General features: G+C 34.9%; 16 protein-coding genes, 3 long non-coding RNA genes and 3 pseudogenes across 29 annotated transcripts; 9 read left to right on the plus strand and 13 right to left on the minus strand.

The window, feature by feature from the left end:
- Window positions 1–1379: 1379 nt before the first annotated feature.
- On the minus strand, window positions 1380–23552 carry LOC140826814 (mediator of RNA polymerase II transcription subunit 15a-like). Of its 8 annotated transcripts, none has more exons than XM_073189320.1 (20): window positions 23079–23550; window positions 22145–22256; window positions 21861–21972; window positions 21424–21550; window positions 20488–20599; window positions 20194–20305; window positions 19756–19921; window positions 18820–18931; window positions 18524–18635; window positions 13468–13594; window positions 12476–12587; window positions 12176–12296; window positions 8310–9665; window positions 7150–7217; window positions 6450–6524; window positions 4814–6190; window positions 4373–4714; window positions 2986–3186; window positions 2802–2890; window positions 1380–1865 (listed from the first exon to the last, which is right to left on the minus strand). In XM_073189320.1, exons 1-20 carry the CDS (start codon window positions 23228–23230, stop codon window positions 1658–1660), a joined length of 5193 nt encoding a protein of 1730 aa, XP_073045421.1. In that variant the 5' UTR covers window positions 23231–23550; the 3' UTR covers window positions 1380–1657. The 8 variants fall into 8 exon arrangements, with proteins under 8 accessions (XP_073045421.1, XP_073045422.1, XP_073045420.1 ...); XM_073189321.1 differs by having other exon boundaries at window positions 19756–19882; window positions 21424–21589; XM_073189319.1 differs by having other exon boundaries at window positions 7150–7208; window positions 21424–21589.
- A 5359-nt stretch (window positions 23553–28911) lies between these two features.
- On the plus strand, window positions 28912–31793 carry LOC140826816 (prefoldin subunit 4-like). Its single transcript, XM_073189326.1, has 3 exons — window positions 28912–29052; window positions 29128–29244; window positions 31251–31793. The coding sequence occupies exons 1-3, from the start codon at window positions 29044–29046 to the stop codon at window positions 31509–31511; spliced, it is 387 nt and encodes a 128-aa protein (XP_073045427.1). The 5' UTR covers window positions 28912–29043; the 3' UTR covers window positions 31512–31793.
- Window positions 31794–32539: 746 nt separating this feature from the next.
- Window positions 32540–38212, plus strand: LOC140826818 (light-inducible protein CPRF2-like). Its single transcript, XM_073189327.1, has 6 exons — window positions 32540–32934; window positions 35045–35144; window positions 35959–36169; window positions 36807–36882; window positions 36967–37092; window positions 37632–38212. The coding sequence occupies exons 1-6, from the start codon at window positions 32578–32580 to the stop codon at window positions 38031–38033; spliced, it is 1272 nt and encodes a 423-aa protein (XP_073045428.1). The 5' UTR covers window positions 32540–32577; the 3' UTR covers window positions 38034–38212.
- LOC140826819 (uncharacterized) lies at window positions 35418–35952 on the minus strand. The gene is made up of 2 exons (XR_012116872.1): window positions 35711–35952; window positions 35418–35670 (listed from the first exon to the last, which is right to left on the minus strand). It is a non-coding gene; the product is annotated as an uncharacterized lncRNA (long non-coding RNA).
- Window positions 38213–41641: 3429 nt separating the features above from the next.
- LOC140826820 (E3 ubiquitin-protein ligase IPI1-like) lies at window positions 41642–46446 on the minus strand. Of its 3 annotated transcripts, none has more exons than XM_073189331.1 (6): window positions 46035–46446; window positions 44846–45015; window positions 44350–44408; window positions 43087–43112; window positions 42635–42950; window positions 41642–42473 (listed from the first exon to the last, which is right to left on the minus strand). In XM_073189331.1, exons 1-6 carry the CDS (start codon window positions 46198–46200, stop codon window positions 41975–41977), a joined length of 1236 nt encoding a protein of 411 aa, XP_073045432.1. In that variant the 5' UTR covers window positions 46201–46446; the 3' UTR covers window positions 41642–41974. The 3 variants fall into 3 exon arrangements, with proteins under 3 accessions (XP_073045432.1, XP_073045429.1, XP_073045430.1); XM_073189328.1 differs by having other exon boundaries at window positions 42635–43010; window positions 46035–46443; XM_073189329.1 differs by having other exon boundaries at window positions 41642–42440; window positions 42635–43010; window positions 46035–46437.
- Window positions 46447–48603: 2157 nt separating this feature from the next.
- Window positions 48604–50792, minus strand: LOC140826852 (DNA polymerase zeta catalytic subunit-like; annotated as a pseudogene).
- A 4572-nt stretch (window positions 50793–55364) lies between these two features.
- On the minus strand, window positions 55365–57820 carry LOC140826821 (F-box protein At1g55000). Its single transcript, XM_073189332.1, has 2 exons — window positions 57253–57820; window positions 55365–55923 (listed from the first exon to the last, which is right to left on the minus strand). The coding sequence occupies exons 1-2, from the start codon at window positions 57679–57681 to the stop codon at window positions 55549–55551; spliced, it is 804 nt and encodes a 267-aa protein (XP_073045433.1). The 5' UTR covers window positions 57682–57820; the 3' UTR covers window positions 55365–55548.
- Window positions 57821–60400: 2580 nt separating this feature from the next.
- On the plus strand, window positions 60401–62007 carry LOC140826822 (small ribosomal subunit protein eS21y-like). The gene is made up of 4 exons (XM_073189333.1): window positions 60401–60417; window positions 60821–60920; window positions 61016–61148; window positions 61768–62007. Exons 2-4 carry the CDS (start codon window positions 60871–60873, stop codon window positions 61831–61833), a joined length of 249 nt encoding a protein of 82 aa, XP_073045434.1. The 5' UTR covers window positions 60401–60417; window positions 60821–60870; the 3' UTR covers window positions 61834–62007.
- Window positions 62008–63365: 1358 nt separating this feature from the next.
- LOC140826823 (phosphoacetylglucosamine mutase-like) lies at window positions 63366–70338 on the plus strand (annotated as a pseudogene).
- A 262-nt stretch (window positions 70339–70600) lies between these two features.
- On the minus strand, window positions 70601–73142 carry LOC140826824 (haloacid dehalogenase-like hydrolase domain-containing protein Sgpp). Its single transcript, XM_073189335.1, is given in 6 exon segments — window positions 70601–70985; window positions 71252–71484; window positions 71487–71512; window positions 71609–71760; window positions 71922–72036; window positions 72947–73142. Coding segments are annotated over 6 exon segments (741 nt in total). The 5' UTR covers window positions 72991–73142; the 3' UTR covers window positions 70601–70814.
- A 3946-nt stretch (window positions 73143–77088) lies between these two features.
- On the plus strand, window positions 77089–87370 carry LOC140826827 (acyl-CoA-binding domain-containing protein 4-like). Its single transcript, XM_073189337.1, has 18 exons — window positions 77089–77329; window positions 78049–78119; window positions 78862–78925; window positions 79005–79076; window positions 79483–79677; window positions 79756–79833; window positions 80009–80098; window positions 80308–80377; window positions 80835–80896; window positions 81216–81355; window positions 81669–81795; window positions 81903–82017; window positions 83298–83386; window positions 84147–84230; window positions 84326–84511; window positions 85372–85527; window positions 86270–86329; window positions 86909–87370. The coding sequence occupies exons 1-18, from the start codon at window positions 77156–77158 to the stop codon at window positions 87095–87097; spliced, it is 2022 nt and encodes a 673-aa protein (XP_073045438.1). The 5' UTR covers window positions 77089–77155; the 3' UTR covers window positions 87098–87370.
- LOC140826828 (uncharacterized) lies at window positions 83394–84084 on the plus strand. Its single transcript, XR_012116873.1, has 2 exons — window positions 83394–83900; window positions 83948–84084. It is a non-coding gene; the product is annotated as an uncharacterized lncRNA (long non-coding RNA).
- An 841-nt stretch (window positions 87371–88211) lies between the features above and the next one.
- On the minus strand, window positions 88212–90604 carry LOC140826829 (putative pectinesterase/pectinesterase inhibitor 22). Its single transcript, XM_073189338.1, is given in 3 exon segments — window positions 88212–89172; window positions 89399–89996; window positions 89998–90604. Coding segments are annotated over 3 exon segments (1614 nt in total). The 5' UTR covers window positions 90343–90604; the 3' UTR covers window positions 88212–88501.
- A 2472-nt stretch (window positions 90605–93076) lies between these two features.
- On the minus strand, window positions 93077–96322 carry LOC140826830 (probable protein phosphatase 2C 5). Its single transcript, XM_073189339.1, is given in 9 exon segments — window positions 93077–93579; window positions 94011–94240; window positions 94325–94390; window positions 94392–94451; window positions 94534–94641; window positions 94753–94970; window positions 95066–95237; window positions 95336–95598; window positions 96168–96322. Coding segments are annotated over 8 exon segments (1290 nt in total). The 5' UTR covers window positions 95552–95598; window positions 96168–96322; the 3' UTR covers window positions 93077–93359.
- Window positions 96323–98646: 2324 nt separating this feature from the next.
- LOC140826831 (importin subunit alpha-1-like) lies at window positions 98647–104301 on the minus strand. Its single transcript, XM_073189341.1, has 10 exons — window positions 104018–104301; window positions 103116–103218; window positions 102929–103020; window positions 102691–102822; window positions 102382–102567; window positions 101326–101489; window positions 101149–101227; window positions 99629–99757; window positions 99359–99486; window positions 98647–99277 (listed from the first exon to the last, which is right to left on the minus strand). Exons 1-10 carry the CDS (start codon window positions 104228–104230, stop codon window positions 98905–98907), a joined length of 1599 nt encoding a protein of 532 aa, XP_073045442.1. The 5' UTR covers window positions 104231–104301; the 3' UTR covers window positions 98647–98904.
- A 692-nt stretch (window positions 104302–104993) lies between these two features.
- Window positions 104994–109369, minus strand: LOC140826832 (syntaxin-43-like). Of its 2 annotated transcripts, none has more exons than XM_073189343.1 (8): window positions 109021–109369; window positions 108155–108428; window positions 107012–107101; window positions 106754–106831; window positions 105915–105992; window positions 105757–105822; window positions 105573–105653; window positions 104994–105475 (listed from the first exon to the last, which is right to left on the minus strand). In XM_073189343.1, the coding sequence occupies exons 1-8, from the start codon at window positions 109209–109211 to the stop codon at window positions 105368–105370; spliced, it is 966 nt and encodes a 321-aa protein (XP_073045444.1). In that variant the 5' UTR covers window positions 109212–109369; the 3' UTR covers window positions 104994–105367. The 2 variants fall into 2 exon arrangements, with proteins under 2 accessions (XP_073045444.1, XP_073045443.1); XM_073189342.1 differs by having other exon boundaries at window positions 108155–108431; window positions 109021–109367.
- Window positions 109370–119353: 9984 nt separating this feature from the next.
- LOC140826834 (dirigent protein 16-like) lies at window positions 119354–120485 on the plus strand. The gene has a single exon (XM_073189345.1). It carries the CDS (start codon window positions 119607–119609, stop codon window positions 120345–120347), a length of 741 nt encoding a protein of 246 aa, XP_073045446.1. The 5' UTR covers window positions 119354–119606; the 3' UTR covers window positions 120348–120485.
- On the minus strand, window positions 120467–123565 carry LOC140826835 (small COPII coat GTPase SAR1A-like). Its single transcript, XM_073189346.1, has 3 exons — window positions 123257–123565; window positions 121543–121674; window positions 120467–120941 (listed from the first exon to the last, which is right to left on the minus strand). Exons 1-3 carry the CDS (start codon window positions 123383–123385, stop codon window positions 120621–120623), a joined length of 582 nt encoding a protein of 193 aa, XP_073045447.1. The 5' UTR covers window positions 123386–123565; the 3' UTR covers window positions 120467–120620.
- A 1878-nt stretch (window positions 123566–125443) lies between these two features.
- On the plus strand, window positions 125444–126943 carry LOC140826837 (universal stress protein PHOS34-like). Its single transcript, XM_073189349.1, has 4 exons — window positions 125444–125790; window positions 125864–125973; window positions 126364–126482; window positions 126632–126943. Exons 1-4 carry the CDS (start codon window positions 125616–125618, stop codon window positions 126735–126737), a joined length of 510 nt encoding a protein of 169 aa, XP_073045450.1. The 5' UTR covers window positions 125444–125615; the 3' UTR covers window positions 126738–126943.
- Window positions 126944–127616: 673 nt separating this feature from the next.
- Window positions 127617–127896, plus strand: LOC140826839 (uncharacterized). Its single transcript, XR_012116874.1, has 2 exons — window positions 127617–127724; window positions 127765–127896. It is a non-coding gene; the product is annotated as an uncharacterized lncRNA (long non-coding RNA).
- Window positions 127723–131167, minus strand: LOC140826838 (calreticulin-like; annotated as a pseudogene).
- A 1011-nt stretch (window positions 131168–132178) lies between these two features.
- On the minus strand, window positions 132179–134213 carry LOC140826841 (ribosomal RNA small subunit methyltransferase-like). The gene is made up of 2 exons (XM_073189351.1): window positions 133797–134213; window positions 132179–133066 (listed from the first exon to the last, which is right to left on the minus strand). Exons 1-2 carry the CDS (start codon window positions 134121–134123, stop codon window positions 132308–132310), a joined length of 1086 nt encoding a protein of 361 aa, XP_073045452.1. The 5' UTR covers window positions 134124–134213; the 3' UTR covers window positions 132179–132307.
- Between the last annotated feature and the right edge of the window lie 4583 nt (window positions 134214–138796).

Consider the following 138796-nt stretch of genomic DNA (forward strand, 5'->3'; position numbering starts at 1 on the left):
AAATTAAATTAATTATATAATTTATTTGGTTATTCCACTATCATATGTAACTTCCAACCACGGGTTCGATCCCCCTCCCCGTGTGTGTTGTAATAAAAAAAAAAATTCATACACCCCAACTTAAGATCATGTATGCTATAACTAATAAAGAAAGGTAGTAATTCAATTTTATTGTGTGAGAAACAAGGTATTGAATAAAAAAATTAATTAATTCAGTTAAAATATATTTCAATATTTAAACAATTTCATCTAACATATATTTCATAATTTGTTATTATGATAGTTTATTAAATTTTTTTATATCTCAATATGAAAATTATAAAATTGGTTATTAAATTTTAGTAGAATTACGCTATACAATCGATTACTTGAATTTATTTTTATTATTATTATTATTATTATTATTATTATTATTATTATTATTATTATTATTATTATTATTATTATTATTATTATTATTATCTAACAATTTCACCTAACATATATTTCATAATTTATTTAATTGTTATATCTCAATATGAAAACTATATAATTGGTTATAAAATTTTAGTAGAATTACGCTATATAATTGATTACATGAATTTATTACAACAACGTTATATCGAAATTTTTTGTGATATAAATTGTTAACGTAATTTTTTATTAAAAAAAGCTCAAAATATGAAAAATAACTGAAAAAATTCATAATTTAAAATATATAATATATATAGACAGATAGCTGAAACCAAGATTGAATATTTTCATCCATTTCAATTATTTAAGACAGAAACTTGATTTTATGAATTTCCCTAGAATTTACATATCTTATTGACCTATTAATGGTACTAGTTGATATTTCCGCTGATCATCAAAATACTAGAATATATTTTGATATATTCGAAGGACTGTGAACATAATAATAGTCAAGTAAAAATGAAGCTTAATAAATTAATTATTTTTTATTAATTTAGCTTCAACACTTTAATTTTAAGTTTTGTTTATAAATTATGTATCACTAAAAATATCATTAACAATTCGACCTAGATTTATCACTATAGTAGATAATATTTATTTCCAGAAGTATCGTCCACGATCACAATTTTTACTAAGGATGCAGTCTTTACTCCTGAGATATATCTGTCTGCAAATCAACAGAGGTGATATTCAAACTTAGTTGTATTCATCACAAGGGAAGGCCTTAAACGATAGAAGGTAATTCGTAACTATAATTCTTCATATATAGGAAAAACAATCTCACTCAACTAAGCACTGAAATTCCAATCGATTCAAAATTCATAATTCGAATCATGAATTAATATCTGTCTATCCAGCATCTGTTCTCGAACTTCCTGAAAGGAATAATTCTTTAAAAGTGAATAAAAAAAAGTTAAAAGCAAAGATTTGCAAATTTAGAGCTCTAAAGAAACAAACCATATTCACTTGTTTAGTTACACATGTTTACATTATGCACAACACGTGTATTATATATAAAAATTGATATTTTGATGCTTAGAGAAGTATTCTAATGGTCGAACAAGTTGAAATTACCCATCCCACGTTTAGATTATCACCACGAAGTACATTTGTACATGGTCTACCATTTTACTGGCAAATATAAGAAATCAGCAGCATCACTGTTTTTCACAAGCCATTTTCTTGCATGAGTCGATCATTATAATCATGCCGTACTCAAGCAGTCCTCCCATGTCCCATATTTTGAGCTGAAGGTTCCTCCTCCACTTTGCTGTGCGTATTCGGAAATAACAGCACGAGCACAGATGTCCCAAGTCCTTGCTATCTCCCCGAGTGACATAGGTTGGGCTAGAGTTCGGAGAGAGATACTAAATCTTGATTTGGCCTTTCTGGAGAGGTCTTCATATTCTTTACTGGATATGGACAAATTTGGAATTGATCATACTCGAAATATCAGTGAAAATGGTAGACTCAAGTAAAATAGGCGGTCACATCTATTTTAAAATATATATATATTTCTCCAGTCAGCACTTCTCATTCCTCTCCCAATTGGTGAGTGGTGGCCAATTTCAAGATCGCAGTACACAACATATTTGGTAATTTTAAAAGCATTTATCTAAACTTACCTCATCAATTGGAATTAGGGGTGCCTCTAGCTATCATATCATATCTAACAAGCTTGTCTGGGTAGATCAATACTGAAACTAAATGCTTCTTGAGACATGGTCGATCAGATGTTTAAGATGGTTTTCAAGCACACCTCTTGCAAGGTATATTGACAGTCAGAATCGATTAGAATTCACAACTACTCTGAAGCAGTGGCAGCTTATGGACAGAGGAAAATATCTCACAAACTGTCACACAGAGCCCAGTAGCTTTGAACCATGGGTTTGCGTTTCACAACAAGCCAAGTTTGCTACACCTTCTGGTATTTGAGTCAGGGGACTTTATAAACGACTCAGGAGAGTTCGGATGCTTCATTACTGCTCTCATATAATCCATTCATACCACGTAACTACATCTAATATGCTAACGTGAGACTTAACAGTTCTTTTTACCACAAATGGGATGTTCTAACACATGCATGTGCTTGAAATTCTTTTAACTAACACAGTTCATTTAATTTTCTAGATACCTGCAAACACCATTAATGGTTTTTGTTGACTATAAAAAGATTGAAACAGTAAAGCCTTTTTGCTTGCTAAGTAAGTAAAATGAATCCCATGACTTGCAGATGAAAAAGATTAACCAATAATAACAGTATCGATGATAATGATGAAGATGATTAACAAATGAAACTAGATGGCCAAGCTATAGACAGAAGAGTGCATACTCAATTGAATTCTTACCTGACTTCAACTGGAAACTTGTCCAAAAGTATAGGAGAGCAATTTGGATAGTTGTTGGGAACTAACAACCTTAAAGGTTGAATTGGTGACTGCATTTTTGTCAAAACCACGATGTAAATCAGGGATGCAAGTTAGGGAAACTGAAATATAGTAAAAAAAGAATCCATATGGTATAAAAGCTCACCATTTGCGCTGAAGCATATTGTGACTTCAGATTTGGACTCAGTGCCACAGCACTGAAAGAACACTTCACAATAATTCCTCCACCACCTTCAGCCGCAGCAGCAACTGCAGTTGGATCAACATCGTCTTCACATATATATACAGCAGTATCTATAAGTCGCTGATTAATTTCTTGTAACTCTTCTTCAAGTGCATGGTTACCCTACAAACAATGATAAATCTTGTCATTACTAGATCCGATAATATTCTACTTGACTATATATTTAAGTTAGGTACAACAAAATTTCATGAAAAATGCACTTATAATGAACTAAGAAATATCAATACAACAAAAGGTTGATTTATTAAAAATATTATAGCCATGCACATGCAAGGTCAGAAGGCCCAATTTGCAAACATGAAGTCTTGCTAGCACATATGCTCATGGTATTTCAATGATCATTTAACATCACAAAGGACAGTAAACAGTCTGAGGAAAAAACATTCAAGTTTAACTTTAGGCAACTACTTTCCTGGATTGTATAACATCTGTTCATCTCAACAATAAACCATTGAAGTTTAACTTCAGGAAACTATTTTCCTTCCATCTAGGAGGCTGTTTCCATCCCAATAAATTTTAAAAGTGGATCGATGGAATAAAAAAGGAAAGAAAAAAGAACAAAGCCTATAAGATTTGGGTTAAGAATATACTAGTAAATGATAAATCACCATACAAAACCTAAAATATTGCAAAATCAAACTCATTGGAGCCCGCTGACCATCCCCCGCCACTGTAGCTGAAGGATGGTAATTTAGGATTTGCCGCATTGGGATTCCTTCAAACCCTAACATATAAATAATAATTACCCAAAGATAATTCGAATTTTTGTGAGACTTAATAATAATAATAATAAGACATGCAAGGCTCGCATAGGCCGCGCCTTGTGCCAAACATGTAGGTGTGCACCTCTTCAACGGCAATGTTCCTGGGGTGCCTTCAGGTGGGCTGAGTTGCACATGAAGCACCTGGAGATCAAAGCATGACTGTAGCGACACAGGTGCTAACATAATTGTCAGCTTTCATGAATACTCATGTAATATTTTTAGTTAATAAATGGATTTATCGGTATTCCGCTAAGCAGCATCATTGCAAGAGCCATAACAACCATATCTACATGGAAGTATAATAATGTCATGATTCTAAAATTTCATGGGAATATTCACCACAATTTTGATTTATATGTGACATTCATGAGCGGCATTCTGTTTTTGATAACCTTAAAACATAACAAAAAGACGGAAGACTGCATAGCATGAGATCGCAGCCAAATTGCCTAAGTTCAAAAGTAAATTTTGCATATCAATAGCTCCTGCACTGAAATAAAAAATCAAGTATAAGTAGGAAACACCTCAATCCTTGGCCTCTTGACACTCGATGCCCCACTGGACTCTCCATCAGATTCACTTCCATTTATATGCCTGAAATTATCACTCACACTGCAGGTAGATGAAACAACATTGGATGGCATTGCACTTGTATAACGTCTCATTTTCTTGGTTCCACCAGGTCCATCTTGCGTAAAAAAGTTTCGGGCCTGAAGACGACATTTAGTCATAGCAACCAAATCTTCACCTACTGCAGCCCGTGATCCATTTCCTGGAGCAGATCCCGCAATTCTGTCAACCATACTGACAACTGAGCTGATGTCGCTAACAGAGGCACTTAAAGCTTTCTGAGACATAGATTTCACCTGATAAAAAGAACCAGCATATATAAATCAAATTTACAAGAGGAGGTGGTAATGAGATTCATTAAAAAAATGGAGCATCACAAAAGAAATTCCACAAACCACTTTGATTAAGCGTTCAAGCGGCTGTTCCACAACATTATTGTTTCCGGAAACAATGGTTGATGCCGCACCATGAGTGCCATCAGGGCTGGTGAATTCTGCAAGCAAAGGTGAGGCTGATATCCCAGGAGTCCCAATTGCAAGAGATTGGGCTGGTCCAGATGCTCCAGCGGTTGAATTCTGCACAATGTTTCCAGCATTTGACAGTGATGAAACACCAGGATTGATTTTCTCAGAATCACCTGGCATGGGTGATGGAACCATGGAAGTTGAAGGAGATGGGACAATGAAAGGAGAATTTGCTGATTGCAAAGGGGTTCCAGCTTTGACGTGAGATGCCAGAAGATTCTGTTGGTCAAGTTGTGGTGAAGGATGAAGACTTATTTGAGGAGATCCACCCTGAAGGACCTGAGGAGAAGAAATTGAGAACGGAGTTCCAGATTTCATTTGGGGGTGATGATATGATGGTCGTTGGCCAGAGGAAGTATGTTGCTGCATAACTCCTGATTTGCTACTTATCTGGTGTCTCATCTTTATATCATTAGTGTCATTAATCTGATTAAGCTGCATCATTTGCTGAGCAGTTAACTGTGAAGTTGACTGCTGAGTTGTTTGCTGCTGTTGCTGCTGCTGAATCAGCTGCTGTCTCTGCATATATTGTTGCTGGATCTGCCTCTGCTGATACTGCTGTTTCACTTGCTGTGTTGGAAAAATTTGTTGCTCTGATTTTATTTGATGGGGTTGGAGTATGTTAGAATTTGACTGCAAGGGATTCATATTTGATGGCATTGCTGTTAGACCATTTTGTGATGATATTGAGTTAATATTCATTTGCTGCGAGCCAGTTACCAAATTTTGTTGCAGAGAACTCATAGGTACTTGTTGAATTGAGTTGAGAGAATTGCCTTGTCCAGGTTCAACATTTGAGCCAGGCTGGAGTGTATCCATCATATTTTGACGGGAACTTGAGATAGCAGACACAGAAGGTAACGAGTTGTGCTGCAAGTTGTTCAAATTGTTCTGCTGTGCAGTCGTCACAGAATTCTGTCCATTCATTGGCTGCATCTGAGAATTCATTTGATTCTCTGGGATATGCATCTGAGAAATTTGAGGTTGTGCCTGCTGAGATTGTTGCATAGCAGGTAAGTGAGGCTGGGGGATTTGCCCTTGATGCAAAGAAGAAACAGGCTTCCGTGGCCTGTTCGAACTAAGAACATTGACAATCTGCTTCTCAACGCCAACAATCTTTTCCTTGTGAGAATGGTTAACTTCATTCTTGTTAGTTTGCAGAAACATTAACAAACGTTCCAACATAAGCTTATAAAATCTGAGCTTGTCAAGTTGCTCATTCTTAGGCTGTTGAGGAAGGGAATCATGCTGCAATGCAGGAAATCATGCAATATCATTAAAAAGGAGACTAGGAAAGGTTGGGGGTGGTGGACCAGAATGTGAAAAAATGATAAAATGGAGCTCATTAGATTTAATTTTTCAGAAGCTACAGAGCAGACAAAATTTAGCGTCAATAAGAAATAAACAAGAACATAAACATTGATCATTTAGTTCAAGTCATTTGGAGATAAATAAGTTTAAACATTGATCGAATAAAGCATAACAAGTAAAGGAATAAATTGTCTACCTGCTGCAACTTAGCAGCCATTCGCTGGTACATTTCGTTTAAATCAGGAAAATACATCTCATTCATGGTTTTGATCTGCAGACAAGTTTTGGCAGTTTCAGATTCAAAATAAAGCCTTTCAAGGGAGAAATAATGAGGAAACATGATATACAAAATATATGACCGGAAAAATAATGAGGAAACTTGATACAGCCCGTGGGTAAGATGGCAAGCACTAGCTCAAGGTACATACCTAGTGTCAAGGCACAAATAGGAGTGTGAACCTTATCAAACATGGGAGCACCAATTATATTATTTTTTTTATCAAATTTTAGAAATATGAAGAAAGTTGCATATAGGATATAATATGTTATTACAAAACCATTATACAACAATAAAGCAAATATTTTACACAGTACATGCAGATATTTTACACAGTACATGCAGATATGAACGATTACTACACTAAATTTCAGTTAAATTACAAAATCTTTCTATTCCAGGCACACTTAAAACACCCCACCCTAGCATTATGTGCCTTGGCATTTCCCTAGGTGCAAAGATTGGGAGTAAGACTATTTTATATGTTTTTCTACACCCACACGGTCTTGTCACTAAAACACAATAACTAAGTTCTGGAAAACCATCTGTGTCACGTCACGGGGCTAATCAGTTTGCCAGGAAGTAAATCATATTGGAAATTAATGTATAAATGCAGTACCTTTTGATAAACCTCTTCTTGCCAGTCCCCACCATTAGAATTTCCAGTCTGTGATGAATCTAAAGATGCTACAATGATGCACATTAGCTATCTGAATTGGATTAAACCCAAAAAAGCTTGTACATATGTTAGTAGTGCATGTATGGACACATTTACCAAGACAAAGATAAGAAATGCAACAATGCCAAGGCATGATCCATGACTGATTTCAAAATAAACACTCTTATGTTGTTTTGAGAGTAAATAAAGTAATTCATGCATGAGAATTCTTATTTAAAAAATAAACATGAGGGAAATAAAGAAAATTTAGGGCCATGTATATTGTCATGAGATAAGCCTTTTTACAGGTTGAGATACCTAAATCAAATAAGGAAACAAATCATTACAAAATCTTAAAATAATTAGAAATATTATTTTGAAAATCTCAAGTTGATGCACATGATTTCATATCCTTTAAGGTTGGATAATACTTTGATAATCCTACTTAAAAGTGTTTTTTCGTTTGTTTGCAACCACCTCAGATTCAATAGGTAACAAATTTAAGTGCCATGAAGTTTCCAAATTGTATGAAAATCGACATATTAATCTTTTTTCTTTCGTCCTACGTGATAGTCTAGGTAAGAACAAGAAGTAAAACTGCTAGTTGCTTTAGACTTAGCTTAGAAGTTGGAAGAGAGAAGAAGGGGAGAGAAAAGAAAAGAAGAGAAAAACAATAATTTTACTTTTCCTTCCATTTCCACCCACATTTGGAAGGAAAATTTTACTTGTACCACATTTTCCTTTCATTTTCTTCCATTAAAAACTCTCAAACAATCAAAGTTTTTGAATTTCATTTCATTTCCATTTTTTATTTCCAAATCCCAACTCCCAAACTGAGCCTTAAGTAACTTTACAAAACAATAACCCATTGATAAGAAAGAGTATATGGCTCTTAATCTTATATTTACCAACATGAAACAACTAGACAGAATAGCATGCTTTAAATCACATTAAAACAAGAAAGAGTGTATGGCTCTTAGTCTTATATTTACCAACATGAAACTACCCAGAATAGCATGCTTATGTAAAAAGAAAAGGCAAAGCAAATAGGTCACTTAACATAATACCATGTCAGGCAACAATGAACATTTATTGGAAACACCTTAACATCATACACTTACTTAGAGGAACATCTGGAATGACTCTTTGAGACTGTAACAACTGCTTCTGTTGATCAATAGTATTATGTGGTTGAAGCAAGGGACCAGACGTTTGAATCCTTTGTTGCATGTCTCTTTGCAATGGATTTACCTGCTGTTGCAAGCCTAATTGCTGTTGCAGTTGGCCTTGTTGTGACTGGATCTGTGACATCAGTTGCTGTTGCGGTGGTTGCGACAATGTCTGATGAGCTTGGTTAGGTAAACAGTTTGCCATGTTCTGTTGCATTTGCTGCTGCACTGAGACCTTGGATTGTTGCAACATATGGACTGACTGTGGATTAGACTGCAAGCTGGAGCCACCATTCTGAATTCCAACCATTTGCTGCTGTTGGAAACCAGATAAATTAGTTTGAGAGCCTAATTGCTGCTGATGCACATTCTGGAGGTTATTCTGCTGCCCTGATGACAGCTGCTGATGCATATTTGGAAGGTTGTTTTGCTGATTAATTGTCTGTGGTGGTTGAAGGCTAGTGATATTGTTCTGCTGAGCCATAATCCTTTGTTGTTGTTGATGCTGCTGCTGTGCATCAAGGGCATTGTTTTGCTGCCCAATCAGTTGATTCTGTTGCATGTTTGAAGCAGTTGGCTGTTGTCCACTAAGCTGTTGTGGTTGGTGTTGCTGTGCAGGCAGAACTGAATGCTGAGGCAAAGAAGTTTGCTGCTGATGAATGACAGAAGGCTGCTGCTGCCGGAGGACCGATTGCTGCTGCTGCTGCTGAAGCATAGATTGAGTTGACTGTTGAAGAGACTGCTGCTGATTTTGCTGAAGAGTAGATGAAGCTGATGATTGCCTCAAAGAAGGCTGCATAACAGCCTGCTGAGAGGATTGGAGCTGACCTGGTTGCAAAAGGGGCTGCTGCTGCTGGATCTGAGCTTGCATAAGAGATTGTGGGACAGTTCCTTGTTGGAACTTTTGCTTCATAAGGTGTTGTTGTAGCTGCTGGTTGTACGGATATTGCTGTGAATTTTGAGATTGTTGCTGTTGATCCTGCGATGCAACTTGTTGTTGCCTCGCCATCTGTCTCTGAGAGTTGGCAAACATATTGGATGGCATACTTTGCCCCATAGAATTCCCTACTACATTTTGAGTTACATTAGACATGTTCTGTATATTTAGCATGTTAGGATTCTGACTGGAAACATTAGGCACATTGCCCTGAGACATGCCACCACCAGGGAGCTGGGCTCCAGTTGATGTGAGGTTATTCTGAATATTCTGGGATAATAGCTGTTGGCGCACTTGAGATTGATTGGAAACCATAGTCATAGGTAGTGACTGCACCTGATTTTGCATTTGAGACTGCATTGTCTGAGAAGCTGGCAAAGTCGCAGGAAAAACATATGGACATTGTTATAATCACCATAAAGAATCAAAAATCAAAGTAAAAAGGAGAGGTTGCGAATGTGAAGGCAATTCCAGAAACAAAAATAAAGTACCACTTAATAAAAAAGAAAACTAATATTCGGATGCATTACATCCAGTGATGTGATATGTCAATACCCAACCCAGAGAAAAATGAATCACAAAGGATTACAAGCAATAGATAAGCACTGATATTGACTCAATGAATAAAATAAGGAAAATGAATTATATAACAGCAAAAGTGAAAACACTCTTCTAACTGGTAGTGGTTACCAAAATTTTAGGTACAGAAAAACTGGAAAAAATATCTAAAATTATCGACTTTAGGCAACATGACGGGAAGAACAATAAAAAAAATAGCAGACAAGTAGCAGTCTCACAGTTTTGCACGCGAAACCATCATGATTTGAACGAACAGCTTCATCCATAAAATAAACACTGGATTGATGGTGTCAAGAGATTTCGCGCAACTTATTGGAGCAAGAAACAACAGTAGGGAATCTGAGAGAAGTGCTTTGATAATTTCCTAATTTTCATAACAATGGTACAAATCTTTTTTATATGCTAAAATAACTAAAGCCATGAAGATAAAACCTATAGAGAAACCTAAATAATTATAAAACCCTGATTAAGTTAACTAAATAAGCATATTACATATTCCAAAGTAAATCAATGTATTTTTCAATATTCCCCCTCAAACTGAAATATAATATTCTAGCTTTAAAGTTAGGACAAATATAATACTACCATATGGCTGTCCAATACTCATCAGCATTCATCACCAACCAAAAAAAAATAGGCTAAAGAGATTCAAGAAAGTTAGTTGGCACACCATGCCGCTCAATCGTGCTAATTCAGCTATACTTTGTTTCTCACATTGTGGTTACTCTTCAACAATAGTCGAGATTATATGATATTTGTCTAGGAACGTTGTCTCTCTTATACTAAAAAATAAGCACTAAATACTAATTTATCAGTCTATCTCGTATGATATAATCACTCTTACAATATGGAAAGGCATTTTAAATAACTCATCTCATATGCTAGGGCATACAGAAACAGCAGAAAAAGGTGATGAAAATCCATCGTTTTGGTGAGATGCTGAAACGGAAGTAAAGATTTTCAATGGCTCTATCTATTTGATTTTTTAACCAACAGTTAAAACTTCTTTGGAATTATTTTTATGAGGATAAAAACTTTGTCGAAACAAAAGCAGAATTTTTTTTTCTGATCTTGAGACCTAATCGGCACGGCGCGGGAAGTAAAGAATTTTGCAAGAAATGTATTACTAAATTTTTTTTATATATATTCTTAGTCAAGGTACAGGTATTTAGTGCACTAAAAACCTGAATATAAAAGGAAACAAATCTATCCAAAACTTTATATTAATTAAGAAATCCTAATTAATCTGATAAATACAGAATAATGCCCTTAATAAGCTAAAGTGACATTTTCCAACAATCTACTAACAGTTTCATGCAAAATAGAATGTCTTTTTGTTAGTTTTAAATAAATATGTTAAAATGCTACTGCGAAATAACACAATCTCCTACTTATACATTGGGTGACAAGATCATTCAAGGATTAATTTACCCAAAGATTCTCCAATTATAAGAGAATATGAGTCCCTGCACATAAGTGACTGATCAAGACTAAGAAGCAATTGGATAAATCCACACTATTGTGAGGGGAGGAAGACTTTCACAAGCTCTTTGTGTTGTTTGGTATTATAATGGGAAGGAAAAAATTACATTCCCCATCAATGGTATTAAAGATTAAAGTGGTGAGGCATAACTTTATCGACTTGCTCATGTGTTAATTAAAAAGCAGAGAGAGAGTTTTTTTTTACTGTAGGAATTGAAACTTTACATTGACCAGTTTTAAAGTTTGCTTATCATTTGTTTTTTTAAAAAACAAAAACCGGACACAATACTGCATATTTTCTAACTCAAGATTCAAACTTTTTTTAAATATGCCTTTCAAATTTCTTAAAATTGCTCCTCTCGAAGAGGTGGTTATGGTAGTTCTCAGTGCCTCCGTCAACTTCATTACTGTGACTTAACGACAATATAACATCAATTAGTGACATCAGACCTCAAGCGAGAAAAAGAATATGGATGGAAAACGAAGAGTGATGAAAAGAATTATAAGAGCATGTTCAAATTCATAACTAGTAATATAAAGAGCTGAGTAACTACGAGTCATAAAGTGGATCGATACTCAAGCCCAACAGTTAGTTACTAACAGAAGTGAAGTCTCTGGTCTTAAAGGAGAAAAGGAGAAAGTGAGAACCAAAGCAAAGAGAATAGAAGGTTTGATCCCACGAGTACATGTTGAAAACAGTGTCTAGAAAGATGGCGAGTCTGGGTTCATTCTATCCAGCAACTCAGTTATCAAATGCAGAAAGTTGCTAAAAGCTAATAACAAGTAAATGAACAAAGTCGAGTTCATAAATTTTTATCACCTGGATCTTGAGGATTTTTGCTATTGCTTGCAGTATTGGGTTGAAGAGGATTGGTCATAGGATTTTGGGATTTAGTCTCCATTGTCAGCATCTTCAAAGAAATCTTTCTCAAGTAATCTGACTGCAAAAAGTCGATGCGGAAATTGTTTAAAAGTGATTACCCACAGAACTGACATCGGAATTAAGAGAGATTAAAATTTAAAAAAAAAAACAAATTTTAGGAGAGCTAGGAGGTCAACAAAGGCACAAGTGTAAAGTTATACGTAATGCATGGGGAAAAAAAGGCAAGGACCAAATTACCTGACTTGTTGCTGCAGTGTAAATCTTCTCCTCAAACCTCATGGCTATTTTCTTTAGTTCCTGCAGTCCCTCTGGGCCAGAAAAAGGAAGATGCCTCTTCAAGGTTTCCATTCTATGCATTTTTAAATCTCAATGTCATCAGCTAATAGTTCACCAAATAAGAACAGACAAAAAAAATTCCTACAAGAACAACTCTATTATTAGGCACATTAACCAAACAGAGCTTGAGAATTTGAGAGGGCCTGTTTGGGAACAATCAAGGTTTTTTCTCCAGGGACAAGCGACAAACTATAACTTGTTTTGAATGCCAATTCTGATAATACCAAAAAATGCATCACATTTCATTGCCAATCCAAATTCTCCAGAATATTGGATTTGAAAATGCCCCATATTTGAAAACAGAAATAAAAAGGTTTATGTTTCCCTCTAGAAGTTCTCAATACATTGATTATGCTCTTCCATTTAAATTCAATTCCTTCAAACCAATTAACCAAAAAAAAAGGTAGGGAAAAAACCAGTGGAGCCAATGGTGCCATCCACAGCACTTTCTACTCGATCAACAGTGACAACAATCAGCAGCGATAACAAAATGTAAAAAACAATCCATTTATGCCAGAAAGAAAGAAGCCCCTTCAAACAAATCAACTATGCATATGCAGAAATCAGATATTTCTGGGACCGTGTTATTATGTCTCTTAAGTCTTAACCATGTACACAGAAAACGACTTGAATGTTACTAGGATTTGTGTCTTGCCACTTCTTCTGTTTTCTTTTACTCTAGCTTGAAATATGCCAATTGAATGCATGCATAATTCAACATGAAAGATATGCGAAATGCACAAGTCAATCAAGATTCAACATAAACATTCGCTGAAATTTCGTTTTCGTCAGAATCACCAACCAAACTAGCAAACCAAATTTCCCTCAAACTAACACTTTCCACCAATATGATGTATAAAGTAAACAGGATATAAAATGTAAGAGAATTTTACATCTTGTTAACAATTCTCTGTCTAGAATCCGCTGGAAGCTGATTCCTCCAGTCACCAGCATCCATTCCAGGAGGCACCACCGATTCACTACTCATAGATTGACCCGGAATCTGCAACTGGGCCTGGGCTGCGCGCCAATTATTGCTATCCATCTCTTGTTTTTATCACTTATACGATTACCAAACCAACAACCCACAAATTTTAACCATCAATATCACGCCCACCAGGACGAATTTAATTGTTTTCAATATGTGATAATTATTTCAATATCAAAAACAAAACAAGGGATATCAATAATTACGAAAGGAAAATTCGAAACATCAAGAAAAGAAAAGGCGACCGGCCAGTAGAGTGAAACGATACTTAAATTAAGTTGAAACCACCGGGGACGAAGTTTCCACCGTCGTGATTTAACGCAGTGGAAGTCAATGACGTGGGGAGTTGGGCTGATTGTGAGAGAATCAATCAACCCAGGAAAACAAGGAATATATATAGGCTTTGTTTGGATTCGAACTTGAAAACTTAGGTTTTTATTTTACGTTTAAATTCAAGCAAACCCACCATTCCACCAATTATGATAACTAGTTCAGCTATGTACGTGTTGCGTACTTGTATAATTTTTTTATAATTCATTTGATTTATGTTTAAATGAAGATCAAAATATAATTATAAGAAATAGTGAGGAACTACACTTAATTTTGATATATAAATTAAAAAATAAAAGAATAAAAAAGATGTCATCAGTAAAAATTAAAAATATAACATAAACTTCAAAAAACAATGACTTTATCCGTTGAACTACATATAACTTATATTAAAATTTTATCATTTTATTAATATATATAATTAATAAAACAGACCATGACACCAAAATTAGTTACTTTAAATGTCTCAAATTTAATAAATTAGTATAGATTACAAATCCCGAAATTCTTTTAAGTCATTTCAATTGTTCTCACCTTCTGATAAATTTAAAAAAAATATGGTAAACATATATTTATTAAAATATGTATACATATATGAAAATAGCTTGTAATTGTCAACATTGACGGTTTATAAGTTGTTTTAAAAAAATTTAAATACCCCGCTTATTTTAAAAAATCTTATTTGAATGTTTTTTAAATATTAAATTATTTACATATATTTTGTAGCATGTCAAACGTATCATCGTCTAAGATAATATATAAATTGATTAACAGCATATAATAATTATTTAAATAATATTTATAATTTTTTAATATAAATTCTAGAGTAATTTATATAATTATAGCTAGTATCAATATTGTTATATTAAAAACAATAATTATTTTTTAAAAAAGTTAACATAATTGTGTGATTATTAACATTATTATATTATTATAAATATTTTTTATAGCTGTAAATTAATATAACAATTATAAAGCTGTAAATTAATAATAATAAAAAAATATTATTTTTATTATTATTACATAAATAATAATTTATATAATTATTGTGTCTACTACTAAAAATACTATTACATGAATAATAATAACTATCATTAATTATTATTCTAATTATATTATTTAATTTTATACATTAATTACTAATTGCTAATATTATTATTGTATAACTATTATTGTAATCAACAACAACAATTATTATAATTACTATAATAATTAATATTAAACTATATATTATATGCACATATTAAAAATAATCATGCATACACAATATTATGTCATTTTTGTAATTATCATAACAAAATAATCTTATAATTCAAAACACATCAACAAATGTATGCTTCATTATCTTATTTCATGGAAACATCTCATCCACTTATTTTTATAATAAGAGCATACAAATTATAAGTTCATAAAACTACTTACAGGACATGCGAACTAGCTTATACATTGTTTTAAATAAATTTAGCCAAACATTATCTTAGTATAAAAACTAAAAATATCATTTTTAATAAGTCACTCAATACATAATTATTAGTATAAAAACTAAAAATATCATTTTTAATAAGAATATATTTATTATATGCAACAATTCCTGATATGCATAGATCCAACAATAATTCTAGAATCGTGCATAAAAAAGATCGTTGAGCGAACGGGCCTGGAAATTTTTTATCATTTACTTTAGATATACCACGAAAAGGGATGACACTGTAGCGACTGCACCTGATTTTGCATTTGAGACTGCATTGTCTGAGAAGCTGGCAAAGTCGCAGGAAAAACATATGGACATTGTTATAATCACCATAAGGAATCAAAAATCAGAGGAAAAAGGAGAGGTTGCGAATGTGAATGCAGTTCAAGAAACAAAAAATAAAGCACCACTTCATAAGAAAGAAAACGAATATTCGGATGCATTTTATTCATTGATGTGATGTGTCAATTCCCAACCCAGAGAAAAATGAATCACAAAGGATTACAAGCAATGGATAGGCACTGATATTGACTCAATGAATAAAATAAGGAAAATGAATTATATAACAGCAAAAGTGATAACGGTCTTCTAAACTGGTAGTGCTTAACAAAATTTTAGGTACAGAAAAACTGGAAAAACAATCTAAAATTAGTGACTTTAGGCAACATGACGGGAAGAACAATAAAAAAAATAGCAGACAAGTAGCAGTCTCACAGTTTTGCACGCGAAACCATCATGATTTGAACAGCTTCATTCATAAAATAAACACTGGATTGCTGGAGTCAAGACATTTCACGCGACTTATTGGAGCAAGAAACAACAGTAGGGAATCTGAGAGAAGTGCTCACTTTGATAATTTCCTAATTTTCATAACAATGGTACAAATCTTTTTTATATGCTGAAATAACCTATTGAGAAACCTAAATAATTATAAAACCCTGATTAAGTTAACTAAATAAGCATATTGCATATTCCAATGTAGATCAACGTATTTTTCGATATTCCCCTCAAACTGAAATATAATATTCTAGCTTTAAGGTTAGGACAAATATAATACTACCATATGGCTGTCCAATACTCATCAGCATTCATCACCAACCAAAAAAATTCGGCTAAAGAGATTCAAGAAAGTTAATTGGATGGAAAATGAAGCGTGATGAAAGGAATTATAAGAGCATGTTCAAATTCATATCTAGTAATATAAAGAGCTGAGCAACTACGAGTCATAAAGTGGATCGATGCTCAAGCCCAACAGTTAGTTACTACCAAAAGTGAAGTCTCTGGTCTTAAAGAAGAAAGGAGAAACAAAACAAAGAGAATACAAGGTTTGATCCCCACGAGTACATGATGAAAACAGTGTCTAGAAAAATGGCGCGTCTAGTTTCATTCTATCCAGCAACTCAGTTATCAAATGAAGAAAGATAGTTGCTAATAGCTAATGACAAGTAAATGAACAAAGTCGAGTTCATGAATTTTTATCACCTGGATCTCGGGAATTTTTGCTATTGCTTGCAGTATTGGGATGAAGAGCATTGATCAGAGCCTCAGAGGATTTTGGGATTTAGTCTCCATTGTCAGCATCTTCAAAGAAATCTTTCTCAAGTAGTCTGACTGCAAAAATCGATGCGAAAATTGTTTAAAAGTGACTACTCACGGAACTGACATCGGAATTAAGAGAGATTAAAATTTTAAAAAAAAAAAAAACTAATTTTAGGAGAGCTGGTAGGTCAAACAAAGGCACAAGTGTAAAGTAATACGTAACGCAGGGGGAAAAAATAAAGGCAAGGACCAAGTTACCTGACTTGTTGCTGCAGTGTAAATCTTCTCCTCTAAACTCATGGCTATTTTCTTAAGTTCCTCCGGTCCCTCTTGGCCAGAAAAAGGAAGATGCCTCTTCAAGGTTTCCATTCTATGCATTTTTAAATCTCAATGTGATCAGACCAAATAAGAACAGACAAAAAAAAATCTACGAGAACAACTCTATTATTAGGCACATTAACCAAGCAGAGCTTGAGAATTTGAGAGGGCCTGTTCGGGAACATTCAAGGTTTTTTCTCCATGGACAAGCGACACGCTATAACTAGTTTTGGATACGAAATCTCATAATACCAAAAAATACATCACATTTCTTTGTCAATCAAAATTCTCCAGAATATTGAATATTGAGAAAATGCTCCATATTTAAAAACAGAAATAAAAAGGTTTATGTTTCGCTCTACAAGTTCTCAATACATTGATTATACCCTTCCATTTAGCCAACGGTGCCATCCACAGCACTTTCTACTCAATCAACAGTGACAACAATCAGCAGCAATAACAAAAAGTAAGAAACAGTCCACTGATGCCAGAAAGAAAGAAGCCCCTTCAAATAAATCAACAATGAATATGCAGAAATCAGACTTTTTTGGGACCGTGTTATAATGTCTCTTAAGCCTTAACCTTGTACACGGAAAAATGACTTGAATGTTACTAGGATTTGCGTCTTGCCACATCTTCTGTTTTCTTTTACTCTAGCTTGAAATATGCCAACTTAATGCATGCATGATTCGACATGAAAAATATGTTAAATGCACAAGTAAATCCAGATCTAACATAAATATTCACTGAATTTTCGTTCGTCAGAATTACCTATCAAACTAGCAAACCAAATTTCCCTCAAACAAACACTTTCCACCAATATGATGTATAAAGTAAACAGGATATAAAATGTAAGAGAATTTTACATCTTGTTAACAATCCTCTGTCTAGAATCCGCTTGAAGCTGATTCCTCCAGTCACCAGCTTCCATTCCAGGAGGCACCACCGATTCACTACTCATAGATTGACCCGGAATCTGCAGCTGGGCCTCGGCTGCGCCCCAATTATTGCTATCCATTTCTTGTTTTGTCACTTAATGATTACCAAACCAACAACTCACAAACTTTAATCATCAATAATCACGCCCACCAGGACAAATTTTATTGTTTTCAATATGTGATAATTATATCAATATCAAAAACAAAACAAGGTTTGATCCCACGAGTACATGTTGAAAACATTGTCTAGAAAATGGCGAGTCTAGGTTCATTCTATCCAGCAACTCATTTATCAACAAGAAAGATAGTTGCTAATAGCTAATGACAAGTAAATGAACAAAATCGAGTTCATGAATTTTTATCACCTGGATCTTGGGGATTTTTGCTAGTATTGGGTTGAAGAGGATTGGTCAGAGGATTTTGGGATTTAGTCTCCATTGTCAGCATCTTCAAAGAAATCTTTCTCAAGTAGTCTGACTGCAAAAATCGATGCGAAAATTGTTTAAAAGTGACTACTCACGGAACTGACATCGGAATTAAGAGAGATTAAAATTTAAAAAAAAAAAAACTAATTTTAGGAGAGCTGGTAGGTCAAACAAAGGTACAAGTGTAAAGTAATACGTAACGCAGGGGGAAAAAATAAAGGCAAGGACCAAGTTACCTGACTTGTTGCTGCAGTGTAAATCTTCTCCTCTAAACTCATGGCTATTTTCTTAAGTTCCTCCGGTCCCTCTTGGCCAGAAAAAGGAAGATGCCTCTTCAAGGTTTCCATTCTATGCATTTTTAAATTTCAATGTGTTCGGCTAATAGTTCACCAAATAAGAACAGACAAAAAAATATCTACGAGAACAACTCTATTATTAGGCACATTAACCAAGCAGAGCTTGAGAATTTGAGAGGGCCTGTTTGGGAACATTCAAGGTTTTTTCTCCATGGACAAGCGACACGCTATAACTAGTTTTGGATACGAAATCTCATAATACCAAAAAATGCATCACATTTCTTTGTCAATCAAAATTCTCCAGAATATTGAATATTGAGAAAATGCTCCATATTTTAAAACAGAAATAAAAAGGTTTATGTTTCGCTCTACAATTTCTCAATACATTGATTATACCCTTCCATTTAGCCAACGGTGCCATCCACAGCACTTTCTACTCAATCAACAGTGACAACAATCAGCAGCAATAACAAAAAGTAAGAAACAGTCCACTGATGCCAGAAAGAAAGAAGCCCCTTCAAATAAATCAACAATGAATATGCAGAAATCAGACTTTTTTGGGACCGTGTTATAATGTCTCTTAAGCCTTAACCTTGTACACGGAAAAATGACTTGAATGTCACTAGGATTTGCGTCTTGCCACATCTTCTGTTTTCTTTTACTCTAGCTTGAAATATGCCAACTTAATGCATGCATGATTCGACATGAAAAATATGTTAAATGCACAAGTAAATCCAGATCTAACATAAACATTCACTGAATTTTCGTTCGTCAGAATTACCTATCAAACTAGCAAACCAAATTTCCCCCAAACAAACACTTTCCACCAATATGATGTATAAAGTAAACAGGATATAAAATGTACGAGAATTTTACATCTTGTTAACAATCCTCTGTCTAGAATCCGCTTGAAGCTGATTCCTCCAGTCACCAGCTTCCATTCCAGGAGGCACCACCGATTCACTACTCATAGATTGACCCGGAATCTGCAGCTGGGCCTCGGCTGCGCCCCAATTATTGCTATCCATTTCTTGTTTTGTCACTTATATGATTACCAAACCAACAACCCACAAAATTTAATCATCAATAATCACGCCCACCAGGAAAAATTTTATTGTTTTCAATATGTGATAATTATATCAATATCAAAAACAAAACAAGGTTTGATCCCACGAGTACATGTTGAAAACATTGTCTAGAAAATGGCGAGTCTAGGTTCATTCTATCCAGCAACTCATTTATCAACAAGAAAGATAGTTGCTAATAGCTAATGACAAGTAAATGAACAAAATCGAGTTCATGAATTTTTATCACCTGGATCTTGGGGATTTTTGCTAGTATTGGGTTGAAGAGGATTGGTCAGAGGATTTTGGGATTTAGTCTCCATTGTCAGCATCTTCAAAGAAATCTTTCTCAAGTAGTCTGACTGCAAAAATCGATGCAAAAATTGTTTAAGAGTGACTACTCACGGAACTGACATCGGAATTAAGAGAGATTAAAATTAAAAAAAAAAAACTAATTTTAGGAGAGCTGGTAGGTCAAACAAAGGCACAAGTGTAAAGTAATACGTAACGCAGGGGGAAAAAATAAAGGCAAGGACCAAGTTACCTGACTTGTTGCTGCAGTGTAAATCTTCTCCTCTAAACTCATGGCTATTTTCTTAAGTTCCTCCGGTCCCTCTTGGCCAGAAAAAGGAAGATGCCTCTTCAAGGTTTCCATTCTATGCATTTTTAAATCTCAATGTGATCAGCTAATAGTTCACCAAATAAGAACAGACAAAAAAATATCTACGAGAACAACTCTATTATTAGGCACATTAACCAAGCAGAGCTTGAGAATTTGAGAGGGCCTGTTTGGGAACATTCAAGGTTTTTTCTCCATGGACAAGCGACACGCTATAACTAGTTTTGGATACGAAATCTCATAATACCAAAAAATGCATCACATTTCTTTGTCAATCAAAATTCTCCAGAATATTGAATATTGAGAAAATGCTCCATATTTAAAAACAGAAATAAAAAGGTTTATGTTTCGCTCTACAAGTTCTCAATACATTGATTATACCCTTCCATTTAGCCAACGGTGCCATCCACAGCACTTTCTACTCAATCAACAGTGACAACAATCAGCACCAATAACAAAAAGTAAGAAACAGTCCACTGATGCCAGAAAGAAAGAAGCCCCTTCAAATAAATCAACAATGAATATGCAGAAATCAGAATTTTTTGGGACCCTGTTATAATGTCTCTTAAGCCTTAACCTTGTACACGGAAAAATGACTTGAATGTTACTAGGATTTGCGTCTTGCCACATCTTCTGTTTTCTTTTACTCTAGCTTGAAATATGCCAACTTAATGCATGCATGATTCGACATGAAAAATATGTTAAATGCACAAGTAAATCCAGATCTAACATAAACATTCACTGAATTTTCGTTCGTCAGAATTACCTATCAAACTAGCAAACCAAATTTCCCCCAAACAAACACTTTCCACCAATATGATGTATAAAGTAAACAGGATATAAAATGTAAGAGAATTTTACATCTTGTTAACAATTCTCTGTCTAGAATCCGCTTGAAGCTGATTCCTCCAGTCACCAGCTTCCATTCCAGGAGGCACCACCGATTCACTACTCATAGATTGACCCGGAATCTGCAGCTGGGCCTCGGCTGCGCCCCAATTATTGCTATCCATTTCTTGTTTTGTCACTTATATGATTACCAAACCAACAACCCACAAACTTTAATCATCAATAATCACGCCCACCAGGACAAATTTTATTGTTTTCAATATGTGATAATTATATCAATATCAAAAACAAACAAGGTTTGATCCCACGAGTACATGTTGAAAACAGTGTCTAGAAAATGGCGAGTCTAGGTTCATTCTATCCAGCAACTCATTTATCAACAAGAAAGATAGTTGCTAATAGCTAATGACAAGTAAATGAACAAAATCGAGTTCATGAATTTTTATCACCTGGATCTTGGGGATTTTTGCTAGTATTGGGTTGAAGAGGATTGGTCAGAGGATTTTGGGATTTAGTCTCCATTGTCAGCATCTTCACAGAAATCTTTCTCCAGTAATCTGACTGCAAAAATCGATGCGAAAATTGTTTAAAAGTGACTACTCACGGAACTGACATCGGAATTAAAAGAGATTAACAAAAACAATTTTTAGGAGAGCTGGTAGGTCAAACAAAGGCACAAGTGTAAAGTTATACATAATGCACGGGGAAAAAATAAAGGTAAGGACCAGATTACCTGACTTGTTGCTGCGGTATAAATCTTCTCCTCAAACCTCATGGCTATTTTCTTAAGTTCCTGCAGTCCCTCTGGGCCAGAAAAAGGAAGATGCCTCTTCAAGGTTTCCATTCTATGCATTTTTAAATCTCAATGTCATCAGCTAATAGTTCACCAAATAAGAACAGGCAAAAAAAATTCCTACAAGAACAACTCTATTATTAGGCACATTAACCAAGCAGAGGTTGAGAATTCGAGAGGGCGTTTGGGAACATTCAAGGTTTTTTCTCCATGGACAAGCGACGCCGACGAGCTATAACTAGTTTTGGATGCCAACTCTGATAATACCAAAAAATGCATCACATTTCATTGTCAATCCAAATTCTCCAGAATACTGAATTTGAAAATGCCCCATATTTGAAAACAAAAATAAAAAGGTTTATGTTTCTCTCTAGAAGTTCTCAATACATTGATTATACCCTTCCATTTAGCCAATGGTGCCATCCACAGCACTTTATACTCAATCAACAGTGACAACAATCAGCAGCGATAACAAAAAGTAAAAAATAGTCCATTTATGCCAGAAAGAACGAAGCCCCTTCAAATAAATCAACTATGCATATGCAAAAATCAGACTTTTCTAGGACCGTGCTATTATGTCTCTTAAACCTTGTACACCGAAAAACGACTTGAATGTTGCTAGGATTTGCGTCTTGCCACTTCTTTTGTTTTCTTTTACTCTAGCTTGAAATATGCCAACTTAATGCATGCATACTTGAACATGAAAAATACGTGAAATGCACAAGTAAATCGAGATTCAACATAAACATTCCTTGAACTTTCGTTTTCGTCAGAATTATCTATCAAACAAGCAAGCCAATTTTCCCTCAAACTAACACTTTTCACCAATATGATGTATAAAGTAAACAGGATATAAAATGTTAGAGAATTTTACATCTTGTTAACATTTCTCTGTCTAGAATCCGCTTGAAGCTGATTCCTCCAGTCACCAGCTTCCATTCCAGGAGGCACCACCAATTCACTACTCATAGATTGACCCGGAATCTGCAGCTGGGCCTCGGCTGCGCCCCAATTATTGCTATTCATTTCTTGTTTTGTCACTTATATGATTACCAAACCAACAACCCACAAACTTTAATCATCAATAATCACGCCCACCAGGACAAATTTAATTGTTTTCAATATCTGATAATTACATCAATATCAAAAACAAAACAAGGGATATCAATAATTACGAGAGGAAAATTCAAGACATCGAGGAAAGAAAAAGCCGCCGGCCAGTAGAGCGAAACGATACTTAAATCAAGTTGAAACCACCCGGGGACGAAGTTTCCACCGTCGTGATTTAACATGGTGGAAGTCAATGATGTGGGGAGGCTTTGTTTGGATTCGAACTTCAAAAGTCAAAACTTAGATTTTTATTTATTTATGTTTAAATTCAAGCAAACCCACCAATTCTGAAAGCATCCTCGTACAGTTGTACTTATCTAACAAAGCCCAAAATTCTTTAATCAATTATTTCATTTAGTATCTGAAATTTAGAATCAATTGGGTAGATCGATTATTTTAATTTAATATAAATTGTATAAAGATTAGGTCACGGTCTCACCTATCTTTATCTGTTAGATAGATCTCTTATTTGAGTCATCCATATAAAAATATTACTTTTTATGTGAAAAGAATTATTTTTTTTAATATCGGTAACACTCATTTGCTAAAATTATATCATTATTAATTTTGTTAAAATCATTATTTTTTTATATATCAAGCAATAATATTATTCATTTACTGTTATATGTATTATTAATATTATTAATCTTACCTCGAATTTTCAAGGCAAGTTTAGGTATACCAACGCTTGGACAAAGCTAGAAGGTGTAGCACACGCGCATTAATTATTACATTTTTTATCAAATAAAATAATTAATATAAAACTATATATTATACGCACGTGTTAAAAATAATCATGTGTTTCATTAATATTATGTTATTTTTGTAATTATCATAACAAAAACATATTATAATACCAAACACGTCAACAAATTTATGCTTCATTGTCTTATTTTATGAAAAAAATTATATTAAGAGCTTACAACTTATAAGTTGATAAAACTATTTTAAATAAATTTAGCAAAACATCTTCTTATTTAAAATCACTCACACATACTAAGTCACTCAAAACATAATTATTAGTATGGAAACTAAAAATATCATTCTTAATAACAACATATTTATTATATACTGGCAATTCCTAATATGCATAGATCCAACAATAATTCTAGAATCATGCATAAAAGGGTCCAGGAAAATTTCTCTTTTACTTTAGATATTCCACGAAATGTTCAGTCGAAAAGGATACGATTAGCTTAGCAGACTCCAAAATCGAATCAATTTAAAGTCAATGTTGATGCAGCGATGATCCCTAATTTGAACTATTTTGGAGTGAGTGTGGTGGGCAGAGATGATTTTGACATTGAAATCTAATTTTAAAACAAAATTTCAATTCCAGATATAATTATAAAAACCCTAAACAAAAAAAAAAATGTCGTTGTCTCCTTGCTAAACTTCGAATGATTATGAATACACTTTGGTTGAGTTATTTAAATAAGGATAGATTAATAGTCAAATATTTATCGTTAAAATTTTAAGTTGTTTTAATAATCATTTTGACCCGGTTTAAGATCCAACTTTATGGATAACTATTTGATCAATAAAATTGGATCTTGAACCGGGTCAAAATGATTATTAAAACATCTTTAATTTTTAACGATAAATATTTGACTATTAATCTATCTTTATTTAATCCACTCAACCAAACACACCCCTTGTTTTTAAATGATTGGTTGTGCTGCCTGCTTTTGCTGACCATCTTTGGCACATCACATTAATTTTGCAATTTCACGTTCTTGTGTGTTACTGGAATTGATGAAAAGAGGCTTCCATGGATTGCAGATGTAATATACAAGTACATGATCTTCAAATGTTGGATTTCCGTTCATTTTGATATTCAATTTAACGGTGGATCACATTTGGAAAAAAGAGTAAGAGTAGAGGATCCATTCGGGACGTACAATTAGAAAATGAGAACTAAATCGATAAAATGACATATGAGGAGGGACCAAAAAGGGAATTATCCCATTAGAAAATTAAATTTTATGAGCAAAAAACGTTTTTTAAATATATGACTTTTAAAAATCCAATTCGACATTATCTCATGTCCAAGTATATGTGGCCAAAGCTTATATTATATAAACTAAAAAAACTGTGAAGTGCAGACATGGCTAATTTGAGAACTTGCCTTCTTTTGGGGACAACACAATGGACAAATCAACATCAAACTTTCGGTATATTATTTGCAACCAAAACATAGATTCAACAAAACAGACGAAAACACAAAAAAAAAAGAGTAAAAAAAGCCAAGAGACAAGAAATTTAATAATGCACTAGTTTAGTTATTGGTGTTCTTTTGCAAGGAAACAACTTGAGCTGATCTTTATCTATCAGTAGTGATATCCAGGGGCAGTACTGTAAACTAGTCATGTTTCTTTCAGAGTCTGCTGGTGTAACGTATTGAATCGTTCATGGTAGTTGAAGCCAATAGGTTGGTAAAAATCTCCGCTAAAGTTACAAAATGATTTTTTGTCCAGTAACTTGTCCAATTTTGAATTTTCGTCTGTTTATTTGTCAAACTTTGGTTTGGTGCACTAATTTTTTATTTTTGACTATTTCGGTCCAATTTTGGTGTCAACATTAACACTGTGGCGAAATTGAAGCACAATCCACCAAAAAAAAAAAAGTTACATCGAACTTTAAATACTTAATAGGCCAAAATTGAAGATGAAACAAGTTACTGGACCAAAAACTTGTGTAAGACGGTCTCACAGGTATTATTTGTGAGACGGATCTCTTATTTGGGTCACCCATGAAAAAGTATCACTTTTTATGCTAAGAGTATTACTTTTTATTATGAATATGGGTAGGGTTGACTCGTCTCACATATTATGATCCGTGAGATGGTCTCACATGAAACTCACTCATTATTAAATTACTACCTTCAAACTTTGATTATCCGTTGAGATGTTCATATTTAATATCACATTTCATATATTGTTGATATTAATCTTAGTGTGATTAATAAGTTATCATATTTCATTTAATTTTGGTACATTTTTAAAAATCCTACTAGAATCTCGTTGCATCTTGCATCTTGATAAATGTTGGTCCATTTGGAGATGATCGGCTAGTATTTATTGATCGTACTTAATGACTGATAAAGAAAATTTTCAATGTTTATGAATATTGGAACTGACAAGCATGTTTTATTTTGTGTTGTTCGAAATTTATGAGTTTGAGTTGCTTATTTTTGTTGAAGCTATATTTTTAGCTATTAGTCGTAAGTGCATCGCATATTTTGAAAATACCATTTTTAAAAATATTTACATTAGTTAGTTATTTATCTATTTTTTATCAATTTCATCTTTCAAAAATACATGCGAATAGCTAATTATAATTTCATAGGGGAGATAAAATATGTTCTTAACTTTTTTATTTTATTTTTTCGAATCACACAAAAGATGAAAAAATATGTTAGATAATATTATTTTATTCAAGTTTTTTAATCATAAAAAAAGGAGATTGATGGGTTAAGGAATGCTAACACTATTGATTGAGATGATAACAAAACTTGATATTGTATATAATATATTTCATTAAGTTTGCATTTGATATTTGTCAAATAGAAGTGAAAGGTTGTTAAAATTATATTTCAGCACAACTTAGTTTCTAGCGAGCTGAAATCTTTTGATGATATCCATAATAATGCAAATAACAATCCGCTGAAACGAATGAATAGAAAACTCAATTTTCCAAAGTTATATTTCCAACAGCTAAGTTATCTAGTCAAAATATTAGTCTCAAAATCAAGCTGAGGGAAACAAAAACTTCAATCAGCTTAGTCTGACCAGATATGGTATTTTTGACATATATCTCAACTCGGTTATTGAATGGAATGGTTCACTATGCGTTACGTAGCTAAGAGAATGATATTCAAATCATATTCACAAGTCAAAGTTTGAATCATATCAAAGGAAGCTGATAAACCAAGATAAATTTACTGATTATGCACTAAATGAAGAACATGTTCCAAATTACAGACAGTTTGATCCATCAAGAACATCTCTCTAATACAAACTTGAAATTGAGTGATTCTTGATCCAATGAAAATCTAAGAGAAAGAGTTACAATTTACATGTTTATCACTTTGCCTATAAATCGATGAATCAAAAGTTACAGTAAAAAATAGAGAACAACTCATTTGGAACAAATCATATCGAAAAAACTGTTAAGCTAATCAGATCAGCTCATTCAGACATATCAACTCAATTGTTCAAATCAGTTTCAGAAAATGCCCAAAAATACGTATTTGATCGTTGCAATGTCAGAATCTGTATGTAGCCTTCCGAAACGGTCATATAATTATTGGAGGTTATAAATATAATATATTGAAGATCAAATACAAGCTTTGAAGATGATTCAAAATATGAGCGATCTATATGAAAAAATATTAGTTAGAATGAGAGCATGCCAAAGATGGAAAATATTAATAAATATATAAGCTTAAGGGGAGTTTTTCCCTTATATTTGATGATACATTTGAGAGATAAATACACTATAATAGATTAAATCATCACATACAATCACTCACACATATATCTAAGAGTTGAGCTTCAAAGTTCAGATAAGTGAATTTCATAAAAGATATTAAAGATTGGGTGTTTAGTCTTGATATACGAGATATTAAATATTATGCGGATTGTCATGTGTCGGACTACAATCAAGTTTGTTAGGAGTTTCAATTAAGAAATTAATAAGTTCTAATTTGAAATGTGTTTGTACAAGGAGTTGTATAAATCAAAGTCTTCAGTATTGATGCATTCACCTACCATATTAAATATTTGAAAAAAAATAAAAAGTAAATGTTCAATTATATGTGAAGTCTTTTCATTTTTTTTAAATTTAAATTTGAATTTGATGTCCCTAGAAAACATAAAGTATATTTAAGTATCTGCATTGATTATATCATTTTTCGATTACGATTTTGGATTTTGTGTTAATTTTATATATTTAATTCTCACTAATCTCTAGCATATTAAAAAAAATATTTTTTTTACATAATATTATGTTTTTGAATAGTTTAAATGAGTACTATTTTGAATTTTTGATATGTTGACTAGCCGTAAATAAATGTTATTATTTTTATTATTATTATTATTATCTTAATTAGAATTTTAATATAAAATATTTTCCCATGTTTTCAAGACTAATAAATTTTTTAATAATAATTTATTCATATAATAAAAGACACAAAATTTAACTTTTTAAAAGTATATATTTAATTTTAAAAATTAGATAGATAAGATAATATATAATATTTAAATATATTTTAATTATTTTTGGTAACAATTACACTCATTATAAAATTTATGTGAGTATTATATCAAATAATATAAAAATTTTAAATATAATAATTTTTAAAATAATATTTAATTTTTTTGTATTGAAATCATTTGTATTTCATATTCAGTAAGTTCCGAATTACAACTTTGACGATAAACAATAGAATGCATGTAAATAATTTCGAGAAATATTTCAAGCTAAATTATTCACCACTTAATTTGCATTATTTTTGCAAGGTTAAATCTTCACATCATAAATTTAAATATATATCAATAATTCTAAATAATTATTCAAAAATTTGATATTGCACATGACCCATGGGTGAAATACTTGGTTTAATTTAAAGAAGCCAAAAGTTCTCCCAGCCAGCCAGGTCGCTTTTGTCCCCCATTAGTAGTACCTCCGACTGATTTCGAGCGATAGCTGTTTAAATCCGGCGAAGAATGCAAGAGGTGAGTTAATCCAGCGTTATGTATTGAAATCAATCACACATATTCGCTTTTTAAATTCGATTTTCTTGTAAAAAGGCTGGAGCTTCAGGGTCGGAAGTGGAGGTGACCTGGGAAGATCAGCAGAATATCAACAAGTTTGGGAGATTGAACAATCGGCTTCATGAGTTAGACGATGAAATCAGGACTGCCAAGGTTATTTCTACTTTTATTTTTTAATTGTTTTTTCGAAGTTTAGGATCTTTTGTGTTTCCGCGATGAAATCGTACTAGTAATAACAAACAGTAAGGCAAGTCTCCTGATCGGAGATATTGAATAAAAAATGGTCAGTGAGCTAGCATTTGAATTTTAAAATTTACCTAGTTTTAGAATGACTGGCAGTTACCCTATTTGAGATTGTTTCTCTTAGTCTTAGTTTCATTGCCATCTTCATTAGCGTAGGTGTACCCAATACTTTTTTTGATTGAGCCCGGGGAGGGGAGAGGTAGAAAGTCATGTTTTTAACAAATTGTTCCGGAATTTTGATTTTTTGTTTTGTATTTGAAGGGGCTTGTCGTCCAATACCCCTATTTATGGTCCGTTTATGAGAAAGATGTAGTTGGGTTTAACACTTTGACCACTTCAACTTGCTCATAACCTTAGTCTATTTATTATTCTAAGAATGCATATTCATTCTGTAGGAAGTTCTGAAACTCAGAGAGACTATTGAACTAAAAATCCACTCTGGATATAACTTTTTTTTTTGTTGCACTTGTGACTTGGCTGTGTTGTTTGGTGTTCTGCTTTTTATGGCTGATAAACTGTATTTGATTAGTGCAGTCTGACAGATATTGGTCGCGAGGATATACCCTCTTGGAATTGAACTTTTTGAAGTTCGAGTTTAGTTTCACTGCGTCGTCGTAATTTCCTGTTTCTTTATATCTTTAGTTTCAATCCGTTCGGGATATCTTTTCCCAGGAGTTCGGCCATTGGATTTTTTGGGGCAACTTTTTTACACAGCCCTCAACTAGGGCATCCTAAAATTGTTGGATTTTTATATTTGCTTTCTCCTTGACTTCTGCTTTAAGGCATCAGTTTTCCTTATCAGTTATGGTATAGTTATTTGCTTGGAATATTTTTATAAGCCTAGGAACTTAGAAAGTGGATACGGGGGAACACAAATACAGGTTGATGTAGCATGATATTTAACTGCAAATATATCCTACGTGCGTTACATGTTGGGTCTGTTATAAGTCCATACTCCTGGGTCTTTTGGAAAAATATCTAACCAATAAGAGCTTCTGCTGGATGATTATGAATATGTTCAACAAATCATAGATGAATTTGATTTTGAGGTTTTGTTAAAATCTGTAAGCATTGGTGCTGTCATCTATCTTGTCAACAGTAGCCTATGCCCCTGCCTCGGTGCCCTTTGCCACAGAAAGTTCCAATTATTTCGAGAAAGCTTGTTTTCTTTGCTGAACTACGGCATCTCAGATGTCTAATTGAGATATCATTAATATTAGTTATTTTCCAAAACTGTTTTATTATCTAGCTTTATGTTACTGTTGGACGTAATACATGCATATTTCATAATCTTAGGAGATCCCACTATTCTGGGGGATGCAATTATAACAATCCTTTTCTGAAAAATACCAAATGCATTGAGTGATAATGTGCTTTATGCATTAGATTTGTTGAAAAGTGATGGTTTCCGTCATCTGGCTCAAAATATAAGCTAATGCCTATCAAAATTAGAAAGAAAAGGAATTGGAGAAAATACTGAAAATTATCCCAACGGATGACTTTTATCAAAAAAAGCTCAACGTTTGTACTGTCAAGTTTTGCCTTCAGGCAACATCGTTGTAGATTGCTTCTTTTGTAACCCAATTCTCATAAATTTTGGATTGGGATGGTAAAAAGAGAAGATATAAGCTCTGGTGAGGATATATAGTACGTGCAGAGAGAGGAGATAATAGTGTTTTATACGGCCACGTGCTAGGAACATTGATTCATATGACGTTCTTTGTATGTAACAAATGATGCATTTTCTGAAAAAAAAATTCAGAATCACGTGTAGTTCATTTACTAAGTGGTCTGCCAACTCGATTTTGCTTTTGTAGTACTTGTACTCCAAGTACGTTATATCTTGGCTAAGTTTTCAAGTCTCAGTTATTGTTGTTCACTTTGAGTTTCTGATTCCACATAAATATCTTTGTCAGGAAACAAATGAAAATCTCGAGGATGCAAGCAATGAGTTGATTCTCACGGATGAGGAGATTGTGCGATTCCAAATAGGGGAGGTGTTCGCGCATGTACCTAAGGAAGAAGTCGAGGACAGAATTGAGAAGATGAAAGAGGTCACCAGCAACAACTTGGAGAAACTAGAGGCAGAGAAGGAGCTTATAATCACGCAAATGGCAGAGTTGAAGAGGATTTTGTATGGGAAATTTAAGGATTCTATCAATCTTGAGGAGGATTGAGTAAAGTTCATGTTCTATTACATGCTACAACGGGCCTCATGAAGATCGTCGGAATATGAGAGTTGTATGGAGTCCTAACCGCAGTGGCATATCTCATCCAACTGCTGTTTGATCTAAGACTTTGGTAACATATGATGCAAGGTGTTTGTTTGAATCCAAAGCTTTGAGAATTCTTGTATGTGTCATTTAATTCAAATTTTATTTTTCTCCACCGACACTGGTAATTTGTTTTTGGAGTATGTTTGAAGTCTTGACCTATTTGTCGGCAATATTTTTCATTTATTTTCTTGGGTTCCTTTCATTCATATTTTTTTATGCTATAAGAGTAAGATAAGTATTATTGAAAATCCTTTGCTTTTTTATTGATTGAGACCCAATCAAAATGATTGTTTTTTTATTTCGAAAATTATTATACACGTGATCATTGATAAATAATAATAATTATTAATGACAAATAGAATAAGTAAATTTACAAGTCATATAAAATTTCTTTAAAATACATGGGATAACTACTTAATACAAATTCTTCTAATGTCAAAAATGTTAATCTAAGATTAATATTAAATTCAAATTAAAAAAACTATTTAACAATTTTCAATAAATTATATCTCGTAGTAAAACAATCTTACAAACACATTAATTTTATTCTCAATCAACCCAAAGTTGGAAAAATGAATTTTATCACAAGATCTTTATATTTCGGGTCGATATTAGATGCATGCAAAGTTGTGATGATGTTCATAAATATGGTTGTACATTTATAAATACTAATATTTTCTCAATGTTGTGTATGTGAGAAATAGTTGATTCAATTTAAATTTATATATTTCAATTCATATTTTTATTTCTTAAAATATAAAATAAATTAGAGAAAGATTATTAAAAAATAATAATTATGAATTTTTAGTTATAAAATAAGAAAGAATTTTAAAAAGAACAAAGATTTGACCAGCCACACCAAACGTTAAATAGTGTACCATGTATGTCAATGGCTCGTCTATTATTTATTTATTTATATTCGTAAAAATAATAAAATATAAAATTAAGGATAGAGAGGGGGAGAGACATGGATAGGGTGTTTTCCGTGGATGACATAGCTGACCACTTCTGGTCGCCCAACCCGCCGCCGATTTCCCTCCACGATGAGGAGCACCACCACCCTGCTGCCGCGTCATCCTCATCGGAGACGACGCGGATAAATCGCAGCTCATCCGAATGGGCGCTCCAGCGTTTCCTGCAGGAAGCCGCCGCGCCTGATCACATGGCTGCCCCCAATCCGAAAGAAGACGACGTTGTCGAGATCAAATCCAATAAAAGTTTAGAATGGATCCCAAATGCCAATATTCCCGTAGATTCGGAGGAGTATCAGTCCTTTCTTAAAAGTCGGCTCCAGTTGGCGTGTGCTGCCGTTGCTTTGACCCGGGTATGACGTCACCTTCGTGATTATTTCTATTTTCCATTTTTTATTAAAAGAATAAGCTTTCGGAGTTTCATTTGTTGCTTATGAATTGATTTCGGCTGTTCATTGATGATGTTTTCTTCTTTGTTACTTTTGCTTAACAGCCTTAACTGTTGTACATTTTGGAGATTTATGAGAGAGTGAATTTTGATTTATATGATCCTCAGGAAGTAGTTAAGATGTTAAGAGTTGGATCGCCTTCGATTGTGCAGGATCGGTGTATGCCACTTACTTTTCCATTGAACTTTGTTTGTGCTCTACAATTATCCCATCTTAGATATTATCAGATTTTGATTTCGGTGTATTCACAGCCAAGTTTGACTGTCTGCAGATAAATGGGATATTATGAGTGTGTTGGATTAAAGGTGTGGAATTGAAATTTCATATTTATTATAGCAGATTAAATGTACTTGTTTCATATGAAGTGAGTGTTGAATTACTACGGCTCTCTGAGGGATATGTGCAGATTGAAAGTTTATTAAATGAAGATTTCTGTAACTTAATATACTAGTATATAAACTGTGCTCTATGTTAACCTTGGCGAGCTACTGTGGGGTCAGTTGCTAACAAACCAATTCGATATATTAAAATCAATTCAATCTCCAAGGATTATTCTGTGCTTGCGAAATGTGCCTTTGACTCTTTAAATGAATTTATAGAAAAAAAATTATTTCTTTGTTAATTAAGAATATGATGTGATATATTATTCGGTTTTCCTGTTCGCTATTCTCAAGCAGGAATAACTAAAGAACAAACTATGATACAAAAAAGTCTATTGCACATGTTATTTTCTAAAGATAGGGGCAGTTTTTTTTTTGGGAGATGATTTCAGTCACACTTCGGATTCTGGAAGAGTATAAGTTTTGTGTTCTGATCCATAGTTTCTTTATATGTTTCATTATGTGTGGAGGCCTTAAACCTGAACATTTCATTCGCGTCTATCTTATCCTCAAGTATCAAAGTTTTCTAAAGACTGCTAGCTGAACAACAATTGCACACAATTAGGAATGAACCCCTTCCAGCCAAAACAAGATTCAAATTAAATGTTAATTTATTTCTCCATTAATTATAAATTCAAGTATTGAAGCGAATAACTCAAAGAAACTTAATACGAAAAATTGACCTAGTAGGTATAGTTGAGAAAAAACACGTGTCATTAATTAATTAATTTATGACATGCGTTTTTTCCTCAACTATGGCTACTAGGTCATTTTTTTCTTATTAAGTTTCTTTGAGTTATTCAGTTCAATACTCGAATTTAATTTCCCTCAAAGTCAATACAAGGCTGGTGTTAGCAGATGCAAGGATGGCGTTAGTCAATACAAGGCTGGCGATAACGTGAATAATATTGTTGCTCCCAATGCTGGAGACATAAATTGGCTATATTTCCAAGTCCAAAACAAGGAAACTTGAACCCTCGAATCATAACCTCAGTATCCATAAAATTCTTCATACATCAAGTTGCAGAAGCATATGCACAATTGTTGAGAATTATCTAGAAGAAACTTAATACAACAAGAAAGTAGACATTTTATAACTTGAAATAAGGTTTCAACAATAAAATGTCTATTTTGTTCTTGAAGCGAAAATTTTCGTGTTAGTTGTTTTAAAGTATTATGCCTTCTGATTTTCTTGAAAAAGTTCTCTAAATCACGAATTTTTTATACATGTCAAATTATCCTTTGAACAACTATAATTACTCAAGCGCCTAATTTTCTCATTACGAGTTTACAAGACAAGCACGATACGAAGAAGTATTTTCAGTTGCATAGATTTTTTAAATCTATAATCGATTCACCATCTCAAATTATTTTCGGATAGAAAAGTACTTTCCTAAATCTCATAAGGTTTCTATGTTGAAATAAAATTCATTGGTTTGAGCCCACAGAGTATGCATTATTGGCTTATGTCCTAGTTTATTTTCTAGGCTTTGGTTAAATCATTATTGTGTGATCAAAGATAAAACTATAATATGAAAATGCGCTAATCATTTCACTGAAAAAATTACGACTTTAATATTTACTTTTTGAAATAAAAAACGGACTTTGCATTGTAAATTGATTTATTTATTTAGGCCGCTAATGGCAAGGCTCAAGAACCTGCAATCACAGGACGTTACAACAGTTCTCAGGCCATTAATGCATCACAACCGGGTTCTCATGTTAATCATGAAGGTTAGCATGAAATAGTTTCTGTCACAGTTATGTAATTTCCATGCGCAAGGAGGTACAATGATGTTTGTGGAGATGTCTATACATGTATTAAAAAACTTTAACGTGTATTTGGACTAATTAATCATTTCTTGAATATGAAATGCATATAAGGATTCTTATTTGGTAGGTGTTTTGTAACATCAAGGCTGCTGGCTATTTAGAAAACTATCAGTTATCACACTATTTTGTCAGCTAGTCCTTTGAATGAGTGCTTGAGTATTGAAGTGATTTGGATCGTCATTTGGTCATTCAGACATTATCTGGTGTCTAATCAACACAGCTAAATGACAGGAAAACTTTCCAGCTTACCTATCCAAACTAACTGTGCACTTGTCTTATGGAGACCTAGTGATTAATTCCTCTACTTGCATATAATACAGAAACGGGAGGTGCCTTTCGGCCTAGTCTCAATACTTAAGCACTAGAAATCATGAAGCTCGGCAGTTAGAATCACATTTGCATCCAATATTGCCACAAAGTTTGACACCTAGATTCACACTTGCATCCAAAGTCCATAAGTTTGATACCTAGATTAACACTTGCATCCGATATCCATACATAGTTTTGGCGCCTAAAAATTTAGAGAATCTGAATATGTTTAGAAAATCAGAGATGTAAATGCTGTCAAAAATTGAAATCACGAGGTTTAAGTGTTTGACTGTCGAATGAGGCATCTGAGATCGCTACTCCAATTCATGCGACCTGTCACAATATTGTCTTTGAGTTGTTTGGCAATTTGTTCATCTGCTACTTGATACAAGTATGCCTTCTGTAGTGAGTGGACAAGATTCTTCAAAGCTACATGACAGGGAAGATGGTGGACCAGTTGGCGCAGCTGCCCCATCTTCAACGTCAAAGAAATTTGGGGCCCAGGTTAAGTCAACAACCAGTGGATCTTCAGGGGAACGGTGGGATGATGATGAAGCCGAGGGAGAAACCGAAACAACTCAGAATATGGACCCTGCCGATGCAAAGCGCGTAAGAAGGTGAGCCTACTCTTTTAGTAGTTTGGTGGTTTACTTATAAAAAAAGTTGAAGTTGAATCGTGCTTTCCCTTAGCTATTTTCCTTTTGGAGTTTCCACTGATATTAGCTTTACTGCTTAAATGTGCAAGTTTGAGAAAACAGTTTGTTAGTATATTAAATAATTTTGTTGCATTATGTTTGAACTTTGGCAATGAAACTGAACTTTCTATTTTCGAGGTGCTCATTAAAAAACCATCTAATAGTTCTTCAAGCTGTGCGGAGATGTTAAAAGTTCTTCTACTGTAGTCTGTAAATAAGGAAAATAATTATTAACAGAACTTTCAATTAATTTATAAACCAGTCTGAGAGCGGCTAAGTATCTATATTCTGAAATATATCCATATTTGAATTTTTTTTAATCTCAAGCATGTCGAAGGTTGTATCGTAGTAAGTTTGGTAGCTGGTCCTTGATTACCTGACCAAAATAGCATACACAAAATATCATTTACCAAGTTAAATTGAAACTATATTGGTCATCTTATAAAATGATCCATTCCTAGTGGAATATTTGAGAATAAAAACTTGTTTCAAATCAGTTGATAAAAACTCCAAGCTAATGCCTCAGTTCATTAATTATTTTAATTATTGTGCTGTTCAGAATGCTTTCAAACCGAGAATCAGCTAGACGCTCAAGAAGGAGGAAGCAGGCCCATTTGACTGAGCTTGAGACACAAGTAGTGCACACCTCTTTTTTCTTTTCAAAATATAATCTTCTCCCATTAAATTTTGGGCTAGATCTTGGTTTTGCTCCTTCTTAGGTCGGTCAGTTAAGAGTTGAAAACTCCTCATTGCTGAAACGCCTCACAGATATTAGCCAGAAGTATAATGAAGCAGCTGTAGACAACCGAGTTCTGAAAGCTGACGTTGAGACTTTGAGGGCAAAGGTAACTTAATATTATCTATCGATTTCTCTATTTCAAATACTATATAGCCTTTAAATTAGAGATTACTTAATTTTCTGTAAGAAATATTAAACGACAAGGCAAGCAAATATAAATTATCATGACATTATCAGCGAGTAAACTAATGCTTGTAGATGGATTCTGAGACCTCTTTTCTCTCTGAAAGTGGGGACTATCATTGGATTAGTAAATTTTCTAGAGCATTCATTTACATGTGTGGCATTGGATATTTTTTCTAAATGTGAAGAGCTGTAAAATTAAAATTCTCTAATATCCTTGGCTCTTCAAAAACTTTTACAACTTGGCTCGACCTCAGAAGCTGCAATCCATGCATGATTTATTCTCTAGATAATTATCATTACAAAAAAACCTCAAGTTCAGGACCCAATCCTTATTTTTCAACATTTTCACTCATTTTTTATGATTGAATTTACTTTTAGTTTAATATAAATTCTCTAATACAAGGTATTGAGGCTTGTCAAAAACTACACGTACATTTCATTGTACTACTCTTTTTACAGGTGAAAATGGCTGAAGAGACCGTTAAAAGAGTTACTGGATTGAATCCACTTTTCCATGGCATGTCTGAAATTTCTTCAATGGGCATGCCGTCTTTTGTCAGTAGTCCTTCCGACACATCAGCCGACGCGGCTGTACCAGTTCAAGATGATCCAAAACCGCACTATTATCACGACTCTTCAAATAATCGTTTAACAACAGCTCAAGATCATAGGATTCAAAATGGTTTGATAGATATTCCGGTGGTAGAGAATTCACGACAGAGTGCAGCGGAAGCAGTTGGGGTGAAGAAGATTGGAAGAAGCGTTTCTATGCAGAGAGTGGCTAGCTTGGAACATCTGCAGAAGCGGATTCACGGGGGAGTAGCCGGTTCCTCTGGAACTCAGGGCACTAGAGAGAAGTGAATCTTTGATGATGATCTTGCCTCAAGGTTTTTCATAATTATTCCATTTATGCAACCGAAGTGACATTTATGTATAAATTCTTTGGGACAAAACTCATTCTGTCTTCAACCTTTTGTATGTGATGTTACCGATACAACTTATTCAAAGTTGTAAGTTCTTCAAAAGTTGATATCTTTTCACTTCTGTGGTTTATCGCATTGTTTGCCTTCTTTATTAGTACAAGAAAATTGCGAAAACAATTAATCATATGCATCATCAAGGAAACAATGACTCTTATTAAGGATATCGAATGCCATCCTTCAGTTTTGGTTATGTAGATTAAAACGATAAATCAATTACTCATGCATTAACTTTAAGCCTTGCTTCTTACCGCTGTTGACCCATATCAAACACCCCAGGACTTTTAATGACACCTCCATCCAGAGATACAGCTCCATTTGATACAAAAGGGAGATCCTTATAAGCATGTCTTCCCTTGATCTGTATACTTGCAAATTGGTAAAGAGGTTATAGAATAGTGACTCTCTTAGGTTGTGCCCATCACTTGAGATACCATTTAAGTTGGTGATGTCGATGGTGATCATATTGACATGAGCAAATCCAAGAAACCCAGGAGGAATATCTCCGTTGACGAATCTTGGCTTTAAAAGATCAAGCCTCTGTTGAGGGTCGTCATCAATGAAGTCGCCAACATATGGTCTAGACATACACAAAAGTGAGTATCAAAATAGAGGTAAATTTTAAATCAGACAGCGAAACACCCACCTTAGTTTTTGAAGACAAATGATACGAAATCGGCCATCCAAGAATCTGCCACTAGATACTCCAAGAGCACAAAGACCCAAACTTTTTATCTATTAAACCTTGTCTGTTGAATGTTTCCAGGGCTTTGACACCCTCATAGGAGGCCTAGATACTCTGAAAGAAGCCTAAGCCCCATAATTAAATAGCAAATAAGTTAGCCAGATTAGGATTAGTAGTCAAGTGTTACTTCACTCACTTTCTTAAATTAAATTGACAAGTGCGCTATCCACAAGGAGTAAATTTCCATCCAATTGCTGCAGCGAAACATAAAGCACAATGGACACTCTGCTTGAGTTCATAAATAAATAACTGACACTCTGCTTGACAATCGGAGCGGATCGAAAGGGATTCGTTAATTAATCTGTGTCGTCAAAAACGAATTTCGCATGCTTTCTACAATTCATAAAGTAATCTTTTTAATAGCATAAAATATTAGTTGTTCTTTTCTGATCCCAACTCCCTTTATCACCAAATTCAAGTCTTCCAAGTCCATCGGGGCTGAAACGCATGGAAAAGAATTTGACTCAATCCCTTTGCCGGCTAAAATGCTAGGCACAGATACATTGTCCATCCAAGCCCGAATAGACCATTAGGAGCTGCTGTTTCCAAGAAATCACCGGTTTGAAATATACCACATACGTGAAGACAATAAAATGAAATAAAGGCTCCGTTAAGGACAGAATTTGAGAATATCAGGCCTAAAATTCTTGATATGTATAGAGAAAACAATTTAAATGATGAGCTAAGTTTTTCTGGAGTGAAAGTATATAAGCACCCACCCAAATGTGATCGGGGCTTGAACGGGTCGTCGAGCACTGTCACTGTCAGCCGTAGCACAATATGCAACACATCATCTACCAATATCCCGGTAGAATAGGTGTTGCTCGAAAGATATACCCCTTGATAGGCGCAAGCACCCTCTGTTCCGTCCGCACGAAGGGCTGTAACACGGCGTGGCTTCGTTAGTTGATGATGCATTAAGACTATATTGCTCCAAAAGATGAAATCATTCACCTTAAGACTATATTGGTTCAGAGGAATCTGTTTCACAAGAAAATGTCGATAATCGACCGCAGAAATCATCACAGTAGAATCGCAAACAAGAATTTCATAATGGCCCCAGCTCGAGGATATTCGGCTCATTTATGTGGCTCGTGAGCCCGAGCTCGAGCTCGCTAATTTACCGTTTGCGAATATGTTTGTTTATATGATCACTCGCATGTTTATAATATTTTAAATAGAGTACAATGAATTTATATTGATAAAAAAATTAAAATATAAATTATAGGATGATATACTATGATGGTTAATTAAAAAATTATATAATAAATTGATGTCATTGGACATTAATAAATATTTTAATTTAATGATGTCGAACTTATTATTATTAAACTTATAATTAAGAATAATAACAAGATGAAGTTTATTATTTGATGAATGTAATGAATAAGAATATATATAACGAAGAAGAAAAAATGAATTGTATGATAACCTAATAATAATTCTTTGTTTAATATGTGTAATGAATGATGATTCGATCAATAAATTTTCAAATGAAATGAAATAACAATTCGTATTAAAACATATAAAAATAATTAAAGTTATATATTATGAATTATATTTTAGATATTTAGTTAAATGAAATTATAGATATTTAGTTAAATGAAATTATCTAATGAAATTTGTTAATGTATTAAAATATGTCTCTACTGAGAGCATCTCTAACCTTCACATCAAAATGATATTTTTTGGTACAGAGGTTTGCTCCAACGGAGGACTCTGCGCCAAATTTGCCTATGGGCATATGCACTTTTTTTGTTAAAAAAATTTGTTTTAATTATTATCAATATGTATTAATTTTATTATTTATTAATTATCTACACATAAAAATTAAAAATAATAATTTTTTATTTTTAAATTTTTATTTATTTATTTAAGTTAATTATTAATAATTAAAGAATAATTTGATTTAAATATATATAAATAATATAATTTAATACAAAGATGCTCATATCGCATTAAGAAATGTTTTAATTGATCATTTGTGAGATGAATATAATCATTCAAATGTTTGAAGTTGAATACTTATTATATTTGAAATTATATCTGTATTATATTTAAATTTCGTATATTAATTCATATTATATAATTAAGTTATAAAGTTAAATATTATTATTTAAATTTATTAATAATATAATATATGAACATTAGTCATAATTAAAAATATATTAAATAAAAGATAATAATTAATATATGTAAAATAAAAAAATATTTCGAGAATATTTTTTTTTTATGTAAGATTTGAAGTAAATTGGTTGGAGATTACTGTTGTATTTGGTGTAGAAATCATACTATTTTAGTATAAAATTTACACCAAAATAGATTTTATAGCTGGAGATGACGTAAGTTCATATTTTTATTTTTATTTATGAATAAAATAGCAAACTAAAAAGAAGTAGAATCATAGCGATAGAATCATTGTTTTGATAATTAAAATTATCTAATAAAAATAATTAAAGTACTAAAAACAAATTAAAACAATTTATTCATTATTTTAAAATTTTCATCAACAACAATACGAAAATAAAAATTCTAATTCTTCTTGACTCTGATACTCAGCTCGGTTTGTTCACCTCCCTAATTCTTAAATATAAGACAGCAAAGGCACCGAGTAAAAATATTCCTCTAAAACATTTTCTACAGCCAAAAAAACTATCGGCTTCATGCACATACATCCCTTGCCAGTAGCCACCTTTTTCTCTCAAGAAAAAATTCGATGCATATTTATCATAAAATGGAAAAAATTCACAAAGAAAAGGGCCAAAATATATATTATTTAGAATTCATATATCTGAATCAAAAGTTGACACATTAAGAAACCACAATAAATGAATAAAAATGAAACCCCGAAGCTTTCTTTAATCATGCCTCATCAAAGGAAGGGAAACGAGCGAGAGTAAACCACAGTTCATCACACAGCTCGTGGCTGCTAAACGGAAAAAACACAATAATTTCAAGGCCACGCAATAGTTTCAGGTCTACCGGGATTGGCAGACTCAATCCGTTGTAGATTTTTACTCAAACACATAGATTATCTCATTTCCGTTCACAGTTTTCAATACATCATAGCAAGGAACCTATGACCGATTTGGTGGCATCCTCTCGGATCCATACCTCTGGCGGAAACCGTTGGATCTGATTCCAGTTTCAGAGCCACCAGCTGGTGGGTGGAACGGCCCCCATATTGAATCACGATCAATGGGGTTCAAAGGGAAGGGAAGTTGGTGTTCCCTCTCCCAAGGACAGAATCGATCCTGATGTTGGGTGCTTTCGGGTTCTTGGAAGGATGTTCTTCCAGATGAACTAGATGAAAAGAAGTAAAAACCACTTGACTGATCTGATGATGAGCTGATAGGTGCAACTTGAGCTAGACCTCCTCTATTACTTCCGGATCTTCGTCCAAGAGGAGTTCGTGCAGCTGGGCTATTGGATTGCTGGAAATATGCTTGAAGGGATGGGGCCCGATTGCGATTTCGAGCAACAGCACCAGGGTAAGGGGAAAGTATTGATGAGGTAACTGAGCTGGGAGCTCTACTAGCAGAACTGCCGGAATATGTGTCAGCATTAAATAACCTTCTAAAAACCACATAGTAAAAGATAAATAAAACAGTGAAAACACCCTTTTACGAAAAGATAAAGCTCCCATACATCATATGATAAAACCAAAAATTTTTACTCCAAGAAGCTGAGCACAACCGATAAATCTTGATAAAATCTAATTGAAGCAATTTACATACCTATGACCAACAACAAAGGGGTGCATTCCAGGTCTTGGAACATCAGATGTATGCCTAGCTGGTCTCTGATTCACAGATGGAACTGAAGGTTGATCTGCAGCACCTATGCGGCTACTTGCACCAAAAGGAGAAAAATGGTCCCAACTTTGATAGTGACCATCCATAGAAGGGAAAGCATAGGAACTGGGGACTTCACTTGGAACCGAAGGTCCACTCCAATGATTATTGAAACTAGATCCATCAGAAACACTTCCATTTGATGCAGAAGAAGATGGATGAACGTGCCCAAAATATGTGATGTATGGGCACGGATGAGCTGAGGATGACACAGGTGCGTGATCAGCAAAGATGGCATGATGTCCAAGAAGATCATGATCTATCAAACAGCAAGCACTATCGTTACTGGCAGTTGGTTTAAACCTTACTATTGAGATAGAGTTATGAAATCTTACATGCACTTGATGCAAATTCTCCTTCACTGCAAAGAATAAAAAATTCAAGTCATTGTTAGATGAATATTTTCACATGAAATTCCTAAATAGATTTTTTTTCACCAAAAATAGTTCAGGTTTATCAAACTTCATTCAGTATATCTTTTCATATGAAATGCTAAAATGCATCTATAATCATGACCCTAGACTAATAGGTTTTCTGGATTTTCCTTGAAAAAAAAGTATTGGTTGTAGGCCTGAAGAAACCATTTCTATCGAACCACATTAAAGCTTCATGGAAAAATGCTGGGTTTCTAACTGCATAGCATGTCATGTGATGATGCTATGACAGGAGTAAAATTCAGTAAGATTTAACAAAACTAGCCAAATAGTTAAAATAATTATTCAAGTTCATTAAGCTTCACAAAACTAGTGAACCTATAATGCCACCATGATAAAATATATCAAGCTTGTAGTAACCCCTGGGAGAAATTTCAATATGGAGGAGGTTGGCTGCTTACAGATGCTGTAAACTTTAACTCAAATCGGGTCATACCACATGTTGCAAACAAAAAATTGTAAAAAGGTATGGGAGATCAGCCATATATGTGTCATTATGTTGTGGGCCCAAATCAGGCCAACAAGGAAGTTTAGGAAGCAATACTCAGGTTAGGACAAGGGTCATAAAAGGTGTAAGGGAGAATATTTATAGGCTAATTTTTGTTCAAGAAAAATACTAGGTTGAGATAGAGGCAGGGGCAAGGTTTGTTTTGCAAGAGCATAGTCTCCGCGATCAATTCTTTTCTTCAATAATCATCTTTCATTCTCCCTTTCAAGTGATATTAAGTGCAATATATATTTCACTGTATAATTTCTAGAATTTTTGTGGTAATATTTGCATAGTTTGCTACAAGTTCTTGAGTTGAATTTTGGGACATAACACATTATTTAAATTGGTTACATCTTTCTTCCTAGAATATAGTTACACTGTCGCATAAGAACTTTAGATGTATAGTCATCTCACAAAAACCCAATACTTAGAATAAGCATGTATCTAAAGAGCATATCCATATGCCATATGACAAATAAGAGGTAAAGTTATATGCCGAAACTAGGCAGTAAGGACAAAATGCAATGTGGGATGGAATAAATGACATGAAACTTCATTCAAAAGATATTACCCACTTATACCGTTGACTAGGAAATGAGACTTAGTCCAACTATCTGCAGGACTTGAAATACGATGATAAATACGTTAAGCATAAAGGTGGATATGAGCCTTACTCAAAGGATGTTGGAAGCCTTGTTAAGCCACTGAATGGACACCAGTGAACTCCAAATGACTGCAAAATAAATTCAAAAGTTTTAAGATATTTAAAATATAAAATTGATCAACCCAAACCGTTAAGTTTACTTGTATGTCCATTCAGCTTTAAGCACTATAACACAGAAATCAATTACATGATTTAGGATTTGGATTCAAGATTGGAGCTAATAAAAAATCAGTGTGATAACAATAAATAACCGGACCCCTACCCACATAGTGAAATACTAAATAAACTCTTTTTACTAGATAAACTCAAAAAAATCTATACAATTATCATTTTAGGTATTTACCGGTAACTGTATAAAGCCAGCAACTTCCCTCTATGCAAAACTACGCCATAACAAATATGTGTGTGTATATATAGACACACACACACACATATATATGTGTGTGTGTGTGTGTGTGTGTGTATATATATATATATATATATAAGATAGGTTTATGTACAACTACCATTTCAGAATAGCTTAGATCATATAGATCGTCGTCATGAGCCCAATCATCCATGATAAAGTCAGATATTGGTCGACTACCATTGGCATAAAGCCATTGTCCTTTCTCAATTTTCCGACAGTTGGGACATTGCATTGCTCCCTTAATGTTGAAGGCTGAACCAATGCAATCTGTATAAATAAAACACAATACAGGAAAAGAACATAAATATCTAATGGCTAGAAAAAAAGAGAGGTGCTAAGCGTTAAAAAATGTTATGGTTAAAAATTCAAGAAATTTTAAACATCAAGCTTGAGTAATGAGCACGGTCAAGCCCAGCACAAGCTTCAAAAGTTTCAAACTCAAGTCAAAACAATTTGGCCCATCCAGCAAATGAGCTCATCTCGCACCACGTGTTATGAAAATAGATCGAGCCTAAACAAGTTGGTTAAAAGATAACGGAAATTTTCTCTCCATTATGCAGTCGTTGGCTCGGCTCAGATCTTCCAAAATTTTGACTGATTTTAGAAGTTAGTTATTTTAGCGGAAATTAATGCCATAGATCATGAGTTAATCTTTTAGCGGAAACCGTTTCCAAGCTTATCTATGCATTATTACGAACAGAAAAACCCTTCTGTAGCATACCATACAAACAAAATATGTTGGTAGTATTAAATATCCAGTATTGATTATGTTGTCACACGCTGTAATAACTCGTACGGAGTTAAACACACATCGATGTGCACAACGCACAATCATGCATATATTACTGATTCTCATCCAAAGTGCTAAAGTTGGAATAGTGTACAACACTCTCCAGGTCATTCGTGCAAGTAATCGGTCCACTGGTGGGCCGAAATAGGGAGCTTTCCATGGCATCGCACTCCGTGCAGTGAATTCTAAAGTGTAGTGACACGCCCTAAACACATCCTCCAGTAAAAACACTGAACTTTTACCATCATCGTTATGAATGCCCAATAGTTTCCAAATTTTTTTAAAAAAAAGAATCCCACATTAGAACAAAAATTTTAAACTCCAGATCCTAAATCACAAAAGCTGCAGCAAGAAATTCAAGGAAAAGAATCAAAGATGATAATTTTTTATACATAAAAACACAATTCAACTAAACAACAACCTCAAACAAACTCCAATCAGCCGAAAACTATAATCCATGAGTAATGCCTAACAAACAGAAATATAAACCACTCACCCAGGTGAAATTGATGACCACATTGAAGCTTAGCCCAAGATCTATCACCGTTATCCATCACCGCCTCTAAGCAAATCGAACAAGAAACCACCACCACCATCACCTTTCCTTCGGCGCCTCCGCCTTCATCACCGTCGTCGAGAATTCCCAAATCCCCCAATCCCATAATTTAAACGACAATTCCCAAAAATATAAAAACTCAATTTTTCGTCTCGGAGAAACGATTTCTTCCGGTATAGAACAACAAAAATAGATGGCAAGACTGCTTAAATTGATCGATCGATCGACAATCAATTGGGATACAATTAAATACGTCTTAGGAGAGATAAGCGCAGAAAGAAAAGAAATTGGGGAAAATATGAGCCATTTTGTTTTATTATTACAAATTTCCTAACTTTTCTCTTTTTCTTCCTTTCTGAACACGTTGTTTAGGCAGGATAAGATTAGATGAACGTACGGCTGGGATTAATTTTGTATTTTGACTGAGTGAACATGACACCATATTTTGGTGAATATAATCTCTACCATAATATATATATATATTAGATACTTTCCATCCATTGTGTGTGTATAATTTTTTGTTTATAATTACCAAAAGATTAAAATGAAATTTGATAAATTATCAAAAGACTAAATCGTTATTTGAATTGTTATAATAAAAAATTTAAAAACATAAGTATTTGTTGAAATTAAAAATAAAAACAAAAATATAATATTAGTATAACATGATGGTAAAATTAGAAGAATAAAAAACATATCAAAACATCATTTTTATCTCTATTATAGAGATTATTAATAATAGTAATAGATAATATATATATATATATATATATATATATATATATATATATATATATTTGGAATAGTAGAATTCAAATCATTCTATTTTTGTTTTTTGAGTAGGTCTCTTGTGAGACGATTTTACGAATCTTTATCTGTGAGATGGGTCAACCCTACCGATATTCAAAATAAAAAGTAATACTCTTAGCATAAAAACTAATATTTTTAATGGATGACCCAAATAAAAGATATGTCTCACAAAATACGATCCGTGAGATCGTTTCACACAAATTTTTGTTTTTTTATAAGAATATGATGTTAATCAGCCTATTTGGGTCGTGTTTATTAAAAGAAAGTCATGTGTTTTAAAGATAAAAATAGTTGACCTAATAATCCTGCTAAATTATTGAAATTTGTCTCGATTTTTTTGTTATCATAGGTGAGTTTTTATTTTTACATTTACAAGTCAACAATCTACTTGACCAACACATTGTAGTTATCGATTCCATAGAAGATAAGTAAATTTTTGGTAGGTGAATGTATTTTTTCAAAAAAAAAATAAGAAGATTAAAACTCGATTGGTAATACAAGATTGATGGACAGGTGTCAGGAATTTTGTTTGGACAGATGGTTAATTGACCTTTTTTTTTAAGACAAAAACTTGTGTGAGACGGTCTTACGGGTCGTATTTGTGAGACGGATCTCTTATTTGGGTAATCCATGAAAATGTATTACTTTTTATGCTAAAAGTATTACTTTGTATTGTGAATATCCGTATGGTTGACCCGTCTCATTGATTAAGATCCGTGAGACGGTCTCACATGAGACACACTCTTTTTTTAATTACTACAGCTTTAATTAGAATTTTTTCTTTTGATAAATATTATAAATAAATGTCATGTTTTGTTATGGGGTTAAGAATTGATGACTTTATATTAGAAAAGATGGAAAATTAGTTTTACGTCCCAAACGAACTTCCTTTGCAAAAACAAAATCCTAAAGAGAAACTCGACCAGATTGTATCCTTGTCCACTGACGCCGTAGATATGATTGGACCTATGAAAGAAGGCAAAACAGAGAATACAAGGAAATCAATCAAAGTTCATACATATTAGTGCCACACAGGTCTGTAACACCAATGTGATCTGCATTGACTTACACCTTGAGCTATATGATAAAAGTTGTTCTTAGGTAGACAAAAAAATTGAAAAATCAGGCAAAAGATATGGCGGCGTTCCATAGTAGACAAAATTGTTCTCTTTTTTACACAATTTAGATGATGGCTTTCTTGTCCAATTGTGAATGCTTCTTTGAGAGACAGCCCTTTAAGGAGTACAAACATGCTGCAGCACAAAAGAAAGGGAATCGAACAACTTCTTAAGCTCGAAAAAATACAGAAATGTATAGAACAAATGAATTGCCACTTAAACCGAGAAAATAGATTATAAACATGCAACAAAATAAACACTCTGATTATAAAAACTTGAAAAACAAGCCAATCTACTTAACAAAAACATTTCCCATCTATCCTGCCACCAGTTTACTGTTTGATGAGAAACAAAGCAAGGCAAAAGAGAAGGAAAAAAGAAAAAAGAATCCCAACTAAAGAGGTCTTTGTACATTAGGATGATTGTGACAATGATAGTTTCACCATAAGCAATGTATATTAGCACACAGCCAATATTATTTCATAACATGTATTATGATGTGGCCATCATGCATCCCAAGAAATTGTGTTTTTGCAAACTGTAACTTTGAAAAGTTTTTCAGTAGTCGATTGAAACAAGATTTACATATCTGTGCCACCATAAACAACTCTAGCTTTCTATTTTTCATTTGAATTCACAAATGAAATTGCAGTCTCCAGCTTTCTCCGGCCACACTGCACAATACTGTCAGCGAGCTCAGCACATCAGCACATGGCATGCGCCCACTAAATCCAGCAGCCATAGCCATATAGTCATAAGTAACATTTGCTATCAGCTTCAAAGCAACCTGTCGGGCATTAAATATCCGATAAAGAACTTTCTCCAATGGAACCAACTTTTCATCGCTTGTTTAACTATAATTCTAGTTGATAATATCTCCTCCAACAGGCGAGGTAGAATTCCTTTACGAACTTTCGAAGACACATAGAGAACTCCTTTGGGAGTAACTAGCAACTCCCGTCTCGAATTGTGCAAAGTATGTTTATCTGCTGAATATGAACCGACTCCTGAGCAATTTTCCTTCGGGGGTGTAATCTTTCCAAGTCAAGTACAGAAGCAAAGGTTATCAGCAATAACGATGGATGGATAAAGGAACTGAAAATCCAAAACAATAACTGGATGTGCATAAAATCTAGATTCTGGTTCCAAAACAAGAGGTAAGCATTCCAGTGCAGGTTGATTGGCAACCTGTTGATTTCCAGGTGAAATTGCAAGATAGTTCTGGGTATGTGCCGTCGCAGAAACATTTATTTAACACGATACAGTGAACCTCGCGATAGAACTGAGAAAAAGTCAATGCCAAATAATCGAGCTAGTTCTGATGTTCAGTTTACCACATCAAGCAGATTAATGATGTTCAAATTCAACTTTGCTCTCTCTAAGATATAACCAACAGATCGATATCTAGCACGTCCAGGACCACTTGAAAAACATTTGGTAAGTACCTTCCAATGTATTGATGGGATTTTTCGCCTCGATACTCTTTCGGCTACAGCTTCAACTGTGTAAATGTTAAGTTTAACTGCACTCCACATCAGTCTCCAAATATTCAGAACAATCCTACCCATTACATGAACACCACTGGCATCCGTTCTGCCCCACTTGTCCTCAATCAACATATTTTCAAGATGGACAGCCTCCCCAGCTTCAGATTCAGAGACCATCGCCTTCACCAAATTTTTTTCAGAAGTTTCGAACTCTGACAAAGCTTCATTGGTTTCAGATGGAGCCCGTGATATGTTATTCAATAAACCAAGGCCAAGATATCCAGCCCTTTCAACCAAAAATCCTAGGGAACCACTTTGAACATCCCAGCCCATTATAACATCGGGATCAGCAGAATGAACTATTTTTGTAAAGTGGTTGAACAACTGTAATTCTTCAGAAAAACAAGTACTTTGCACCCTAAAATTGCATTCAGGTCTTTTACAACAGATTCATAATCACGCAGAAGCACGTGAACATCAAGAGAAGACTATAAAGTTCAATGACATTTATGGCATCAAAAAGAGGATCGGGTGTTAAATGCCCTCTAGATTCAGTCTGGACTTCTACACTCAGCCATGTTAGCTGCTGCCCTCCACCAACACTTGCTGGATCACGAAAACAAATTTGACTAAGTGGAGTTAGTTTCATTTTTTTATCAGGGCCCGATATCTGAGAGGGATCTTGCCTGGAGCCAGGTACTGGTTTTATCCGAGTCTCTTTAACTTTCACGCTGCTGGATTCTTGATTATGCTCATGTACTCGATCCAAATTAGGTTTTTCCATGGACAAAGAAACAGATATCTGTGTAGATGAAACACAAATATCAGCCTGAGAACCAAATGAGCCAATCACATCACCAAATGATCCATCAGACAATAGGGGAAATAGTGATAGTACATCTGACTTTTCTCCCATAATATCAGAGCCATATGATAACAGCCATCTATCGACGCATTCTGTAGATGAGGGTGAGATGGCAAAGGTAAGCATGAACAAATGTGATCCATCATTTTGATAAAGAATAGGAACACCCATTACTGATTCATGGTGATTGACATTATCATAATTTCTTGGGGGTACCTTTTCTTCTGGGAAATTCTTTACAAAAAAATAAGACAATCCTCTATAGATCTACCCTGAACAGTGGGTATTTCATTACAATACCCATCCCTAGGCCCTGGAACTTAACCACCTGGCTCATCAGTCCAATCAATTGTTGGAGGTTTCTTGGAGAAAATCATACTAACGAGTTTTACAGATTCGGCCTCCTTATTCACATTATCTGATACTTTTTTTTTTTATAGGAAACATAATTTTATTAATTAATAATGATTTAAAAGTTTACAACTATTAGAACAGAAATGCAGTGGACTGGAAGTTCACTGTCAACCTACAAACAAAACAAAAAAGCTTGAGAGTCTCAAAGATACACATAATCCCATTGTCTTAACAAATCAAAAACCGAAACGTTGTCGAAGTCTTTGTGGTTTCCAATCCACAAGGCCACATTAACTTTGATCTTCTCCCAGCAAATCTCAACATTTGACTCTGTTCCTTCAAAGATTCTCTTGTTTCTTTCCAACCAAATTGTCCAGCATAGGCAATGGACCACGACTTTCCAGAAAATTCTTCCTTTAGTCCCTGTTGATTGGGCCAAATCCATGCCGAATAGCTCTTTTGTTGATTTCGGTGTCACCCAAGTCAACCTCAATTCTTGCAAAGCCCTACTCCACAGAGAGATTGCGAAAGAGCAGTGAATCAACATATGTTCCTGAGTCTCGGTTTCCTGTCTGCATAGAACACACATATTTGGAGACAGAGCAATTCCAGGGAACCTTTTTTGAATTGTCTCCGAGCTTGGCAGCTTACCCAAAGAGGCTGACCAAGAGAAGAATCGAATCTTGGTCGGCACAGGAATTTTCCAAATGTTGTCAAAAAGGTGGAATTTTGGGTGAAGATTATGACAGAAAAAAGAATCGTAAAATGAACTTACCGAAAAAATGCCCGAAGAATCCCCGCCCCACTGGACAAAGTCTCGCACCCCCCGGACTAATCTAACCGATTCTAAGACCTCTAATAAACCTGTCAACTCATCTAGCTCTCCCTCTCTAATCTCTCGTCTGAAGTGAAAATCCCAAGAAGAGTTCAAGTTGGACTCATCAAGTGATGCGAAGTTCGAAATGGGCAGATTGTGAACATTTGACAGCTGATGTAAAGCTGGGAAAACTACTTTGAAGGAACCATCACCCACCCAATGATCTTCCCAAAATCTCACTTTATTCCCTCCTCTCACCTTAACTAAAACACAACGTTTGAAAGTTGGGTAAATCCGGGAGATAAACTTCCAAGGGCATCTGAATGTTACACCACTCGCCAATCCCGCATCCCATCCATTTTCTTGAAATCCATATTTGCTAATTATGATCTTTTTCCATAAAGTCCCCTCTTCCTTTAAGAATCTCCACCACCACTTCCCTAACAAGGCTTCATTTTTGAATCTTAGTTTAACTATGCCTAGTCCACCTCTTTCCTTTGGTTTACAAACTTGATCCCATGAGGCCAAATGTATATGTGCATCTCCATCCGCTCCATCCCAAAGAAAATTCCTTGAAATTTTGTCCATGACTTCCTCAACATTTCTCGGCAGCCTAAATAATGACATGTAATATATCGGTATGGAATTCAAGACCGATAGTATCAAAGTCAATCTGGCACCTTTCGACAGAAAACCTTTCTTCCATGCAACAAGTTTTTTGGACAGTTTATTAACTACCGGTTGCCAAAATGATGCTTTCAATGGGTTCCCTCCCAAAGGAACCCCCAAATAAGTGATAGGCCAATTCGCTTTGCCACAACCCAACTGTAATGCCAACCTTTCCACTTCATCATCTTCACGATTAATCCCCAACAACGCACTTTTATCCCAATTTATTTTCAGGCCCGACATTTGGCAGAAGGAGCTCACCACTTTGACCATGAATCTTATGTGCTCGTCTTTTTGTGCGAAAAAAAGTGTGTCATCCGCGAACTGTATGTGAGTTATCTCGATCAAATCTTTTCCAACCGTAATACCTTTTATTAAATTCGATGATTTAGCTTTGTCTATCAATCTTCCCAAAACGTCAACGACCAAGTTGAATAGGAAAGGAGATAAAGGATCTCCTTGACGAAGTCCTTTGAAAGCATTAAATTTTCCTCTCGGCCTTCCGTTGATCATAACCGAAAAAGAAACATTCGATACACATCCCCGCATCCACGATCTCCATTTTTTCCCAAACCCCTTCCTTGCTAAGACGTAGTCCAGAAAATCCCAATTAACATTGTCGTAAGCTTTCTCAAAATCCACTTTCAGCACCCATCCTTCCTTCCTCCTCACCCTAGCCTCCTCAAGCAACTCATTTGCTATTAGTCCACAATCTAGGATATTTCTCCCTTCAACGAAAGCATTCTGTGATTCCGAGATTGTCACCCCCATAACACGTTTCAGTCTCAATGTCAGGACTTTCGATATTATCTTGTATAAACTTGTTATTAAACTGATAGGTCGGAAATCCTTAACTTTGAAAGAGTCGCCTTTCTTTCGAATCAAGCATATGTAAGTCTAGAGTGGTTAGGCATGGAGAAATCAGGTTTTCTTTTTTGATATAGTGGTTTTTTACACTGTGTAATTGTTGTTTTACTAGTCATGTCTTTCAAATCCTCAATGGATTCTCAAATACCTTGTATTTAGTCGAGTAATTATTTTCAGTTGGGCATTCATTTTTGGATATAAAATTACTTGCAGCTGAACCAGCCACTGCACATGAACCAATAGCATCTGTTCGAAGCAAATCCAGACAACTAGAATCTTGGGTATTGATATTACTGTTCTTTAGTGAGGTTGTTCAACCATACAAGAACTGACATGAAGGCTCCCATCACAATTCTGAGAGCTTTCCATAAGTTTACAACAATTATTATCGTTACAGTCAAGTTGAACAACATACTCCTGATTCCCAATTTTTGGTGTACTTCCTGGCACTATGCTAGTGCCACAGCAAAGTGGCAAATTACCAAAAGTAGAACGTTTAACTGGTTTTACTTCACTAGAAACCTTATCAGTAGATTGTATGCTCATTCCAAGGAATTTGGACCCCTCAATAATAACTTGGGATCTATGCATCAACTGACAATTTGTTTTGATCATGAATAGGACTCCTCAATTCAGATAGTTTGGTTTGGGATCGTTTTTTCCTCATCAACTCACGTGTAGAGCATTCAGTTATCCAGCTAGCTTGCTCCGTGTAACCAGCATCCTTCTTCTCATCAACCTTTACATTAAAAGGAAATCTTTCTGCTTCATTACAGCACCCAGCAACACCAAAACCTTCCACATTCTCATTGTCGCATCTGCTCAATATGTTGAATGTTTTAGGAAATGAAACATCACTCGCATTCTGACTAGAAACAGGCAAAGAGCCCCACCAAGGCCTTTTCTTATGGTGCTTATGGCTTCTTGAATCTATCTCAGGCCATGGCTTCACTTCCTGAAATGAATTTTGTTAGTCAGTGCCTATTTTGAGTGACTCGTTGAACCCTGGAGTTGACTGTAGATCATCACTAGAGCCATCGACTCGAGGTATAATTTTATTTGACATCGATTGGCTAGAATGATTATTATTGATGAAGTCAGAAACCCTGCCGTTCAATTCTTCAAAATTAAGCATATCAACAGAATCAAGAATGTCCTGACACTCTTGCTGGGATTCACTCTCGTACTCCACATTGGCTTTCTCCAACACCTGGTTTTCATAGGCATCAAGGGACACAACATCAGAGTTGATATTTTCAGCAGCTTGAGAAGATGCAAGCCACTTTATAAGCCTCAAGGCATCTTCATCTGAGGCCTGATGCGATGTTCACAAAAATTACAATTTAAACTACAGCAGCACGAGCAAATAGGGATAAATAAAGAAAAATCATAAAGTGACCACAAGATTTGTACAACTGCATCGCATTAAGATGAGCATAAATTAATGACATGGAACCACAAGATAACTGGTTTAATTTGGTAAAACCAGATGGAAATATGAGCCCTTTGATTCATTTTCCCATCTCCAAAAATTAAACCAAGTGTTGAAATCTCATTTACATTCCCTTTCTTGAGAATATATTTTTCTTCACTTTCCAGAATACTCGATTATTTTATAAATTCTAACGTAAACAATAATGTGATACCACTAACAGAGAAATTATAATTGGCGCCGAAAGACGGGGCAAGACAAAACACATATGTTACTGAGGGTAACATGGTCGTTTATGTTTATATTTTTTTAATGATCTTTTCAAATTTTTGTATCAGCAAAGTTATCGAGTTTGGAATTCAAGTTAAATTTTAGAAAAATGTTTCATTCAGAACTTTTATTTTGAAATATAGAAATTAATCCTCAACTTTTTTTCACAAGAACCCCCTTCTCTATGATACTGTTATTTTCATGAGAAAACATAATAAATAAAATTAGTTTAATGAAAATATTTTTTTGTATATTTTGCTATAGAGAGTCGAGCTATGAAAGGTTGTTAATGGCAAAAATTTAAATAAGACCAAGATTATACATTTAAGATGCTACTCAAAACTTTCAAAACTAATCGTTGGAGAAACTTGAAGGAAAATGGAATAAATTACGATATAATGATGAACTAAAACGAATTGTGGAAGTGCCAAATATAAATTATAAAGCAGGAAGCAATAATTATTTGATGGCGTGCGAGTCTTTAGTTGTAAAGAAAGGAACCTCGACTAGTTTCAAGTAAATGGTTCAGTATATTTCAGCATATTAAGTACCAAAGTGCATGTTCAAATATTACAGACAAAGAGGCAAATGTAGATCCATGATTTTACATGGTACAAATTTAAGGTGACAATAGTTTGCAACTTAACAAGCAGTACAAATTATGGTTTTGAAGAGTTTCTCAAGCTTTACACACAGCTTTGATCAACACAGTTTTACGAAAGTCCATTCATCTAAAAAACAATAGATTTTTAAACGGATCGAATATCATGTTGATTGAACCTGCCTTTCCCAAGTCAAATCATCAGAGAATTGTGTTACTGCAGCTCGAGGGTCTCCATTTGAGATGGACAAGTAGTATTGTGCTGTGCCATCATCAACATTCATGCTCCTCTTTAACGAATCGAGCACCCTTTTCTTCCCTCTTTCTGTAGTGGGTCTATTGAACAAAATGTGTACATTTTTATCGGGACCACCATCAAGATACACTACTGCAACTTCCCTTTTTGCATGGATATCTAGTTCTATGTAGCACGTAGAATTTATGAGAATTTCAGGTTTACACAAGGGGATTAGCAGCCTATCCCTTGAGTATATCCCATGATCACTCATCATATTGTTCAAGCGTTTTATGTCCATTACCTGAAAATAATAAATCGCCACTATGTATTGCTTGTAACATTTAAAACAAAAATGACGGAAAAGGTTTTGGAAAAAAATAACAGAATTATATCCTAGGAAAATCATTATTCAGAACTCCCTACAGTTGAAGACGAGGGTCCCTACTTCACAAGGTGATATGCTCCATACTTTATACATAATTAAAAATTTTACACTAGCAGTAGCCATAACATCAAAACAAAGTAAGCAAGCTTTAACATAAAGGAAAATATAGGACCGGAACCAATCGTAAACAAATTTCAAATTGTGCAGATATTTATTTCCCAGAAAAGCTCACCCTAAAAAAATATCAAACAGTTTTCCCACCCATAAATATCAATAGCATGCATGTACTTAAGCTCAAGGCTGAGTTAACTGAACCCTTGCGCCTCAACCAAGCCCCAATGCCCCATCCTTTCAGATTGATCACTTTTCTTCACAAGGGTATGTTTTATGAAAATAACATGAAATAGGCCCAACAATTATTTCGTGTAAATTAGAAACATTGCACATAAATTGGGCATGATTAGCAAGTCTCAATTTCTAATTTACCAAAACCAAGTGTTTCATAAATTTCATTCATCACAACTTCTATGGTCAAACCATCCTCATCAATTGAAATAGTTCTCCGTCCAGAAAGTCTCTACTAACATGTGTAAATGTCTTGCTCATTAACCTTTTACTATCTCTCAATCACAGTCAATCAAAAGCTAGATCATCAATCATTGTTACACAAAATAAGTAAATGCAAGTATGTAATTGACAAATAACATGGTATCGGTGACTTAACATAAAAAGGAAACCAAACGAATAAACAAGGAACTGGATAAAGAGGCAGGAAAATGAAACATATAAGATGGTCATAGAAAATCAATGCAGACGACCGATGCATTAATAAGAACGGCTGGATAGGAAACTGGTCATCGAACTGAGCCATTGGGCAAGAAAGGATGAAAATGATGTAAAATGTATAAGCAATAATTCAGATCACTATAAATTAAATAAAGTTTTTAAAAGAATCAAATGTTATAACTTTAATATTTCTCAATTGTTCAACCTTAAAGATGAAATAAAAATTGAAACTTTGATCACTAATAATGACTAGGATAATTTCCAAATTCAATTATGCAACGAGGAAGACTCCATAGGCGCAATTGAAGAAAGAATTAATTGGAGGGTTATTTGCATTGTCCCTCCGGCTCCATCTAGACTTCGAACATTTCTCCCAAACAAACGTGTCACAGATTAAGTTCACAATGTTAGGATTCATACAGATATTCAACAGGTACATGAAAAAAAAATTGAAAATACCTGAACTGAATATTTGACGGCGAGGCTGGCGATGGAGTCGCCGCGAGAGAGGCGATGGGACACAGCGAATTTGGAGAGGGAATTGTCCCTCCAGAAGCTCCCAGAGCTAGGGTTTCCAATCACATCTCGAAGCTTCCAGGGAGATTTGAAAACGCAAACATGCAAGTCCCTATCGGAGGCCACTGAGCGCCAGAGGCGGCACACGCAGGCGGCGCGTGAGAGGTCTGCCAGAGGGAGCTTTTCCAGGATAGCGCGGAGGGTGTCCTTGCACAAGAGAGCAGAGAAATTGGAATTGATCGGGGAGATTATGAAGTCTTCGTCTGAGGATAATAGAGTTTCTTGATGGAAGGAATTAAGGGGTTCGAGGAGGTCCAGAGGTACCGGCCCCGCAGCCGATTCCTGGTCGTCTTCGCCGCCGCAACAACCCATCTCTCTGGTAGTCCGAGCTCGTGTTGGACAGGTAGCGGATGACGGGACGAGGCGTGGCTAACTTCGCTTCTCGTGTTACTTTACTAAGTGGGAGATAAATGGTGGTCACTTGCCAGGAAAAAAGTCGTAGGCAGGGTCCATTCCACCGATGGATTTCCAGTTCGCGAAAAAATGACGTATTCAATTAATTACAAAATGAGTGTGAGACCGTCTTACGGATCATTATCAAATGTCAATCCTATTCATATTCACAATAAAAAATAATACTTTTTAATGGGTGACCTAAATAAGAGATCTGTCTCACAAATACTACCCATGAAATCGTCTCATACAAATTTTTACCTTACAAAATATTAGCTTTTTATTAATTATAAATCAAGTTAACTTATCTCATGAATATATATATATATATATATATATAATTGTTACCCTGCACCCCTGCACAGCTGGATGGCGGCGTACAGAATGAATAACAAACGTTTAGCGACAGTTTGTATAACGCGGTCGCCAATAGCGACGGATTTAACTAATCTGTCGCTATTAGCGACGGATTAATACAAACCGTCGCTAAATGTCTAATTTTTTTTAAAAAATAACCGGACAGAGGGGCGTCCATAAAATATAAAATGTAATTTAAATAATTCAAATTAGCGACCGTTGTCAAAACCAGTCGCTAATAGCGACGATGTTTTAAAAACCGTCGCTAATATTCCAATTATTTTTTAAAAAAAAACTGACACAGGGGCGTTCAAAGAATTGAACTCCCCACACCAACGCCCACTCACAATGGAGAGGGGTGTTAAATTGAGATCAAACAACAGAATGCAAAATTTTCAAGATGTGCGGGGTGTTTTATTGTTCGGTAAAATTTGTAAATCTACCTTTTCTATCGGCATTTTGTATTCATCTTTAATATTTTTGTCTGAACTTCAAACAGTGGCACAATTGTATAAAAAAAGTTTCTGTAGGCTGTTAAAGATTTATAAGACACCAACCGAAACCGGATTTTATATCCAACAGCTTCAGTGTTTGATTTTTTAAACACAAGATTTACCTTAAATATCCTAAATTGGAAATATCTTCGGAATATGAAATTTAGAACTTCATCGATTTACCTTTTGATACCGGAATATTTATCCGCACGAGATCTTCAGAACCGTCGCTAATTTGAATTATTTAAATTATATTATATATTTTATGAACGCCCCTCTGTCCGGTTATATTTTTTAAAAAATTAAACATTTAGCGACGGTTGTGGTAATCCGTCGCTCATAGCGACGGAGTGACAAAAAACGTCGCGATTGGCGACGGATTAAAAGAAACCGTCGCTAAACGTTTGTTATGCATGCTAATCGCTGCATCCAGCTGGGCGCAAGCACAGCGCCAGCTGTGCAGGCGCCCATGTTACCCTGCACCCCTTGGGTGCAGGGTAACAAGTCTCATATATATATATATATATATATATATATATATATATATATATATATATATATATATATATATATATATATATATATATATATATATATTGAATCTTATGTGAGACTGTCTCACGGATCTTAATATATGAGATGGGTCAATCCTACCGATATTCACAATAAAAAATAATACTCTTAGCATAAAAGGTAATATTTTTTCATAGATAACCAAATAAGAGATTCGTCTCACAAATATGATCCATGAGACCGTCTCACATAAGTTTTTGCCCTATATATATATAAAAACTTGTCTAGTAAAAAACTTAATAGAACATAAATATGGTTTTCATGACCCATAGAAAAAAAATAAAAATTACTTTTTTAAAAAAGTAAAATGAAAGATAATATTTTAAATTGAAATGATATGAAAAAAAACATTATTAAAATAAATATAAAACAAAATGGTTCACTTGACTTCGTTACAAAATCTAATGAGTGAATCAAAAACATGTAATTTTAGTGATGAAATGGTTAACTAAATGGGAAAGTCTTGTTAATGAGTAGGTTTTTTGTGAGACGGTCTCACGAATCTTTATCTGTGAGACGGGTCAACCCTATCGATATTCACAATAAAATGTAATACTCTTATTATAAAAAATAATATTTTTTCATGATGACCCAAATAAGATATCCGTCTCACAAGAGACCTACTCATCAACAAAATATTCCATTTAATTAAATGTAATACTCTTATTATAAAAAATAATATTTTTCATTGATGACCTAAATAAGATATCCGTCTCTTAAAATATGAACTATGAGACCGTCTCACACAAGTTTTTGTCAAATATATCCCAGATTAAATTAGTGTGAGATGAGTTTTTAAAACGCAAACCAAATATTGCCTCGGTATTAAATCAACACCAAATATTTCATGTAAATAGTTTTTAGATTTATATACTTTTTATAATCGAGATAATTAATTGTAAATAAATTATAATTTCAAGACTTTAATATTATTTAAAAAAAAAAAACAAAGTCGATAAATATAATAGATAAATAAATGGATTTCCGAATTCCTATACCTCGTTGAGAAGTGATTTGGTCCAATGATCTTATAACCGTATCGGGCCACAAATGTAGACCTATTTAGCCCATTCTATTGGGCTGTCTAAAATCTCGATCCAAACAAGCTCGGCCCGATCAGTTCTAGGGCTCTGCTTCTTGTTTCCTGCATATATGTTCTGTATATAACTATCCGTTCCACTAGAAGAAGTTTTGGGAATTCCTATCGGCGCCGATCATTGTTTTTTCCCGGGTATTTCTTCATTTCTCGCTGTGATTCGGTTCGCTCTGTGTTTGATTTTGCCTCGTATTCGTAATTTACGTTAATTGATTGTCTCGTTTCTCTCTCTCATTCTCCGTACTTGAGTTGAGCGTGCCTATTGATGTGAAGAAGCTGAAATTTTTTAGCGATTAGTGAAGTTTTAGCAATATTTTGGATTGGGTATACGTGTAAGAATAATTTCGGTGAGCTGAAAAGATGACTTTTTTTGCTGTATCGTTCGTATCTTTTATTTGGAATCAAAATTTTGGATAATTTATGATCTGAAGTCATTGATTACTAGTGTAGAAGAAATTAATGCAAATATTGGACTTCTGATGGATGTTTGCTTTGTTTGTATGGTATTTAATTGGGTTTCTCTGTATTAGACTATTAGGTGTGTTTTGCATTTCGTGAATTCGTTGGGTGCTCGAAAATTTAACCAAGATGCAAAACGAGGAGGGACAGAACATGGATCTTTATATCCCAAGGAAGTGGTAAATACACTGTTTGTGATGTCTCTTTTTGGGTTCTTTTGTGCAATCTAGTAGGGCTTAAATTAACTTCTTCTTTTCCAAATTTGGTGATGCAGCTCTGCCACAAACAGGCTTATCACTTCCAAGGATCATGCATCGGTTCAGATCAACGTCGGGCATTTGGATGAGTCTGGTCGATACACTGGCCAACACTCAACCTTTGCTCTCTGTGGATTTGTCCGTGCCCAGGTGAATGAATATCCACGCATTTCTTATGTGAACTGTCATCCTGCTAGCTGCTATAGTCACTCATTTGTTCCTGTTTTTCAATTGCACTGTCATGGGAAATTTCTCCTAAATAATAACTTTATTATAAGAAGTAGCAACTATTGGTATCCCCACATTTACCTTGTAATTAGCAAAAATGAAAAATACACTACATGTTTTGTATTTTATTATTTCTTTGTAGTCTTCACTTCTGCATACTGATGTTTACTTTTGAATTATTCAAAACAAAGTTTTACTTTTTACTCATTGACCAAGTGAAAATATTATCAAAATAACAAATATAGTGTCACAATGAATGAATAACTCAAAGTTGTTACCACTCCTTGGGTCACACAAAGCCTTGAATTCTTGGTAGTCATCCATTATGTGTTTTGAATAAGAAACCAAGGTAGCTGCCATCCCATGGTAGAGTTAGATAAATGTAAATCGCAAATTGCCCTTCACTATGTTATAGTGTGTTCCTGAGCATGTGCCTTGGAACATTTACTTTCATGTTATTGGTGTACCATGTTTTTAATTTTTTTAATCTGTCGTACGTTTGCATCTATGTGATTGTTTTAACTGGGATTTGGATTGATAGGGTGATGCTGACAGTGCTCTCGATAGGCTCTGGCAGAAGAAGAAGGTTGAAGCTCGACAACAGTGATTTGATGCGGCACATTGGCTTCAAATCTCAAGCGGTTAAAAATTGAGTTGAAACATTTATGTGATTGAGTGAAAGAAACAGCATATGCCCGTTGTTTTAGTTTATCTCTTGCACTCTGTGGTTATTCAATATTGGATTTTGAGTGAGTTGAAGTTTATGCCTTTTTTGTGTCAATTTGTCGCCTATCCGGTGTGTTCTTTTTCTGCCTTACCTACTAAACACCTTCGCCTCTCCTCTATTGCATTCGGCCTCAGTTATCTTCAATTATAGAAGCAAACACACGAACTATGAAAATTGCCTGAACGTTTTCTTATTGCTTTTTCTTCGAGGCCATTTTCACTGAGAAACCCATTTTGGTACAAGTTCGCACTAAAATAGTGACGTCAACTTTAACTAAAAAAATATTTTAATACTTTTCTTTTTATTTTAAGTACACTAATTCTCATCTTTTATTTGATATCTATTTATAGATTTTATTAATAATATAATTATGATCGTTAATTTAACTGTTATATAATAATTTAATTATAATATGAAATAATATGCATAAATTATTAAAATTGATAAATAACTTGAATACGTAAAATGTAATTAAATAACATAATATAATATCATACAACTTCAAACACTTTAATTCGTAGCGTGAAATAAACATTATCTTTTGTATTTTTTTTTATATCGAGCAAGAACATTATGAGATTTGAGATTATCATTTTAATTTTCGTTAATCGTATTGTGTAATATAATACAAGTTATTATAAAATGTAAATGATGTTTTTTTTTTCCAAACATGTGTTGAGGATGCTACAATTGCAAAATGTGATTGAAAAATACCAAATGCATTTTGCACGTCTTTTCTATAGAACTCTTATTTCATTGTAAAATATTTATTTTGGAACCATATAGAGCATGTATAGTTTGCACAATAATTAACTATTTTCAGATAAATATGATCAGCTAAGTAATATCATGTGTCATATTCTTTTATTCCAATTGACATTGCTGCTAAATTTATTGTTGGAGAATCACTACTACTTTCGTATTGACTAGCTCCATTGGACAATTTTTCGACTTCCAATACATATAATCAAGACTTTCCAACATTTCAGAAAATCTTCGTTATTTACCAATATAGAGTAGTCTAACAATATCATTGATAGCGATTGATTTTAAGTATGTTCCATAAAAATTTTCATTATAACTTGACAAAAACGTTGAATGTATTGATTTGCAATATATTCTCTAATTTTGATTTATTCGTCAACAACGTCCAACGGACATCTGTTATTTTTTGAATAGTCGACAACTCGAACCATCACACTTCATTTCTTTGTTGCGTAAAATAAACATTGTGATTCTTTACCGTAGTTAATCATACAAAAAAAATTATATTATAGACATTTAAAATCGTTGTCGAAAATATTATTTTCAGCCATTGAACAAATTACTATGATCGTTCATTGAGATGACTAGATGACCTTTAATTGAGTTAATCATAAGAAAAACCGTTCCTTTGTAGACCAATTTTATTGGATTCTCATATTTTTAAGAATAAAAATTTGGATTCTTAAAAGTCAACTCACGTTTACACGAGGGCTTTAAATTGATGATAGCTGGGAGCTGGAGAATTGAGAAAAAGAGTACAAATTGTTCTGCAAAGCTTCAAAATAAGGAGGAGGGATGAACGAACAGCAGCGATCAATCCTTTTAGACTTGGCGTCTAGATTTCCCCCTCCTCCAGGTACTGCCACATTCTCTGCGCTGTGTTTTGAGATTTTTTTCACCTGATTTCAATGTATTTTCTTCCATACATTCAGGGGTGCAGTTTTCATATGGCACCTCGGGTTTCAGAACTGATGCGTCGCTGCTGGAGTCGACGGTGTTCCGTGTAGGCATTTTGGCGGCTCTCAGGTCCGTTCAGACTGGATCAGTGATCGGTCTTATGGTCACCGCTTCCCACAATGAGGTGTCGGATAATGGGGTTAAAGTGGCGGATCCTTCTGGTGGAATGCTCACTCAGCGTTGGGAACCCTTTGCTGATGCCATTGCTAATGCCCCGGATCCTCATTCCCTCATCCAGGTACTGGAAAAGATGTTGTACATGGCATTTCTTGTTTCTGCATTTTATGTCGAGTATCAGTAGGTATCAATCATGATTAGTGAAATCGTGATGTCTCAAAAGGTAGATTGTGGAGAATGGTTTCACGTGTTTGGAGCAAATAGAAAGGTACTACCGGTATTTGATTAAAGGTGATATACGAAAATCTAAATATGCAAGAACCATGGTACTCCGTCACTGCCACTCGGAACGGGGTAGTTTGCTGACACTGAAAAGTTTCAGTCTAAAACTGTGAATGATTGTAAGGGTGGGGCCAGTTTTTTTTGTGTGATACCGCCGATTTCTCGACCATCGCAGGCCATCATGGCATTTCTCTGGGCCATCGCGGTTGTCGAGGAACAGTATTTGAATTCTCTTTTTCAAATTATTTGATTTCTTTCAATTAAGTATTTTTCCAAAAAAGAAAATATTTTTATTAAAAAACCCACGACGGACACCGCGACCGCTGTGTGAAATGTCCATAGAACTGGAACACCCTTCGCAGTAACCTCCGCAACCATTTCCGCAAACCATGGCAAGAACTATTGTCCGGGTTTCATAAGTGGTACTGAAACAGGCGTCTTTCGCTGAGAGTAGTTTGATTATCAAGTGAGGCTGTTAGTTACATATTTCATTATCTGTAGATCTGTCTGACAGTTGGAATGGTTATAATTAATCGGGGGATTCTGATTGGGGCAAAGACTGCTAATTTATAGTTCGTCACATGAGTTTGGAAATTTTATTCTTTGGAATTGAGTTTAGAAGCCTGCGGTGAAAGCTTATTGGACATTAAACTTGCCCACAACTTTCTTCCACCAAAATCCTGTACCTTACTTTAATGTCTGACCAAGGGCTTTGGTTCCACCTGTCAGGGTAAAAAAGTTTACCATATTCTTGTGAAACCTTGTGTATTGCATGAGTTGTTGACTTAGATATCTTCAGCATGCTGATATGAAATAGTATATTATTTAAGATGGCAGTGCAGATCTTAATTATATTGCTGTTCTGTCAGTTTCTTACATACTTGTTGAGTTGTTTGAATACATTCAGTTTCTTGAGTAAAGGTTGCGTTTTATGAATACATTCAGTTCTGCAGATTCTTGCAATGCACTATCATTATTAAGAGTTTCGCAGAGATGCGCAATGTCACTAAAGACATCTCTATCAATATCCAAAAATTTGACTTCTATTTCCTTATTTTCCAAGGCGAATCGTGAATACCCAACATGTACAATATGATTATGTTCCAATCGTCATCTTTTACAAGTTATATAGTTAACCATTCAATCCTACTGTATACAATTCAATTTGAGTGGAGGTTGTCTGTTTGTGATAATTTTAATAGTTTTCACTTATTGTTATATTTCTTCCCTGTGTTTTGTTGGATAAGAGTTTCTTTGCTTATCGAAACAGTTGATAGATGATTTCGTGAAGAAGGAAAATATCCAACTTGATGGAGCTCCTTCATCAGAAGTATTATTGGGAAGAGACACTAGGCCCAGTGGAAAGTTACTTGTCTCTGCTGCCGCACTAGTATGGTTTCCATTTTATCTTTTGTTGATTTTGTAAACCCCTTTATATAATATCTTTTCGATCCTGTTTGAATAAACTAAACTGGTGTTTAAACTCCCACCTTCCAAGTTGCGTTTGAGTGTCTGAAATAATGTGATCTTGTCCAACACAAATATCTAGTGAAGTAACTTTCTTGCATCAGGTCTAGATTATTCTGAATGAATCTTTATCCTCGTGGCCTGTAATCGCACCTAATCCCTGCTTTATGCTTTCAGATCTTGTAATTGCTGAAATCTATCCATGTACATTTAGAATCTGTATGCTGCCAGTGCTTGGAAATCACGTGTTTAGATCAGTAAAGAGGCACTGTGTATTTGTTATCAGATCTAGGTGTCAGCTGTACAATATGATTGATGCACTTAAGCTTATTAACATTTTAAGGGTGTGACTTCAATCATGGGAACCATTGCCAATGACATGGGAATCCTGACGACCCCTCAACTGCATTGGATGGTGCGTTCCAAAAATAAGGGCATTGAAGCAACCAAAAACAGTTATTATGACCAGCTCTTGTTGTCTTATAGGTTTGTTTGAATATTAGATGTACAGAAATTCATAAATGTGAAACTTTGTGAATGATCAAGGAACCAGCTTTACATATCTGGAGCTCCTGTGTTTCGGTAGGTTGTTGTTGGAATGCATTCCCCCTGGAGTCAATGGCAATAATATGTATAAAAAATTCATTGTGGATTGTGCCGATGGAGTGGGTGGAGAGGAGATTGAAAAGTTGAATACAAGGTTGCATGATTTGAACATCGAAGCTCGTAACACTGGAGTTGGTGTGCTTAATGACTGTGTTGGTGCTGATTTCGTGCAGAAAGAGAAGATTGTTCCACGTGGTTTTGGTCCTTGTGATTTTGGAGTTAGGTGAGCTATCATGATATCATCCTTCTTACGCATTCTTATTGCTTTGAAATGCAAGGCATAGATTTAGATCCAATCCGAGACTAAAGATCACGATGATGAGTATGGAACTAAAGTAGTACATTGCTATTCCCTTTACTTAAGAATTATAGTCTGTGTGATAGAAGCAATATTTTCTATTTATGAAATTATAGTATACTCTATTTCACGTGTTAACGTGTTATATGTTTCATTTAATGAGCACGAATAGGATACTTCCATATATATGGAAAGAATATCTATATGTTTTCATATTACCTAGGAAATTAGTGAAAAGAATATCCTTCTCATCTTCTCTTCTCTATGCTTGAGGAAAGCAAAAACTTTTCATTGTTGATTGCATGGTATTTTGTTCAAACTTGCTCCTGGATACATGCATCCTCATCTTGTAAGCTTAACAAAATAATTTGTTTATCAAAAAAGATTAGCAAACAAATAACTTCTCAGAGATAATTGTAAGACTGCAAGTGAATTTCTGCTCAACTGGAAAAATCGCTGCTGCAAATCTGTATTTTTTTTCATTTATTTACTGCTATTGCTAGGAGCTCATTTGGCATGCTCCAAAGTTTCAGATTATCATCCAAAAAAATATTTGGTGCACTGACTTCGTGAGATCTGAAGTAAATGTCTCTAATCAACAATATTTTTTTAGGCAGTCTTAACTTACTTATTTGCAGATATTTGAAATCCGATAACTACGAACACCTCAACTAAGTGGTGGTGGTTTGAAACTATAAAGTTTTATTGTTCTAGCGTTTCAGGTGTGCCAGTTTGGATGGCGACGCTGATCGGCTAGTCTACTTTTATGTCTTATCAAACAGCGACAAGATCGACCTTGTTGACGGAGACAAGATATTGACTTTGTTTGCTTTGTTTATCAAAGAACAATTAGGAATTCTTAATGAAGCTGAAGATCTGAAAGCAAACATTCTTATCAGACACGCCTTGGTGTGATACAAACTGCTTATGCTAACGGTGCATCCACTGATTACTTGAAACGGTTGGGACTGGAAGTTGTGTTTACTCCAACTGGAGTCAAATATCTTCACGAAAAAGCTGCTGAGTATGATATTGGCATCTATTTTGAGGCAAATGGGCATGGAACCATTTTGTTTTCAGAAACTTTCCTAGGCTGGTTGGATACTAGAAACAATGAACTTTTATTAACATCAAGAGGTTAGTTCTACTTTTGAACATTTATCTATGATATTCTTGCTTATGGTAATGCAAATCCTTAATTATTCCAGGTTCTGAAAACAAAAGGCAGCTCTGAGACTTGTGGCTACCAGTAAACTGATTAATCAGGCTGTGGGAGATGCATTGAGTGGGATGCTATTAGTGGAGGCAATCTTACTGCACTGGGGGTGGTCTATCTTTAGATGGAATGAGCTTTATCAAGATTTGCCTAGCAGGCAAATTAAGGTCAGTTCTATTTGTAGATTCATTTTGATCATAGTTCTCTCTTGATTGATAGGCTGGATAATATGTGGTGATTCCCTGATGAATTTGCAGTGGACAATTGAACTTTTGTGTTTTGAAAATCTGAAGCTGTTGTTGTTGTCAATTTATCATGGATGATGATTTGTTCCTCAAGTTTAATAAGATAAAGGGTAGCGAATGAGATTTGTGTTGATTAGAATGTTTACTGCGGTCTCGACCAATGTGCTCTAATAATTCTTGGATATGTATGGTCCACATGGTCTTTGCTGGAATTCTTTGTGCAGTTATGGTCGACGTCTTGGTCTTTGAATTGTGAATCATATCCTGGACAAGATACTTTACATCAGAGTCTGATCTCCTACATCGACCACTACAACATGATTTCAGAGATTTTGTTTTCTTGTGAACTTGATTTATAGATCTGGATAGAGAAAGCACGTGGTTGCTCGCACTTAATTGGTTGATGTCTGATTGTGGAACCACTTATTTGTGAAGCTGCAATCAAACAATGCACAATATTTTTTGTTTCTTCAGGTAAAGGTTATGGATAGGACTGCTGTGGTGACTGCTAATGCAGAAACAGTAGTTGTTAAGCCTCCTGGTATACAAGAGGCAATCGACATGGAAACAGGTGATCTCACTTTTACTCCCTTATCGAGTAATGCGATTTCATATTTGGATATGGTTGATATCATTATGATATAACAAAGTTCAGAATGCGTAAAAGCCATAAGCCAGTCTCAATCTCCGTGTCATAGCTTACATTTTAATTGTTAATTGTCCCACATCGGTTGGATAAATAACCTTTGAGTGGCATATATTGGCTTGGACAATTCTCCCCCCTTGAGCTAGCTTTTGGGGTTGAGTTGGGTCCAAGTTCCAATCTTAACATGGTATCAGAACCCTGGTTTCACCGTTATGTGTTGGACTGCTTATAATTAGGCCACCCGTTCTGCCTACAATTGGGTCATTTGTAAACTCCACGCTCCAGATGTTCATTCCTGGGCGTGAGAGGGGTGTGTTAATTGTCCCACATCGGTTGGATAAATAACCTTTGAGTGGCATATATTGGCTTGGACAATCCTCCCCCCTTGAGCTACCTTTTGGGGATGAGTTAGGTCCAAGTTCCAATCTTAACATTAATGCCCTGTGACTGAATTTCATGTTTCTTCCCATATGTATCCTGGTTTAATTGCTACCTTCGGGCTAAGTGATTCATCTCCACCAATTAGTTTCTTCTCATCTAGTTGACTTACTGGCATATACCCAGTGATTTTCATCTTGCCGCCTGTCAGTTGCACTATTACTTAATAACTTACGGCTTGTTTACCCTATGTTATATTTTATCTGTATCTTTTTATTATTGGAAGTTTATGAAGCGATTTGTTAGATCCAACAGCCTGAAATATTCTGTAACAATGGTCTATTATCTAGATCAAATTTGCTCCAATTATTTCTCTTACCATAATAGGCGTGAAAACAACTGATGTCACGGATAGACTTATTTTTGTTCATTCATGTGAAGTCATTGACGTATTATCTCAAAAAACGTCCTAGTTTCATTTGAAAAGAAGAAAAAGGGCAAAACTCGATCACTTCAGGTCGGATGTCTTGGACCCAGTCAAACCCACAAAAGCTCCTGAAATCTGTAGAAGTAGCTAGAATGTGGTTGGAAAATGCAAGATTTCTTGTGTAACCCTTAATTTATTGTCAACACAAAATGTGGTCACAATAACTCTGTTAGGGTCTTCATCTAAGATATGTGACATAGTTACTTGAGCATGTGTCCATTTCATCTACTTTTCTCCATTGTCAGTATTCATGATGCCGCAAATAATATTTGCCAAATAATTTTTCACGTCTCATCTATAAAGTTTGAAAACAATGCATCCTAATACATGCTATCAAAAACTTCTATTAATTGTTGAAATTTTCGTAGAAAATGTTCCATTACAGTCCTGAGAGTTCGTTCCAGGGTCTGATATTCGCCCTTTATATTCAGTTCTCATTTCGATGCCTCTGTGAACGAAACATCTGTAGCATACATATTATACCTCTTGCAGCATCACATTTTTTAACAAAAAAAGTATATTGTTAAATACGATTTCATATTTCTCTTTCCTCAGCCAAATATCCGAAAGGGAGATGTTTTATACGGCCTTCAGGAACAGAAGACGTGGTAAGAGTGTATGCAGAAGCATCTACCCAAGAAGCAGCAGATAGTCTCGCGCATTCTGTAGCCCGGCTTGTTAATCAGTTTCTTGGTTCCGGCAGCAGCTAGCTAACCCTCCGCCTTTTATATGCATGTTTTCCTTCTGAGATGGAGTAGGCCAAAATTATGGGATTTCTCGGATGGTACAAAATTTGAAATTTGTCATGGCTTGTCCATGGAGTTGTAGACTTGTAACTTGCTAACCGTAATATCACAACTTTCAAGTTACTGTTGATATTTATGTGCGTATCATGAATTTAAATGCTGCTCGAGTTTGCTATATTTCTTGTCCTCTCAATAAGCTATATGTACTAATTTTTTCAATTTATATTTTCCAAATATGTTCGAATGCAAAATAAACTCAAAAATCACCCAAAAAATACTTAAAAGGCAAGAAATCCAAAAATTTCACGAGGAAATTATGGTAACTACGGTGGAAAATCTGTAGATTTAAAGTTCTGATTTTTCAAAGAGCTGTAATCCAGATATGCCCCTGGCTTTCGCATGAGCGATTACGTTTCTTTCTAAGAAAAAAAACGCAGTGGCTTCTGTCAACTGTAAAACAATGACATTGTTCCAAAATTACCATAGATCAGGTTTCTCAAAATACAAATATGGCAACATTCCCATGTGATGTTAACAATTCGAATGCCAAAACTCATAGTACACCGTATGGCTTTATTGTACCTATATGTTGTGTGTATCAATCTTGTTCATATTGGCAGCCATGCCCTACATATCAATCTACACAGTTCTCTATGTAGTTTTATCAAGTTTGTCCAAAGCAGTCCAAAGTTTTGGTTCGTCGTAATCTTTAATGAGAAAATGAGGCTTCGCCTGCATCAGTAGTTGTGCTGGATTTCTTGTTGTCAAGCCAATCGTAGGCATCCCAGATGCGACACCGGCTTTTATTCCTGAAACAGAATCCTGAACAAGCAATTCTATTAAGTACAAGCAACCAGAGGCGGAGGGATGGGGTTGTTGTAGCTGTGGCGTTCAACGCCTATGCTGTGAAACTTTCCTATGCAAATTTATCTTTTTAACAGCTATAACTGAGATTTAAAAAAATGTTTCCTACTGCCCATAAATTTTGAAAATTTCATATATCTAATTTAGCACTAAGAAATGGAGTGCGGTGGAGTGGGGAAGAGTCGTGGGTGAATGGGGAGCCCGGAGCGTGTTTGAATTCGAACCTCAAATATAAAAGTATGCTCTTTTGACACCTTGAGTACTTCAACAGCTTTTAAATAGGGGTCTGGAAATGGTTTTGCATGTTCGCAGTCACTTCCAAGAATAAGAGTATGAAAGAAATCTGTTAGTCCAAGAATTGAGATCATCAATTCAGCATTCGCTCTAGGAGCATTGGTTACTGCAGCTCGTTTCAAGTTATGATCTTCAATCCATTTCTTGAGCCGATATAAGCCTTTACAGGTTCCAGTTTCTCCTTAACAAGCCTACGTGCATTCCAAATGAAAAGGCAGGTTAAGACAAAAGTCGAGTTCGATCAAGCCAGAGAGAAGAAGGGGAAGAAGGGTCTAGGGAAGAAAAACCTTCGAAACATTGCTTCCTTATCATCCACAAGCTTTAAACCCCGTTCAAAATCATTTGGAAAAAGGGCTGAAGCAATATCATCATTGTGCTTCCCAGCAATGTTATCGATAAAAAAATCCTCAGTTATTGGAACACCACCATTGAATCCAATCTGTTGAGAAAGGATCAGTATCGTTTATACCAAAATTAAGTAGTTCTAGATCAAAATTAACTTAGCTATTTCTTTGACATTCCACGATCTTATAATAAAAGAACCAGAAGACATGTCATGTAAGATATGGATTAATACAAGTGAAGAAGAATAACTTGGACCTCTTGAAGCATTTCCCGAAAAGCATAATAGTGGAGGGGATCCGAGTCACACAATGTGCCATCAATATCAAAGAGTACTGCTTCAAGTGGAGCAAGTTGCGATAGAGAACAAGTGCTGATTAACAGACAAAGGAATAGTAAATTCTTTCACTGATGTAATGAGAACAATTGGGATTCTAAAAAACAAGCAACCAAATAAAATACAAATAACTCATAAACGATTTCAATTTCACGACCACATGAAATGAGGCTATATAGCCACAGTTTCATTCCCCTCCCTTGTAATTTCAGTTTCTTAATCACAATCATAAATGTCCGAACTCAGACTTCAATATATATAGCATTTAACTAACTGGAGCATAACAGTAGAATCACTAGCCTGCTTCACCGCTCTCATTAACTTACTATCTCTTTTCTTCAAGCTAAAAGATAATCATCATACATGAACTGTGTTGAAAAAATACATAAAGATTTTGGCTTTGATACATGCAGGCACTGTAAAAAGGATGGTATATTCTAGAGCAGATCCTGTATATCGTTACATTTAGTTGTTGCAAAAGGTTGATTTTTAGAAAAATTAGCATAATTTTGTTTTTTTTTTAAAATGAGGTGAGGGCCCGCTGCCGCCTCCCTCGTGGTCCACACCAGATAGCGGGATTGGTTGCAATAAGGCGGGCACTTGGAGAGAGTATTTCCCGAAAACTAGCATGATCATGACATGTTCACTTAATGTCATATTCGTAAACCAATAATCTAGAACAATCATTAAAAAAAAACATCCCGCGAAATTCAATCCAAGACTCGTAGAAAATGATTGTTTCGAATGAATCTAAATATCACCTAAAACAATGATCAAGCCAAAACCATTTCTCAGGCGTAAAACCAAGTTTCATTTTTAAAGGATCGTCTCACATAAATACACAAGTTAAACTGTAAATCCCGATCTACGAATAATGAAGAAAGAAAACCCAGATCGAAAACGAAATCAAATCATGGAAACAGATGAAGGGATGGACTTTAATCACCTGCTCGACGTGTCAGCTGAAATTTCACCGGAAGAAATCGTCATCTTGTAATGTGGCTCAAAGTTCTTGAAACCAAAAGGGTTGTGATGGTGGAAATGAAAATATGAAATGCTGACTTAGACGAAGTTGGCTGCCCATGGGGAGAATTAAAATCAATAGTAAATTGCCAACTTTTGTTTGATTCCCCTACTTTTCAGGTTTCGTAAAGAACTTTTCCTATTCAGAATAAGCATCTTGGATTTTTTTTAAAAAAATTGGAAACTACTTGAGTAGGGCACGTGTTTTTATAATTAGATGAGTTTAGATTATATCATATGTTTGATGTTAGATGAATTTTTAAATTATCGATAATATTTTAATTTAGAGTAAGTAATACTTCTTAGAAAAAATATGAGGAGAAATCGGATTATGATAAAAAAACTATTTTTAAAGAATGAATAGATTTACTTATTAATATTTCGCAATAAACAAAAAATAATTTTCAACATACAATACTAGGAACAATATAAAAATGTATGTGCAAGAAAATTTGTAAGGTATATGGAAATATGAGTTGAACGTTGACATTATATCAAAATTTCAAAGAAAATATGTGTTTCCATAATCTTCTTCTGTCCGAAGAAATGACGATCCGTTATGGATTTTTAGATCCACCATCTTAAGTCATTTTTGGAGGAGAAACGATGTGTTTCTTTTGTGTGAAAATTATCGAATTCAAAATAAGTGCCTGAAAATCCTATCTTTTTTCTTGAGTGGAAGTAGGAATGAAGTGGCTCACCAAGCGATAAAACTATTTTTTTATGGACTGGAAAAACTTATTTGAAAAATAATAATAGATTATATTCTAATACTTATCAAATTCATATGTTCTATTTAATACACATCACTCGATATTGTTTATTAGAAATGAGTTTATTGAAATATCATGAATATTTAGAAAAGTTGTTCATGCAATTTATCCAGAAAAAATTGAGCTTTTTTAATATAAAAAACGTATATTTAGATATAAGACAAATCGATTTTACAAAGAAATCAAAATCTCAGACTGCATTAAAAAAAAACTATATTTTCAAGAAAATAGAATAATAAATCATATGTGGGGACCCCGTCTGTCCAGAAAGCCCAACAAATACTAAAAAACTTTTCAACAATAAGAAAGCTTAGATGTCCAGAAGAATATAGAGAAGTCGAAATAGTATTTAATATTATAAAACAAAGAAATTCATTTCTTTGTAATACTATATTCTATTTGGAACAACCTATGATAAAAATTTATTAAAGAGTGATCATTACTGGTGAATTAGAAGTTCATATCAAAAGAATTCCCATAAAAAGAACAAGACCCATTGGTTTTTGGGGTTAGAATTTATCGAGGAACACAAATTTTGGAAACATCTAGAGATTGAAATGAAATTCATGACAAATGATAGAATGTGCAAAATCAAATGATCACTAGATCATTTTCGATATACATCTCATTAGAAATATTATATGAACAATATAAATCAGAATATTTTGATAAGATTGCAAGATTGCTATTGATAAAACTTAGGGCATCCGCATTGGTGGGTGTTACCACCATCAAAAATCGTGGGGTCTACATGCCACATACACATTATATTAACTAATCTATTCTCCCACATTCATTTTAACATTCACACTCATTATTTGTAGGTCCCGCTGTCCAATCATTTATCTTATTCTTATTTTACATTAAATATATTCACTTTCAAATTTTTTAAGAAATTTGAATTATTGTTATTTGATATCAATAATAATATGTTTTTATATATTTAGTACGTAAAATAATTTAATTTTATGAGTGTCATTTATTTAAAATTAAAAACTTATTATAAACCTAAAATAAAACGGTACAACATAAAATAATAAATAACACTTGCATAAAAATATTAGAAAATAAATTAAACTTAAGAGAAGATGCAAAATACTAATTGCTCGGAGAGTTACATTAACGAAAATGAAAATTACAATGAATGAAAATTATAACAAATGAAAATTACAATAACTGGAAATTAAATATTCCATCTCTCCCTAATCTCTTGACATAGACGATCGTGGATGATAAGTTGCTCATATGTCATTTGCGAAGTATCCTTCGAAAGGATTGCATATTCCTTAAGTTGAACTTTGGCCATAGCAGCTTTTGCTTTAATCTCCTCTACTTCGAGTTGTTTTTGTTTCATTTCAACTTCAACTTTTTTCATGCTTGTATATTCAGTAAACTTTGCAAACATATTGTCCAAGTTTGTTGTCATACACTCCATGTCCGATCTCCTTTTACCTTTTCCTTTCTTTTTGCTGCCTTCTGACCCATTGGACGATTTTCTTCTTCGATTAGGTCTACATGTAGACTCGCATCTTGGTTGGATGAGGTGTTGCTTGCTCCCGACTCCGAGGTCCTTGTCTTCTTCGTGCTAATAAGGTGATCAACGGACTGTGGAGTAAACATTGGACGGTCTTTTACGATCCTTCACACATGCTCAAGATTAAATGCGATGCCGTTATTTTCCTCACGATATTTTTCATACGCAAGTCGTAGTATATCCTCATCACTGTGGCCGCTACGATATGCACGATAAATACTATTGTAATTTGCATTGAAGCGATATACTTTTTTTTGGATGGTATTGTGCCTGTGCGATCGTATGACACTTGTACTTCTATTGGGTGTACCTGCGGGACGATTGTCATTGTAGTAGCTTGCGACACGTCCCCAGAAAGCTTCCGCCTTTTGATCATTGCCGATGATTGGGTCATCGCTGATAGTGACAAACGATCTCGCTAAGACTTCGTCTTCAACCTTTCTCCAGGTTGACCGTTTTTTTCTACCCTCAGCGCCAGAATCCACATTCTCCAAATTTACGACTTCAATTGGGGATTCACGGTCGACAATTGAGTCTCTGGGATGAAAGTCGGAGTGGCCGGTTCATTTTCCGTCGGAGAAATAAATGACATACTGGTTGCATGTGGATTAGATGGATAGTGTGGTGGATATGAATTATATGGATAATTTGGTGGATATGGATTGTAAGGATAACTTGGTAGATATGGATTATGTGGATAATTTGGTGGGTATGGAAAATATGGATTTTTTGGTGGAATTTCCGAATTTTGGGAAGAAGTATTTTCTTCCAGATTTTTTGAATAAATCACGAAATTTCTAAAAAACTCTCGGTTTCTTTCATCCATTTCAGAAGAAAGTAGGATTTAAGAAATTGGTATGTTTGTAGAATGAAGAATTGTGTAGTACAAGGTGTCTATTTATATTGAAATTTGCAACGGCTATATTCCAACGTCTATATTCACCAACAGATACTTTAAACTAAAAATAACAACGTTTAGCAACGGTTTTTGAACATCCGTCGCCAATAGCGACAGTATTTTCAAAACCGTCGCTAAATGTCCAATTTTTTTGACTGTTCATTAAATATAAAATATAATTAAAATAATTCAAAACACGTGGGGCTCGCGTGACAGTAAATCGGCGACAGTTTCGATAAAGCCGTCGCTAAGAGCGACGGTTTTTGAAAAAACCGTCGTTAAATTTGCAATTTAAAAAAAAATAAACTGACACACGGACGTTAATACAGATGAACGCCCAACCCTCTCTCTCCTGTGATTGGGCGTTATAACGCCCACTCACATTGGAGAGTGGTTGTTAAAGGGGTGTTATAACACCCCTTTAACAACCAATGTAGATGCTCTTAAAAGAACACATAAAATGGTTATTCCAATTAAAATAGATTTGCAAGATTTCGTGAAAATAGTTATTCCTCACGATGAAGATGATATTGTATTATATATATATATATATATATGTCAGTGGTAATTGTGTGTAGTGATTCTTATAAAGCATACATCAAAAGAAAAACAATATAGATATTACTAAATATTGTTGAAGAGATCTACGTCACAAACTATATGTTGTGACTATGTGTTAGATTGTGAGGAATAATCTGTAAAAACAGATGTATACAATTCGACCGCGTTTCATTCAAAGATATAAAATGTTTAATTTATTATTCGGAAAATGGTTAAATATATATAATAAAAAACAATCGGGGAATGAAAAATGCACGCGCATTCCTTATTTGTGGACCCAAAATTAATCGAAATTACCGTTTTTAATTAACGCTGTTTCCTTGACAAATCCGAGATCATTCACGATCCGAATCCGGAAAGGCGTCAATGTCTGCTGCGGCCACGATGGCAAGAGCGCATTCCGGCCTCTCTTACCCGGGGAGATTCTATGCGGCGGCGAACTACGTTGGCTTCGGCGGATCTCCGAATTCCGCCGCTGAAGGCGTCATCTCCAAGTTCTCAAACGATGCGGCGCTTCTCCTATACGCTCTCCATCAGCAGGTGTTTGCGCATCGCCGCCAAATTTATTTATTTTTTACATTTTCACCTGCATTTCAGCTCAAACGAGTTGTTTAGTTCTCCTCGAATTCATTCAATTCTGGTTCGATCCGCAGGTATATAGTACAGATTTTTTTACTAGAAGGTTTAGAATTGTGATGATTCCAATGTGAACACCACTTTCATCCTAGTTTGCTCAATTCCACCTGCTTTACCGCCGGATCCTTGAAATTTCTTTATTCCATTATCACTTGTAGGATGTACGAGTGAGTAAATTTTTAAAACTGACGTTATTTTCACATTTTGCCCGACACCAGCATGCTTGACTGTTGTTGTACGATTAATTCTTAGTTTTGTATGTTTGTGGGATACTTTAAAGTTGAAGCATGCTCTTCATGCTGATTTTTAGCACATATGACCGATGCTTATGTTTTAAAATTTTCTTGATCTTCCCCATGTTTTATTTTTGGTTTGCCCAGAAAGCATAAGAATTGTTTCTAAAGTTACACGTCCGTAAAATTGAAGGACTTTTAGCGTTTTTTTGTCACCTAAAGGACATGATGACATTACACTTCCCTAAAACTGAAGGACTTTTAGCGTTTTTTGTCGCCTAAAGAGCGGTCAATATCATGATTGCTGACTTATCTAGATTATTTATTTAATATGCTCTGTCTTTTTGTTTGCCTTTAAGTGCGAAGACTGATGTCTTTCAATGGTCTCAGGCAACTCTGGGGCCTTGCAACATTCCTAAACCTAGAGGTTGGAGTCCCATCGAGCAAAGCAAATGGACAAGGTTTCTGTTTTTTTTTTTGACTGGACATGGTTTCTGTTTTTAACCTTGATGAAATCTACTTATTATTCATGGTTTTGAGTTTTTTCATTTTTTGGTCGGTGACGAGCCAACAACTCTTCATCATTTGCTTGTTCAAGTTAATAGAACTATTGGTCTATATACGCTTTATAGGCAATGCTGAGAATGAAAAGTGACACATCGAACCGAATTTGGAAGAAATACCGACATTTAGCATATTAGCATGAGCTCATCATTGATCATTAGCATAATCAAGATCCATTGCTAGCTCACACTTATCAGGAAAGATTTCTACTTACCAATATTCATCATAGTCATCGATAATTGGTACGACTCCATGCTTTTGGATTAAGCTACATATTTGTACATGTACTAGCTAGAGTTAATTGAATGAAGTGAGAATAAAATTGTGTCACTGGTGTAGTCGTGTAGATACCTTAAACTAAAAAATATATAATATTTGAGTAAGTTTTATAAAGTTGATTGCTGTGCAACTTTACTATTCGTTTAATTAAGGCATGCTTAAAAAACCCTTTGGCACCATGGTTGGATACAATGGATATTCACGACTTTTGATGCTGCGTTGTTTATGAGCTTGTTGACTTGTTCCTAGTTTTGTTTCAGATTAGTGGCTTCCATCAGATTTTATTTGAGTGTGTATTTTGATTTTTTCTTAGTGCTGCCACAAATTTCATTGAATTTGCTTTTTTTTAATCCCTTGAAGTTGGAATGGACTTGGAAACATGGCTTCCACAGAGGCAATGCGCCTTTTCGTTAAAATCTTGGAGGTTGGTACATTTTTTTACTGTGTTATAGTGGTACTTTTTAGTAACATCTTGTATTCATCTGAACTCTGATATTGAACAGGAAGAAGATCCAGGGTGGTATTCGAGAGTGTCGAACTTGGTGTCAGAGCCTTCTGTAAACGTTGAGTTGATTGTGAGTTGCCATGATATGAATTTTCTGCCATCTCTTAAGAATTCTAGTTGTCTGTTTCTTCTATTTTCAAAGGTTTCTGTGATATTTAATTATTGATTTTGTTGTCACAAAATTGTGGGAAGCATGTCTAGTTATCAATTAGAAATGAGTTGTCATTCAGAAAAACATTAAGTGTCATTATCTACTCATTTCTACATTTTAGTTTTCAAATACTTGCATGGATACCTTGAATCAATTCTGCCACTTTATCTATATGTTTGCTCACATGTGTGAAAGGGGAATTTTTTTCTAATTATTTAGAAATACCTCAATTACAAGTGAACAGCATTCCTGCACATCTTCCATACTATCCTGGAGTTTGCTTCAAAGTTACCTCTTCTCTGGTTTATAAATTTTTTATGCTCAGCATGTACCAGAAGTTGCAGTGGTTTATGAAAATGGAACTAATTTTCCTGAGACAAAGACTATTCTTGCTGAAAATGGCAATCGTTCAGAAATCCAGGATAAAGATATTGTATCCGAAAGCCTTGGAGTGGTTACTGTATATGACAACTGGGTCGTACCTCCAGTGTCTGGCTCACGACCAAAAGTTCGATATGAGGTGTTAGGTCTTTCATTTTCATATTATACACATATGTTTATGCTCTTCTTTAGTTGTAAGAATTGATTACATTTACAGCATGGAGCAGCAGTTATTGGTGACAAGATGTACATATTTGGTGGAAACAACAATGGTCGTTACCTCAATGATCTCCAGGTTTTGGCATTTTGAATATTGTTTATGTTCTTGCTACATGTCCTGTAACTTTAGTAGTCATTGACTACGGATTCCTGTGTAATTAACTGTCCCGACAACCAAGGATTGTATTGTGCTATGCCGATCTCTTTGAGGTTTCTGAAGGTATAACTTTATTTTTCTCGTTGGGGTATAGGTTCTGAACTTGAGAACTTGGACCTGGTCCAGAGCTGAAGTTCGGGCAGGTACTGATGATATAGCAACTGCCTGTGCTGGGCATGCGTTGGTAAGTTTGGACGTTTCAGCTGAATCTATCAGATATAAAGTTCATTGCAATTACGAGGGATCTATCTTATGTGTATTGCTAGAGATTAGTCTTTCATTTCATCTTAGTGGACCACTAGTCCACTTTCTGTACTTCAAAAACAATTTTATACTAATATAAATTATGTTTCCTATAAAAAAAAAAACATGTTTGCAACGTCATCTCTGTAGATACCATGGAATGAAAATAAGCTTCTTTCAGTAGCTGGACATTCCAAGGACCCTTCTGAAACATTACAAGGTTTGAGTTGTTATTACAGAGCATATTTATATTTTCTGTGCAAAATTTTGTTTTCATTTTTTAAATTTCACTAAATTGTTGATAATTTCTCCTGAATTAATTTATGATGTTAAAGAAATGTGCTGAGACATCTGTCCGGTCATTTCTTTGTATAATTTAATCCAATAGATACCTTGGTTTATCAGAAGAGATATTTTTAAGAAACAAAAATAATAAGGTGGATGCTGCTCATGTGTATTTGTAGTTTCTATGCATGTTATCTCCATTTATAACCATGGGAATTCTATTTAAACAAATTTGATGCATTGTCTGTATTTAAATTTCTTTTCCCAAATGATTAGTATCTTAAAGAACTGTCTTGGAAGTGCCTTTCTGACTTTGATCTTAGTTTATGCTGTCTTCAATGCTTTACATATTTCTCTTTTTCCTGAGGAATTCCTTACTGGTATATGGACAGTTAAGGTGTTCGATCTGCAAGTTTGTACCTGGTCGATGTTGAAAACTTATGGAAAGCCTCCGGTAAGTTCTGTTATGCTATGATAATCTTTGAAGAGAATCTTTTGAGATTTATGGTTTTCACAATTCCTACTTCTTTTATGTATGTTGCTTGTGGATATCAGCTCTTTTTCAATCAACATCCTGTTATATGAGACCTGAGTTTTGGTCAATGTGCGGTTTTCCTATGGCTCGAACTTGATCGTCATGAATTATGCTCTGTCCATGCTTGTGTTTGTGTGGAAATTGTTTTGAAAAGAAGGTTTTATATACTTTATGTGGCAAGAACTTAAGTTAGCTCTTATCATTGAAATCGCTTCGCATGTTTGTCAATTCTCTGTAGGTCTCTCGTGGAGGGCAGTCAGTGACCATGGTGGGAAAGACTCTAGTCATATTTGGTGGCCAAGATACAAATAGATCACTGTTAAATGACTTGCACATTCTGGACTTAGAAACCATGACCTGGGATGAAATGGGCACAGTGTAAATCCTTTTGTTTTTGCATTGTGATAATTAAGTTATTTGGCATACAAACTTGCATACGCATGTTTGGATGATTCTTGAGCTGCCTTGCTAGGGCTTAAGACTCAAAGAAACTGATGCTCTAAAAGATTTGTTGCATCCCCTCTTGTTTATTATGGATATTGTGAATGCATGATGCCTTTAAGTAGAATTCGTATGATAATTTTTCATTTCACCATGAATCTGTGTCAGTATTAGAAACAATTACTCAAAAAAAATTAGTACGGCGACAAGTTTTTGCGTTTATTTACTTCAATTGCTTCCAATTTCATAGGGGAGTGCCGCCTTCTCCAAGGTCTGATCATGCTGCTGCCGTACATGCAGATCGTTACCTTCTAATCTTTGGTGGGGGCTCACTTGCTACCTGCTTTAATGATCTTCATGTGCTTGATCTTCAAACTGTGAGATAAATTATTTAATTACGTAACTTGCATGGTCCAATCCAAATGAATTTCTGGTTTTCATGAAGTTTCTATATATGCATCACGTTCTGAATTTGATGGGGTAGATGGAATGGTCAAGACCAACACAACAGGGTGAGATACCTAGTCCTCGTGCTGGCCATGCAGGTGTGACCGTTGGAGAGAATTGGTTCATTGTTGGTGGGGGAAACAATAAGGGTGGTAAGATTCTATTCCTAATTTAGTTTCAGAAATAAAAAATTTGACAGCTTATTTATGTTCAGACTTGGTGGTCTTAGAGTGTTTCATCTATGCTTTGTATACACTTGGTCATGTATGAAAGTGTTATACTTCTTGAAGCACAGGGACTTCCACGTGTTTCCGTATAGCATGTCCAATGCCTCAAAGAATTTTTGAACTACACACTCTGGGGTCAACCGACCACATTATCTTTATACAGTGTTTTCCCTTTTGTTCAAACTCATCATTTTTTTCTTTTCCTTTTTCGTTACACATGGCTTTTGAATATCACCTTATGATGAAGTTTGTTAAAAAACGGGGATAGTATTTAATTCAAGACCTTTCGAAGTTTGAAGAGTATAAGTTAAAATTGGGCGTAAAGGAAAAGAATAATAGAATGGATGTGCTCGAGCCAAGTAGTGTCATCTATGGTTTCGTCTAGTATCTCTAGCCTCTTGCATTCCACACTTAAAATATACATATTTTCAATTGAGTCTTGTAACTTTTTTTTCATTGCAATAGATTTCTATATATTTTTTCACATTTGCACTTTCGTTTATAAGTATTCATCTAGCACCTAGGCCCAAAACACAGCCCTTCCACCTAGGGGGCAGCCCTTCACTGGGGAGTGTGCCTTGGCCTTGAGCAAGTGTCTTGGCGAGCTTTAAAGAATTGGCACAGCCGTGCATGTTAAGTGTGAATTAAAAGAAAGCATTGCAAATTTTAAGAGAAATTTTAATGTAATAGTCATTCATATTTATTTGTGTATCGGATAATATTTCTTTTTTTATTTTTCAAAGGTTTGCAAAGCACATATTTGATGGTATATGCCACAATACTGTCATAAATCAAACTTCCAAAAGGTCATTAGTTATTATTTGATTTTCACTTCAACAAGGAGTGAGAGTTTAAGCTCTAGGGCAATGTGCACATTAATTTGCCTTGTGCCTTCAATATCTATGGTTCTGCTGGCAGTTACCAGAACAAGCATGTTTTCTGGTTTGAATTGATGCACATTCTTGTTATTAAGATATTCAGTAAGTTTGAGATTTCAGTTATCTAATACATTTGCTTCCTGCTTGAGTATCCATGTTATGGATCAATTCTTATTTTTGCGCGTGCTTCCAACAAGGAGTCCGTTATTTTTTTGGATGAATGCTATACCTGATTATAAGTATTGTTTTTAAATTTTGCTGGTGTGAGACACGTTCAACTTGTTTTGAGGTACTCATTGGGTTTCCCAATTTTTATTGCATTTGCAGGAGTTAGTGAAACAGTTGTCCTTAACATGTCTACACTGGTGTGGTCGGTTGTAACTATCGTTCAAGGACGTGTTCCTCTTGCTAGCGAGGTACTTCACATGGGAAAACATTTGTACGGACCTGAAAAATTTTGATCTCATGTGCCATATTTATTACATACTTGTCAATGCATTAGCTTTGTATGACACCAAACAATGGTGTGGATAAGTTAAATCATCTGAGTCTTGTCCTCTTGAATGCATTCAGTAGAGTCGGAACGCAAGCATCATTAATAGTGCAAACATGCCATTCACTCACCATGTGTAAACATGTATGGGTAGATCATTTGTTGCCTGATATCACTCATTAACTTTTGTTAATTTTTCGATTCTCTTTGTCCATTCCTTGTCCTTACTTTTCTTGCACGATTTTGAACCCTTCAAAAAATTATCTTTTTAGACTGCCATTGTCGTCAATGCTTCCTAAAAAATTTTCTTTGTTCTCGACCCTGATTTAGTTTAGATGACACTCTATTCTGTACTGATGCGCATAATGACTTTATTCTAGCTTTTATTCGATGTTGAATGAAGCAATTTATTATAGACAATAGCTCTTTTATTTACAGTGAGGAATGCATCTCTTTTTATTAACAATAGCTCTTTTATTTACAGTGAGGAATGCATCTCTTTATATTAAGGGCGACATGATTTGTAGGAAGGATTTTGATTGCTTATGATGTTCGTTGATTAATTTCACTTGGCTGTCAATAGATTTGATAAGACCTTGTTATCATGAATGGATGGCTGTTCATTTTAATAATTACTTCAACCCTAGTTGTTTATGACTGCACTAGTTTTTTAATTTTTTTAGGGCTTAAGTTTGGTCCTGAGTTCCTATAGCAATGAAGACATCCTGGTCTCATTTGGAGGATACAACGGGAAGTACAACAATGAGGTCCGAGTATCCCTTTACTTTTTTCTCTCTCTCTCTCTTTTTTGCATCACCGAGTTTCTTCAAATCCTAACTATGCCTTTGCCTATTGCCTTTAGGTCAATGTACTTAAACCAAGTCATAAGTCAACCTTACAATCGAAGATGGAAACACCAGTGCCAGATAGTGTCTCAGCTGTTCAAAATGTGACAAATGCTACCAGAGATGTGGAATCTGAATATGAGGCAGGCCAAGAAAGAAAAATCAAAGAAATTGTGATGGATAATGTTGATTCAGAGCCAAGTGTAAGTATCATTGCACAATTATTCCCCTTGACCTATTCTCTGGTTGCCTTATTCATGGTCATCGTCTTGATACTTATTTAGAGAGTATTATTGCTCAATATTGAATTCCTAATAAAATGTAAGCTATGCTCTTATGTATTTAAAATTCACAATTTGTTTTGGTTCTGTTGATGAGTAAACAATATGTATACATATCCAATGTCTAAACTTTTACTTTTTTCTAATTTAGAGTGGAAAACAATGATCATCAATTTCTTTCTTTCTGTGTTATTCGACACTAAATCAATTATTTGACAATTTTTTTGTTGTATGGTGCTACTTGCTAAATTGTCCACTCTATGCAGTCATGACATGTATATCAAGTTATAAACGGCGTTTAATATATGAAACATTGAATTATAAAAAAGAAACTGAGCACCAGTCCTATTAGGTTTTTTTTTTAATGTTGAACGACAGTTTGTAATGGGGTTTTTATAACTTCAAAAAAATCATTTACTGAATAAAAAAGTAAAATGTTTTTTTTACTGCTAAAACTTTTGGATTCATTAATTGATTCGTATTATTATTACATTTTTTAAGATGTAGAAGACATAATTCATCATATTTGTTATAGATGTGCAGGGTACTTTGTGTTTTTTGTCTCTTAGATACTCATGCCCTCTCTGTGCCTCCTTACTTATGCCCCTTTACTCGTATCCAAACTAATGGCTTGCAATTTTTATTGCTGCAAAGCGAATTAACTTTAACTTTCTTGAGAGCAGCTGCGGAAACTTTTGGGTGCTCATGCAATAGTCATAGAGATCTGATTACTGTATGGCCCCCCTCTAAGAAATTATAGCGTGTATGTTTTTCTTCCACAGATTACCAAGATTGAAGAAAGAAACACTCATCATCTTTCATCCCTTCAAGCAGAGAAAGAAGAACTAGAGTCTTCTCTCGCAAAGGAGAAATTGCAGTCACTGCAGCTTAAAACAGAGTTGACAAAAATAGAAACTCGGAACACAGATCTGTACAAGGTACTCTCTTGCTTTATCAATGATGTCTAGTGAAAATAGTACAATGTTTCTTTATCCAAGAAAAAGCTAAAATCCATGTTGGGCATGAACTAGAGGACTCGAGGTCATTCATCAGATTTGTACGATTTACACTTGAAATTTACGTCTTTAGGTAATGGGCTGCTTTATTATTGTATATTGCCTCTTTAGGTATTGGGCCATCGGCTCTTTCGATGTATTATTGTGTTAATTTTAGGGCAGCCATATGATTGGTACGAAGAGTTGTTTTACAATTGCAAAAAACCAATGAATTGTAACCCCAAACTTGATTTTCTAGGTCCCTATGCATTATGCATTTTAAGGGTTTGTGAGTTGCTGAAAACTACCATGACATCCTTCTTTTAAAACTGCCTGAGTGCTTCTAGATTATGTTAAGAAATTAGCATTTCGTAAATTTTTAGCTGTATGTTTACTTGCTGGAAACCTACTGCAGAATATTTGGGCATAAGGTGGTTTTTGATTTGATCAGTTTGTGTACCCAGTGTTTTAGCAATGATTTGGCCACTTGGGTTTTTACCAAAAGCATTTATTGAGTTGATGGTTATCAACCGAAGGTTTTGTGCGCATGAATCTGGAAAGACATTTTTCATAATGCAATAATTTTCAACAATCTATTATATCATACTGAAGCTTTTGTATAAGTATGCCAATGTTACTAGTCTGTATAATTTATGTCCTGAAAAAGTGCACACTGATGTCTCAGGAACTCCAGTCTGTGAGAGGTCAACTTGTTGCGGAACAATCTAGGTGTTTCAAACTTGAGGTGTGTGTACATGAAGTAATACCAATTTCTTTGGCACATATTTACTTTGTAAATCTTACTTTCCTAAAAGGGATTTCTTTTGATTGGTTTGCTGATGAAATCTCTGATGTTCGATCAGTGTGTCCAGAAGAGAAACTAACATAATTTTTTCAATGCTTCACTGTTTATGCTATCAAACTTCCATTTTTAATTCATATCACAAAAAGCCAATGGCATGTTTCGTTTGTTTTGGGAAAATAGAATTGGTGTTATAGTTATCAAATCGTAAAAAAAGAGAGAAAATTTATCTAAAATTATATATTTTTCGTTAAAATTTAATATGATATATTGAAATATTTTTAGGAGAAAATTTGTCTAAAAGTTATGATTTCATTGGCGGAAAATGAGTTTTATAGAAAGAGAGTACCTATGAATGATAGTGTTAGTTTTAATTTAGAGAATGGAAAGTTTTTTCCGGGAAACAAAAACAAATGAGACCTTTATTTTTCAAAGAGGAATTATATGCCCTGGCTGCCTACTTTTCCTTCATGTCTTTTGTCCAAAAATTCTCCTGCTAATTCTTATGTCTTGAACTTACAGGTAGATGTTGCCGAGCTACGGCAGAAGCTACAAACGATGGACACCTTACAGAAGGAACTTGAAATCCTCCAGCGACAGAAGGCTGCTTCTGAACAAGCTGCTTTATATGCAAAAGAAAGGCATAACTCAGCTGGTGTATGGGGGTGGCTTGCTGGAACACCACCTGAGCATAAGGTCGACGATGCTTGAGTGTTACCTAAATAGCAATGCACATCGATCCCTAGGTTTGGGATACATTGTTTGAAGTTCTCCTTAAATATACTTATAATAATCCTTTTCGTTGTAGAGCATATAGGAATTGATCATTCATGTTGTAGATGGAGCTGCGTAGGTGCATAAAATAGGTCAGTGTTGTATACCATTTACATTTGATTCAGTGATTACTCAAGAAGCTATGTATACCCAAACTGGGATTCTTTGAGAGGAAATACATATAAAATATAAATCTGCTTGGTAAAAGTATTCATCCAATATAAGGAGTGATTTATTGTAGTTCTTTTTCCCCCCTGACACCTGTAGCAGCAACTGCATTTCGTATGTGTAAATAAGGGTAAATTGCCCTTTATTCTCTCGCAAAATTCGGTGGTGGCATCATATCAAATTCGAGATTAGATTAGCAAAACATGTGTGAAAGCCAGCACTTTTTAACTTACCAGAAGGGTAAGGATGCATTTACACAAGAAAACCGAGTAGGGACGATTAACTTGTATGAGACAGAAAATATACAGCACGGTAGGGTACGGTTGTGTGCCGATGAAGAAGGAATTGGAAGAGTAGGTGGATTATGAGATTGGCTCGAACTGCAAAGACGATTGCAACTAGGGGCAAGCACATGTGATTCGAGGGTGTGATCCGTTGCCCCGCAGGCGGTGCTTGGCTAGAGCTTCAAATCTATAGTTGAAGCCTTATTCAATTAGTGAATCCCTTTGGCTGATGCCCGAGGGAAGAAATGTTTGGTGGAGTAACCATCAATGAAGAAATTTCTAGTGCTTGGCAAGCAATAACATGAAGCTCGATGATTCCCCGTGCACGGGATGTTTTGACATGGAAAAGGAGAAACTTAACTGGACCAATTTTGGGTATATATTGTTTTGAAAACGATTTTCCAACACCTTGATTAAAATGATAAATATTATAAATGATCATTATATCAGATATATATAATTAAAATGCGATTTTTGACTATATAAGATATGATGGCATCCATTTTGTTTTATTTTTTTGGTTTGATTCAAACATGGAAGCTCATGGAAATCCAATATATATCCACCGAATATCTATAATGGAAAAATATCCAACACAACATGAGAGCATATTTTAGAACATAGAGCATGCATGTAAGAATATGATCGATAAGACTTGTAACTAATAAGCAATGGGTTAAAATCCGTTGTTGTTGAACGCACTTTCAACAACACCTTCACTAAATTATCTACGACAACCGATTTTATCCGTAGTCGTTTGCCGTTTTTGTTGTAGTGGTTATATCTTTGTGTGTTACTGATCTTCTGGATATACGTGTATGTCTTGTTCTAATGATAGCAAATGAAACTAAAAATTCAAACTATTTCCTAAATAAAATCTAATGTTTAATCAATTTGTTAAACCGGCTGAGAACTTAATACCCGTGTGTGGCAGCCATGATAATCCATCAATAAATCTCCCAACGGTGAAGAAACTCGCCACGGAAGCATCTGTAATGATATGATATCCCGGCCACCGTACCCTGCCGGAAACCGCGGCTCCTGGCCCATAGTTTTTGTATTCACCGTACCACAAAGTGCCCAAACCAAAATCTCCATACCACTCCAGCCACCCTCTGGGCTGCACCAGTCCACTCATATAAGTATTCATGAAAACAGTCCTTGAAAACTGCTTCCACGGTCTCCCTAAATACGTGGGTTTCGTGGCGTAAACGTAGCTGTCTTGGATCGAAAATCCGGTGCTCTGATGCGGGTCTTTTCTGCCTTGTGCTGTGATGGTGACCTTTTGGAATGGGAGTGGCTCCCTAGTAAAGATCTTGCAGTTCTGCAAGACCGCGGCGCCATTGCCGAAGATGAAGTCGATGGTGCCGGAGATGGTGCATTCGCGGTAGAATTGGCGGAGGGAATGGGCGTAGAGGGTGTCTTGATAGCCTTCCATGCTGCAGCGATAGAAGGCAGATTTATCGGAGTCGACGCGTAGCGCCACACCTTGGTGGTTCTGGGCTCCTGCTGTGTTGCGGAAGGTTATGTCCCTGGCTATGAATCCTTTGCCCGAAACAGCTGCTCATTTTTTTTTTTTTGGAAGGCAAGAATAAGAATAATATCGTTACTTTTTATTGTACCATGCATGGATCATAATCAAGTTCTAACTTTCTGTTAAAATAATGTTCGAACATTAATATTGCATGTAAAAGCCACGTTTAAAATAATAGAGGGACAAAATATTAATATTTGGCCAAATTAATGGTAATTAGCCGAAAGAAAATTTCTAGGACAAGAAAATTACCAACTGTGGCTGTTCGAAAAGTTGTCCATCCTTGCATGAAATTTCGATTACCAGTAATTACAGTCTCACCGATTCCATCACCTACAAGCATAATATTCATCTTCTTCTTCTTCATATCAATGTTCTCATTATAAACTCCCTTCTTCACATATATAACATATCTCCTACTGCTATAGCTTGGAGCCTCAAAAATGGCTTCTGTTACCGAACGATAATGCCCCGTTCCATCCAATGAAACGATCGAGTCGACATGCATTCTGTTTGAACTAGAAACAAGAAGCTCTTTATCTCCATCAGTCATCCAACTCGGGAATTTTTCATTTTCCAACTGAGTATATGTGGAGTTATTTCTTGGTGGTTTAAAAGGAAGAGTATGCATTTGTGTGTATAAAGTTAGTACATTGCCTATGAGTTGAGTCACTTGTGCTAGGCTACCTCTTATGTACCGTTCAAGGCGATGATCCGTGCCTTCGAACCCTTCGAGGCACGTGTCTTGGTTGCTCAGGGCAGCACTCAGCCATGCCTTCAGGTTTCCTTCCGAGTCATGAGGGTTTTTCAGACCTGCTCGTATCTTGTTCATTTCGGATAAAGACCATGCCTAGCTCGGAAACCGAGAAATCGAGTAGTTCTTTGCAATCCTCTATGGCAATTTGTTCACGATAGCTGATGGACAAGGTGTTGAACCTTGTGATCATGTCAATGGCTGATATGGCCTCGTTGAGTGTGTTCTCAATAGCGGCTTTGAGAACCGACGTGGGGTTCGAATGGCCGTGACTTATGGTACGAGAATGCATGCTAGAGAGGCATGTGTCTTGGTTATTAACTTTGTCACATGCTTGAAGCATCATGGATTCAATTGTTTGGTTTTGTTCTATTAATGCATGGGAGAGAATGTGGTAGGATGATAATAGGATGTAAATTATGAGAAAATTGGAAAATGGCATTGTCAAGTTTAGTGCATGTAGGAGAGGAAATTACTAGGGATTATGAAATTGTTGGGTGTCAATTCACATTAAATATATATAATGTGACAACAATGGTAGAATAGCTTTAAATGCAAGAAATCAAGAAAGGGAGGAGTGGACAAAAATCATACCTTTTCCCTTTTGCAAAGCTCAAGTTATGCTCCCTTTAAAGATTATGGGAGGGTCCGAAATAAAGAATCCCACTAGGTTATTTTCTTTATAACCGATAAATAAATTGTCTGTGAACAAGTTTACTTTCAAGGAGAATTTTTAGTTCAAAATTGTTGGATATGTGCAAACAGGATTTAAAATGTATCAAAAAATTTTAAAATGAATTTTAAATTGAATAAGACCAAGCTATATATATAAAGCCGCTACTTTTTGTTGCGCATTAGGTAAATCCACGAACTAACATAATAGTCTGCAAACTATGATCATCAGTAAAACACATTAGACAATATATTCCACCTACGTAAATTAGTCGGATCTGTTCGCCATTGCTCGGCATCAATTCTCATTAAATTTTTCACCTAGTTAAATTAGAAGTTAGCTAGTGTTATTTTTGTTGTATATATACCTTAGTTTGCTTTCATTCATTCTGTTTCAAGTAAAAATCCAAAACTCACTTCATGCATAGCTTAATTCAATATAATGTGTTATCTTGGCCAAATGAATTTCGAATGTACCGACTTTGGAAATATTTGATCCATTTACCATGCTTTGATGGAACGAATCTTCCACCATCACTCTTTGCCATCAATTACGATGCCAGCAGACTGTTATTTTAGAAGCTGCGCTATGCAATTCCAAACCCATAAATAAATCTTGGATTCATCCGATGATTTGATGTTTACGACAACTTTTTCTCTTGATTTCAAAAGGTGCACGGACATTTACAGTAGCTGCGCGTAGTTTCTCCTAACTTAAGGTGAGCCAACAGGTATTGACGCGAATAACCCACAGAGAAACTAAGCAATGACTGCGTTGGAGGTGGCAATGGATGCATGCATGGAGGTCATTTGTTGGGTTGGCAATCAATGATGTGTTAACCATTGAGAAGCAGCGCTTCTACATATATATCACACAGTCCAAACTTCGAACAAACACCATCTCTTGTTACATGTTAGTTCTAAGAACAGACAATCTGTATCTGCTACTTCTTTCTGAAGAATATATGAATTGGGAACACAATTGCGATACAAGGCAGTTCAATGTCCAGTTAATGTCGTCCTATCAAGTCTTGTTCAATCTCGGGGTTTGATGTTTTTCATGGACGGAGGATTCGTAGAATATCATAAGAGACAGTCCTGCATCGCCCTTACTAAGTCGATTTGTAAAGATAAAAACACTTGTTTTCCCCACTAATTTCTAATTGTGTCTGTTCGTAGCAGGGCAGATGAGTTTAGGTTGCAAGGGACAAGTTTTCTTGTCTATTATTAATGTTAAAATTTTACTCGTCTCAATCTCTTTTACTTGATTCTATTTTGGGAAAATTAGGTCGAGGGGTAGTCCATGAGAGGCAGCAAAGAGCGCAAACTAATGCCATCATTCTTTTTAAAATAAACACAGTGGAATTTCGGTATTCTAAAAACAATCAAATTGAAAAGACTACATTTATGCCATAACGCTTTTGACATAAGCCCATTTCGAGTGGCAGTATTGTAATGGCATAATGGCTAATTGTTCTCAAATCCTCGATCTTGATGTGATCATTATCTTTGAGTTTGGATAAATATGATATACTAATTGTGGGATGCATATCATATTTTAGTTGAAGACGACATCGTAGATTGATGATCCAAAGATCAACATTCACTACATCATTGGGATTAAACACTCTATATGTAACATCGAAAAATTCGTTAGGTAAGCAAAAAACAATTCACTAGTCTTCCCAAAAATCTATATTACACACGGGGGCGCGCGCACACGAATATATATTTGTTCTTCTAGAAAACAATCCATGCAATTTGAGATTGAGATTGCGAGAGACAGTGAGAGATGAACCAATGCCCATACAACCCATAGAATGACATCACACACGCCAAACACTTGCACATAGGGTGATGACAATAGGATAATCACATATTATTTGACACTCACCAACAGCCTATAGGCTATATCCATCACCCAATTTTCATTCCCGAGGCATGACATCACACTATCCTTAAAAGCTCATACATTCTTTAGCCAAATTACCAAAATTCATTTGGGACCAACTCTACTTAAATCATTCCAATAAAGCAGTCCAATTTGATATATGGCACGATCATTGACACATTCCATATAAGCTACCAGTCACATACCCAAATTGTCATCATTTTTCTCCTTTGAATGTCATTGGTGTGTCTTTATGCAAAAGAAACGAACCCCATCGATTGGCATTTTATTTTCAAGCTATGTGAGTTATGTGTGACTAGTGATATTACTATTATAATAGGACAATATAATTGTTTTACACATACAACCATAAACAAACAAGACTCAAACACTAATATTTGTCAGTAAAAAGAGACCCTTTTCTTCTATGCCCAACAATTCCATTTACAAGAAAAGGATTGTCAGACATATTCTCCCACTATATATATTGGCATATTTTATCCAAAAAGCGGAAGGCAAGTATATATCTTTAATGGCACATTTTGTACAGTCTGATTAGATATCTTAGAATAGGCTTCAAGTGCAATAAGTGAGCAAAGAAATTTACAGGGCATGGCAATAAAACTGATGAAACATAATTGGTGAATGTCATTTCTTACTTACAACTCAAGCTGTTAGCAATCAGAGTATCTCTCTCATATCTATTAGCACATCTTTTTCGGGTCAACATTAGTCACACATAGGAACCACAACAAAATGGACAGACTTCTGACAATAATATCTACCGATTGCTAAATCATTTCTCATAAACATCTAATCGATCGCTGCAGATGGAAAAAAAAAGGAAAAAAAAGCCACAAAAGAACACAGATATCGTATATTTACCAATGACCAAATTAGGCCGTCACTGCAGGTGTAGTTGGTTTTTTCCCTTCCATGGCGTCTTTCTTCCTACGACAGCTTGCGCAGAGGAAGGGACCTTCCCATGGCCTTGATGCAGGTGAGAAAAATGGGCCTGAGTTAACAGATAATCCCTCACCAGGCGGTTGATGCACTTGGCAAATAGCACATCTAAAGAGCCCGGAATTTGAATCAAGAGGAAAATCCTTACCCAGCCTGCCACATAATTGAGTTGGTGTTAAAAGAATTGCCAAAGAATTTTAAGTTTTTCATATGATAGCTAAGATGAATAATGAAACAACCCATGGATTAAAGACAGCAGAAAAAATGATAGATATAACATAAATCAGAAAACATGACATAATAATTCAAACAACAAGAAGAATATCACATGTAAAACTAAATAATTAAAACCGAACAATCCAGTTATCACTTCAGGTCCTCAACTTGTGTGTAAAAGGAAAACATAAAAGGACCTTTATTAAGGAATGTAAAATCATTCAGACCAATTATTATGCTGATGAAGTTGAAACTATGAAAAAATCTATGTGTGTTACACTAGCAGCTTCGAAAACCTAAACTTGCCCAACGTGGCATCTTGACTGAAGGAGAACTATATAAAAAAGAAAAAAAAAGAGCAATGTTACCTCTCAGCAAGCATTGCAGAACCCTCCTCAAACAATTCTTCAACTGCTCCAACTGAAGCTAGCTTACTAGATCCTTTCATCGAACTTTGGGATCGTTTTCTAAAAACAAGCGAGTTTAAAATATTTTGCTTCTTTTTAGGTGTTGGGGGTAAAACAGGATGATCATAAGGAATAATATCAACAACTAAACAGGTTGTATCATCCTTCAAACCTCGCGACCTAAGGGCCTCCTGCAATAGAGATCGATACCTCACAACATGATGGCGTAAAAGACCTAATTGAAGTAATCAGAATTCTAAGCTGTTACAAATTACCTTAACAACCAACTTTGCGGCAAGCTCCGCAGGTAAACCTCGGCACGACTGAGCAGCCACATCAGATTAATAATGCATCCCATATCCCATCAGATGCAATTATAAGCCTACCCCCAGCATTTGAAAGCTAAAAATCAAAATAAAAAATAAGAACTTTTGTTACTTCAGCACTGTAATAATCATTTAGTAAAACACTAACATGTGAATACCTTCACTTGCTTAACATGAGGAATAGGGACAATGAACTCCCCGACGTCTGTATCACCTATTGACCTTGAAAGACACAGTCCACCAGGCCAACAACGTAATGGACCAACCTAAGCATCCCAACCACAAAATATAGGCACAGAATGCAGAAATGAATCTCTACATGCTGGCACTGTGATTTATAAAAGCTTCAAAAAAAAAAAGATATCAATCAGTATTACCTCACTACCACCGTACACATTTAGCCTCCCTACTTCACCACCGCTTGCAGTTACACGTTCCCGTTCTTCGATATTTTCTTCCAAACGGTGGTCAACTGTTAGGAGAGAAACAACCCCTCCTGGGGTGTCCAATATGCACCGAGAATCTCCAACAGATGCTACTGTCACAGTCCAATCATCAATTACAACAAATGTAACAGTTGTCCCAGAAGTCTCTCCTGCCATTCGTATCAAACAGGCATGATAAGATAAAGGAAGGTCACAAAACAGTAAAGGGGAGAAAAGTTGCTTAAAGCAGGATTCTTTCGCGTGCCTCTCTGCTGAAATTCTATATCAGTTTTCACAAACCCTGCTACTAATGCCCTAGGAAGGCCTTGAAGCCACTCTTCCCTGCCAAGTTCTTGAGGAATAGCACTCAACACGTTGTTCAGTAAATTCTCTTTGGTAAATATGGCAGCTGATACACCATTATGCCCATCAAAAATCTACCACATTCAACAACTGAATCTAAGCAAACAGTTTGAAGCATAAATAATGAATCAAAAACCATATTCAAACAACTTATCAAAAGATCTCTATTTACCGCAAAAACTAAGAAAGCCGTTGATGGATCACCCGGAACCCTTTGGCAATCTGGCTTGATCAAAAAATAATCCTCTCCTTTCTTGGCCAGACCAGACTGTCCATACTTCACAGTCGGCTTCTCCACCTTCTCATTTCTCAACTCACGCCCAATCAAAGTCCCAAGCGGAATGGGCTGTTGTATCTGCTTCATTTTAGATACCTCTGGCCGGCTCATTCTATAACTCTTAGATCCGGCATTCCTGAGACATTCATTTCCAATCCCTGATAGGGGTGAAAAAGTGTAAAAGAACAATTACCATAAATGCCTTGATCTCACATCTAACTAAAATTTTAATCAATTGCACGGTAACAGGCGGAGAGGGACTCCATCAATTGTTATCCAATTTATCAAAAACCAATTATCCTGACGCTTATCTTGACACACCCTAAGCATTAACAGAAACCATCATCACTCTAAAAACCGTTTCTTGATAAACAATAAAATTACCCCGGCAGTCTTGTAAATGACAAGACGCAGAGAGTGATGTATTGACCATACTAAAAAGAGAGACATGCAGCACCAAGTTTATTATATAAAAGGCCGTCGCATAAATAAAAAATCTGCAATCACTTCTCCAATAGACACCTACATTGATTACTTCAGCAGACAAATAACGCAAATGAAACCAAAAACATCTTATAAATGAAATAAGTGAATCACTGCTGCCTCTATTTGTCTCCAAATTGGACACGGCTTAACAAATCCATCCCGCATAAAAACAGAAAAATGTGGACAACAAAGTTGCCAAAGAGATAGTTGAAAGAAACAAAAAAGAAATGCAAATGCTCACATCCAATGCAGTAGATCGAGAGAGCTAGGAATTGGAAACCCTAGAGAGAGAAAGTAAGAAGCTTTGCTTTGCTGTAATTAGATTGGCATATGAAAATCAAAGGATATAGATAAAAGCGCGTTTGAAGGGCCAAAAACCAGCCGATTTGGTCGATTAAGACTCCTCTGTAATAATTATTATCAGCGGACGCCTTTTTGCGTGCTTAAAATAACATGATTATGAACATTCGTATACATTTAATTTAGAGTTTTCATGATTTTTAATATTTTTTTAAATAATAAATTTTTATAGATTTGATAAGATTTTTGTAATTTTTTTTTTATAGTAGGTCTCTTGTGAGACACTCACGAATCTTTATTTATGAAACGAAAACTCTATCGCTATTCACTATAAAAAATAATAATCTTAGCATAAAAAGTAATATTTTTTCATAGATGACTCAAATAAGATATTTGTCTCATAAAATACGACCCGTGAGACTGTCTCACACAAGTTTTTGCTTTTTTTACATAGAGTTTTATAAATTTTGTACTTAGTTATAACATATTATTTTTATTAATTTCTTTGAAACCGTAATTAATTGAAATACATAAAATATTCAATTTGAAATAGTTTTCAATATTTATATTAATAAATAAATTTATTTATTTAAAAGTTAAATCATTTAATCCTTACATATATGTTTTGTAAATTTTTTAAAATAAATCGATTGATTAATATATAACTTTGTTTTTTAATTGATAATATACATGTGAAAAGAATATTATTTAGCAATGTACGAATATAATTTAGTATAAAAATATCATCTTACATATTAATTGAAAATGCTTAAAAGAATTTAAAAAATAATGGTTATTGTGAGGCTATTCAATTATTAAGAATTAGTCTATATTCTTTCGATTATCTTTTATTAATTTTGAATATTACATTAATTTGTATAAATCATAAATTAAAAATCGCAAAATCAATTTTAGAATTCAAAATTTCTTATAATATTAAAATAAAAAATTATTAAATAAACAATCAACCAAAAATGAAAAATTGAAAAAGAAAAATGAAAATATACATAGAGATACATTTCGAAAATTGTAGAGAATGATACGAGATGAAGAAGATAAAAAGAGAGGTGTTGAATGGAGTTTTTTGAAGCTTGCTTGCTTGCTTTGCTTAAATTGGGATTTGCAGAAGCTTGAGTTAGTTTGATTATGACATGTGTTACTTTAGTGTCATTTTTATTCCTCATTAACCATTTTATTTATGGTGTTCTTCATCCGCAACAAGAACTTTGGTTTTCTTTACCTCTTTGTCCTTTGTACACAAGACGCGTCCTCGATTCTCACTATGATGGTGGATAGACGATTATTTAAGGGGGCTAAGTTTGTTGTAGCCATCTCCTCTTTGTTGACGATAGTTTGGTGTTCTTTAGGACGACGAGAGAGGATCATTCTCAGGTGCGGAATTGCTTACAGCTTTATGAAATGGCATCGCGGCAAATGGTTAACTATGATAAATCAACTCTTACATTTAGCCCAAGTGCTCATTCGCATACTATTGCTGATATTAAAAGTGTTCTCACAATTGAGGTGGTGAAGAGTCGTGAGCTTTACTTGGGATTATATACCTTTTCTTTGAGATGTAAATGTCAAGCTATCCCATCTTATGTGATGTCTTGTTTTAAAATTCTGGTTTCCGTGAGCAGAATTGAACAAGCTTGCGCTAAGTTCTGGTGGAATGATAAAGAGGGAAATAGTATAGAGGCATGCACTGGTCGAGATGGGCCGAAATTTGTGAACCCAAGTGCTATGGTTTTATGGGTTTCCCATCTTATTGGTAGCTTTCAATAAAGCTCTGTTGGCCAGGGAAGTGTGGCGAATCATATATTGTCTCAATTTGTTGCAGGCAAAGGTTCTTAAAGCGTGTTTACTTCAAGCAATCGGATGTCATGGCGGCGACAAGGATCCAATCCTTTCATTACTTTGTAGTTGGGATCTTCTTCAAAAAATACTGTGTTGCCATTCCATTTCAGTTTTATCAGATCCCTGGATTTCTAGCATCTCAGCTTACAAATGTTTTTTCTATTCTTTGTCGGATGACATTATGAAAGTAGTGGAAAATCTAATCAAGACTAATGGTGAATAGAATGAAGTGGTGGTCAGAAATATATTCTTATAGTACGAAGCTGAAGCAAATTTGGATTATCCATTAAATCGTCGGGGAGGCGACGATATTTTATTTTGCAAGGGAAGTGAGAATGAAAAATGCTCTGTCAAATCTGGTTATAATATGTAAATGAATTGCTGGGCTCGTCTGCCTTTTCAATCTTGTCACCCTACTCAAATCTGCTTTCTATTTGTTAATATATTCTTATTGTTTTACATAAAAAAAGACAAGCTGCTTATATATGAGAGTATCTCCTTAAATAGGTCCGAGTCAGAAAAATAAAATTAGAACCATATCAATAGATAGGAAAAACCCTAAAGATCACAAACCACATAAAATAATCGTAATAATAGCAAAAAGTATCATACTTGTATGTTGACTTTGGTACGAATTCGAATCGAACTCAGCAATATCACTATCAAGAGTTAAGAGGCTCGAAAACATCTGAAATCAAAGATAACCACAACCGAGACATGGCAAGGAAGAAATCCATATATGTCCCCTTGCATTGAATTGCAACTGGGAGAGTTGCAGTACGTCGATATGAAAGACAACCACCCACAATTCTGACGAACGTTCAGTGGAAGTTGAATCCACCAGAGGGTACAGTGATGTTGTCGCTTCCAAATTGGAAATTTTGTTGGGATGCATCTCCTGGTGGTGCTGTTTCGTCGTCTTCTTCCAACCAATATGTCTCGAGAATCTTCACTGCCTTCTCATAAATCTCGTTGTTGTCGTGGCTCTGCAAATTCTCAATTTTTTCCAGACCTTCAGCATCATCGATCATTTGTGCATAAAGGTTGACTTCTCCGGTATGACCCAGATTCTTCTCAGCCTCCCCTACCTTTAATATGTTTTCGAGCCCTTCTAAACACACAGTCACGATTCTTGGGTCGGGGCAGACAAGTAGATCACACAGAGGCTTGATACATTGTTGACTTACTAGGTACCTGTTCAGGAGAAATATAAGTCCATGCTGGCATAGGAAATAACATAAAATGGAAGGAAAAGTTAACACGGATATCACACACTTTATTTGTTCATGAGTGCCGCCAGATGTTGCATTCGATACGGCCCATGCAGCCTCTTTTTTGACATCAAATTCCGCATTTAGAAGCAATTGGACTAGAGGACCAATAATGTTAGCTTCAATCACAGCCTGCAGATTACAAATGTTACATCCACTATAAGTACATGTCATAATAAGCAACCACCCGTCAAGAAATTTACAGGAACTTCAGAGAATCCTGGTTGACATACCTTTCAAATGTTAAGTTAAATTTTTTTATAACAAATTATACCTGAATTTGCTCTTTGTTCCCAGCTGTGATGTTTGAAATAGTCCAGCAAGCTTCCTTTTTAATGCTCTTCTTGTGGCTACCAGTCAAGAGGTTCACAAGACAAGGCAGCACATTATAGTTTATCATATGCTGGAAAAATTATCAAACTGCTCAGCCAGGAGATTGTGACAGATCCACACAAAAATTATGCATTACATTTTAATAGGATGTGTAGAAATCTTTAAATTTTAATATATCTTAAAAGCCAAAACCTACTAATTGCAGGTTCAATAATGGATTGAATCATAACATTTGACTACCTATATACTGCCATCCAGCAGTACCGCTTCACAAATTGAATCCTCAAAGTGGAAAGCGATTTTCAGCTCTTGAATTAAAGTAGAAAAGAAAGTGCAAAAAAATAGCATGAGAACGTGAATTTCATCTTATCTTCTTCGAGGATGTAATCTGAGCAATTTTAAATAGTAACTGAATATAGTTGGGCATCTTCAGAATAAGTATTTAAGTGAAATACTTATGCAAGCGATTAAATGTATCTCATCTCTATATACATGCACAAAGTCCCTTCAACTTGGTATTTTCATCAGTAAAACCAAGGTTATAAACAAAGCTACTGCCCAACAGAACAAAAAGCAAATACAACTATATTTGCATAGGCATATAGCTCATTCCATGCCAGAGACACAGCTGGTAGAAAAACATAGTAAATCAATGTTGCAGAATCCCATACTATAAGTTTGTTTAAATCATATCCTAGGTCCGCAAGGAAGAATAAAACTGCAGAAATGAGGAAAAGATCTCTCTAAGACAGCTGAGAGGCTTTTATCTCTGAAATCAGTCAAAAGGGCCAATACAAAAGAGATCTAGGTTAACTTCTCAACTGAACCAAATTAGAGAATGGAATTTGGTACTTTCTGCATTGGCTGGGCCTGGGTTAGCAAGGAATCCTAAAAGACTTATGATCACATGAAGCCTTTAGGGTTTTTTTCCAGCTCAATCAGCAGTGGTAAAAAAACAATATAAAGCATATTTGATTATTTTATCTTTCTTTCGATCACACTGAAGACAGGTGTAACAACCTTATTAGAGTATTCTTTAGCAATATTAAATGGAATCAGAATCATCTACTTCCCCCACCAAATAATCAATCTTTCTAACCAAAAGTCAGCTGACAATCACTCCACTGCATGCCAATTAAGCTTCTCCGACTTTAAACGGATGGACCAACATTGTTGACCAACTCCAATAAAAAACAGAAACTAGAGTTACAGAGACAACCGAATAAGAAACCACAATAAAGGGAGAAGGGAAAGGGAGATCATAAGATCATAACAAGAAATTTCCCCTTGGCTTAATGATTTATGATTTAATGCCAGTAGACGAGCCCAGATAAAGTATCTTTTTGTATAATTTGTAAATTCTCTTCATGACAGGCCGACTAGTTAATATTTAAGTTCGAAATATAGGCCCACCAGCAGGAAATCAAAGAAGTACTAGTCCGAGTATGCTTTTGATTGTACCTGAGTTTGTATATCATCTCCAGTGACAATATTTCCAACTGTCCGAAGGGCAGGGATAAGAACTGAAGGGGACATGTTGCTGTAATATCAGAATCTTTCATTCATAAGGCACATCATAAAGAAGACATAACTGTAAGCTTTATACGACATAAATAAAAATTAACAATAGATACTAACAGCAATAACTCGACCAAGCGAGGACACACTCCAGAGTCAATCACAGCTTGAATTTTATCATTTGTTCCATCTGAGAGATATGAGAGTGCCCAACAAGCATCAGTCAAAACTTCTTCATCCATTGAGTGAATAAGTTGCCCAAGAATTGGAAGTGCAGGTCTTGCCTGTATATTAAGCCAATAACATCATGAAACATTCTTCAAATGGTTCACAATCAAGATTCTATCTTTATTCATCAGAAAATTAGAATACATACAATTACATTTGCATGGTACGCACATAGGCAATAAGTTTGGAGATCACAAGTTATGATAAGAATTTAGTGGAAGAAGCAGTCCGTGTATAGCTGCGTGGGTACATGAATGCAGAGTAAAATCTCAACCAGAAAATAATTAAAAGTACTGGGCATATTTGGTTTCATATTATGTACCCTCTCCTCCATTCTCGAAAAACAAAATGAAACATCACAATGTCGTTTCCACTTTCCATTTCATTTCATTCACAACACATAATCACAACTAGTGGTCCTGACCAGATTTATTTTGTTTTAACATTTTGTGGTAATTATAATTATTTTAATTTGGCCTATTTTTGGTAAGATTCATTATAATTAGTTAAACTAATTACTCTTAATGGCTGCATGCTTTATAATATACATATGTTATAGACTGTAGATATTATATTTTAACCCACTACAATAACTTAACATAACATTGCCAGTAAAAACTTATTCCGGAAAACAAAACTAAACATGCTTTATATATTATCTACCACTTTTTGCCCAAAACATTTTACACAAGACCAAAACAAAACCAAACTAAACATAGGCTCCGATTTTTCAACTTTGGGAGATAGCCTGGAAAGCTGACGAAGAGATAAAATTGAAGACACGTTGAAACCTTTAGGACATAAACAAATTACCCTGAATTATATTATAAATTTTATAAAATTCTTCATAAAAACCCATAAGAAAAAGTTTGATCTCGGCCTGAATGACAATAAATACTTCATGCTCATAATATGTAACACTAAACATCTACTTCATAGGAGACAAACCTGTTCAAATGCAGGCTGTGGCTTGCCTCTACAAAAATTTGATAATGTCCAGGTAGCATTTCTGAGCATAGATAACTTGGCATGTTCATTTAGCTGAGCTAGCAAAGGAGCCAAAGCTCCATGGCCGAGTACAAGGTCTCGACAAGTTGGTGAATCACCAGCTACATTTCCTAAAGCCCATACAGCCTTGAAAAGAAAATATAACACATCTATCAGTACAAGTAAAACTCTCAAACAGAAAAAAAAACAACAGATGAGCTGTTAATCTTTAATAAAAGGACTACATATTTTCTTGTTAAAAGCTCGCACCTGCTCCCGTACTTCATCACTTGGAGAACTAAGAAGTTTCACAAAAATTGGGACAGCTCCATGATCAATTACAACCTTAGTGTGTTCGGAAGTCCCAGACGCAATGTTCGTCAGTGCCCAAGCTGCCTCGAACTATATTAAGTTGAGAATGATTAAAATCAAAATATATAGAGAGCCTAAAGAGCTAAATAAGTCAGTACATACTACATAGTTTATAAAATATATTTCTAATTTATACCTGAAGTTGTGGGAAGTTCTCATTCATCAGAAATTCAACGAAGCGAGGAACAACTCCTGATTGAATTACCTCCTGAATTGGAGGACTGCGCTCTGGCAAACAATGTCATTGAAAAAGAATTGTTCAATAAATAGAAACTGGGAAACAAAAAGTTTTTAAACTAAATTAATTAAACACAAATTTTCACCAATAGAAAGTAATTTGCGGAACTGAGTGGTGGCCTCAAGCTGTCTATTGACATCATCCGTCCAAACACTACCAACCATTGATGGTAGATGTTCTAACTGGACCTGCAGATTCAACACTCAATCAATCTAACAAACCCTTACACAATTACTGCCAGAGAAAACTGTGAAACAGGTCTGTCATGAGTAATCTTTTTGATACACTAGTTTGAACAACTATAAAATTCCCAAGTAGAAAAAAGTATTTTTTTTTACAACAAATCAAAATTCTCCAACACAAATATATCCAAACACTGTATATAAGATAAATAAAAATCACTATTATGAAGCCCTACAGTATATGAAATCCAGCAAGCTTCACACAAGACCGTAAACTCCCATTGGTTTGCAAGAACAGATGGACAGATATTGAGATGTTTGTCCCCAAAAAATCTAGTGGTGATTGCACTTTCCAAATGGACATTCAATATCAACCCCAACCAATCACAATACAGCATTTGATCTCCGAAGATAAACAAACGACAGAGCCCACTTGTATAATACCTTATGAGATCTCAGAAGCAAATCAACCACTAATACACAATTTGCGATAAATCTGCAAAGATAACATCTTCTACATATTGATATCACCTTCGAAATCATTTTCTTTTTAAATATCTCTCTCTATTTATTATTAAATTAAGATCAAGCAATTTTAGAAAAAATCCAAATAGGGGTTCCGCACGTTAAATCTATCACCGAAACCTACAATCGATTAAAAAGCAAACAGAAAAACAATCATAACATAAAGATAACAGAAAACATATTTTACTTCTAACCTTACAATCAATCAAAAAAAAAAATTACAGATAATTCAAATAGACAGGAACTTCACAAGTGAAACAATTCATTTTCAACTCTACACCTTTTTCTCGCTGGTGTTGGCTTGCACAGGGACCGGGTACAACTGGTTCCCTTGAGTTCCTTCTCTGCGCTTCTTCTGCAGACTCTCTTCCCTACGATTCTTGCGAATCTCCACCATGTTGTCCTCTCTCCGACGGCGTCCCTCCTCCGCGTCAACCGCCACTTTATACCTGTTGCGGCGGACCTCAACCCTGGAATTGGGCCTCAACGACATCGCTTCAGGTATAGCAAAAGTTTACTTTTACGAAATTGGGGAATTATGAAATTCGAATGGGGAGGTGTGGCGAGTGGAGTGTGAGAGGTATTTATATGGAGGTTTCCTAAATATATTTTAAATAATGGGGCTTGGATCGGCGGATATTTACAGAATTAGGTTTCTAAATTTGAATTACGCAGACAATCCCCTATAACATTTGACTCGTTAGTTTACGAATATGTTTATTAATAGGCTCATGAGTTTATTTTTTTAAATGAAAAAATAATATTTTTGTATTTAATTTATATAAATAATAATTTGTTTATATCTCACTACGTAAATAATTTATTGTGCTGAAATATACACCATTTACCGTAAACTTGGCATATCGTATTGAAATAAACTTGCATTAATATGTACACTCAAATATATGTGGTATTCGCAAAAAGTCACTTAAACAAATGTATATATAAATTTTTTATTATTTTAAAATAATATGATATTAAGTCAGTAGATCAATTTAAAATATTAAAAAGAGTTAGATTTTAAAATTCCAGCCAATTCTGGCTCCGCCACTATCCACTCGATGAATGAATGTATTTAACAAATTGTGACGTCGAAGTTTTTTTCCTTGAAAACTAATTGTATTCAACACAATTGATCAATAATGGCATTTGAAAAAGTACATGTACCAGATATTATTTTAGGAAACCAGATCTCATTATTCCTGAATATGAGTGTTCTATAAAATTTATTGTTTATGATAGTTTAATGCTTAAAAAATAGAAACATTTATTATATTAATATTCGTGAATCAAAACAAATATCAAGTATAAATTTGATCTCCCCCATTGACAATAAGAGGAAAATTGCAAATAAGACTACAAAAAATCTCCCAGGGATGTAGATTTAATCCAATGTTTTCCACACTATACAGAAGTCCCCAGGGCAAATCTATCGTTCCCGAGTATGTATACACAGTCCGAAAAAAAATGGATCGCTTGTGGTATCGATAAAATTAATTAGAAATTTCTGTAAGATTGAGTTGACTAGGAAATTTGAACTCCCCACCCTTCCACTTTGTTTTATGAGTCTCCAGCGTGTAAATGGTGAGCCCCGAGGTGGTTGGAGAAAAGGAAGAAATCGAGTTCACGGTTAGAAGATTATTGTCTTCAATACTAAGAGAACTAACATGACGAAGCACATGATGACGAGAACTGAGGCGCACATAACCATACCGCCTTGTTTTTGGGATCTCTCAGCCTGCAGTTCAAAATTATCAACCAGGCTTAATCATGACAGGGAACAGTAAACAAATATCTGTCGGAAAATAAGAAGCGGATTTTGAAAGTGTGATGACCTTCTGGAGCTGTTTCAGGCCCTCGTCAACAGATGCTGCAACATTTTGTATGTTGTAATCTATCCGGTCAACAATGGTCCCCTGATAGAAAAAGTTCATTTCAAGGGTGTTGATCAAACTTTGAAAAAACCTATTACAGGATTAGCAGGAGAAGATGGTGTATAGATGCTGTCAAGCCTCTGACCTGATCAATCACCAAAACTGACAAATCCTTCATAATTTGGGCAAGTTCATTGACTGATTCCGCCACCTTTAAAAAAAAAAAGCATTTGGATGAATTAGCATCAAACCAGTGAGTTTTAAAATGAAAAATGAAAAGGAAAAACTAGACTTGTGTCTCACCTGTTGAATTTCTCTGTCCCTTTCTGCGGAGAGTGCCTCACTTTTCTTTAACTTTGCCATTTGATGCTCATTAAATCCCTAATGATATTTACACAGAAACAGAAAAATTAAATCGTGTAGAATCTTTCTTTCAAATAGTAATTAAGAATCTATCAGAAAAGTGCCAAAACAAGGAATCGGTTATAGATTATGATGTCATAAGTAAATCTATCGTGAATGGAATTTGAATTGATGGATCAGTGGTGGAATAATCTCCTCTGGAAGTAAAAGATGGCATTTGAATATGAGAATAATTTGTCTTAGGTCGGGACTCGGATATAGCAACACTACTTAAGGCGCCGAGTGCAATCTAATCCTCAGAACCTTCTGTCGATGCATATGAATTGGGCATGGTTTTGGGGGCAAAAAACTGCGGGAAAATTTAAGTTATCTTTTGCAAGAGGTGGGAGCTCATCATGATGTAAAAATATGAGAAATTAGGTAGACAGTTAAAAGGTTGAGAAGTGGTTACTTTTTTCATGTCAAGGATTAGGTGCTTCGCAAGTGGCAATTAATGCTTAGTTACTCTATTCAGGTCTCTACAGTCTTTGGTTATGGCTCATTGTGTTATTGACCAAAAACTGTCTATTTGAATTTTAAAACTTGGTTGTTGAGTACATCAAACTATACTGCCAATGAGATGGAGAAATAGAATATATGGAGCAGATCCAATCCTACAGAATATACGTCGTGTAAATGATTCATGTATACCTACTTAAGTATGCTGGTCTAATCATCTATGCATACGATAAAGGGAAAATAGTAAGAGATCTTTGTCAAACACAAACTAATTCACATACTATCCCATCAAATTCCTCGTCATTCCTCGTGTAATGGTTTCCGTTCAGGTTCATTTCTAAATCAACTCCATCTGGACCCTGTGAGAAATGCCAAGATGTTAAAAAATTGGCATCGTGTGCAATCACCAAAGGGAAACATTCAACAGTTCAATAAGTGAGACTAAATAAAACACTTCCAATTCACTGAAACAGAATTGTACGTCAAGATATCTTTCCTCTTGAATTCGTAAAACAGTATTCTATCATGAAGTTAAATACCTCTTTCTGTTGTCGAAGTCGGTTCAAATATGTGGACTGTTTCCTACGAAGCTCCATTGAGAGGGTTTGAAGGTCTGTTGCAAGAGAACGCTGTCAAAAACATTAATTTATATTAATCACAACCTTCCAAACAATAACTGAAACGATTGAACTTATCAATATTTTTCGAGTGGACAGAGGAGAAATTTTACTGATAAATAGTGTGAACGATATTCAATGTTCTAAAAAACGGTAGACAGTAGGCGGACGGCCACCTACCCCGCTAAGCACCTAGAGGTTTAGGCGGCGTCTAGACGATTTTTCCTTTTTTACTTAAATACCTCCATATTTCTCCAATAATTCCTCTATATCGGATTCAAACTCAAAATTAATGACATATCCTCCTCTTTATCCCATACAAATTGAGTAATTGATTGAAATATTACATTTATGATTCTCAAGAATGTCGAATTAGTTATAAGTTAAACTATATATTAAACATACATGAGCAAGTCAAACAAAGTTCCTACGCATGGGGCAGGCAATCCAAAAAAGGCATACAGGATGGGAACAATCTAATAATATCAAGTTATTGGCTTCATTTCACATTCATTGTATTACAGGTGAAATTTCCAGGTGTTTCAGTGAATCGGGAAGCGGAGAATATAATAACAGAAACTTTGATTCCTTCCACACCATAGATTTGAAACACTCATGAGTTTTTCCTGTACTACAATGAGTGTGGAATAAGATTTTAAAAAAACAATATAGCTTCTTTGAATTGCATTCACCATCATATATTTCTTCAACTTAAAACACAAAGATCGGGGCTCATGTGGTACATGAGACATAATTAGTGTATAAGTTTTGTCAGCTTACACCAGGCACCAGCTCAATTTACTATGTCTTGGATTTGGTAAGTCATATAAACTATCATATTGGCTGCCTCTCAACAGTATATAATGATGTTTCATTACATTATAGCCAGCGTTAGACATGCAATAACAATATAGACCTCACCATTCACTATTATTTTATTTAGAAATTGAAATCTTTGCACATAGATAATATCAAAATCCTGTACACCAATTCTGCCTTTTGCATATAAGTAACAACAAATTCTGTTTGCAATGCGATCCAGGTAACAAAAGATTCAGATAATACCTGGACATTTTTCCTGATGTTTGAATCCTCTAAAGGCCCACCAGCAGAGAATCTTTGCAATCTTTTTTCTGATTTTTTTAAAAGATCAGTTATCTCTAGAGTGAGAGCCTCAATACGGTGCTGATCTTCTTTACCATCTCCAAATGAAGGCATCAAAGCCTTGGCATGAGCCTTTGCTAACTCACCCATTTTTACCCTTACACGTTGTACATTAGATGCAATTTCTTCCGACACGTCCACCCATGCTGGTGGTAGACCTACTGCAACTGTACCCCTACTATAGTGCAAAACAATGTTAGAATCTGCCAGGGGATCTTTAATGGCTCTGAAGAAATTGGCAATCAATGATCGCGAAAAAATAAAGGAAAAGGTGCTTAATTTACTTTCACAAGACATCAACATCTTCTTCCTTTAATTTAGAGAGCAGAGAAAATTGATGGATCGTCTAAAATACACTTTTTCAAGCATAAGAATCTGATAGCATATCCAAACGATCATATCTGTCAGGATTACTTCATGGCTATATACTAAGCTCATCTTCAGCAGGAACTCAAATATATTGCTTGCTTTAGTCACCAAGGTATTGTAAACTTACGAGTGTCCGAAGAATCAATCATAAAATGAACAATTTAAAGCCTGTTCGCACATCATATAAAATCAATCGGCAAATCACATCACATTAAAATTTTCGCTACTATTATTAACTATATAAGAACCTCCCAATTTACAAAATCGATTCATTCCATAACTTTAGCACAGTTTCCTCTCAGACATCAAATTTCAATCACCTCAAAAAACATAATTCACTGAAAAGTAAACAGAAAAGGTAGAAACTCATAAGCCAAATCACAAAATTAAGATATTACCTGGAGGTTCCGGGATCTTCAGTACTTAAAGGAGCATAAGATCGATCACGTTTAAGTAACGACGCAGTTGAAAGCTCGATCACCGGACCTCCGCCGCCCGAACTAGACGGCGACAATCCCACCGGAACTCTGACGCTCTTTAACGCGTCCCTGTACTTTCTGTACAAAATGGTCCGATTCCTCGTCGCCATTTACCAACAATTCAATAGTTGTCACAGTCTTTTCACAAAAATCAGATTAAAAAGCGATACAATATTGAATTCAAAATAGATCTAAGAACGATGGTAGATTGGTGAGATCAATGCAATTGAAGTACCTACAGAAGGGACATTTACTTAGATTTATGAAATGATAACATTTTTGGGCCCACATTGGGCTTTTGGATATTGGGCTTGGTTTAATTTAAATGATTCGGACAAGTTGCTCAAGAACTACCTGGCCTCGTTTTGGTTTGTTTCGATGCTACATGTAGAGACATTGTCTCTTGGATGGATAAGATTCACACATATATGTGATTTTAAAAAAATTAGTGGACCTCATGTATGTGTGACTACATTTGGGCACTTGATTCTATCATGGGGTAGTGCTCCTACATGTAAGATGAAATCAACCCTCATTTTGAATGTGAAAACCGGGTAGAACCGTAGGAACCGATCTAAACCGATTCGTTAAACCGTAACACCAATGACTTTTTTATTTTATTTTATTTTATTTTGTATTCGAATCGAGCATGTGGCCAGGTTTTTTTAATGAAAACTATTTGATAAATTTGAAATTATGAATTTCAAAACAGTTTCAATAATAATTTTGATGAATGTAACATCGACCAAATATTGTTGTTATTTGAAATATATTTTTCAAACCATTTTCTAAAAGAAAATTTCTTCTTCTAAATCAAATTCATTAATCAACGCCCATAATTGTTTTGGTTCGAATTCAAACTTAAATATTTTAAACAATTCCATTTTTTAATGTTGTGGGAAAACAATTGGCGACCGGATTTGATCATAAGAGTGATAATTTTAATTTCTCTAAAATAAAAGTCAAACATATATTCGATCTAATTTAGAAAATGTTTACCTTAAATTATATTTTTCTGAAAACTAATTAAGTAAAGACAAAAATATGTGTGAGACGGTCTCACGGGTCGTATTTTGTGAGACAGATCTCTTATTTGAGTCATCCGAAAAGATATTACTTTTTATGTTAATAATATTATTTTTATTGTGAATATCGGTAGGTTTATCCGTCTCACATATAAAGATTCGTGAGACAGTATTATTCAGGAAAAAGCCAAATATGTATATAGATATATTAGTGATTGAAGTGGAGGAAAAAAGATGGTCCAACTTTTCAAGTAATTAACAAACTATGCTTTTGCAATTTATTTTTTCTAGCAAGAAAAATATATGGGACTTCACTCACTACTTACATTTGTTCCACGGGATTGAAAGTTGTAAAAGAAGAAACCAAAACTGAAGCAATAAAATTAGCTCACGAAATGTTTTCTAACCTTGTCCAACAACCACAATATCAATCCAAATTCTTGATGGGAGATGTCACAAAATTGGTTCCGAGTTAATATAGATTGCAGCCGCATCCAGATTTACCTGAGGGCCATTTAGAAAAGTAGAAGTTATAAAACTCGAACACCCAGATTAAAAATAATCTTGGATATGATTTATATTTTTTCAAATATGATCATTCATCGTGTTTGTAAAATTTAATGTTCTCAAAATTAAAACAAATTTTTATCTCATTATTACATCAACTATGTATGGTTTCTTAGCATATAATACAAATAGATAAATAAAATTAGCATCAATCCCCAAAGTTATACCATCTCAATCAAAACACATATTCTCACATGTTTAATGTGATTATGCTTGCACATATATAAATCTAAATCAAAACTTATAGAAATCTTCCTGTAAGACCGAACACTTGCCGCTTTACCAAAAGCTATAGATAGTGGTGATGGTGCAACTCAAACCTTTTAAACCGCACAGCAGCTCAAGCACCATGGTTCGATCACTCTACCAAGCAAGGACAATTATTGCACCCAACAATCTCCCTCCCAATAATTGAACTTCTTGCAATCAATGGGAATCGAACCCATGACCTTTGCTCTAATACCAATTTTAGGACCGAGCGTTTGCCGCTTTACCAAAAACTATAGCTGGTAGTAATGGTGTAACTCAAATATTTTAAACCGGAGAGCAGCTCAAGTACCACGGTTCAATCGCTCTACCAAGCAGGGACAATTATTGCACCCAACACTTCCTGATATTTCCTTTGTCAATCCATACATACACACACAAACATGTGTATTCACATTAGTTTATATATATATTTCCATGTAAACCATATATGTGTGTGTGTGCGCGCGCACACGCGCGTCTCAATCAATAAAAACTAATCAATATGACTCAAACCTCGGCTGCAACGCAGTTGTCACCACCATGTCCTCCGCCCGTGCCGAGACCAAAAAGACTCGGAACAACGACTCCATCCACCCACCTTTTACACAAACCTTAGTCAGCGCAGCTAACCTACCCAACGGGCACAGGCCTCGCCTTCCAAACCCTAATGTCGAACGATAGTATTTTCGAAACATCGAACAAACATAAACAAGTCTCTAACTCGAAACTTTATCTCAAATTTGAGAGTTTAATTTGGTGTTCTTGGGTCATTTGATGGTCTTATTTTAGTATTTCGAAAGATATAAAAAAACTCCAATAAATTTATTAAAACCCATATATGAGAGATACATTTTACAAAAATTCATTGATGCATATACCAAAAAATGTCCAAAAATATTCATTTGTGTTGTGAAAAAGTAAAAATTTATGGTAAAAAGTAAAAATCTCAAACTCTCAAAATTTACCAAACTACACACTTTATAATATTTTTCTCTCTACTCAATTGTGATTTTCTTCACAAATGAGAGATCTATTTATAGAGTTTCATTACACATAATCCAAAAATAAAATACATCATTACCTACATCATCACACACAAATTTCTAACTTTACAACTCTTATTTTCAACATTCAAATATTCAACTATTACTTTTTCCATATTAAAATATATTATTTCAACACTCCCCCTTGTGATGATGATCATGATACGATGATGTCTTCATTACGTGTTTTGTACTGCCTCGTTAAAAACCTTACTAGGAAAAACCCATTGGGATAAAAACCATAGTAAGGGAAAAAGAGTGCAGTCACGTGAACTCCCCCTCATGTTGACACGAACAACTCTTCACAAATTTCGTAGATTGCGCATCCCAATATTATATATGTGCTTTCTGAATATTGACGTAGGTAGTGCCTTTGTGAAGAGATCTGATGAGTTTTCACTTGATTGAATGTGAAGAACATCAATACATTTATTCTTCTCAAGCTCCTTGGTGAATGCGAAGAACTTAGGAGGACTATGTTTAGTTCTGTCGCTTTTTATGTATCCTTCTTTCATTTGAGCAACACATGCAGCATTATCTTCATATAGTATCACAGGCTTCTCATCAAATGATAATCCGCATGAAATTTGGATATGTTGGGTCATTGATTTTAACCACACACATTCACGACTTGCTTCATGTAGTGCAATAATCTCGGCATGATTTGATGAAGTTTTTACGAGCGTTTGTTTCTGTGAACGCCAAGATATTGCAGTGCCTCCACGAGTAAATACATATCCAGTTTGGGAACGTGCCTTGTGTGGATCAGATAAGTATCCAGCATCGGCATAACCAATTATACTTGGATTAGCATCTTTTGAATACAAAAGTCCCAAGTCTGTCGTTCTTCGTAGATAACGGAATATATGTTTAATTCCGTTCCAGTGTCTCTTTGTTGGATATGAGCTAAATCTTGCCAACAGATTCACGGCAAAAGATATATCAGGCCTTGTACAATTTGTAAGGTACATAAGGGCACCGATGGTACTTAGATATGGTACTTCTGGACCAATAATATCTTCATCATCTTCACATGGACGGAATGGATCCTTTTCTATGTTTAATGATCTAACAACCATTGGAGTACTTAAAAGATTTGCTTTATCCATATTAAAACGTTTAAGGATCTTTTCTGTATAATTTGTCTGGTGAACAAACATTCCACATTCTTTTCGTTCAAGTGATCACTTAGTCGATTATACCACATTCGACCTGATTGCTTTAACCCATATAATGATCTTTGTAATTTCACAGAATAACATTCCCTGGGTTTTGAACTTTGTGCTTCAGGCATCTTAAATCCTTCAGGGATTTTCATATATATATTACTATCAACAGCCTGAAGAAAGCTATACGCATTCTATTAATTAAACTCGGCCTTCTGGTTCATGTCGACTAGTTTACATACGAAAAAAAAAGATGCGAAAAGTTTTTTATAAGTAAGCTGTAACAACATCCATAAGACGCATTTCTAAATTTTCAGATACCGCCAAGCTAATCAAATACCGAAACGTAATTGCATCCATCACAGGAGAATACGTTTCTTCATAATCAATTCCAGGTCTTTGAGAAAAATCCTGTGCAACAAGTCGAGCTTTATATCTTACTATTTCATTTTTCTCATTTCGCTTTCGAATAAAAACCCATTTGTATCCAACAGGTTTTACACCTTCAGGTGTAAGGACTATAGGTCCAAAAACATTACGTTTATTTAGCGAATCCAATTCAACCTGGATGACTTCTTTCCATTTTATCCAGTCCTGCCGATTTTTACATTCACCAAAAAATTTTGGTTCATGATCTTCATTATCATTTATGATGTCGATTGCCACATTATAAGAAAATATATCATCAATTTCATCTATATCTTTTCGGTTCCATATTTTTCCAGCATTAATGTAATTGATAGAGATTTCATGATTCTCGTCAGTTTGTGGTTCTGACAGAACATTTTCATCATCATGTGTTTCTTCAGGAACAACATTCTCTATTTTGTGATCATCATGTTTCTCTATGAATTTTCTTTTTCGAGGATTTTTTTCCTTGGAACCGACTGGCCTTCCACGCTTCAGGCGTTTAATGACATCATGAGTATCTTCCATTTGTTTCTTTGGAATTTCAATTCGAGCAGGGGCATTTGCAGCATGTATATATGATTTAGTTACCCCTTTTGTGTCTGCAAATGCATCTGGTATTTGATTTGCTATTCTTTGCAAGTGTACAATTTGTTGTACATCTTTTTCAAATTGTTTTGTTCTTGGATCCAGATGTAACAATGATGATACATACCATGTAATTTCTTTTTCGGTATGTTTTTGTTCTCCCCCTAACATTGGGAAGATTTCCTCATTAAAATGACAATCAGCAAAACGTGCTGTGAACACATCTCCTGTCTGAGGTTCAAGATATCGAATGATTGATGGACTATCATAACCGATATAAATTCCAACCTTTCTTTGAGGTCCCATTTTCTTTCGTTGTGGTGGTGCAATAGGCACATACACCATACATCCAAAAATTCTCAGATGAGAAATGTCTGGTTCTTTACCAAATGCAAGCTGCAATGGGGAGTATTTATGATATGCACTTGGTCTGATGCGAATTAATGAAGCAGCGTGTAAAATTGTCTGTCCCCATATAGAAATAGGGAGCTTTGTTTTCATAATCATTGGTCTAGCAATCATTTGCAGACGTTTAATCAATGATTCAGCCAATCCATTTTGTGTATGTACATGACCAACAAGATGCTCAACAATGATTCCCATAGACATACAATAATCATTGAAAGTCTGGGAAGTAAATTCACCGGCATTATCAAGTCTAATTTTCTTGATTGTATAATCGGGAAATTGATTCCTCAATTTTATTATTTGAGCAAGTAATCTTGCAAATGCAACATTTCGAGTTGACAATAAACATACATGTGACCATCTGCTGGAGGCATCAATCAATACCATAAAGTATCTGAATGGTCCATATGGTGGATGGATTGGTCCACAAATATCACCCTGAATACGTTCAAGAAACATTGGTGATTCAGTTTGGATTTTGACTGGTGATGGTCTTATAATAAGTTTTCCAAGAGAACATGCTTTACATTGAAACTTATTATTCTGAAAGATCTTCTAGTCTTTCAGTTGATGACCATGTGTATTTTCTATAATTCTTCGCATCATTGTTGAACCAGGATGTCCCAATCGATCATGCCAATTGGTTAATATCGAGGAATTATCAACTACCATGTTTGATTCAATGGGACTTATATGTGTATAATGCAATCCAGTAGGGAGCATTGATAGTTTTTCAATCACATATTTCTTTCCTGATTTATATGTGATAAGACACATATATTTCTCATTCCCTTCATTCATTGTTTGAGTATCATACCCATGGGAATATATATCATTAAAACTCAACAAATTTCTTTTCGATTGTGGTGAATATAAAGCATCATTGATCAAAAATTTTGTACCATTAGGTAACAAAAATTGTGCTTTACCACATCCTTTAATCAAGTCTACAGGACCTGATATTGTGTTCACCGTTGTTTTTGTTGGTTTTAGTTCCAAGAAATATCTTTTATCTCGGAGGATAGTGTGCGTTGTACCACTATCGGGTATGCAAACTTCAGCTTTGCTCATAGCATTTTCCATATTTGTACTTCAAAAAAAAATATGCAATGAAATAAAATTACTGACAATACATATATAAATATAACACATATCATAATTGTACAATAAAACATTATTATATGAATACATGAAAAACAAATTATTGTACATTTATATTCTACCACTATATTGTTCATTTTCAGAAAAATCATTGAGAAAATCTGCAGCATCAAAATTGTTCATTTCTATCCCACCAACATGTTGATCATTTCCAGAGAAATCATTCATAAAATCACCAGCATCAAGATGAGTTGAATCACTCAAACGGTCACTGCGTTCAGTGAAGTTGGTCTCCTTTTTTTTCCCCTTTAATGATTCTTTATAAAGTTTACAAAGGTGCTCAGGGGCTCGACAAACTTTGGACCAATGTCTTAGAGTACCACATCTGTAACAAGAACTTTCATATCTTTTTGAGTGATTCTCATTAACACTTGTATTCTCATGATGTCTTTTCTGTGGATGGTTTGGGACGCTCTTTTGAGATGAGTTATAAAAATAACTATCTCTATTATTTTCAAAACCACGGCCGCGTCCACGACCACGACCAATTCCATGTCCACGTCCACGTCCACAACCTCAACCTCGACCTCGACCAAAACCTTGTCTTTGAAATTGAATTTGGTTTCCAGGTATAAATTCATTTTTACTTACAGCATTTACTTCTGGAAATGCTGTTGATCCAGTGGGTCGGGACTGATGATTTCTCATTAATAGCTCGTTGTTCTTTTCCGCCACAAGAAGACAGGCGATGAGTTCAGAATATCTCGCAAATCCACGTACTCTATATTGTTGCTGTAGAGTAATATTTGATGCATGAAATGTGGAAAATGTTTTTTCAAGCATCTCAGATTCTGTGACCTCATGTCCACAAAATTTTAATTGCGAGATTATTCTATACATCGCCGAATGGTAATCACTGACTTTTTTAAAATCTTGGAATCTCAGTGTGTTCCATTCATCCCGGGCGGTCGGAAATATAACTTCCCTTATATGTTCAAATCTTTCTTTTAATCCCTTCCACAAAGCCATGGGATTTTTTTCAGTCAGATATTCACATTTCAATCCATCGTCGAGATGTCGACGCAAAAATATCATGGCTCTTGCCTTTTCTTGTGACGTGCATATGCCATTTTCTTTAATGGTCTTGCTTAGACCCAATGACTCAAGATGCATTTCTACATCTAGAGTCCATGGCATATAATTCTTTCCCGTGATGTCGAGCGCAATAAATTCGAGCTTTGTTAAATTTGACATGGTGGTACTAAAAAAAAATTATGATGCATTTTATTAGTTAATAAATATTGTAATACAAAGTAACGGATAAACAACAAGTACAAGTATTTGTAAAAATAAAGAAAACGCATGAGGAGGATATTCTCCGATAAATACAAGACTCGTGAGTATGATAACCAAAATAATTAAAAATATCCTTGAGAAAGACATCTTCTTTTTTCTTCGAAAAATTTGATGATGAATAATTTTTAGAGAAGAAGAGAAAGTTGGAATGATTGAATGTGTTTGTGAGATGATATTTATAGGGCAAAAACTAGCCGTTTGTTACCGTTTATGACCGTTGGTGTACAAAAAATAAATGTATGTATTTGTATAATTTTATGGTAATAATATGATGTATATAATATTAAACATGTTTAAATAATTATGTATATCATATCATAATATTATAATGAGTGTCATAATTTATTTTGTTTAAAAACTTTATAGGCTTTTATACTTGTCGTATCCCTTACCGGGAGTGTGGGATGTCGTCTTAACATCCTCCCAGTATTTATAACAAGTTTATGAAAAATTTATTTTTATTATTTCTAATAATAACATTATATTGTATATTAAATAAATACACAATAAATAAATAACTGTAAAATAAATATTATTAATTTTTGTTTAAAAACCGTATAGGCTTTTATACTTGTCGTATCCCTTACCGGGAGTGTGGGATGTCGTCTTAACATCCTCCCAGGATTTATAACAAGTTTATGAAAAATTTATTTTTATTATTTCTAATAATAACATTATATTGTATATTAAATAAATACACAATAAATAAATAACAGTAAAATAAATATTATTATTTTTGTTACCTTTTTCTTCTGTTTGGAGCTGGGAATAATATGTAGGTCTTTTAGAGCTTCGTGTTGATAACGTGTTGTGAAAAAGTAAAAATTTATGGTAAAAAGTAAAAATCTCAAACTCTCAAAATTTACCAAACTACACACTTTATAATATTTTTCTCTCTACTCAATTGTGATTTTCTTCACAAATGAGAGATCTATTTATAGAGTTTCATTACACATAATCCAAAAATAAAATACATAATTACTTACATCATCACACACAAATTTCTAACTTTACAACTCTTATTTTCAACATTCAAATATTCAACTATTACTTTTTCCATATTAAAATATATTATTTCAACAATTTGCGTTATTTTCACGATTTATCATGTCCTTTTTGTGATTATAATATTTGAAATATCATATAATTAATATTAATTTTTTTTACAATGTTTAAACTCCATCGTTATTTTATGCAAACAACTTAAAGATAGCTTATAATATTTAAAATAAATTTTGCCAAATACTATAAGATATTTCATGTATTACATTCCAGTTATAGGAAACACATTGTGTATGAGTAACATATTATACTTTTTAGTAATTTTAATATTAATAAAATTTAATATATTCTAATGCCAATTAGATAAAAGATGTCAAGGAAAACCTCTTTTTTTTTTTCTGAAAAAAAAAACAAAATTTAAGATTAGTTAATCAGAAAGGCTACATCAAAAGATAAAAGAATGATTAGGGGTGGGAAAATATACCAATTGTTCTAGTATACTGTGTTTACCGTACCGCAAAAAACGCATGTATCAAATATAATGATATATCGAATATTTCGGTACGGTAGGTATCGGTATACGTATAGGCATGAAATTCAAAAAAATTCGGTTGGTATATACCGAATTTTTTTTATATATTTTAAAAATTATAAAATAATGTTGTTGGCTCACTTACTCTTTCAATTTTTATTTTTTGTGTTGGGATTTTTAGCTTTTTTTGTGTTGGGCTTTTTAGTTTTTTGTGATTAGAATAACGAATTTTTTAAAATTTTCGGTATATAAGATATTATACTAATACCGTACCGAAATTTCGGTATATCGAAGTTTTTTGATAAGAACAGTGTGGAATTTATATTGCACCGAAATTTCGGTATTTATTTTTCGATACCGAAATTTTTCGGTTCAATATACAGTATTATTTGGAAAAATAGGTATACACCATGCCTAGAAATGATTCTAGCGAACCTCAGTCTTCGCGTTAGACAATATCGCTATTGGTTCAAACATGCGAAATGGTGATAATGAACAAGTTGAGCTACTTCTTTAAAATTGTCTGAATGGAATTGGGAGCTAGTGAGTCTACAATTACCTGTCTAGTAAAAAATTATTGGGAACTTATTCATACTTCAATCAACACATTGCATATATTTTCTTAATTATGAAAAAATGAGTATATTTTGGAATTATGAAAAAATGAGTATATTTTGGAATTATGAAAAATTGAGGTATATCGAGAAATAAAAAGACTGTCAAAAAAATAGAATATGAGAAATACAACATATAAGATAACATGTCTAAGTTTGAATTACGTTGGAAAAAAAACTGCCAACGATTTTGGCTCCCCTCATTTACATTAGAATATTCATGTTTGTTTAGTTGTACCTTCTAAACTTGAGTCCATCCCCACTTCTATATACTAGAAAAATTTATAATCAAATGCTCGTGTAACAACTTCACAATGACTACAGCTACTCCATTTTTCTCGAATGATGGATGACCAAAGCAAAATTTATTTATAAAACCCACTTCTAATACCAGTCTGCACCACCCAAAACCAAAGACAATAGGTTTCTTATACAAAGGCTTGAAAATGTTGAAGCAAATCGCATGCTTTTCGATGCTATTTGCATCCCTTGGTCTGGCAACAATTGTAGCTGCAGTTGATCCACCAGCTGCAGCAACAGGTGAACCAGTGTTCGAGATGTACATGCATGATATTCTAGGTGGCAGCAACCCTACGGCCAGGCCCATCACCGGCTTGTTAGGTAGTATCTACAGCGGCCAAGTGCCCTTTGCGCGGCCTCTCGGTTTCTTGCCGCCGGATGGTGCAGTTGCCATTCCCAATGCCAATGGTGCAATCCCAACCGTAAATCCTAATGGGGTTCCTCTAGGTACAGGCTTAGCAGGCACAAATTTTGCCGGAATACCAAATACTGGCAACTCGATCACCACACAGTTAGGACCTGATGGATTGGGACTTGGGTTTGGGACAATTACAGTTATCGATGATTTCTTGACCTCAGCTCCAGACTTTGGCTCCCAACAATTGGGTAAGGCGGAAGGGATTTACGTCGCAAGCTCTGCAGATGGATCCATACAAATGATGGCTTTCACAGCTATGCTTGAAGGAGGGGAATATGGAGATAGCATCAACTTTTTCGGGGTATTCAAGATTGGTGGCACCATGTCACGACTCTCAGTTACCGGTGGCACAGGTAAGTTTAAGAATGCGTGTGGATTTGCAGAGGTGCGATCACTCATTCCAACTGGTCAGCATGTTACTGATGGTGCTGAGACATTGTTAAGGATCATAGTCCATCTTACTTATTGATCAGATCAATGTTCAATTCCAAGAAAACCACTTCAACTTGGGGGAGAAGGTGATTGTGTAAATTCGTGTGATCAGTTTGATTTCTGGTTTGTTTACAGTTAAATTAGTGGCTATTGACGTATTCAAACATTCAAGACACGGTGCATGTTAATAGAAAGTTAAAATAACTGAAATCTATGCAACAATGTTTTAAAGCAAACACTACCAACTCAAGTGCAGTGAAACATATTATCTCTACATGAAACACGAAAATGTATCACCTTTTGTCACCCATTACTTAATGTACTGAGACACCCATTTAAAGCCATCTCCATAGCCCATTTTACGGACAATGCTGCACATGAATACCTCGAGAGGGCGTACATTGGAGTCGGCTAAGTTGACTTTGCCCTTGCCAGTGGTGATGCCCATCAAGCCCATGTGATAACGCAACTCCTCTTCCGAGGCAGCATAAGGGATGTCGATCTTGTTGCCCAAAATCAAGAATGGGACGGTAGCCAAGGATTCATCGTATAGGAGTGCATCAAGCTCTTTTTTTGACTCCGCAAACCTCTCCTTGTCATAGGCATCCACTAAGTAAACAACTGCATCCACCTTTCCACCAAAAAAATTATCTTATCGTCCATCAAAAATTCACAGGTAAACTTGTGTTATGGTAATCTTTAAGACTAAGCTCCATTCTATGCAACTGCTAACAGCCAAATGATAACAACAAAGTGATTGGCCGAAATGGACTAACATTGTTTGCAGCCAATGAGGACTACAATTACTAAGAAGACAAGAACAAACAAAATTATAAAATAAGTATCTTTGTAAAGAAAGTATACTGAAGGGGGTTGTAGCTTAGCCTATCTTTAATCTCCATGGTACAGATTCGCTGATATTCAAAGAGAATAATGTCCTAGTAGAGTACAAAACTAGATTTCATGGGCTTTTTTTCCTTTGATATTGATGAAGAAAATTTTTGATAATCTATAATAATTTCTTATGGAAACATGCTTTTAGAATAAGTTCAATAAATCTCTATGCTCACAAGGCTTAGAGTAAAAAGAGAATCATATAGTGGTAAATTTGGAATACCACCAATAAAGTCTAAAATAGTCAACAAAGAACAGTACAACAAAATCAAGCAATACTACAATGCAGACTACTAAGGATCATTAAAAAATAAATCCACAAGGGAAAGAAATAATACTTTGGCATAATAATCTTTCCAAACTCTGCGGGCTATTTGATGACCACCCAAATCAAAAGCCTTGAACTTGATTTTTCCAATACTCAGCTCCTCTGATGTTGGATACTGAGTCGGCTGGTGTTGTACCAATCTCTGCTTATTTCCAACACATTGACAATATAATATCATTTCTAAATCCAAGCACAAAGCAACACAGCATAAAAATGGATGAAATATTCACAGTGGGTTATAATTATTGCTTTTATGTTTCCAATCCTTGACGAAAAAAAACACAAACACTCGAGCTTTATTTTCGGAAAGAAAATAGCAGATGAAATGCTAGTACAAAGAACATGTTTATGAGAAATGTCAGTTAATAATAGTTCACACCTTTTTTGTGTGTTATCAAACTATACATAGAACATTTTTAAAAATCAATAGCTGGTAAACTAAAATGGATTATGGGACAAGAACCAGTTCCATTAATTTTCTTTTTGCTTTTTTCAGTTTTGCCTTCCTCTACACACCCCGTTCCAAAAAATGACATAAATCAAACAAAAGAAAAGTTAACAAGTGAATGCTAAATTCTTGGAACTAAAAAAAATCACGTTCTATCGAAGTAATTACAGCAGATTACGGATTACCTAATGTATCATTACTCAACTTTAATTCACTCTGCTCCTTTTAGAAAAAGGAAATTGAAACCGATAGGAAATTTCGCATAATTTCTCTGTTGGAAGATGTTCTAAAAACTGTTTTCCACGGCTAAAACCAAGGCAAAAGCATTGAATTTTGATACCTCCTAAATTTGGTACACATGGGCATATCCGAACCCATATCAAGACAATCCCTAGCCCTATCAGGAGTCCAAACCCACAAATCGTAGCACTATCAGAAATCCAAGCCCACCAAGGGACTGGAAAATCCGAGCCCACCAAGGGGTCATACAGTTAGAAGTTCAAACCCACCAAGGGGCTGAGAAATCCGAACCCACCAATGTGCTATACAACTAGAAGTCCGAGCCCACCAAGGGGCCGGGAAATCCGAGCCTTGATGCAGTTAGGGAATGTGAAGACATTATCATTAATAGATAAGGGGTTCCGATATATGCGGTATTCGGTTAAATCTAATCAAGATAAAGTAAGAGTTTCAGCCACCATGGTCACAGATGATGTTTGAGGTCTATTATCTAAGGTAGGATTCTACCTCAGCAAGAGTCCCACTCCAACAAGTTATCTAATCATCTCCCTTTATAAATACCAGGTATTGGTCATAGTTTAAATAAATTTCTCTTGCTCATTTAGCATTAATATATGTATTTCTTTAGTTTGCTCTCCGACAAGACTTACCGCTCGGAAGGATCACGTCGGAAAGCTCTCCAACGCCCCCTAACCTTATTTCTATCTAGGCAGAACTCAGAGTTCCGACCCGACCCCAATCAGCTGTGAAGATTTGAAGATCCACTCTCCATACCGAATCCGATGTAAAGTTTTGGTATCATCAAATTTATTTTTATCACAAGAAAAAATCAATCCAGGGGCCTCAACTCCCGATTATAATTCCTAACATCGCAAGTACGTCAAATCACCACCGCAGATCACATTACGATCCCTCCTCGAATCAAATAACTGAGAATAATAATTATCTCATACAAGACAAACGCAATCAATAAGACTCGATCTGAGCATATAACCGAAAAACATGCGCAACAATCAAACATCAAAGGAAAAGGAACCTCGTCTTTGAGCATATGAAGGAGAGTAGTTTTCCCGGCGTTGTCAAGGCCTAAGAAGAGGATTTTCGCCTCCTTCTGCCACAGCCCTAGCGATGCCAACACTCCATAGAACCAATCCACCAGAAACATTTCTGAATTCTTCAATCAATTCCCCGATTAACTGATATCAAGTGACCGATCGAAAAGCTCCGATCTGAAGAACCAACCGCGTAATCCAAACGAATGGGCCGATGTATGAGCTGTTCGAAACCCAAACCAAAACGCCCGTAATCCGGAGCCTCTAGAATGGAATGAGTGGATTGATACAATTCAATACATTTGTTACAAAATAAAAACATTTATTTTTTATTTTACATTTTTACCGATACAATCCTAGAAAGAAAAATAAATAAAAATATATTATGATTGGATTTAAAAACTTTCATTTCATAAATAAAATGAAAGAATTGTTATACTTTGAGTCTCGAAATCGAAATTTTAAATATTACGGATCATCGCGGTTTCATATTCTTCGGCTACGTTTGGTTGGAAGGATAGGATAAACTAATGATTAGTACGTAAATGATAAAGAAAATGATTGTGGTAGGATTGTAATATATGGTGTAAAATAATATTATGTTTGATACGATTCTTAAGTGTAGGATAATTTTGAATTTTTTGATGAAAAGACGAAATTGCCCTTCCTTTTCGCGACGGCGATAGTGGCGGCGGCGGCAGGCGGCCGGTCGGAAATGGGCTGCCGGAAAAGGTCGGAGGGGGAATCATTCCTTCCCTTTCGCGACGGCTTCTGAAAACCCGTCGCTAATAGCGACGTTTTTTGAGAAACCGTCGCCGATCTTGTGAAACCGTCGCTAATTTGACATTTAGCGACGGTTTATTAGTGCATGAAACCGTCGCAGATCTTGAGAAACCGTCGCCGATCTTGTTTTGAGAAACCGTCGCTAATTTGATTTTGGCATCAATAATGAAGGGTAGTATAGTAAAGTACATGTGTGATATAAACCAGGATTAATAATAATGGGCTTGGACATGGGTTAAAATTAACCAGGCTTGTACAACTTTGTCTATTGCACAACAAATTGGGTTGGTTTATTTATAATTGAACCAAACAATGGATTAGGCTGGATAAAATTAGACAATCACACCTAATCAGGCCTACCAAGCACAGCCTTATTATCTATTCTCGGTTTGTTTCGACTAATAAATTAATTGAAATTTACGATTCTTTAAACATATCACCACACCGAAAAATTCAAAATAATGAAACGAATATAAAAACTATGAAATAATTACAATAAGACCATTTAAGCATGTCAAAAACTTGTGTGAGACGGTTTCACGGGTCGTATTTATGATACAGATATCTTATTTGGGTTATCCATGAAAAAGTATTATTTTTTTGGCAAAAACTTGTGTGAGACGGTCTCACGGGTCGTATTTGTGAGACAGATCTCTTATTTGGGTCACCCATGAAAAAATATACTTTTTATGCTAATAATATTACTTTTTATTGTAAATATAAGTAGGGTTGACTCGTCTCACATATTATGATCCGTGAGACGGTCTCACATGAGACTCACTCTTATTTTTTATACTAAGAGTATTACTTTTTATTGTGAATATGGGTAGAGTTGACCCGTCTCACAGATTAAGATCCGTGATACGGTCTCGCATGACACCCACTCTTTAAACATAGACTTTTTATGCTAAGAGTATTACTTGTATTATGAATGTCGATAGAGTTGACACGTCTCACATATTAGGATCCGTGAGACGGTTTCACATGAGACTCACTCAAACATTGACAAAAACTTGTGTGAGACGGTCTCACGGGCCGTATTTGTGAGACGAATCTCTTATCTGAGTCATCTATTAAAAAGTATTATTTTTCATTGTGAATATCGATAGGGTTGATCCATATCACATATTAGGATCCATGAAACGATCTCATGGACATTTATATCTTGATTATTGAAAATTGTACATTAGTTGAATATGATTTAGTACGGGGGATATTATATATTTGATGTAAACATAAAATAAGATGTGGTGGTTTCTCAATCCATTTGTAATGCCACTGTACCAAATAAAGACTTGTCAAAGAAAAAGATTAGTGGAATGTGTAAGAAAGTTATGGATAAAGTCCATACCAAATATATATCTAATTTAAGTATTGAAAATTTGCCCACCATTTTTAAAACCACCAAAGAGGCAGCCAATCGAATCAAATCCCATTTCCCAACAATTTATTACATACACTTATATAGATATATCAAGCCTAGAAAATACTTGTCTTCATCACATAATAATACACAGTCATAAAGGCTATTTCACCATTCTACTCCTCCAAAAGAAATCAATGGCAGAAGAAAGGGGTCGCACGATTTTAGTTGCAGTTGATGAAGGTGACGAAAGCGCGTACGCGCTTTCTTGGTGTCTCAAAAACTTCCTTTGTGATCGAAATCCCAAAGACACCGTCGTCCTCCTCTACGCCAAACCGGGTCGAGTCGTGTACACAGCCATGGATGCAACAGGTTTACTTTGATCGAGTCTTTATATTCTACTTTTTTTAATGTTTGGTAATTTCAAATTTTGTTTGATTTGTAGGGTATTTGTTTTCCCCGGACGTAATCGCGACCGTGGAGAGGTATGGGAACGAGGTTGCTCATTCTGTGATAGACAAAGCAAAAGAAGTTTGCAAAGAATTGAACGATCAAGTAAGCTAGTTGTATGTGACCATCATATTTTTTAGGCAAAAACGTGTGTGAGACTGTCTCACGGGTTATTTGTGAGACAGATCTTTTATTTGGGTCAGCCATGAAAAAGTATTATTTTTTATGTTAAGAGTATTACTTTTTATTGTGATTATAGGTAAGATTGACCCGTCTCATAAAATCCGTGAGACTGTCTCACATGAGACACACTCTATTTTTTATCATATCAATAAGTCATAATATAGTTTTATCGACTCAAATATACAATTTTTTTAATCTTGATATTATAAATTTTTTATCATCTTATCTTACGAATTCTCGTGTACGGTTTGTGTGTGAGGTGTATTCTTATGGAATTTAATATGTTCAAAGTGGTTGATGTGGTGTATTTAGATTAAGGTGGAGACGATGGTGGAGCAAGGGGATCCAAGGGATGTAATATGTGAGGTGGCTGATAAATTAAATGTTGATTGTTTGGTCATGGGGAGTCATGGCTACGGTGTCATCAAAAGGTGTTCAATCCACAGTATATTTATTTTTTTATTTGATTTTTTTATTATAGATTGCTTAGTTATTTAGATTTGTATATAATTTATTCATATTATATGAACTGGGTTATTGCAATTTGGATTCAGATCTAAGTTCTGAAACTCTACTACAGGGCATTTTTGGGAAGTGTGAGCAATCATTGTGCACAGAATGTGAAATGTCCGGTTTTGGTAGTGAAGAAGCCTCAATCAAATGGAGCTAACCATCGCCACCAATAAATCCAATTTTCACGTTTCTTGTAATTTTTATTTCTTTTTTTTTTGTTTGTGTTTGAAAGGACGTTTCTTGTGATTATATATATATATATATATATATATATATATATGTACGTAATAATATACTCATCTGCACGACGTTCGTGGGTTGTACCAAGTTTGTCAACTACTTTTGTTTTTACATGTGAATTGTGTGGTTTGGACTTTGATATGTTTTGGTTCATCAAATTTGGTGTAATGTATCTTTCTGAAGTAAGAGGACGATAGCGGATAGTGAGCTCGACTGGATCTCAAGGTTGTTTGGAGCATCTTCAAGCTCCTAAGTTGTATGTTTAGTAAAATTCTTATTCGAATCTGACCTAGCTAACGAGGAAGCATTTCACACATGGCTGAAATCAAAGGAATCACAGCCTGTTAGAGATTGTAACCATGATCGAAGACAAGAAAAACACCACCTCTTGAGCTTGGGTTATGTTTAAAATAGAAAATATTATATCGGGGATTCGATTGATTCAAAGGAAATATGAATGAACAAGTATGAATAAAATTTAATATTATTTTCCAAAAAAAAAAAACAATATATTTTTTAGCTAGAAAAATAATTTTTTTTAAAAAAAATAATCGTTATCACTGGACTTTCAGTTCAGCCTTCCCTAATAATAAAAAGAAGACTTCATATTTCTTTTTAATAAAAATAATGAAAAACCAAAAGGCCGGAATCTAAAAAAATATGATCATACAGCTTCAATGTCTCTTCAATAACATATTGATTTTCATTATTGTGTATACAAAACTATTTCCAAGTACACTTACAAGTTTTTTTCACGAACAACATATATACAATTTGACGGTAAACCAGACATTCTCCAAGTGTGTAAATAGATAACTAGTTTAAGTTATAAAACAATTTTATATAAAAAATATGAATTAGAACACCATTATAGCGAAAACGAATACTTGGAAGTACAACCAAGTAAAGGTGGCAAAATGGTGATGAAATCACGCAATCTCATACTCACTCGTAATCTAGAACAATACATGATTCTATCAGTTCTCTAATGCTCCCAAGTTGCACGAAATAAAAGCTACCTGCCATGGATTTTCTAATGTGGCCTCAAACACTTCAGCCTTTTCAACAAAACAGAGATCTAAAACAAGTAAATTTAGAATACGGAAAATTTATAGAGAGCGCCTTAAACAGCTCAGCTTCTGGTCTTGAGAGCGAACTTTTATTAGAGCATGATAGTATCCGAGCATCCTACAGTTCATCCTGCAAGAACAACGTATACAAATTGAGATCAAGCGTAAAACAAAATGGTATAAAACGATTCCATACAAGGAGGAAAAAGATTGGTGTTTATACATGAACATCATCATCCACATCCGCAGGGCCGTCTTCCTTAGAATCTGGCTTGGTATCATCATCTGCTTCATTGTCTTCTTCATCGGAATCATTATCTCCATCCTCAGCCTGTTATTCGAAGACCATTGAGATAAGGACATCAAATGAGAAAAGACTTTTATTTATATAGTCACAAGAATGCGTTTGGGGCTTACATCAGAATCAACCTGATCCGCCTTTGACTCCTGAATTCAATAGAAAATAATAGAGAATGTAGAGAATAATAAATCAGATATAATTTCGACAGTGATTTGAATTACAGAACAATATTGGTAGGGACAGGATAAATTCCAAATAAATAAGCGAAAAAGTACCATCCTTTTCTCTCTTCTTTTCTGCCTCGTCAAAAGCAGCCTTCTCAGCCTGCAATATCGACATATTAGGCATTATTTTCCCTTGTCTAATGGGGGAAATGTGCATTTGAAAAACTGGAAGAGAAATATTAGGAAGACAAATTCACATACATCCTTTTGTTTTCCCCATGTATCGTTGGCTAGCTGCTTAGCATATTAGGATCATCACACACCAACACATTGTCAAACAAAGTTCCAGATTTCACCTGCAGAAGTATATAGTTTCCCAATTCACACATGTAATGTGATCAGAGTAAATTGTACAGAAATTGAACACAAAGGAAACACAATGGCTGTACCTGCCACAACTCAATGCCTACATACTTCAGATTTGAGAAAACATAGAGATCTGGATCATCCTTGAAATCTGAAACCATGTTACAATGGGATTAGACTAATTTTTGAAATGCAATTGGCAATCAAATGCTCAAGAGATGAAAGGAACCTGGATTATCAATCAATGGTCTCTTCCACTTCCCACTGTAGTTGGGGTTCTTAATTTTCTGGCAATAGAAAAAGATGGAAATAATTATTTTGTTTAATTTAATATATTGACAAACTTACACGGAAAAAAAATCCAAAAACCTTTGGCTCCCACGGACCCTTGTATTCAGAATTGGGAATGGTTGGTGCTGTCCACTCACCATCCTCCTCCTCATCCCAATCTTCTGGCTGCAATTAACAAGCAGTATATATAATACAGTAGTTACAAGAAATGCAGGAACAGAACTTTAATTTTAATATAATTACCTTTTTGGCATCAGGATCTGGAATCTCCTTCAGAATGTCATCATAACCCTGCATAGATAAATTTTAGTTTAGATATGTTGTAGGCATTTAACAAAATGAGATTCTCTTAGGCCACAATCCATTGTGGAATACTGTCAACTGATATGAAACTTAGGAAGTTAATATACCTCAGGCTTTTGGTCTTCAGGGTCAGGAATATATTCCTTATCATCCCAGTCTTCAGGCTGGCTCAAAATTCAGAGAATGGCAATATCAAAATTTATGGTACCAGAACAAAAATAATTCTGATGTATGACCACAACAGCGAACCTTCTTGGCCTCAGGATCCTTAATCTTCTTCGGAGGGAGAAGGTCCCAGTCAGAATACAAGCTACCAGATTGCTTCTCTATGTTGTCAACAAGGATGCTGTATGTAGCATCAGGACGGAGTATGAAAGTATAGACATGAGTCAGTTGGTCAGTTTCACATGGAACATCCTTCTTGATCAAGTGGTTTGTCCCATTGTATGTGAGAATAGCGTGGACTTTCTTAGTGCTGTAGCCACAGATGTCTGGTCCAAACATGATGCTGCAGCCAACCACGAAGTGCAATCATTCAGCAATAACTGGTACCGAAAAACAGAGGTACATAAAAAGACAGTAAGATACATAACCTGTAAGGAGTGTCGCCGCCAAATTTCTTCTGATCAACTTCACCACTAAGCAATTTCAGATATCCACCACCACAGTCAAGTTTCTGTTCATGCTTGACAGAAAACTGGAAAACTAAGGTCTTGCCCTTATTGCTGAGTTCAGGGAACTCAGCTGAGATGGCATAAAATCTATGGTCTTCACTGGTTTGAATACCTATAAGTCATGGAAAACATCAGCACTAGATGTTTAGTGTTTCGTTATTCACACAAATCCACGTTCTGCCATGTGCCCGTTATACAGTTAAATAATTACCTTTGTCATAGGGGTCTCCATTCCATTTGCCTGAGGTGTGATTCAACTCTCCAGCCATGTTATCATCTTTCTTCCAGTCAGATTTGACCCATCGACTCTCCCATCCATCTTTATAGTAGCCAAAGAAATTATGAGAATGCAACACAATCAAGGAAAAAGCTCAAGCAAGTAAATCCTTCCATTTGTAAACCATAACCAGACATTAACGATCATTAACCCTTTAATTACTCAGGAATAATAATCGTTTATCATCTACACATGAAGCATTATTATAACTGAAAATTATCAAACCCCTTAGGAAAAGCTCCAATTTGGCACCACTCAACAGATCTTAAAAGTATTTCGTCACAATAACTGCATTACATATCTACAGCCAGATTCTGTCTAGTTCAACCCCAGGACCCCAAACTAAACTACGCATAGAATCGATGATGCAACCATAATGGTGTTGACAAAGAGGTAGCACTTCATTCGATCCTCTGTCCCCGGACAAACTTCATCCCCTATGTTTCTAAATCAATCCAACATATTCGCGACAAAATGATGGATAAACTCCACGCCTAAATTAACATAAAATGAGAAAAACTATACCAGATCTACGTCAACCATATCAGTGATATGGTCATCGAAATTAATCGACAATAAAACAACAAGATCGCAGCAAAAAAAACATAAACCAAATCCGATAAGACAAAACATAATAAAAGCAACCGAAAATTAGCATAATGAAGCAAAATTCAGACAAAATAAATCAACTGTCTAAATGCAGTAACGGTACCATCGAAACGCTCTTCGAAGAACACTGCAGCAGAAGAAACCGCTACGAGTAGAGAAACAGCAATGGCTAGAGAGACAATATTAGGGTTCATTATAGGGAATATTCTTCGTGAAATCGCCGTAGCTGATCTCTGAAGTGAGCTCGAAATTTATAGGGGTAGGTAGAACTTTGACCAGCTGTTAACGCTCGCAGGTCGTCTTATTTTATGAACATTAAATATAAATTAACGCTATTCAAAGATGAATTACATAAATATATGTTTATTAAGTTATATTAAAATTTTGATAAACATTAAAAATGATACTTAATTTGATATTTGGAAATAAAGTAGGTCTCTTGTGAGACGGTTTTACGAATTTTTATCTGTGAGACGGTCTCATGACTATTTTTATGTGAGACGGGTCAACCCTACCGATATTAACAATAAAAAGTAATACTCTTAGCATAAAAAGTAATATTTTTTATAGATGACCCAAATAAGAGATTTTGCCCACGAGATTGATCCGTAAGACCGTCTCATAAGAGTTTGTTTTGGAAATAATCCTTTTGACTTATGAGGGAGTCATTTCAACATCTTAAATTATTATATTATATAATATAATGTTAGTGTGTGTATTTCATATTTAGGGTTACATGTGTTTTCAGTTTTTACACGTTAAAAAAATTATCCAAAACAAGTTTTGCATAGAAACATTTTAGTTTAGTATTTTGAGAGTTTTGCTATACTGCACATCTACCGTGCACACTTTTATGAGCATCGATGAGGTGTCACCCACCCATTGGATGCGCAATTTGTCTATATTTAATCACATTCAATGAGTGAGTGTCACTTCATCGGTACTCACATAGGTGTGCAACATATCAAAACTCAGTATTTTGATATATGATATAATTTTTTTTGTAAATAATTAAATGTGATGAATATGAGTGAATGGATAAAAATTATTAAATATAGATAGTGGACTATAATTTATATATTTGGATGAATAAAAAATAAATGTGAGATTTATATCTTAGGAATGAAGCATTAGTGAATTGGATTAAAATATTGAAAATGATATTGATATTAGTAAAGTGAGAAAATATTGATTTTGGGGATGAATATAAAAATGGATTGATAGTATTTAATTATTTTGCATAAATGAATCTATACCCTAACAAATATTGGACGCGGATTGAATGGTTTATACTTCAATTCGAAAGAAAAATAATAAAATGTTTTCGTCAAATTAAATTTGGTTATTCAACAATTATATTAAAAATAGCATAAAATTTAAATTTAATTTAAAAAGAAATAAAAGTAGCACTTGAATAGGAGAAGAGATGGGCAAAACTGGTTCTATCACTACGAAAAATGAATGCCGGCCATGTTAAATAAAGAAAGCAGATGCATGAAATCGCCCTGTGAGAGCTTGGAGGATCGTTTTTCTTCAAAACCTCCTTGCTTCAAGATGCCCAAAACTTTGTCTTTAAAACCCGAGGTCTTTGTATCGCCATCGTCCATCTCCATCTCCATCTCCATCTCCATCTCATCGTCATCTTTTCCGTCTCCGTTGTCCATGTTCAAATCACCAAGAGTGTGTCCTAAAGCAGATACACAAGAGGCCATTTCAGCATCATTCGGAAATCCTTCTGGTGTAAGCTGCAGTGCCTGTAAAGTCTTGTAGTTCTTTTCCAGCATCGAAAGGACAGTCTTTTGCCTAAACAAAGAACCTAAAGTTTTGTTCTTTCTATTAAAACAGATTCGGACTAAACCATCCCATTCCTTGAAATTCACAGGAGGAAGTGGTTTCCTTGGTTCAATTCTAACTACGGAAGAGTCAACCTTGGGTGGTGGCCTAAAGTTGTTTCTTCCAATCTTCAGCAAGTGGTTAACCTGAGCCAATAGTTGAGTGTTCACAGAAAGACGACAATAGAGGGTATCACCAGGTTGAGCAACAAGCCTCATGGCAAATTCCCTTTGGAACATAATTACCGCGCACCTGAACAATGGACGGTGAGATAATAACTTGAAGGTAAGAGGAGAGGAAATTTGATACGGGATGTTTGCCACGCAAATGTCAAAGTATGGAAGATCACACTTTAAAACATCTCCTTGTATAACCTGCAGGAAGAATATTGAAATAATCGGTTTTGATCACTGCTTCAGAATTATGCTGCAGGTCACAAAGTGCCCAGAAACACCGAGCTAACACGAGATAACACAACGTAAGTCAAACAAATCGAGTATGACCTATTAATTCCAGTGCCTCGATTATTCATTTCAGAGGTTGAGGGTCCTATCAAATAAAGGTGAAAGAAGTAAAGCTAAAAATATCAATAATAGAAAGAATTCAGTACAATCAGACAAAAATGTAAGCTCTAATTCATGCAGTGACATTCAGATATCCTAGTAACAGTTAAGACCGCTACTCTCTCAGTTCGAACAAGCACGGAATTTGGAGGATTCCGTTACCAAAACAAAGGATAGTTGACGAAAATTGGATTTCCAACTCTAAACACTAATAGAAAATTAACGCCAAGATGATTGAAGAGACAATTCTGAACTGAAATTGTTTTCCCACGGCAAAAATACTGCATTTATCCAAATTAGTGGATTACGAATATGGAAGAGTTCAATTCTAATTCCACTGAAAAAGCAAATAACTTTCAACATAATAATAACTCCATAATTAGTTTACCGGTCAGTTCAATTGAATTCTTCAGCAAATTTCTCGAACCTCCAGGGAAACAAAATACATGAGAACTAAAAACCAATCACAAAAAACAAATGCACGCCACAAAATGTTTGAAATAAAGATTCTCTCAAAACGAAAAAGGAATGCATTACAAACCTTCAATTGATTAGAAAACGGAGTTCCTTGAAAACGACGCTGTAACTCGAGAACCATACGAGGATCGAGCTCAACAGCCACGACGGATTTCCCAGCTTCAAGAAGCTTCTTCGTGAGATTACCCGTACCAGGACCAATCTCAAGGATGACGTCAGAAGACTTAATCCCGGATTTTTGAATAATCGAGTCGATCAACAGTGGGTTTTTCAGTATATGTTGGCCCTTCGACTTGTGAAAGGTGATTCCACCCTGAAAATGAGGACTCGACGCCGCCGCGGCTCCGCCCTTGTGGTACGGCCTCTCTCTCTTGATCTTGCCTCCCGCCATTAGAGAGGTGAAAACCTGAGTTATCTTTCTCCCCTTCGTCGACTGCGGGTGAATGAATTTCGGGAAGAAAGGGGTTTTTCTTTTTGGGCCACTCTGGACCAATCTTATTAACTGTACGTGGGCGGGCCCATTGAGTTAACCCAACAAGCATATATCCATTTGGCCCAAACCTCTCTGCTTTGTTGGTCCATTTCAAAGGAGAAGATTTAATAATAATATAATATAATATAAATTCATAAATTAAATAAATTATTTCTCACTGAAATTAAAACATTATAGAAGAACAATATTCATTTTTAATTATAACTTTCTTCTAGCAGTTACCTATTTCATAACTAGTTGAATTGAGGCTAAGGTCAATTTTAAATGCACATGTATTTAGATTCAAGTACGATATTTCGTCCAACATCGAATTACGAAAATTAATATAGTTAATTAATCAAATTTTACGATGGTCTTCTATTGCAATTTGGGTTAAAAGAAATCAAGCTTAGAAAGTGCAATAAACTTTGTCAAATATTGTTTCCTTAATTGTGAATTATTAGACTTGATTATAGGCAATATAATAGGACATTGATGTCACACCACCGATATAAGATTGTATCGGCAACATTTGGACAATAATGAATTGATTCATTCTTCATCGTTTCTTCTTTCATTTGTTTCAAGTTTAATATACGTTTTCATAAAATGTAGATGAATACGAAGCAGTACTTATGATAGTTCCTTATAGGGATATTTAGAAAAATGGACATGGTCAGTTATTTATTTTTTTTTTGAAAAATAATCTCTCCAAGTGTATTTGAAAATACACCGTAAAAGATCATTTTCGTGTTAGATAACAAAATACGCCTCATTGTAGAGTTTGTTTGCGTGGACTCGATGCGTGACTTTCTGAATAATTAATGTTGATTTTAGAATTATGTATTTGTGGTCTCAAACTAATATTTATAGAACTGCTTCTATTGAAATACATCAATTAGAAATTAGAAATGAAAATAAGTGTAGAGCATTTAGTTAATCTAAGATTGGTTAAATTTTCATTTTGAAAATAAACCCCTAGCGTATTTCAACACACGAGGAGGGCCAGTTTTATAGTAAAAAAATTGATCAAATCTAAATAGCAAAATATCCTAAAAAAGAATACGGGAAACCAGAGACATTAAATTAAACTCAAGAAAATAGGACGAGTCGAAGCTTAACTTGATATAAATTTGTTAAAAATTATTAAGATTATCTGAACCATCAGGACACCAATTTCAACCAGGGCAAAAACTTGTGTGAGACGGTCTCAAGGGTCGTATTTTGTGAGACGGATCTTTATTTGGGTCATCCATGAAAAATTATTAATTTTTATGCTAAGCGTATAGGTCTCATGTGAGACCCTCTCACGGATCTTAATCCATGAGACGGGTAAATCCTACCCATATTCACAATAAAAAGTAATACTCTTAGCATAAAAAGTAATACTTATTCATGGATGACCCAAATAAGAGATCCGTCTCACAAATATGACCCGTGAGACCGTCTCACACAAGTTTTTGCCAACTTTTTCTTGTGAATATGGGTAGGGTTGACCCGTCTCACGGATTAAGATCCGTGAGACGGTCTCACATGAGACCCACTCTTCAACCGGATTCAAACATAGCAGGATATTATGTTTTCCTCATTTTTAGTTTAACAATTTAATGAGGGTAGCAAGTGTTTTCAAAACTAGATTGGACCGATCAGTTTAACAGATTCGACCGAGAACCAATCACGAGTCCGTCCAAAACACTCTCAAAAACTGTTTTAACTTTCAAACCGGTCAAGAACCGATCTGGCGAGTTATGATTTTTGATTTTTTTAAAAATTTAATTTTCTTGTTTTTAAAATATTACATCTAATATTTTATTATATATGTATATACATTATTATTTAAAATTTAGATTTTGTTAAAAATATTATTCAATAGTGCCAGAGTTCATTTAATCTATTGTTTTTTTTTAAAAAAAAATAACTAGAATTGTTATTTTCAAATATATGTATATAGTTATTTAATTTTTAAACTTTGGTTAATAGATTTTGGGGAAATTGCTCATAAATCCCTAAACCCAAACTTAACTTGTCCCTAACTCCCTAGTCATCAAAAACTCTCTTTAACTCCCTAAACCTATAAAATTGACAAAACTACCCTTATTCTCTATTTTCTTTTAATTGATCCTCCGCGCTTCAAAATTGGTATCAGAGCATGGTTAATTTATTTCAAACACAAAAATTTTATTATTACTAGTAACTAAATGTATGAGAAGGAGAATTTCGAAAAAAAAAAAAAATTATGAATCCGAACTTTAGTTCGAGGAGAATAATTTACAAGAACTATTCCAATATTTTGGAATATACACAAGTTTATCTAACTATCGTTAGATATCAGAAACAGAAGATCTACGAAGGGAAGCAACAGCACCCTCAGGTAAAAATTTATGATTCAGAATAATAAATTTCTGGAGATAGTACCAGACTCCTCTAAGCTCTCTCTGGATCTTAGAGAAATACAGAAAACGGTACAAAATTATGGCAATATGCTATATTATGTACCTCAAAGGATTGAAAAGGTCCTAGAAAAACAAGAAGAAATTCTTGAAATCTTAAAGGATATTCAAACAAGAATACAGAAACTAGAACAACAACCAAGTTCTAGTAGAAGAACTTCAGGAGGCTGGTTACCACCATCCTTTGGTACCGAACCTTTGTTACATCAACAAAGGAAGGCCAGAGTGGTGTCAAAACCTTTAACTGAAGAAGAAAAGATGATCAATCTAATCAAGTCTGTCTCAGAAAAGAAATTGATCTGATGACAACTTTAGAAAGGATTGGTTTGGAGGATCTACAAGAGCTTGCGGAATCTTTCGCAAATCTCAAAGTAGTAGATCTAAAGATGAATACAGCAGTAGGTGAAACACCACCTGCAATAACCTGGTCATCTTCTCAGGAACCACCAAGGGAAAGTATGGGATCTCATAATGTAAATATGAGAGAATCTCAGACTGATTTCCATACCGGTGGAGGATCACACCCAGCGAGAACAAGGGCAAGGAGAACTCAAATTCCTTTGCACCAAACACCCTATGGGAAAACTGTTTTAGATCCTATACATCCTTACGGGGTTATGCTTAACCTTGATGTATTGGACTTCAAAAACAGAGAAGATCTCATAGACGATTGGACATCTGCTATGAGAATTGCAGCATGAACACTTGATCTCAACAAAGAAGGATTCATTAAACTTTTGGAAATGAGTCTTATGAGATCAGTAAAAATTGCTTGGGACATGACTTCAGCAGACATGAAAGAGTCAGTCCTAGTTGGGGAATCTCTTAGTGAGATCGCTGGAAAGATGGCTACCCTATTCAAAGCACACTTTATAGGGTAGACTATTTCAACAGTCAAGATACAGAGAAGAAGAAAAAATATACTCAAGCTCTGTATAGTCTTGAATTACATGATATATGTTTGGTAGATGAATACATTATGTTATTCACCAAATATAGATGGAATTCAGGAGTCGAAGAAGATATAGCTATGCAGCTTTTCTTCGCAAAAATGCCAAGCCCTTGGAGAGAAATGCTCATAAGGGAATACGTACCTGGTAATCCAGATACATTGGCAAGAAGAGCCTCTTTCCTTAAAGGGAAATTAGCAGAATGGTGTCACATGGCAGCATTACAAAAGAATTACAAACGACTAAGGGGTATCAACAAAAGAACTCCTTTGTGTTGTAAGGAAAATGATCTTCCAACAATTATTGGAAGTAAACCACAGAAGCATAAAAGGAAAAGTTTTAGGACTCATCCTTATGAACGAAGTGGAAGAAGTTCTTGGAAACCAAGAACCGTATGGTCTAGACAGAAAGCCAGATCTTATAAATCTGGACAAAGAAGCGGACCATCAAGAAGTAGGATATCATCCCAAGCATCGAGCTCATCTCGAAGCGCGGGAAGAACACCTACAAAGAAACTTTCAGAAGAGCTTATACTAGAGCCAATGAAAGTTTCAAGGATTGTAATTGCTGGACATGTGGAGCAAGAGGTCATATCTCGACCAATTGTCCAGAGAATGAGAAAAGAGGTATTAAACGTTTTGATCCTACTCCGGATATTGAAGAAGCAGTTTATTACCAAGACCTTATTCAAGTATACAGATTTGAGGATATCGCCTCAGATGAAAGTATATATGAAGAAGAAGAAGTCGTCTTAAGTCAAGAAGAATCTGATGGAACAGAATCGGAATCTGACTGAAGACGAGGTGTTTCGACACGAAACACATGAAGATTTGTCTAGGTTTTTTAGCCAGACAACAATATCTCATAACATGGTTCAAAGAATCATGAGAGAAAATCCGAGTTTACAGAGATACCAAGGTTTCTCTGCAGGACAGGTAGAAAAGTTCTTAGGAAGTCTTGGCCTAAGAAACAGAAAGCATCATCTAATCTATAAAGTTTCTAGAAGGGAAATGGCAATCCCAATGGAACTTACAGGAAATAGAATGGAGATGCAGTTAATTCCTTCCGAAGAAATAAAGGAGGAATTACAAAAACTCAAGATAGAAGTAGCAAGGACTATGTCCTGGATTCATATAGGAGCAATCCAGATTATGATAAAGGCTACTTTCAAAGAAGGGATAGATTCACCAAT

Source organism: Primulina eburnea, chromosome 3 (genome assembly GCF_022965805.1).
Source record: "Primulina eburnea isolate SZY01 chromosome 3, ASM2296580v1, whole genome shotgun sequence".
In the NCBI taxonomy this organism is placed as follows: Eukaryota; Viridiplantae; Streptophyta; class Magnoliopsida; order Lamiales; family Gesneriaceae; genus Primulina; species Primulina eburnea.

Bases quoted from the DNA above. Each gene is read 5' to 3' on its own strand.
- LOC140826831 (XM_073189341.1), bottom strand. From the start codon at position 104,230: ATGTCGTTGAGGCCCAATTCCAGGGTTGAGGTCCGCCGCAACAGGTAT. The intron at 102,568-102,690 runs GTGCGAGCTTTT...TTTCTTTTCAAG, and splicing joins GTGATGAAGTACGGGAGCAG to GCTGTATGGGCTTTAGGAAA. The intron at 101,490-102,381 runs GTTTGTCTCCTA...CTTAATATACAG, and splicing joins CACAGCCTGCATTTGAACAG to GCAAGACCTGCACTTCCAAT.
- LOC140826822 (XM_073189333.1), top strand. From the start codon at position 60,871: ATGCAAAACGAGGAGGGACAGAACATGGATCTTTATATCCCAAGGAAG. The intron at 60,921-61,015 runs GTAAATACACTG...TTGGTGATGCAG, and splicing joins CTTTATATCCCAAGGAAGTG to CTCTGCCACAAACAGGCTTA. The intron at 61,149-61,767 runs GTGAATGAATAT...TTGGATTGATAG, and splicing joins GTGGATTTGTCCGTGCCCAG to GGTGATGCTGACAGTGCTCT.
- LOC140826821 (XM_073189332.1), bottom strand. From the start codon at position 57,681: ATGGGTTGTTGCGGCGGCGAAGACGACCAGGAATCGGCTGCGGGGCCG. The intron at 55,924-57,252 runs GTATTTTCAATT...TATTATTTTCAG, and splicing joins CCGTCAAATATTCAGTTCAG to GTAATGGACATAAAACGCTT.
- LOC140826837 (XM_073189349.1), top strand. From the start codon at position 125,616: ATGGCAGAAGAAAGGGGTCGCACGATTTTAGTTGCAGTTGATGAAGGT. The intron at 125,974-126,363 runs GTAAGCTAGTTG...TGGTGTATTTAG, and splicing joins GCAAAGAATTGAACGATCAA to ATTAAGGTGGAGACGATGGT. The intron at 126,483-126,631 runs GTGTTCAATCCA...ACTCTACTACAG, and splicing joins GGCTACGGTGTCATCAAAAG to GGCATTTTTGGGAAGTGTGA.
- LOC140826814 (XM_073189318.1), bottom strand. From the start codon at position 23,230: ATGAATAGCAATAATTGGGGCGCAGCCGAGGCCCAGCTGCAGATTCCG. The intron at 18,636-18,819 runs GTAACTTGGTCC...CGATTTTTGCAG, and splicing joins ACACTGCAGCAACAAGTCAG to TCAGACTACTTGAGAAAGAT. The intron at 4,715-4,813 runs GTTTGTGGAATT...TCTTTTTATCAG, and splicing joins TTGAACGCTTAATCAAAGTG to GTGAAATCTATGTCTCAGAA.
- LOC140826835 (XM_073189346.1), bottom strand. From the start codon at position 123,385: ATGTTTCTGGTGGATTGGTTCTATGGAGTGTTGGCATCGCTAGGGCTG. The intron at 121,675-123,256 runs GTTCCTTTTCCT...GGAAATAAGCAG, and splicing joins TTCATATGCTCAAAGACGAG to AGATTGGTACAACACCAGCC. The intron at 120,942-121,542 runs GTATTATTTCTT...TTTGGTGGAAAG, and splicing joins GGAAAGATTATTATGCCAAA to GTGGATGCAGTTGTTTACTT.
- LOC140826841 (XM_073189351.1), bottom strand. From the start codon at position 134,123: ATGGCGGGAGGCAAGATCAAGAGAGAGAGGCCGTACCACAAGGGCGGA. The intron at 133,067-133,796 runs GTTTGTAATGCA...TTCTTCCTGCAG, and splicing joins CGTTTTCTAATCAATTGAAG to GTTATACAAGGAGATGTTTT.
- LOC140826818 (XM_073189327.1), top strand. From the start codon at position 32,578: ATGGATAGGGTGTTTTCCGTGGATGACATAGCTGACCACTTCTGGTCG. The intron at 36,170-36,806 runs GTGAGCCTACTC...TGTGCTGTTCAG, and splicing joins GATGCAAAGCGCGTAAGAAG to AATGCTTTCAAACCGAGAAT. The intron at 36,883-36,966 runs GTAGTGCACACC...GCTCCTTCTTAG, and splicing joins TGACTGAGCTTGAGACACAA to GTCGGTCAGTTAAGAGTTGA.
- LOC140826820 (XM_073189328.1), bottom strand. From the start codon at position 46,200: ATGGGATTGGGGGATTTGGGAATTCTCGACGACGGTGATGAAGGCGGA. The intron at 45,016-46,034 runs GTGAGTGGTTTA...TTATTTATACAG, and splicing joins TGGTCATCAATTTCACCTGG to ATTGCATTGGTTCAGCCTTC. The intron at 44,409-44,845 runs GTAGTTGTACAT...TTTATTTTGCAG, and splicing joins ATCTAAGCTATTCTGAAATG to TCATTTGGAGTTCACTGGTG.
- LOC140826832 (XM_073189342.1), bottom strand. From the start codon at position 109,211: ATGGCGACGAGGAATCGGACCATTTTGTACAGAAAGTACAGGGACGCG. The intron at 108,432-109,020 runs GTAATATCTTAA...TTTGCACTATAG, and splicing joins GAAGATCCCGGAACCTCCAG to TAGGGGTACAGTTGCAGTAG. The intron at 106,832-107,011 runs GTATTTAACTTC...CATTTCTCACAG, and splicing joins GACTTCGACAACAGAAAGAG to GGTCCAGATGGAGTTGATTT.
- LOC140826816 (XM_073189326.1), top strand. The intron at 29,245-31,250 runs GTTATTTCTACT...TATCTTTGTCAG, and splicing joins ATGAAATCAGGACTGCCAAG to GAAACAAATGAAAATCTCGA.
- LOC140826827 (XM_073189337.1), top strand. From the start codon at position 77,156: ATGTCTGCTGCGGCCACGATGGCAAGAGCGCATTCCGGCCTCTCTTAC. The intron at 80,099-80,307 runs GTAAGTTTGGAC...TCATCTCTGTAG, and splicing joins CCTGTGCTGGGCATGCGTTG to ATACCATGGAATGAAAATAA. The intron at 81,796-81,902 runs GTGAGATAAATT...TTGATGGGGTAG, and splicing joins ATGTGCTTGATCTTCAAACT to ATGGAATGGTCAAGACCAAC.
- LOC140826834 (XM_073189345.1), top strand. From the start codon at position 119,607: ATGTTGAAGCAAATCGCATGCTTTTCGATGCTATTTGCATCCCTTGGT.